This window comes from Oryzias latipes, chromosome 1 (assembly GCF_053564925.1).
Source record: "Oryzias latipes strain Hd-rR chromosome 1, Olatipes_Hd-rR_3.1".
NCBI classification, from domain to species: Eukaryota; Metazoa; Chordata; class Actinopteri; order Beloniformes; family Adrianichthyidae; genus Oryzias; species Oryzias latipes.
This window is the reverse complement of record NC_136237.1, coordinates 42,655,780-42,793,452: the sequence shown is the minus strand read 5'-3', so window position 1 is coordinate 42,793,452 and position 137,673 is coordinate 42,655,780. Positions and strand designations below refer to the sequence as shown.

Here is a 137,673-nt window from a genome sequence, read left to right as displayed (position 1 = left end):
TCTCACCACCGTCATACTTCTCTCATACATGTCCTGAACTACTCTGACATACTTCTCTGCCACTCCAGACGACCTCATACAGTACCACAGCTCCTCCCTCGGCACCCTGTCATACGCCTTCTCTAAATCTACGAACACACAATGCAGCTCCTTCTGACCTTCTCTGTACTTTTCCATCAACATTCTCAAAGCAAAAATGGCATCAGTGGTGCTCTTACGGGGCATGAAACCATACTGCTGCTCACAAATCTCCACCTTCTTCCTAAGCCTGGCTTCCACTACTCTTTCCCACAGCTTCATTGTGTGGCTCATCAACTTTATTCCTCTATAGTTGCTGCAGTTCTGCGTGTCACCCCTGTTCTTAAAGATCGGGACCAGAACGCTTCTCCTCCATTCCTCAGGCATCTTCTCACTCTCTAAAATCCTATTGAACAAACTCGTTAGAAATTCCACTGCTGTCTCTCCTAAGCACTTCCATACCTCCACAGGTAGGTCGTCAGGACCATCGGCCTTTCCGCTCTTCATCCTTTTCAGAGCCTTCCTAACCTCATCCTTTCCAATCTCTGCTACTTCCTGCTCCACAACAACCACATCTTCCTCCCTTCTTTCCCTGTCATTTTCCTCGTTCATCAGCTCCTCAAAATACTCCTTCCATCTTTTCTGTACACTCTCCTGGGTTGTTAGCACCTTTCCATCTCTGTCCTTAATCACCCTTATCTGTTGCACGTCCTTCCCATCTCTGTCTCTCTGTCTGGCTAGTCTGTACAAGTCCTTCTCTCCTTCCTCTGTGTCTAGCCTGTCATATAGCTCATCGTAAGCTTTCTGTTTGGCCTTTGCCACCTCTCTCTTCACTCTACGCTGCGCTTCCTTGTACTCCTGTCTACATTCCTCAGTCCTTTCTACATCCCACTTCCTTTTAGCCAACCTCTTCATCTGGACGCATTCCTGTACTTCCTCATTCCACCACCAAGTCTCTTTACCGTCTTTCCTCTTTCCAGATGACACACCTAGCACATTTCTACCTGTTTCCCTGATAATCTCTGCTGTAGTTTCCCAGTCATCTGGAAGTTCATCCTGACCACCCAGGACCTGCCTCAACTTCTGCCTAAATTCCTCACAAGTTTCTTCATTCTGTAGCTTCCACCACCTGGTCTTCTTTTCTGTTTTCCCTCTTTTCTTCTTCCTGACCTCCAGAGTCATCTTACACACCACCATGCGGTGCTGTCTGGCTACACTCTCTCCTACCACCACTTTGCAGTCATTAACCTCTCTCAAATGACCTCGTCTGCATAGGATGTAGTCCACCTGAGTACTACTACCTCCACTTCTGTATGTCACTCTATGTTCCTCTCTCTTCTGGAAGTAAGTGTTGACTGCAGCCATTTCCATCCTCTTCGCAAAGTCCACCACCATCTGTCCCTCCAGATTCCTTTCCTTCACACCAAACCTGCCCATCACCTCCTCATCACCTCTGTTGCCCTCACCAACATGCCCATTAAAGTCTGCTCCAATAACAACTCTCTCTCCTCTGGGGATACCCTCTATGACCTCATCCAACTCACTCCAGAATCTCTCCTTCACTTCTAACTCACAGCCAACCTGTGGCGCATACCCACTGACTACATTCACCATCACCCCTTCGATTTCTAACTTTAGGCTCATCATCCTGTCTGAGACTCTTTTCACCTCTAGAACACTGTTTACAAACTCCCCCTTCAGAATCACTCCTACCCCGTTTCTCTTCCTATCAACACCATGATAGAACACTTTGTATCCTCCTCCAATACTACGTGCCTTGCTGCCCTTCCACCTTGTCTCCTGCACACACAGTACATCTACCTTCCTTCTCTCCATCATGTCTGCCAGCTCTCTGCCTTTCCCTGTCATTGTGCCAACGTTAAGAGTCCCTATTCTCAAACCTATGTTCCTGCCTTTTCCCTTCTCTCTCTGGCCACGGACCCTTCTGCCTCCCCTCTTTCTTCGACCAACAGTAGTCAAATTTCCACCGACACCCTGTAGGTTAACAGCATCGGTGGCGGTCGTTGTTAACCCGGGCCTCGACCGACCCGGTATGTCCAAAGTGTTGTGGATGATTCGCATGGTTATTTTGGCAATTTTTACGCCGGATGCCCTTCCTGACGCAACCCTCTCTATTTATCCGGGCTTGGGACTGGCAACATAGAGCTGATGTGCCTTACCAAAAAGCTCCAGTTTGGTATCATCATTTTCCCAGAAGCTTTGTGGCTTGTCAACATGTATTTTTGCAAATTCCAGTCTGGCTTTTTTATGATTTCCTTTCAACAGTGGTTCCTCCTTGGTCGTCTCCCATGAAGTCCACTCTGGCTCAAACAACCACGAATGGTGCGATTTTCCCTTTCTGCCATGAGAGAAAACAATAATTTTCATAGAAAGGTATTGTTCCTCTTCACTGACTCACAAATCTTCATCCAATCACACAAGTAGCACATGTGTGGCAATGATGAGGAGACACGTCTTGACTTCAATACGTGAAGCTTTATTCACTCATATGCCAACAACTCAAATGAGGCGGGCAAATCATCCTATACATAAACACAGAATCAGACCAGGACCATAGCAACTGCGAAGGCTGTTGGGTGTGAAGTCCAGAGGCAAGGATAGCACCACACATGTCCCATTGATTACTGTAAGCCTTCCATCTGGTGTTCCAGACTTCTCATTGGCTGTTGCAGCTGTCTCCCTCTCCTGCTCACAGAGGCCTTCTTCATGGATTCTGAAGGTCTCTGGCAGGTTTCATAGAACCCAAAAACACAAGCATGCTGAAAGATGATTGGATAAAAACTTTACCACATTGTCAGCTTCTGCACCAAGCGCATGCACATGTATGTAGCCGTTTCTACGATCTGTGTCGCGTCAGCCGGACAATCAGCGTTGTGTCTTGTTAAATTGAAGAAACTTGATCAGAGAAATTTCAGCCAATAGGAGAAAGTTTATTGAGTAAAACCCCAAATAAAGCAATGCAGACACTTTCAGGTCTTTCATACACACCAAAGTAAAATCAGAAGAATGCAGCACAAACATGAGACGGTTCATGTCAACCTGCATGTCACTACCAGGCCTGCATTTCTGCTTCAACATGAATTATAAACAGTGACAGAAGTGATGGGAGAGGCGTTTATGAAACGACATAAAATCACATATGCTACATATGATATAAACGTAAGTGAACAGGCTTTTAAAAAAGTAGTTGTTTTTAGAACAGTTTTATTTATATACACTTATAAACAACGGAAAAATCAAATGTACTATTCTATGTGGGTTTTAGCTGGTGGTCCGGCACTGTGGTCTCATGTGCCACCAACCACCTCCGTAATCAAAGAGGCACTTGTGTTTATTGTTGATTCCCCACAGTATTAAATATTTTAATATTTAGCTAATATGAGATTGTAAAGGAAAAAGGTTTATTGGCAGACACATCCAGTCAAAGTTCATGTAATACAGGCAGTAATATTAACCTTTCAAATCTGACACAAACTGTAAAATCTTTCTTTTGCTCTTCAGTAGATAGAGCAGTAAAATATGATCTAAAGTGGTTGGATTAATCAGAATAACACACACTTATCTGAATTGAAGTACTTAAAGCCACGCCCCTTTTATGTAAGTGGAACACTAAAACAGACTATGACCTTGTGACCATTTCCTTCACTGCTCATTGTTTTCTGGCCATTTGTAACCAGGCTGTGTTCACTTGTCATTTTCATACTGTACATCGTATGCCACCGGACCTTCCATAGTAAATCCCAGGTAGAAAAGTACATCCTCCCGGCTGTATCCAGTCCGGATGTCACCCAGATAAGCTGGGCGAACCAACATTTTCAGGTTTCCTCCATAGTTGATGTAGATTTCCCCGTTTTCTGATCTCCCTTTAACCCTCAACAGTTCTTTCTGCACGTCGGGCTCCTTCCACGCAGTTCCACTCTGCCACAGACGGTGCACGTTACGTGGCTGACTACTCTGACAGCTGCAACTGTCCTGTTTATACACCTGGGCAAGAATTCTGTCAAGCTTCACTTTGGGTACTATTCGCTTTAATCCACTGGAGTTCCCCAGAAAAAAATGAGCTATTGCACTTCGAGCTGGAATCAAGTGAGAAAAGCGTCGATGGAAAGATTTCTTGGCTGACATGACATAAGTGCTGATATCCTTATAGGTTGGAGTGCTCTCCAGTTTTCTGTCTTTTGCAGGCCACATGAGCAGCATTGATAGGTAGTACATCTCAGTCAAATTTGAACGGGTTCCTTCCTTTTGCAGTTCCTTGTCCAAAAGGTCAACCAACTCCTCGTACCTTTTCACCAGCTTTGAAGAGGGCTTGATGCAGTGCATCACTATGTTTGCCAAGATGAAGTTCAGTGTGGTTCCAGATCTAGAAGGCGTGTTCTCAAAGATAAACTTCCATTTATTGAGAACAAACTCCATTTCTTTTGCAGTTTTCTCAGTTAGACACTGAAGAAGTCCAGCGAAGGAATCTACTCGCTTCATTTCCAGATAGTTCATTTGGTCCATTACTTCCTGATGGAGACTAAGCTTTGGGTTCTTGGCCTTTTCAGATGCCTTCTCTTCTTCTGAACTGCTGAAGATCTCAATGTACTTTCGGAATAGTTCTGATAACTTTTTTTTGTTTCTTTCATCGGCCGCTTCCCTTTCCTGGGACCTCTGTCGTAGATAAGTAAAGTAGTTTTCAAAAAAGGTAAATATTTCTTTGAGTTTCGGCTTGAAGGAAGCCAAAAATCTCTCATGTTCTGTCAGGACAGCCACAAACTGGCCGGCGGTTGTGTTGCTGTGATCAAGATGTAACTGGTTTGCTGAAATGTGACCTTTGAGAAACTGACGCATTTTGTCTTCTTCAAGTTTGTTGGCCTGAAAAGAAGGGAGACCTTTAATATTGTCAAGAAGGACCATCATGACTTCCATTTCTCCAACATAACCAGATGTGTTGTAGGACTTTGATCTCTTTATGTTGTGCATCTCAAATGGATCCATCTGTTCATCTTTATTGGCCAGTTCCTGAGAATACTGAAATGCCTTAACAGCCTTGGATCCCACAATCAGGCATTCTTTTAGCACTTCGGGGGTGGGATTACCTGAGTCATCAATGTACTTTTTGAGTTGACTTTTGTACACTTGTCCAACCGTGTCAGCAATGTAAGAATTTGGGTTTTTTCCCTGCGCGTCCTTGGCCCAATGAAGAGCAGAATTAAAGTCTTTCTCGTTCAAGTAGAAATGTCTTGCAAGTGCCTGAGGAAGTGTTGCACTTCTGTCAAACCTCTCTGTGGCTTTTTCCAGGACAATTTTGATTTTCTCAGAACCTTCTTCTTCATTTATTTTCTCAATTAATGGAGAAAACTGTGTGTTTTTGTCCCCACCTTGTTCTTTTCTGTGGCGCGTGACAAGCATGCTCTGAATGTTTTGATAAAGGAAATCTTTGCCCATGCATGATTTATAGACTGTGTCACACTCCAAGATGTCCATTACCATGTCAGACAGAGAGAGACCGTGGTCTTGTTTTAGAATGTCAAGACACTTTTGAGCAATCATTTGATGCAAGAATCTCACTGCCTGATAGGTGCCATGCTCCTCAACAGTAAACGTAATCAGAAGGCTGGAATAAGGATCCATTTTTTCATCGAGAGTTTCTTGCTTCCATAGGGGATTCTTGATGCCAACCAACTCTTCGCAGAGAGACAGTGATATGTAGGATCCATTGACAAAGGTGTTCAGCAGGGCCAGGAAAGAAAAGAGCTTGCCTTGTGGGCTAGTGGCATCAAGGTCTTTAACGGTGTTGCTCACCACATTAGCGATATAGGTTTCACTGAAGTTATTAGTCATTATCATGAAGGCGTAGAAGGTGTCAGGCTTCTCATGGTCATTCTCGAGCTGCTGGAGTTTTGCAGAAAACAGTTTCTGCTCTTTAGGGGACAGCTTGTTGGTTATAAACACGTTTGGAATGCGGCTATTTCGAGATCTTTCTTCAGGAAACTGTGTTCTCTCACAGTTCAGTATGACTACCATCAGATTGCTCTGTTGGTTTTTCTCACGAGAAACACTCAGAAGGCACAGCTTTAGATCTTCCACATCATCCCAGTTGTCCACCAATAGGAGGACAGGTGTGTTGCCTGGCTGACTCTGTCTTCCATAAGTGAGTAAGTTTATGACCTGCACGGCAATGTCATTGTTGGTTGCCTTGTTGTTCTTGACAACAGCACATCTGAACTTACTCCTCAGGTTCCAAAGAACATGCATTGCTAGAGTAGTCCCCCCACATCCAGGGTGATGGAAGAGATTGATCATGGCACATTGAGATGTGGGGACTCCAACAGGTACGATCAGCTCATACAACTCATTGTATTTGTCTCGTTGGATGAAAGGCAGGCTGTTCTCAATCTCTGAGAGGTAGAAGTTCCACCATGTAACTTGTCCTCCTCTGTAAAAGTCCTCTTCGGTTTTTTTCTTGAACTCCTGGAAAGACTCATTTGTTTCGATTTCTGTGTTCTCACACTCATTTTCACACAAAATGTCTAAGACAGTCATGAGTTCTTCCTCTTTTTTTGCCAGCAGGACCGAGCTGGAGCCTGTCGATGGCAGGTATCTCTGTGAAGATCGTGTTTTTGGTTCTTTAAGTTTCTTGATGGTGCTTGATATCTCATTAAGACTCAGTTCGTAGATGCATTTATTGGTAATTTCTTCCTGGCACCGAATCTCTACCAGACGCTTCCAGTCATTGAATACATCTGAATCTCTGCATAAGCACAACATGTTCTCAGCGCCTTCCAGAGAGCGATACATTGCACAGAATGTCTCTAGAATTGGGCTTGAGATTTCAGTTACTGCAGAGTGAAGAACAAATATGACCAAGAGTTTATCTTTGGAAATCAATTCTGGGTTACAAAGCCAGGTTACCATGCTGCTGATCTCCCCGGAGCGTCTCTTAATCCATTCGCTGGGTGTTAGTGCCTTGTCTGCCTCGTTCTCCTCATTCAGACGCCCATTGCAGAAAATCCAGCTGGTGTGCTTATACAGGTTTAGTTTTCCAATGATTGTAGACATGCTGTCTTGTGCAGTGTACATGTTTGGAAAGTGAAGATTGGCAACGCAATCTTTTCTGTAAAAACTGCATGTTCCGTTCACGTCAGACTCCGGGTCAAACTCAAGTACAGCAAAGACCCTCATCTCTTTCAGAAAATCCATGAACTCCAGCTGGCTTGGTGGACATTTGTCGGTGACAACAATAACCTGAAGATAGCTGTCAAATGCATCTTTCCCCCGTGTTATGAGTTGCTTCAGCCTTTGACCCTGATTGCTTTGAAAAATCCGGTTTTCACATCTTTCATCAGCAGATTTTCGGGCTGTTGCCCAGCTCTTCACTTTATCAGTCAAGCCTTTCAGTTTGTTTTGAGTAACTCGAGGATTCGGATCCTCTAAAATGTTAGTAGATTGTGGACCATCCCGGATAAAAAGACATTCTGTTTTGCAGTGCTGACTTTCGTCTGCAGCCATAATACCCAGTTGAGCATAAAAGATTGTATCTAGTGTCTGTGAATAAACTGGGACTACATCTACTTCAATCACCCATCTGTCTGAGGTGGTTCCATCTCGATGGCAAACTTGAATAAAATGTGGTACTCTAATGCACATTCTTGCAGTATCAACATGCTGTTCCTCAAAGAACTCTCCAAAAGACGATTCAAAAGCCTGATTGTAGTCTCTGAAAGATCTGATCTTTTGCCCAACCACTTGGCCAATCTCTTCACGGTCTGACAGTCTGTCTACTCCAAAATGTATAGTTCCGTTGGTTCGGGAATTCATGCAGCTAGCAGAAAAACAAAACACTTCCTTTTTGAATTCATAAAGAATCTCCTTTTCACTGGCTTCATCATCATTTGGAAAGAGGACATACTCGTGGACGGGATCAATAAGATTACTTGGCCCAGCCATGGGGGGAAGAATAGCATTTTCCATATAAAACATGGAGGAATTACTTTTATCAAAGGGTCGGAGCTGGCTAAAGGACTTTTGAGGTTGTACAGCTGTTTCACTGTCAGGAATCTCAATCATACTATGTGCATAGTTTGAGCTTTCATCTTGGCCTAACTTCATTTTGTATTGTGGCATTTCGAGCATCTGCATTGCAGAACTTAGACTCTGAATTCCTGAATCTGATGACACTGTTTCCGTTTCCATGAATTCATTCAATCTTCCTGACATGTCTTGAGCTTTTTTGACCTCATAATCACTGTGTGGTGTTCCAACACTGGACACCAACGTGTCTGAATGTCTCCTGAACTTTTCAGTCTCTCTTAAAATCTGTAAAGCTGGGGCTCGTGGAACACCTAGATCTAACAAATCGTCTTTCTCAAAGGAGGTGAGGCAAGCTCCAGACAACTCCTGGTCATAGAGATTCTGTGCAACTTTCTCTGATACTCTGAGTTTACAGACTAGCCAGGCTTTCACGTGGTCTTTGGTCCAATCTTCAATCCTCAGTGGCAGCTCAAGGTCAGATTTCTCCTGCAAAAGAAAGCATTAACAAATGTAAATTAGCAGAATATGTTTAGGAAAGCAAAAATCCAACAAGAAAACATTATGAAAGAGAAAAACCATACATATTTTGTTTGCAGTCCGTCATCTTTCATTATTGATGCAGTTGCTGTTGGATTCATATTCCTATAAATAAAACACAAACACTTCAACATGGTATCATGCACTTTCTTTAAGTACTGCCCTGCAGAAACATTTGTCTCAGAAAGGGGATCTTTAGTGAATGCTAGAGACTTTAGTAAACACTCCACTCTCTCTACTCCTGCACACCAAGTACAGCCTACAAGAGGACAATGGAAGACCACCTACGCAGCAATAACCCCAACAGGTATGTCAGGAAATCCACACCTTCAACAACCACAGAGGCTGTGCTGCAACACCAGGAAACCAGATGCAGGGTTTACAGAGGACCTGAACAGATTTCTTGCCTGTTGAGACTAGTTCTTGCCTGGAGAGACTAGTTCTCCAACCCATCAAGGAAGGAACATAGAGACCTGCCACCCGCTCCCCGGGAGGGAGGAGACGGATCAGGTTTGTGAATCAAAAACACAAACAAGATTCGATGAAGCAAAAGAAAGGATCTGCTGTTCATCTGAGTGACCATCTGACCAGAAGGGAATGGTGAAATGGCCAAGAAAGCTTGGATTTTGAAAAACATCAAAAAAGAATTTAGACCACCCGCGTGAGAGACTGTACAACAATCTTTACACCAAATGGACCACTAGACCGGTCCAGAGTTCTGGTTGTCATCAACTGAAAAATGTTTGATCATGGACTTAGTAATGAGTTGATGGGGTCATGAGTTGATGGGCTGCACGATATGAGGAAAACTTGCGATATGTGATATTAGCGATCAATATTGTGATGACGATATAACTTGCGATACTTGAACAAATATCAAAACAACAAAAACATCGCCATTTCACTGGAACAGTTTAATTTAAATAAGAGTCAAAATAACTTAAATTATTCTCAAAATGACCCTCGTCTACATAGGAAGCCAACATCTAACATAAAAGCTCCATCCGATTGGTCAACAACATCAAGGGCTGCATCTGATTGGTCGAATGCATAAATGGATTTATTCAATTTGTTAAATAGTTCAAGCTGCCATGAGATTATTTTAGCACATTTAAAGTTTACCATTTATCGATATAGAAGAAGGATTAGTATCTATCATTTTCGTAACTCTTTGTATTGCTAAAAAAAATATTTTAATATATTGGAAAAACAAGAAAAATATAAATGACGATTTATCGTATTTCGGGCAGATACTCGCTGCAGTGTTTTTCAGGTAAATACCCTAGGGCGGTTCAGTTAATTAACTCACCTGCTCAGCGTCCTATTTAAGCCAGGTGCGCAGTTGTTCATTCTTTCTTACCTTCAGCGCTCATTCTTCGCCGGTCTCCGAGGCCGCGGGTCTCCGTCTCTTTCGGCATCTTGCTGTGTTCCCCCGTCCTTCGGATGGATGATCCCCATCTTTCTGATGTGGGGTTTTCATTTCGCCGCGTCTGCTCTCCTTAATTTCTCCTCCGATCCGCGGGCGGCTGACGGCGCACAGCGCGTTCGTTTCGCCGCGGTCGCGTGCATCTGCAAGGGGTGTGCTTTCCGCGATGTTCGGGATGTCCGTGCCCCCCGATCAGGAGTAGTCCGGGTCTTCTCGTCTGCCGTGGTCACCCCAATTATCCACGGTGAGCGTCGTGCGGTACTTTTCCCGTGTAGTTTTCTATGGCTGCGTCTCACTTCCTGTTTACTTCGGTGACGTCACGCCCCTAAGGACCCTGGGAATTGTAGTTTTGACTCCGGGTCCTTCATGATGCACTTCTGATTCCTTTTCTGCTGCGTAGTTCTGCGTCGTCCGGTTGTTTTTTCAGGGGTTGTGGGGTCCTTTCTGTGGTTGTGAAGGCTGGCAGTCCTCGCTTGGACAGGTTTCTCATGCTGGCTGAATTTATCGTGGCTTTTAGCATTTGTTTTCTGTTGCTGTTTTGTTCTTTGGGAGCTGTGTGTAAATCTTATCTTTAATTTGATGCTGGCTTTATTATTATGGCGGTTCTTCTGTTTGTTTTCCTCGTTGTTGTAGCTGCTGGTTAGTTAGAATGTGAATCAGTGTCTCTTGGACCCGTCTCTGCTCTGTGGACATTTTTCCCTATGATTGGTCTCTCTTATGCAGCGTCTATGGCTCATTTTATTCACTCAGCGATCGTCGTTCATTGCCCCCGCACATTCTGCATCTGGTTCTGCTTCGCCTGTTTTTCCCCGGTCTGTGTACCCCAGTGGGTCCTGCCCTGTCCTCAGGGACTTGCGTCGGCCGCATTAGTGAGTGTGTCGGTCTCGTCGCGGCCTTGTTTTCCCGGCTGGACAGTTAATTTGTTGTTCTCTCTCTAGTTTGGTTGGAGGTTTGTGGGGGCTATGTGATGGATTCTTCCGGGGCATCGTTTTCAAAGCCGCCACTGAGGGTGGCCCCTAGGAAGTGTTCAGGTTGACGTGACTTGATCTGGACCTGTTAGCGCCTCGCAGTTAATCTTCTGGGCATCAGTGGCCTGGTTCCCCATGCGCCTTCAGGATTAGTATACATTTTCTTCAGCTCCCCATGCTGTCTCCACGATTTTCCTCCGAGCGCGATATAAGGCTGAGGATGACTGTCACTGATGGTCTCCCTGTTCTGCCTCTATGCCTCTCAGTGGCGTCTATTGGCCTTCAGTTGGCGCTCAAGGTGTTTGCCGGTTTGCCTTTCCGTTGTCGTGGCAGTCCTCATAAAATCGACTTTATTATCGCCCTGTACTGGATATTTGTAGGCGCTTGGTGCCCTTCATTTTGCATGTTATTGATGATTTCTTGGTGGCCAACTTTCCTTTGTATCCTTGGTCTTTTGAATCTGTGGAAAAACTTTATTTTCAAAATTGGGTTTCCACGTTATCTATAATGTACGGTCCTCCACCCGTCCGGATTTATTTTTCTTCTATAGATTTGGGTGGTTCATTGATGCTTGTCTCTCCCCATTATGTCATCTCTAGTTTTTTTGTGCAGCATGTCGTTTATTCAAACTTTGGTTGGATATGATTCGTCAATGATTGGCCCACCTGACGTTTGCTGTAGCTTTGGTCCTATGGTCATCCGTTCATCTTGTGTTCTTGTCCTGGGTAGTTCGATCCTGGGCCACGTGTTCCTGTTCTGGATTTTCGTGTTTTGCGTTTGATCTTTCCCTCTCTATGCCTGGAGTGGTTTTGTGATACCTGTTGTGTCTTCAGGCTCCCTCCACTTGTTCTCCTGAGTCTGCGCCTTCTGGTTTGGGGGAAAAGGATTTAAGAAGAGTGGTTTGTGTTTGTCCGGCCGCCAGAATCTACAGCTCTGATGGTTCTTAAGGGGTCGTCAGGTTATTTCATCCTTGGAGATTATATTAAGGCTGTTTCAATATTGAATGATAGTATTGTGTCATAGGTTGACTTGGTTAATGTTTAAATAACACCTTGAGCAACTTCTACCCTGACCGTAGGAAATGTATCACTTGCGCTCTCAAGCTTAGTTCAAGAGTTAAATCTTGTGTCCACAAGTCAGTCTTCTATCTGCCTTTTCTAAGCAGATGACACTCTGCTAGATGCATCCCCATTTAGAGGCTTGTTATACTCCGCCTCTAAATGCTTAAGGTTCAGTCTAGCAAAAATACTATCAAAACCTATGATCCCTCATGGCTCTCAAGTTCTCTTTTGCAGTATCCAGTCGCCCTTGGCTAAATAAAAAATTTGAGAACCACTAATATCAAATACAAGGCATCAAATCCAGCCGAGCTGTAATCCTCTGCTACGTGGGATGTTGACCTTCCTCATCTACAAATCTCCTTGGCTACTCTTCCATCTACTACTCCTCGATGGCCTCCTGAAGGTGCGTCCCTCTGAAACTGTCAAAGGTTACTTTTCTCATCATTGGAATATATAAAAAAATTGGTGTTAAGATTTCGTGCAGGTCATATATTTCACTATCATTTCACTGTTGGAATTTGTAATTATGGTGGTTTCTAGGGTGCGATAAATCCACAATGGGTCTTTACCTTAACTATCTACTAAATTTCACTTTCTCAGATTTGTTTTTTAAAAGCACTGTTATTTAATTTATCTCAATCATTTTGAAACTGATCAGTTTCTGGGTTATTTATATATTCTTTTCAAGACTAACACTGCTTTGTTTTTATCTATGCATCGCATCCTGAGCCTGCGAACCCCTACGCCCCGATCAGCTTCTCCGTTTCCAGGAAATGACGTCACCCATGCATTCCTTGATCTGGTGCTGCAACGATGACTGCTCGACGTACCTATTGCTGCACTGAAAGTGACGGGGCGTTGGACCTCCACTGCATTCCAATGACACTTCTGACTGAATTAATTAATCAATGTCAACCGCAGAATGAATGTAAATTCTTCGATTATAGATGTTAAAAGAAAATTATAGCCAGGTGGAAGCCTCAAAATTTAGGTTGCTCTAAGTTGTATCATAGTATGCGCGGAGCTCGAATCTGGTTCTTAAGCTCATTTGTTTGTAGTATGCCAATGAAGCATAGTATATATGGGCATTGAACTCGTTCTTAATATTGGGATGGAACCTCATTTATATGGATGTTCCTTGAGCGCTTATAATTGGTATGCCAAATGGAGAAAATTATGGCTATTAAGCTCGTTCGTGGTACTGTCGTTGGGAGCTTCGAAATAATGGATGTTACTTAAGCGCGTGTATATATATAGTTGCCAAAATGGAAGTTTATGGCCATCAAACTTGTTCTTAGTTTAATAGAAGTTTGAATAATGGCTGTTAAGCATGTCATACGCCATCGGAAGCTTTGGATTGGATGTTAAGTTAGTGTATCATACGGGTTGTTTGGCGGTTTAAATTATAGTTCTGCACAGCGTTTTGCGGAAGTGAGCTTACGTTCTAAGATCAGGTATAAGTAATTTTATGTTGGCTCCCCTTTTATTTCTTTCCCTCTCTCTTTCAGATAGTATGTTCCTCTAGTGGTTTCCACGAACGGGAGCGACCCTACGGTCAATGGTGCCGGGTCACACATAGCAGATCCACTAGATAGCATGTCCCCTTCGTGGCGCTGTACTCGAACGGGGCGGCCCAACGGTCAATGGTGCCGGGTCACACATAGCAGATCCACTAGATAGCATGTCCCCTTCGTGGCGCTGTACTCGAACGGGGGCGGCCCAACGGTCAATGGTGCCGGGTCACACATAGCAAATCCACTAGATAGCATGTTCCCTTCGTGGCGCTGTACTCGAACGGGGGCGGCCCAAACGGTCAATGGTGCCGGGTCACACATAGCAGATCCACTAGATAGCATGTTCCCTTCGTGGCGCTGTACTCGAACGGGGGCGGCCCAAACGGTCAATGGTGCCGGGTCACACATAGCAGATCCACTAGATAGCATGTTCCCTTCGTGGCGCTGTACTCGAACGGGGGCGGCCCAAACGGTCAATGGTGCCGGGTCACACATAGCAGATCCACTACATAGCATGTTCCCTTCGTGGCGCTGTACTCGAACGGGGGCGGCCCAAACGGTCAATGGTGCCGGGTCACACATAGCAGTCATACTGGGAAATGAAATGAAAATGGAATGCTGCCGAAAACACACCCCATTTTATTACACACTGATTATACATTCACATTTTCTCTTCTGGATGATTTTAGTGTTGGGGGTTTTGTTACCCGAAAGTTTTATGGAAATTTTATGGAAGTTTTATGGAATTGAACGGAGCCCTATACCAAACGAAAATATGTGAATGCCAACTTAAAGAATGTGGAAAAATGTCAAATAAATATTTCTTACTGCAAGAGTTGTCTGACTGAAATGACGATTTATCGTATTTCGGGCAGATACTCGCTGCAGTGTTTTTCAGGTAAATACCCTAGGGCGGTTCAGTTAATTAACTCACCTGCTCAGCGTCCTATTTAAGCCAGGTGCGCAGTTGTTCATTCTTTCTTACCTTCAGCGCTCATTCTTCGCCCCACCCTCCTCCCCGGCTTCCACCTGTGGGCTCCGTAAAGGGGGGTTTTGTTACCCGAAAGTTTTATGGAAATTTTATGGAAGTTTTATGGAATTGAACGGAGCCTTATGCCAAACGAAAATATGTGAATGCCAACTTAAAGAATGTGGAAAAATGTCAAATAAATATTTCTTACTGCAAGAGTTGTCTGACTGAAATATAAGTCAACACAGAAATCTGCTGCTTGCTCATATCAGCTTGGAAAAAATGTCAGCCCAAAGTTCAAGTAACTTTGGAAGAATTCAGTCTCTCTGGTATCCCATGGCTAACTCCATGACTTAGGGGGTGGGGGGGCCTGGTCGTCGCCACTCCTTGTCCTTCTGCCGTGGTTCGGGGTGGGGGTCGGGGCCTCCGGCGGCCGGTGGTGGGGGCTCCGTTGGTCGGGGGGTTGGGTCGGGTGCCTGAGTGGGGCGGGCGGGGGCGCTGCGTGGTCCTCTGGGCTTGCATGTGGGCGTGCGTGGTGGGGGGGTGGGGTGGCGGCCTAAATTGGCTTGGGGGGTTTGTCCCTTTGCCTGTGCTGGGGGGGGTTGGCGGGGGCCCTGCTTGGGGGGGGGGGGGGGGTCCAGCGGCGCTGGGTGGGCTGCCCATCTACACCTTGGGCTGGGATCAGCCCTTCCCTGGCTCTGGGACGGGACAACCCCCTTGGGACCCCCGGTCGCTCTGGGGGTCATCCGCTTCGGCTGCGGGGTCTAGGGGGGGGGGGGGCTTGTCGGCCCTGTCCTGTGGGGGGGCGTTCTGGGGGGGAGGGGGAGCCCACTATTGGTACCGGATCTTGGGGGGTTGACGGGTCGGGGTCTCCGCTGAGGCAATCGGCGGTTGCCCCGGCCGGTTGGCTGCCTCGGCCCCGTCGAGGCCTGACCAGAGCTCTTCTAGGGTCGGCACTTGGGGGTGGGGGCCTGGTCTTGCTCCGGGGGGCCGGCGCTTTCTGGCTCCTCTCTCTCTCTGTGTGGGGTGGGTGGTGCTAGGCCGGGGTTGTCGGAGCCTCCTGGGATGGGGCCCCTGGTCTGGGGGGGCCAGGGGACGGCTGTTTGACCACCGGGGGACAGTCTTCCAGCTGTCCCCAACTTACCCCATTCCTCATATTACCTCATTTTAGGGTGAGGGGGTGGGGGGACATCACTGTGAGTAATCAGGAGATGTCCCCTCAGTGCCCTACCCGCCAATTTTAACTGCACCCCCATTAGTACACACACCCCTCCCCCCTCAAAATATACATTCCAACATAAACACACACACATGCACACACAGACCCTCTCAAACACACATACACGCACACACATTTGCAAGGAGGGTGGGACATAGGACCATCTGTCCCCTACCCCTTCCCTGGTGGGGGGTACGGGGTCCTTGGCAACGGTGGCCGTTTCCCCTGGTGAGCCGGTTTCCTGGGCCTGGCGGTGCTCTCTCTGCACGGGGGGGGGGGGGGGGGGGTTCACATTACACCTGAGCCGGGGGTGTCCGTGTCCCTGGGGGGTGGGTTCGGGTCCTTGCCCCTGGGTGCTGGGCCCCGCCAAGTCTCCAACTGTGGCCGAGCCTGGTCGAGCTAAGTTAACAACACTCCTGGTGGGCCCCCGTTCTCCCCGGGGCGCTCCCCTCCTGGGCAGGGGCGGGTGGCCCCTGGCTTGCTCCTCCCTGGACCAACCGTGGGCCGGGTGGGTGGCTGCCTTGAGTGTGGGGCGGGTCTCCCTTGGGGGGTCCTGGCTCGTACCTGGGATTGGGGCGGGGGGATGCCCAGAACTCCTGGGGGGTGGTGTGCTGCTCGTCTGGGGCTGTGGGCGCCCTTCTCGGGTGGGGCCCTGCGTTGGGCTCTCCCGGCGCGGCGGGGGGCTGCCCTCCTGGTTGGGCTGGGGCGGCGCTCCCTTTCCCTCCGTGCCTCCCTGCTCTCTGGCTCTAGGGGCCTCGCGGCGGTCCTGCTGATCCTGGCCTGGGTGGCGGGCTGGGTCGGGCTGGGTCGGTTGTTCCCTGCCTGCTGCCGTGTGGCGTTGGGGTTTCCAGCTGCCGCTGCTGCTGCGGCGGGGGTCTGGGTGTGGGGGTGGCTGGGCGCTCCTCTTCCTTCTTTTCACATTCCACCATCCATTTTAGAAGAACATAAACACTCACCTGAGCACAGGTGTTGACTCACCTATGCACCAACAGTTTGCATGATTGAATGACTGAAATATTTCACACTAGTTGGTTTTAAGGCATAAGTATGCATGTGAACACTATCTGTTTTGTGTACATGTTGACATGTGGACATTTTTGCAGCTAGCAGGTGTGTTTATAACATTTGAGTGTGTGTGTGGACAGGCCCCGCCCTTTTTGTACTACATTTGAACCTTACCGTAATGATAAACAACCAGCAAACTTGTTGCTTTATGCTGCTTCATGGTCTTATCCCCCTTCCCCTCCTACTATCACCCCCTACCCCCCCTCTCTCTAACATCCCTCTCTCTTCTTCCCTTCTTTCCTTTTCCGTCCGGTCCAACACTAAAGATTTTCAAACATGATTGAAATTAATAAAATTTGGCCTCAATTACAAAAGGGGTTTATTCAGACATACCTTTGGTTTGTCTGAAGATTAATAACCCCTCTTGTTAAAGTAAAATATGTCCAACACAAGAGGCCCTCAGCTCTCATCTGCCTGCCCAGCTGTTGGACAGGACAAGTTAAAAAAAGGAAAAAGAAAGAAAAAGTTTACCATTTATTGCGATTTTCGCCAAATTTTGCGATATGGATATTGCACAGCTTGAAATCGCGATAAGGATAAATTTGCGGTTTATTGTTCAGGCCTAATCATGGTGCCTGAGATCTTCACAATCCCTAAAAGCTGGTTGTGAGCCCAGAACATCAACAGACTTCTGACCTGCAGATGAGTTGACCTCAACTCATTGGGTTACACTGAAAACAGCTGCAGAAGGACAAAGACCAAGACAAGGACCCGGACAAAGACCCGGACAAAGACCTGGACAAAGACCCGGACAAAGACCCGGACAAGGACCCGGACAAAGACCCGGACAAGGACCCGGACAAAGACCCGGACAAAGACCTGGACAAGGACCCGGACAAAGACCTGGACAAAGACCTGGACAAGGACCCGGACAAAGACCCGGACAAAGACCCGGACAAGGACCCGGACAAAGACCCGGACAAGGACCCGGACAAGGAACCGAACAAGGAACCGGACAAAGACCCGGACAAAGACCCGGACAAAGACCTGGACAAGGACCCGGACAAGGACCCGGACAAAGACCCAGACAAAGACCCGGACAAAGACCCGGACAAAGACCTGGACAAAGACCTGGACAAGGATCCGGACAAAGACCCGGACAAAGACCCGGACAAAGACCCGGACAAAGACCCGGACAAGGAACCGGACAAAGACCTGGACCAGGACCCGGACCAGGACCCGGACAAACACCGTCTGACCGCCGGCTGCAACAGATATACATTTCTGTTGTCTTCTGTAGTTTTATCTTTGATTTGATTTCCAAATTCAAATAAAACTTGATGCCTCCTGTTATTTGTAATCTTGCCCCCTCCTATGGGGGTTTTAAATCACCCCCTCACTTCTTTACCTCTTGTTCCTTTCTTTTACTTCCACTTTATCTACACCAGTCTCCCACTGATTTCCTTCCAGGTCCAAAAAGAAAAGCAATGGTTCAGTTCTGATCTGTCTGTTCAGGACAAACAAAATAAAGTCCTCAGAAACCAGAGCAATTCTAAGATAGAGACCCGGACAAAAAAGACGTATGTGCCCCCAGTAGATGGCCTAAGGCAGAGATCCAGACCAACCTCAGCTTTAAGTGGGACAATCTGTTGAATCTGTGACAAATACAGATATGCTTGAATTAGAGTGGAAATGATTCTGTGAGTACTACATAACCCGTTAAGCCTAATTTTAAAGGTCACACATGAGATCCTGATGCTCACACACCTGCTGTGCTTGCTGAACGTCAAAGGTTCATCTTTTGATTTGTCACTCGCCACTGAAGGGCAGGAAGAGGAGTCCTCCCCCAAATCAACGTCCATCTTTGTTCTGTTGTAAAAAAAAAAGAAAGAAGCAGACGTGTCACTGATGAAAATAAAAAGAGATTCTCTGGAGGAGTAGAACCGGTTGGACCAGAAAAACTCCCTCTGTTGTTTTGGAATTTGTTATGGAAAATCATTTAGGGGTTGCTAGGCTCTAAAAGTGAGTTTCTGTAACATGAAACCTTTGTGTTTTCCATACAAGCGTAATAAAAGATGTTTCTTCATCTCCTGATGGTTTTTCTTTTTTCAGTGAGAAGAAAGAACACGTATGTTGAAAACATGAAGCCTTTTTTAAAATGGGAGCTGAGGCCTCGTCAACCTTTGATCCCTGCGTTCACCTGACAGGAGTGATGGAATCTCTCTTGTTGGTCAATAAAGATAGCAGAGCAATGAAATCGTTTCTGTTCCTTGTCTGATTTCTGGAGTTATCAGATACATAAACAGACAATGTTTTTTCACTGGTCAGATATTTGTTAATGAGTAATCAGATTAACACAGGAAGATGCACGTCTTGGATTTTATAGCAGCAGCTGTAGAAAGTTTAGTATTGCAGGAATTCAGAGTGAAAACTAATTTTTCCATTTGTCCAAACAATAAAAATGTCGGATCACACCAGAGGTTTGAAAAACAACAACAACACTTTTCCCCCTGAGATTCAACAACAGACACATTTATGCTCAGAAAAGTCTAAACTATACTATGCTGTTGTCAAAAGTAAAAGAAATGTAAATTGTTATATAGAAAAATATAACACTATTCTGCTTAAATAACTGTAAAAATTTGAAAGCTAGATTTTTTTAAATAACTAAATGGACAAAAAAAAAAAACATAAATGGACGACCTTGGGAGAATTTCAGGCGATTCAGCAGTGTGTTTACCTGTTAACACCCGATTTTCCCCGTGGATGGTCACCTGTTCAGTGACCTACCTAAGAACCAGGTGTGTGCTCTTTGCGCTGTGCTGTATTTGTCACCCCTCCCTCCTCTGTTAGGGGTAGTTTTATACCAGAGTTTTTATGGAAGATCTTGTTTTATTTTTCTAAACGGAGCCTTACGCCAAACTAAAAAAAATCTGGAAAATAAAGCTTTCTCTACTGCATAAAGTGCATTATTCCAAACAATAAAGGTGAGACTTTAAAGTTCTCACAGTAAGAACCATTAACTGTTTCTAAAAACTGGACTGAGAGCCCTGCCCCCCTGGCGTTCCCCACAGGAAGTGCCGGACTTCTATAGAAAAACAAACAGCTGTTACTCAGTCGTCCTATTGGTCAGAACAACCGTTCTGGATCTGATACCTTTAACATCTTCTTGATAATCCTCATTTTTTAAGATATTTTTTCTGTAGCTCCAGTTATTCCAGTTATAAACTGGCCTATCAGATGCCTCAGTAAAAGTAGGTGGAGCCTGCTGGCCCACATATTTTGTGTAGGCCGCTTTTGTAGGGGTGTGGTCTTCTAACAACCTCACTCCTGATCCTGCGAGTGGTTGCCATAGAAACGCTAACTCAGACATACCCGGACCAATCACTGTTTCCTGACGACGTCTAGTTCCAACATGGGGGTGTCTGTATCGTTGACTTCATTTGGTTGGAGCAGGAAGTAAACAGTTTTCTACTGATCACTTCGCTTTGGCTCGTTCCAGTTCTCTAATAGTCAATTGTGAGAAACTGGACCAAACTTCTCTTTTAGTATTAAAAGGTTGCAGAACAGACAGGTTGTGGAAGTTTAGAATGTGGAAGCCTGAAATGCTCATTTGCACGCATTTAAGCTGTTCATGGGAAATGGCCGGTTGGACACGCGTTGCTAAGGACGTGGGGAATGTTTTAGAGATTGGAGAGAGCTCAGAGTAGAGCTGCCGCTCCTCCTCTTTGAGAGGAACCAGTGAGGTGACACGGCATCAGGTAAGAATGTTCCCTGGATGCCTCTCTGGGGAGGTGTTCCAGGCATGTAGGGACACGCTGGAGAGACTGCACCCCCCCAAAAAACCAACAGAATTGTTCATTCTTAAATCAAACATGTTAGAAAGGCCAGAGGAAAAAATGATGCCAACTGACCGGATGTCCCTGCAGAAGTTCAGATGTTCATCTTTTGACTTGTTACTCGCCACCGATGGACAGGAAGTGATGTGTTCCCTCCTGTCAGCCTCCATCCTCTGCAGCTGTAGAGCATCAAGAGTCACAGATGAGAAGGAAGCAGAGTCCCTGCGACAGGATCAGGGTTTTAAAACGACCACAAGATTTTTCTAAAGATGATCCAAACATGTGCAACCACATTTCTGTTCATTTTAATAAAAGCCTTTCTCAGAGATTATTTAACTTAATGTTAATTTGTTTAAATTAAACTTAATAATAACTATTTCTTTTAAAAGGCTGCTAGAAGTTGAAGCTGGGGTAACTATGGTGCACTGGGGTTCTGTCCTCTTTCCTTTTTTTACTTCTACCCTTCCTCTCCTCTATTCTTGATCATTATTTATCATTTAGTTCTCCATGCCTCTGTTTGGTGCAGTGCGATTCATGTATTGTCCCTCTTTCCCTCTCCCCTCCTGGGGAGTGGGAGTGCTTCCAGACTCCAGTTGGCTCATCCGTGCTCCAGTTCCTGACCGAGTACCTCGTCTCTGCTCCTGCTCCTACACCTGGCTGTGTTTCCTGTCTCCGGCTCGACTCGCGCCTTTGACTGTCCCCACAACCACGGCTGGATGAAGCTCGTCTGCTGGACTTTTATATATGTAGTTGTAGATTTAGATAAGTTAATTCTTCTCTAAGATTTCTGGTAAATCGCTTGTCCGTCCTGGGGGAGGATCCCTCCTTCATGTGGACACCCCTGAGGTTTCTTCGTTTTTTCCGGAATCCGGTTTTTTGGGGAGTTTTTCCTTACAGAGAAGGGGGGTCTAAGGGCAGGGATGCCAGTATAGCTTAGTCAGTTTGTTAGTTCATTTTAGTATTTTCCTATTGAACTCTTTGTATTCGTGATCCTTTTGAGTTCATGTTTGACTAAGAAGCCCATCGAGACGACTGTTGATGTGATTTTGGGCTATACAAATAAAATTGAATTGAATTGAATTGAATTGAATTTCTCTAATAGTAATTATAATAATATTTTTGTTAACAGTTTTGGAATGTAACCTGTGGAAACAACAAGAGGAAAAGGGACTTGAACGTGTTGGTGGAACCTTTGACACTCGACTGCTGTTCCAGGAGGATCAGGATGGACCGACCTGCTCCACCGGTGTTGGTACCAAAACTGTTTGAACTGCAATAAGTGTTCGGGGGCCTGACACTGATGATGACGTCACACTACGGTAACCCCACTTGGACAAACTACGTAGCGTCCAGATCTGCTCAGCTCTCAATCTTTTCATTTCACGTTTCCTTTTTTAACCTTAAATTCTTTTCCCTCATAACCAATAATGTCATTTTGGATTTTCAGGAGTCTCCAGCTGGTCCAAACTTCAGCGTCCCGTCTGTTAACAGAGACCTCTGCAGGTGAGCAGCTGAAGCACAAAGGTGGATCCAAGTCACTGAGTGGCTCTCCACCGGCTAACACATTAGAGCTGACAGACACTCCTTTATGTCGTCTTTTTTAGTTACTGCTCCCAGGACCCGTCAGAGGAACAGTCCTGCTAAGAGAGAGGAACAGCAGCGGCTCCAGAAAGATTCATATCATTCATGTGATGGACAGCTGTCCAGATGAGGACATTTCTCTGCACACCAACACACGACATCATTTAAGTGTCTTTGAGCAGAAAGTCTTTAATAAAACACAAGAAAAGTTGGAACCTAAAAGACAAAACAGCTTCATATGCTTTAAATATGCAGGTACAAACCGGTCATCATGCATCCATAGCCCATCCGAATATTTTGTCTTTTACTTTATTTAATGTTATTATTACGTATAACATTGTGGTGAGGGCAACAGAGGTGATGAGGAGGTGATGGGCAGGTTTGGTGTGAAGGAAAGGAATCTGGAGGGACAGATGGTGGTGGACTTTGCGAAGAGGATGGAAATGGCTGCAGTCAACACTTACTTCCAGAAGAGAGAGGAACATAGAGTGACATACAGAAGTGGAGGTAGGAGTACCCAGGTGGACTACATCCTATGTAGACGAGGTCATTTGAGAGAGGTTAACGACTGCAAAGTGGTGGTAGGAGAGAGTGTAGCCAGACAGCACCGCATGGTGGTGTGTAAGATGACTCTGGAGGTCAGGAAGAAGAAGAGAGGGAAAACCGCAAGAAGACCAAGTGGTGGAAGCTACAGAATGAAGAAACTTGTGAGGAATTTAGGCAGAAGTTGAGGCAGGTCCTGGGTGGTCAGGATGAGCTTCCAGAGGACTGGGAAACTACAGCAGAGATTATCAGGGAAACAGGTAGGAAGGTGCTAGGTGTGTCATCTGGAAAGAGGAAAGACGGTAAAGAGACTTGGTGGTGGAATGAGGAAGTACAGGAATGCGTCCAGAGGAAGAGGTTGGCTAAAAGGAAGTGGGATGTAGAAAGGACTGAGGAAGGTAGACAGGAGTACAAGGAAGCGCAGCGTAGAGTGAAGAGAGAGGTGGAAAAGGCCAAACAGAAAGCTTACGATGAGCTTTATGACAGGTTAGACACAAAGGAAGGAGAGAAGGACTTGTACAGGCTAGCCAGACAGAGAGACAGAGATGGGAAGGACGTGCAACAGATAAGGGTGATTAAGGACAGAGATGGAAAGGTGCTAACAACCCAAGAGAGTGTACAGAAAAGATGGAAGGAGTATTTTGAGGAGCTGATGAACGAGGAAAATGACAGGGAAAGAAGGGAGGAAGATGTGGTTGTTGTGGAGCAGGAAGTAGCAGAGATTGGAAAGGATGAGGTTAGGAAGGCTCTGAAAAGGATGAAGAGCGGAAAGGCCGATGGTCCTGATGACGTACCTGTGGAGGTATGGAAATGCTTAGGAGAGACAGCAGTGGAATTTCTAACAAGGTTGTTCAATAGGATTCTAGAGAGTGAGAAGATGCCTGAGGAATGGAGGAGAAGCGTTCTGGTCCCGATCTTTAAGAACAAGGGTGACACGCAGAACTGCAGCAACTATAGAGGAATAAAGTTGATGAGCCACACAATGAAGCTGTGGGAAAGAGTAGTGGAAGCCAGGCTTAGGAAGAAGGTGGAGATCTGTGAGCAGCAGTATGGTTTCATGCCCCGTAAGAGCACCACTGATGCCATTTTTGCTTTGAGAATGTTGATGGAAAAGTACAGAGAAGGTCAGAAGGAGCTGCATTGTGTGTTCGTAGATTTAGAGAAGGCGTATGACAGGGTGCCGAGGGAGGAGCTGTGGTACTGTATGAGGTCGTCTGGAGTGGCAGAGAAGTATGTCAGAGTAGTTCAGGACATGTATGAGAGAAGTATGACGGTGGTGAGATGTGCTGCAGGTCAGACAGAGGAGTTCAAGGTGGAGGTGGGACTACACCAAGGATCAGCTTTGAGTCCTTTTTTGTTTGCTATGCTGATGGACAGGCTGACAGACGAGGTAAGACAGGAATCTCCCTGGACAATGATGTTTGCGGATGACATCGTAATTTGCAGTGAGAGTAGAGAGCAGGTGGAGGAACAGCTAGAGAGGTGGAGGTTTGCTCTGGAAAGAAGAGGTATGAAGGTCAGTCGTAGTAAGACAGAATACATGTGTCTGAAGGAGAGGGATCAAGGTAGAAGCGTTAGGTTACAGGGGACTGAGGTGAAGAAGGTGCAGGAGTTTAAGTACTTGGGGTCAACAGTTCAGTGTGATGGGGAGTGTGGAAAAGAGGTGAAGAGGCGAGTGCAGGCAGGTTGGAGCGGGTGGAGGAAAGTGTCAGGAGTGTTGTGTGACAGAAGAGTGTCAGCAAGACTCAAAGGAAAGGTGTACAAGACAGTGGTGAGACCAGCTCTGCTCTATGGGTTAGAGACGGTAGCAGTGAGACAGAGACAAGAGGCTGAGATGGAGGTAGCGGAGATGAAGATGTTGAGGTTCTCCTTAGGAGTGACCAGGTTAGACAGGATAAGGAACGAGTACATCAGAGGGACGGCTCATGTTGCCTGTGTTAGCGACAAAGTCAGAGAAGCCAGACTGAGATGGTTTGGACATGTTCAGAGGAGGGATAGTGGATATATTGGTAGAAGGATGTTGGAGATGGAGCTGCCTGGCCGGAGGGCAAGAGGACGGCCAAAGAGGAGATACATGGATGTCTTAACAGAGGACATGAAGTTGGCTAATGTTAGGGTAGAAGATGTCCATGATAGAGTGAGGTGGAAAAGGATGATTCGCTGTGGCGACCCCTGATGGGAAAAGCCGAAAGAGAAAGAAGATTACGTATAACATTGTGGTGGAGGTCACGTGCACGTCGGGTCTGCTGGCAGCGCGTGGGATTGTGGGATGCGGCCCTCTGGTCAAAATAGGGTCTAGCGTGGGTGTTTCTTTTTGCCTACGTTTCTTTTCATGTGGCGCTTTTGTTGTTCCACCCTTCGTTAATCCTTCCTGTTATATTTGTTTCTTTATGTTGCACCATGAGTGAGGGAGGGGGAGAGGGTGATGACCCATGTGTGATGTTCACTGTTGTGTGTGTTCAAAATACCTGGGCTTGCTCTGCTGGAATGGAGATTTCGCTCTCAGCTTCTCTGTCTGCCTCCTCTTCTCTGATATCGGTCCGAGTCGTGCGCCGTAAGGGAGTGGAACAGCTCTCCAGCGCAGCCAGTTGATTGACAGCTCAACTGGTTGACAGCTTGGCTCCCCTTTTTGCCGCTACAAGTGACATACCAGCGGGGCGTGACAACATGTTATGTCGTAATAGTGTATATAGGTGTAGATTCTTCTTGTTAAATGTTATTACTTTTGTATTTTTGCATATTTTAAACACCCTTTCATTCTTTATGCACATTGATGTTGTTCTTTTTTTCTCTTTTTTTGCACTGAACTGTTGTAGCAATTGAATTTCTACAATGTGGGATCAATAAAGAATATATCAACCTCAAACATTAGATCCTGTTTGGGTCTTTAGACTTTAATCGTATCACCAACCAGTCCACAAGCCAACAGGAAACTCACCTTCAGCAGGTCTGAGCCTTAGTTTCTGTGCTGCAGCTGCAGGTTCTGGTTCTGGTCTCCCTCTGCTGCTAAAGAAGGAAACTGAGAGTTACCACAAACCCAAACGCATCACAAGTCTGATTAAAAACCAACTAATAAGTAAGGTGTCAGGTGATGACGGGTCCAGACTCTGACCCCTCCCAGCTTGCTTCCTGTCAGAAACGAGCTCAGACCAGAACTGTTCCTTCTTGGGTCAGCGGTTCCGCTCAGTCAGAGGAGGCTGAAGGGCCTCCTGAAGGGCCTCCTTTTGGCCCCTCGGCCTCCTCTGTGAAGCCAAAGCGTAAACGCTCCTCTGCACTGTGAGCTGCGACAGCAAAAGACTGAAAACGGCAACGAAACGGGAGCCTGAACGCACCACGGCGCTTGAGATGAATCAAAACGGAGTCACGCGTTAGAACCCCGCAGAAACTCAATCCACGCATTCTTGTGTCCGCGTCCCGCACTCTGTCTGCTTTTATATCGACAAACGTCCCGCAGATTGTGGAGCAACAGATCAGAAGCAAACTCACCTTTTTCTGGACGGACTTCCTGTGATGATGGTTCACTCTAAACAGTTCAGATTTCAGTGCGACTACTGCGCATGCGTACTGTCTCAGGTGTGTCAGGTGGGATGTTTTAAAAAATGTGCATTTACATGTTTACCATGGCAAAACAGAACAATATTAGAATGAATTGAAGACATTCAGATAAACTTTCTCACATATTTACAGCTTAAAGCTTTCTATTGCAGGAAAAAAGAAAACGTTGATTTGTGAAAAGGAGACCAACGTAATAAATGAATAGATGAATAAACACGTTTATGCTAAAGTCTGTGTTTTTTCTCCATAGAAGCCAAATGTTTGTTCACATTTTGAGTCAACATGGTGATTTATGAACCGCTGACGTTCCTGCTACATCGTTTCAGTGACATCACAAACCCAGCAGGTGACTAATAGTCTCTGGTTGTTCCTCACATGTGATAACAGGGAACCCAAAGGTCACTGTCACGGCCCCCACCCACACCCACAGGGGGACTGGGAGCAGGACCCGCTGGTCACTAACAGAATATTTCATGAGATCAGTTCACAACTTTGAATAACAGTTTTTTCATTTGAAAGAAACAGAAAACATTTTCTACATCAGAGTACTTTAAGGTACACCTGGTCTGTACGAAAAGTGAGGCACTGGAAGTTTATTTTTATATAATGTCTAAATTTTAAAGACTCAAAATGTTCCAATTTAGTCTGAAGTATTGACTTAGTATACTTCCTACTGCGTACGTCTGTAGTATACCTGCAATACTTACATTCAAGTATGTTTAAGAGAATACCTCAGGTGTGCTACTTTTTGCCAAAGTCTGTTTTTATTGTCCAGAAATGAAGCCGTTTGAAGCAGGGGGGGCGTTTGTTCATGAGGGACCGTGATCGTGCCGTAGGGTAGATCTTTTCCACCCCTGTTGTCCTCCCCAGCTGTGGATATTTTCAGCGTGTTGTCTATCACTCGTGAGTCGATAAATGTTTGTATTTTTATGGAGAGCTTCTTGTTTTTTTGTGAGGAAAACTTCAAGCCGCATGTCGTCTCTTCAGTGAACCAACAGGAAGTTCCTGAGATGACAGCAGTTATGAAAGAGGAGCGCTTGCTTTGGTTCAGCGGTCAGGTGGGGAGGCGCAGATCTCCTGTCTGATGGAAAAAAAGACAGCAGAGCCAAAGATCACGAGGGAAACTTTTATTTCCTGTCAGGTCAACAGACAAAGGTTAACAATGATGGAAAAACCCCTAAAGAGCTGAGGAGTGACAGAAACATCTGAACAGGTGGAGCTGCAGGTCATGAAGGTTCTGCAGGCTCTTGAACCTGATTGTCTGCATGTGTCCATGACTCGTTTCCACCTGCTGAGGGTCTGATAACTGATAGTCGTCACTTTTACAGCAAACATGCAGCTACAGGTGATGAACAGGAAGATCCACACAGACTCTACAGGAAGAACTGAAGGTGTTTCAGAAAAACTCCTCATGTGAGCGTCAGCATGAACTAACGGAATGTTTCACATCTATAGAATGTCCTGCTGCGCCACACTCTGATTGGTGGTTAAAGAGTGAAAACACTCATGGCAGCAGATGCTGATCTCTCATTGGCTCAGGTGTCACTACATCACCAAAGTGTTTGGTCCAAAGAAGCTCCTCAGATATCTGTATTAGCGTAAGCTGCAGACGGCCTCAGTGTCTGCGCCACAGATGCAGACGGCCTCAGTGTCTGCTCTGATTTCCTTGACAAGCAAACCTCAAGTTTGATGGTTACCCGTTTCCATGGTTACTAAGTTGGAATGCTCAGCAGTTCTTTATGAAACCATCCTTCTGACATGGATCATCAGGTAAAAACTTTCTGAAACATTTGGACTCAAACGTATCCGGTCCTCTTTTGATCTGATCCGGATCACAACTGCAGCGTCGTGTTTCTGACTCGTCAAAATCTGGTAAAAATGTCTTCAAAAGATGATTTTTTGGGCATAAATGTTTCGCGTTACAGCGTTAAACTTTCACCTGATCCTATGAAAACGTCTTCAAAGTGCAGCGTGTCGTGTGACCGGCGTGTCGTGTGACCGACGTGTCGTGTGACCGGCGTGTCGTGTGACCGGCGTGTCGTGTGACCGACGTGTCGTGTGACCGGCGTGTCGTGTGACCGACGTGTCGTGTGACCGGCGTGTCGTGTGACCGACGTGTCGTGTGACCGGCGTGTCGTGTGACCGACGTGTCGTGTGACCGGCGTGTCGTGTGACCGACGTGTCGTGTGACCGGCGTGTCGTGTGACCGGCGTGTCGTGTGACCGGCGTGTCGTGTGACCGACGTGTCGTGTGACCGGCGTGTCGTGTAACCGGCGTGTCATGTGACCGGCGTGTCGTGTAACCGGCGTGTCATGTGACCGACGTGTCGTGTGACCGGCGTGTCGTGTGACCGGCGTGTCGTGTGACCGGCGTGTCGTGTGACCGACGTGTCGTGTGACCGGCGTGTCGTGTGACCGGCGTGTCGTGTGACCGGCGTGTCGTGTGACCGACGTGTCGTGTGACCGACGTGTCGTGTGACCGGCGTGTCGTGTGACCGGCGTGTCGTGTGACCGGCGTGTCGTGTAACCGGCGTGTCATGTGACCGGCGTGTCGTGTAACCGGCGTGTCATGTGACCGACGTGTCGTGTGACCGGCGTGTCGTGTAACCGGCGTGTCATGTGACCGACGTGTCGTGTGACCGGCGTGTCGTGTGACCGACGTGTCGTGTGACCGGCGTGTCGTGTGACCGGCGTGTCGTGTAACCGGCGTGTCATGTGACCGACGTGTCGTGTGACCGGCGTGTCGTGTGACCGGCGTGTCGTGTAACCGGCGTGTCGTGTGACCGGCGTGTCGTGTGACCGGCGTGTCATGTGACCGGCGTGTCGTGTGACCGACGTGTCATGTGACCGACGTGTCGTGTGACCGACGTGTCATGTGACCGGCGTGTCGTGTGACCGGCGTGTCGTGTGACCGGCGTGTCGTGTGACCGGCGTGTCGTGTGACCGGCGTGTCGTGTGACCGGCGTGTCGTGTGACCGGCCTGAGCGTTGTTTACCTGCTTCTGCATCGTGACCTGTTGTTGTTTGTTGGTCCAAAAGCTTTGAACTTTTTTAAAAACACTTTCATGTCAGAAGCAGGAAATCAGAAATCAGTTAAATTGTTTGGGAGAAGCAGCTGCTGAACCAACAGACACAATCTGAAACTACAAACACAACTGACACACAATGACAGACAACACTTGGACGCGTTTCCTTCTTGGCTTTGACCTAAAATGTGAAGAAAATTCTACGTTTGCTTTTCCTAAACAGACAGAGAGGACGCTCCACCATAGATCTGCAGTCTGAGCTCAACCATAGTAACAGGTTTAGGGGTCGTCATGACGACCCCTAAACCTGTTACTATGGTGGAACCAACCTGGATGAATGAGTATTCATAGACCCATGTCTGAGCTCCACGTTTGCAGATTATCCCCACAAAAGGAGGGTGAAAAGACCATCGGCAGTATTTCAGCTCCTGCTGCTCTTTTTTGCTGACTCATCTTTAGTTTTGCATTATTTGATGGTCGTTGGGATTTTTTAGGCCGCCTAACTTCTCTGACAGCTGAGTCGTCATGGTTACGCCGCTGTCAGAGGAAGGCTGGTGGGGTTTGGACTCAACTAACTAACAAGCATGACTCAGCATTTCAGCAGCAGAGACGCTATTCTACAGGAAATCCTGAGATCAGCGTCTGACGGTTTTCAAGTCCTTATTTCCAGAAGACCCCCCCCCTAACAGGATAGAGAGCATCCGTCCCCCGTCACGTCCTCTTACGCTCGCTGCCCCGCCTCAGGAGGGGGCCCAGGCACCTCACGCCCTCCTGCAGCATGGGGGTCCCGTGATGAGGGTCTGAGGGGTCACAGGGGGAGGAAGGAGATCCGGTTAGTCAGACTACAACATCGTGTCACGCTAAACACACTCCTGCCGTGAACAAGTCCCGACCCGAGTCTTCGACGAGAGGCTCGGGTCCGAATTCAAGTCTCAGCAAGGTCACGAGGGTCACATGACCAGCAGAGGGCGGCGTCTTTCACAGACTCCACCAGGGGGTAGGATCACCTGCTGGATGTGGTCATGTGACCCAGACAAATGTTGACACAACATTTAAAATGTCACCATGGTGAGAACTTGGTAATAACCTGCCAGTCAAAAGGCCCCGCCCCCTTTTGTGCTGAAATGTTGACATCAAATATGAAACAAAAGGAGGAAAACTCCCATTTTCACGAGTCTCAGACCTGAAGTCTGAGTCTGCTCTGAGGTCTCCTGAAGATCCAGGATGAAGCTGCTTTCATGCTGGTATAGAATCCAGAAGCTGGACGGATCCAGAACCAGAACAGAACCGGGACACAACCGAGCGTTAGTCCTGGTCAGAGCCGCTGGGAAACTCACCGATGACTTTGGCCTGGACTCTGATCTTCAGACTGTGGTCCTTCCTGCCTTTGGTCACCAGCGTGAGGTCCTCCTGGGTCACCCCCTCCTGGTGGGTCCGGTACTCGCAGGTCACCTTCACCCCCCCTGAGCAGACAGACAAGGCTCTCATGCTCACTTCCTGTGGTTTGCAAAAGCCAGCGACTGATGAAAAATAAACAAAGTTTGACTTTGAACGGAGAGGAAACATTTTCATCAAACACAAACTTTTTGAATTCTGTTTGTAAAAATGATTTTAATTTAAGCATTTCACTAGTTGACCACTAGGTGTCGCCAGAGGAACTGCAGCTTTGATTCCATTAGAGGAGCTTAAATTATATTAGTTTATAATTAAATTGATTTTCTGACTTTAATTTAAACCCTCTTCATTAAAGAACTTTAAAGTCTGATTTTGCATCAAACTGCTGCTCATGTCATTGTTGAACCTTTAGGCTCCGCCTCCTGGGGGTCACATATTTGCAGTTCTGGTTCTGCGTTTTGACCACATCCACGTCACCAAATTCTCCTTTGAGGAGGAGCAGTTCTGGTCGGGTCGCGGTGGAGACGGACTCCTCCTTGTTTCTGTGGACGCGCTGAAGGACGGCGGGGTTCTGGACTTACCCTCCAGTGTGGCGCCGATCCTCTGGACTCGGAGGTTCGGGGTTCTCCTGGACGGGGAGGACGAAGGAGCGGTGGAGAGCTCTCTGCCCAGAGCAGGGACTTCTGGGAGTGTGAAGACGACCTCGTAGGTGTGGTGGCTCTTCAGGAAGCCAGCCTGGGGGGGCGTACACGTGTGGAGAGGGTCATGTGATCATGTGTGCCTGAAGGCTGTGCAGGTCTTCCTCGCCATCCGTCACTCACCTTCACCAGGAAGCTGCCGTCCTTCTCCCGAACGGCGAGCAGGCTGGACACCTCGGACCGGTCGTCCCTCCGCGTCGGGGAGCCGGGAGGCTCGTCGTCGTCAGGGAAACGCACCCCCCCGGCTTTGGAGGTGGAGCCTGGAGAAAGATGACGTAATCTGAGCGTAGGGGGCGGAGCTTCATCCTTCAGGTTCAGAGGAATTCCGATGAAGAACGATGAAGAACGATGAAGAACGCTCCAGACCTGCTTTTAGTATTTATTTCACTCCACATATTTCTAAGGGGGGGGCGTCCTTTAATGTGTGTGTGTGTGTGTTTGTGTGTGTGTGTGTGTGTGTGTGTTTGTGTGTGTGTGTGTGTGTGTGCATGGAGAGAGCATCTTCATCAGAGGAAGACCCCCCCCCCCAGCTATTTGGGCGACAGACCATAATTTCTATCCCCGTATCACGTCCTGGTTGGAGCACAGAGCGCCGCCTCGGATCCGCTCCTGCAGACTCTAGCGGGTCGGCCTTACCTTTTCTTCCTGTCGCCATGGTAACGGAGTTAGGTCTGGGGCCGTGCTGAGCAACACCTGGATTATGTCATAATCCACCTGAGAAAAGACAGTTCCATTGAAGAGGAGAGCAGGAGGAGGCGCAGATCCTCTTTCAAACAGGAAATTAGAAACATCCCAACAGAAAAACTGGATTTTCAAAATAAAAGACGGAAATGTGTAGCTTTTCCTAAACAGTTTTTTTGTTTTATGCCAATTTTTCAGAATTTGGACTAAAAATTTTCTGGAAGAAAGTTTGATTTTATCCTATTTTCACAGTAAAAAACAGAACAAACTAACACGTTTAGTTATTCTGTCGTTTTTTTCGCATCTGCATCAGTTTTGGTTCCAGCGCATGCGCGCTCAGCAAATGGAGATGCTGCGTTCGTCCTGATTTATTGAACGCGTCACGAGCTCAGAGACGTTTTCAGAGATTTTCCGTGATGAGTCACGTGACTCGTGATTTGTGCTGCATGAGCCCGTGGGAGAGGACAGCAGAATCTTCCGGTCCGCCCCTGAACGCATCACAGCAACACAAAAAACCCCACACAGGATCGCGCGCATTTTACTCACATCCAAACCCCCTCAGCATCCCGCGCGTGAAAAGAAACAGGTACCGTCTGCTCTGCAGTCCGTGACCCGGTTCGGTTCGGCGGCCCTGCTTCGTCTGTCCGGAGGAGAGGGAGGAGGACAAGATGCGCGCCACGCACAGCTGATGCGCGTCCCTGAAGCGGGCCCGCGCGCGCCCCCGGAGCCTTCATGCGTCACAGTTGGTGACGGGCAGTGCGGTCATCCGGACCGGGAGGGGTGGGCGTCTCCAAAACACTACAGACCACTGACGGAACCGTTTTTGGTATCATTTGGGGCTATGATATCAGGGGGCGGGGCTCTGGGAGTTGTAGTTTTTTGGATTTTCTAATAAATGTTCTCTGGTAGTCAGGAGGTTCAGAGGAAATGTAAAGGTTTTAGAGTCTAGACTGAAAACAGAATTTAAAAAAAAATTGAACTTCTTTAAGTGTTTTTGTTTATTTATTTATTTGTTTGTTTGCTCAGAATCTGCAGCCAAAGCCACAGAAATGCAGATCTACATCAACGATGTTCTGTCAGGAACTGGTTCTGGAGGACCCAAAATTCAGGAGACCAGGCTTGGTGACAGGAAATAAAACATTTAATAAACAAACTAAAACATGACAGAACTATGTGGAGAAACAAACCGGTGACCAAACAGAGCAGATGACCTGATGAGGATGAACAGAAACCAAGACACTTAAATAGGCTGAAGGCCATGAACTGAACTGAAGACAGACGGCTGTGGATCAGGAACCTGAAGGTGGAGCGACTGACAAGAAGAAAACCAAGAAGAAAACCACAGAATCCTCACATCTTCAGGTTCATTCATTTGGTTTTAAAGCAGCTTTCATGTGCATCAAGCCCCTCATACTCCTGCATGAGAAATATCACCCTAAAACAATGTTTATGATTATCATAAACAGCGTTTTGTTTTTATTTGTTTATTGTTCTTAACAGTTTTATCTTTGACAACAATGAACTCCTGACTCTAAAAATGACCTTTAACCCCGCCCATCGCTGGCGTTGGACCTCTGTTGGCGCCTGCTCCTCATCAGAGAATGGAGCAGCCGCCCTGAGGTGCTTGCTGCCGCCGCCAGGCCTGACGGTCCAGCCGCTCCTGGTGCTCCTGGTGCTCCTGGTGCTCCCTTAGCTCCTGCTCTCGTTTGGCTTCTAACGCCCTGTTTTCATCGATGCGATTGAATTCCTCTCTGGCACGCCTGTTCTCCGCCTCCTCCCTCTCTCTTCTCCTCTGCTCCTCCTCCATTGCTCTCCTCTGCTCCTCCACTCTCCTCTGCTCCTCCTCCATTGCTCTCCTCTGCTCCTCCATTGCTCTCACACCATCATCATCCTCAGTTCACTGTTGTTAGGGATGAAGGAGCCTGAGGACCAGAACCACATCGGGTCAGAAACAGAGTTTCTGCAGAAACGTTCCACTGTTCTCATCCTCCAAACCAAACCATCTGATCACATTTCAAAATAAATTTCATGAAATTATTCTAAACCTGGAATCACAGACAGAAAAACTTCAAGCATTTCTGGGCTTTCGTGTCATCAGGCTGATTCTAAAGTCTTCATTCCTTTGAGTTTTAGCACCTGATAGTTTCTGAAAACAGCATCTGAGCAGAAAACCGTGACCGTGATCGTCTCTCGTACAAACGTTACGTTTGGAAAGCTCCTGTCAATCAGCTGTGCTGCCTCCTCTTCCCTGTGATGAAGAAGCTGGCCTCACCTGAGCTGCAGGCGGTCTCCGGATCGGTCATGACGTTCCTCTGAAGCAGCTGAAGTGACTGAAGGGAAGCTGCAGGCTGCTGAACTCTCCACGGTCAGAGTCAAACTGAAACCATTCACAGCTTTTCAGGTCAGACCGGTCCTTCTCCTCCATCAGGTGGAGCTCAAAGCTGCTCAGGGAGGGGGTGGGGGTGGGGGGGGGGGTACCACTACTGACATGTATTCAGTTCTGAACTTCTATCAGACCCAGACTCATCTGGGGGGTCTTCTGTGACGTCTTGTCATTTATGCAGAGATCGAACCAACGGCTGCAGAGAACTTCACTAAGATTTCTAGGATCCACTGTCGACGTTGAACCTTCACCTCCCTGAGGCCGTTTTCCTTTTAGTGTTGGTGCGGCGTGCGGCGTCCGCTGTCATGCGGTCGCTGTACCGGTCTGTTGTGGTGAATGAAGAACTGAGCCAGAGAGCAAAGCTCTCAATTTACCATCCGGTTGTCGTTCCAATCCTCACCTGTGGCCATGATCTCTGGGTCATGACCCAAAGAACCAGGTCCCAGATACAACAGTTCAAAGGAGCATCCTCCATGGGGGGGCTGGGCTCTCCCTTAGAGATAGGGGGAGGAGCTCTGTCACCCATGGAGCCGCTCCCCCTCCACATCCAGAGGGGCCAGTTAGGGGGGCTTGAACATCTGGTCCAGATGCCTTCTGGACGCCTCCCTGGAGAGGTGTTCCGGGCATGTCCCACCGGGCGGAGGCCCCTGGGAAGACCCAGGACACGCTGGTCAGCTGGTCTGGGAATGCCTCTGGGTCCCCCCCATAGGAGCTGGAGGAAGTGGGCGGGGCCGGGGAAGTCTGGGCATCTTTGCTTAGACTGCTGGCCCCAAGACCCGGTCCTGGATAAGTGGAGGAAGATGGAAGGATGGATGGATGGATGGGAAAATGAATTTATTGTTGCATCATAAACAGATTATTTGCTGCTAACTATTAGTTAAACTTTTCTTTGTCATCAGAAACTTCTTCACTCACAGACGGTGAATTTTCGCCGCGTACCAGCTATCGGATGTCGGCTATCGGGTACCAGCTATCGGATACTGGCCATCGGGAATTGGTTGTCGGGTACCGGCTATCGGGTACCGGCTATCGGGTACCGGCTATCGGATACTGGCCATCGGGTATTGGTTATCGGGTGCCGGCTATTGGGTACCGGCTATCGGGTACCGGCTATCGGATACTGGCCATCGGGTACCGGCTATCGGGTACCGGCTATCGGATACTGGCCATCGGGAATTGGTTGTCGGGTACCGGCTATCGGGTACTGGCTATCGGGTGCCGGCTATCGGGTACCGGCTATCGGATACTGGCCATCGGGTATTGGCTATCGGGTACTGGCTATCGGGTGCCGGCTATCGGGTACCGGCTATCGGATACTGGCTATCGGGTACCGACAATCGGGTACCGGCTATCGGGTACCGGCTATCGGATGCCGGCTATCCGGTACCGGCTATCGGGGGCCGACTATCGGTTATCGACTGCCCCCTATCGGGTGCTGGCTATCGGGCACCGGCTACCTTTGAGGCCTCAGCATCACCCGGTTTGAGAAAATGAGGTGTTTTCTGTGACAAAGTCTGTGTTGCTCTGAATTTCTGCTTCATAACTGACAGAAACGAAAGCAAAACTAAAATGCATTTCTTCTAAACCTCAGGACTTCAGGGGAAAAAGGTGAGGTGAGTCACACCATGACTCATGAATTCCTGCAGAATTCCTTCCTCGTGTTTTCAGTGACATGCTGCTCTGATGGAAATGTAGCTAAAGACTGAAAAGAACAAGAAAACAAACTGTCCTGAGAGACAAAGGTGGAAAGTTGGTGGGGGTGGGGGTGGTGTTTGTGTGTGTGTGTGTGTGTGGGGGGGGGGTCCTGGTGTTTGTCATGTTTCAAATCAAACAAATCTCCCGTGAGAAATATATTCTGACAGTATTTCACAAAGACAGCTCTACTTAAACACGGGGGTGGGAGTGTGGTGGTAGTGGTGGGCGGAGCATGTTGAATGTAGTCGCCAGACAGGTTTTCACCACCAACCTCACTGTCCAATGGCTGCATGTTAGGGATTTGTCCTCATACAGATAGGTACCACCTCTGCCAGATGATATCCTGGAATCCGAAGAGTCCAAACGTTTGGTTTGACACTAAACTCTATTGTTTGTCCCACAGTCCCGGTACCGTCTATGTCCTGCAACGCTGACAGCTATGAATTCCTCAAGTTCTTTACAAACAAGACAAAGAAGATCAGAGAGCAGCTCCCACCTCAGTGTGTTGATGATTGTGTTGTGGTGGAGCTAGTTTCACACTAATGCTCTACTTTTAGACCTGTCAGTCTGGAGGACATAGTAGCTCCGTTGACCAGAATGAAACCTTCTACTTGTCCATCTGATGTCGTTACTTCAATTAAATTCAATTCAATTCAATTTTATTTGTATAGCCATAAAACCACAACAGTCTTGATGGGCTTCGAAGTAAAACATGAACTCAAAAGGATCACGAATACAAAGAGTTCAATAGGAAAATACTAAAATGAACTAACAAACTGACTAAGCTATACTGGCATCCCTGCCCTTAGACCCCCCTTTCTGTGAGGAAAAACTCCTGAAAAAAATGGATTCCGGATTCGGAAAACGAAGAAACCTCAGGGGGGCCCACATGAAGGAGGGATCCTCCCCCAGGACGGACAGGCGATTTACCAGAACTCTTAAGAATTAACTTATCTAAATCTACAACTACATATTTAAAGTCCAGCAGACGAGCTTCATCCAGATGGATTTGGGGGTGACAGTCGAGCCAGAGGCAGGATCCACAGCCAGGTGAGGTAAACGGTCAGGAACAGGAGCACGAATGAGCCAACTGCAGTCTGGAAGCACTCCCACTCCCCAGGAGGGGAAAGAGGGACAATACATGAATCACTTCACCAAACATAGGAATGGAAAACTAAATGATGAATAATGACCAAGAATAAAGAAGAGAGGAAGGGTAGAAGTAGAAGAGAAAAGAAGACAGAACCCCAGAGCACCATAGTTACCCCAGCTTCAACTTCTAGCAGCCTTTAAAACAAATAGTTACTATTAAGTTTAATTTAAACACATTAACATTAAGTTAAATAATCTCTGAATACTACACACATTCACACACTGGTGGCGGCTCTGCTGCCGAACACTGGCACCAACCTCCCACCAGAGGGAAGGCGGGGTTCAGTGTCTTGCCCAAGGACACTTTGACACTTGGGCGTGCAAGGCGGGAATCGAACCTGCAATCTTATGATCATGAGTCAACCACCCTACCGCTGCACCACGGCCGCTCCCAACAATCTGTGACACCGTCACATTGAAAAAAGTAATGAAAAGTATGATGAATGAAAATGTAAAATATAAGGAGAAACGAAAGGGAAAATGCATATGAAAAGAAAATGTGGGAATTATAACAAAAAAAATCCTGTGTACACTGCCTATGAATATGAAAATCGGCGTCATTGACTATGGGGCTTTTGACTGGGTGAACCTTCATAAGAGGCTGAAACCAGAGGTGATTTAAAAAAGAGGAGCGGGAGACGCTGAAGGAGGGGGGTGTGGCGGTGCCAGACGCGGAAAGTCTGCAGCCGCAGCTTGTCATCCCTTCATTTTCATTCAACAGTAGTGGAAGAATAGCAGGAGATTAATTAAATATAACCTTCATCTTGGCGGAGCGCTTGCGGGAGGACCGGGTCCCGGAAGCGGCGTTCTGGACGGGAGGAGCGCACCCGAAGGAGCAGTTCTGGATTCCCTCTGGGAAGCGGTGAGATCGACCCTATATTCATTTTTTTGGATGTACTTTTTTTTTAGTCATGGTACCATGTGAAGATTGAGACTTCATTTTTTCGTTTTGGAGGAACTTTTTTTTTCACCGGATTATTCAATATTTTTTTGTTGTGCATCATACCAGGAGCGGACGGAGAACTATAGTATTGACTGTGGATCTCTCTTTCTGTTTTTTTTTCTTTCTTCTTGTTTCAACGGGTTCGTTTGTTGCGGGAAAAAGGATGTTTATTTATTAGGGTTTTTCCTGTGGGAGTATTTTGTGTTTCTTCTGGGTTTTTTTTGGTCAAAGGATTGTCAAAGACAATTTCAGTTTTCTGTCATTATAAAAACGTCGTTTTGTGACTAGCAGATGTAGTGGCTGGTTTATTTTGTTTGTGTGTATCTGGGTGTGTTGGCTTGCATTACATGGTGAGGAACCCCTTGGTAATGTAACCATCAGAAGACCTTGTAAATGGTTTTTTGAGCGTTACAAATCTAGCTAACAATCTAGCTGCTGCGTTCTGAACAAGCTGGAGACTTCTTAAGGAACTCTTAGGACACGCTGCTAACAAGGAGTTACAGTAATCCAGCCTCCACGTAACAAATGCATGGATGGGTTTTTCAGCATCACTCTTAGAAAGTATATTTCTGATCTTAGCAATATTCCGCAGGTGAAAAAAGGCAGTTCTACACGCCTGAGATATGTGAGCCTTAAATGATAAATCCTGGTCAAATAAAACCCCAAGGTTTCTAACTGTGGAATTGGGGGCTATACTTATGCCATCCAGGGAGACTATCTGAGCAGACAGAGCATCTCTGAGGTTTTTAGGATCTAGTATAATGACCTCAGTTTTTTCTGGGTTCAAGAGGAGGTAATTAATTGTCATCCAGGTCTTGATGTCACTGATGCAGGCGTTCAGTTTCTCTATCTGGTCATTCTGGTCAGGCTTCATGGATAAATACAACTGCGTATCGTCGGCATAACAATGAAAATTAATGCTGTGTTTCCTGATTATGTTTCCTAGGGGTAACATATAAAGCGTAAACAGGATCGGTCCCAAGACTGAGCCCTGTGGGACTCCATAGTTGACTCGAGTGCACTGAGAGGAATGGCCATTTACATTAACGAACTGATACCTATCAGACAGATAGGATTTAAACCACTGGAGAGCAGATCCTCTGATCCCTATGTCCTGCTCTAATCTATGGAGTAAAATACCGTGGTCGATAGTGTCAAAGGCAGCACTGAGGTCCAACAGGACCAGAATAGAAAGTAGTCCCTTTTCTGAGGCCAATAACAAGTCATTAGAGACTCTAACTAGTGCAGTTTCCGTACTGTGGTGAGGTCTAAACCCCGACTGAAAGTCTTCAAAGTGGCTATTGTCCTGTAGGTGGCAGTAAAGCTGCTTAACTACAACTCTTTCTAGGATTTTTGAAATAAAGGGCAGGTTTGATATCGGTCTATAGTTGGCCAAGATGCTAGGATCCAAACTGGGCTTTTTCAGAAGAGCCAAACTCTTCCTAAAGGTGTTTGATGCCATCGGCCAAAGTGTCACTGAAATGATCAACTTTCCACTTTCCACTGGTGTGTTTCATTTAAAGATGCCACAGTGGAGCCTCTGATGGAAATGTCTGATCAGGCGCCTCATTTCTAAAACTTTGCGTAGGATTTGCGTCAGAAGTGGCGTACGGATGAAACAGAGGACGTGCGTACGCACAGAAATATTCGGATTTATAAAACCGTGCGCACGCACATCCTACGCATCTTTCCCTTTATAAATCACAACCAATTCTAAATGCAGCGCAGCTTTTGCGGCTACATGACACGCCCATAGTTGCCCATAAATAGTCCGTGAAACGCCCACAAATGAATATTCATTGATTGGGAAACCATGGCAACACAGAGAGGAAATGAAAAAAACGTAACTTCACTCAATGTGAAGTAGAAGTTATCGTTGGCGAGGTGGAAAAGAGGAGAATAATGTTGTTTGGAGGGCACAGTGTGGGCATTACTACTGCCAAAAAGGCCCGTGATGGCAGACGGCGGCAGACGCTGTTAATGCTGTAGCCTCACAACCTCGGACCGTGGCTGAAATAAAAAAGAAATGGTCGGACATCAAAGTCGAGGCAAAAAAACGTCTGGCGCTCCATTGCCAGAGTGTGTCTGCCACGGGTGGGGGACAGGGGACACCGGAGCTGACCCCTCTTGATGAGAGACTGGCGGCAATAATTGGGGAATCCCTCTTAAGTGGAGTGGTGACTGAGGCGCAGGGGGACACCAACGCGCCAGATGCACCGGGTGACACCCCCCCAAAAGCCCGCAGAGGTCCAACAGGACGGCTGGAGGAAGTCAGAACCGGCTCATAAGCCACTCGTCCTCGTTTTCCAGCAAGTCTTCTTGCTGTCTAAAGATGCGTTCACTCCGAATTCTTCCATTTGCCACATCTTCTAAGAGCGCCGGATCAGCCATTGTGCGTCATTACGCATTGTGATGGGGCATTTTATTTCCCTCCATTTAATTACATCTGACAAGCTACAGATGTCGGTAATAATCCACGTGGAAATGGGAAATTGATCAGCAAATGTAATTTCTTGTTGCTTTCTGAATGGTTGAGACATACGCCATACATTGTTTCATCAAAAATAAAACAAACTAAAGGCATATGCATGCAAATTTCGTTTGATCTTTTTTGTTTGTTTCGCTGCTGATCGATCAAACGGGTGTTTGTGTAGCTGTTAATTGTCAGACTTGCTTTGTGAAGTCTTCATGTTATTTCTGAGAGGCAGGATTGTCATTTTCACTTTCACGTGTTTCTTCCATCTGCCGACGGTGTCGCCGTTTCTCATTTCACCCGTTTTTGTGCGTACGCCTGGGTCAGAGCGTGAAGGACCGCACATTTTCCCCTCAGGTTTGCTTTTTATAAATCTCAATTATTGCGTAGAGAGTGGCGTACGCCTTCTTTTGTGCGTACGCAACCTTTATAAATGAGGCCCCTGGACCCATCAGCCTCCAGAATCATAGACCCATCTGAAAGCTTCCATTTATCTCAAAGATTCTGGAGAAGGTGGTTTCTGAACAATTGTCAGAGTTCTTTGATAACAGGAGTATGTATGCCTATTATACATGATCCCCCTTGGAAAGATCATCCAGGAGTTCAGCGATGTCTCCTTCTTTGCTGATGATATCCAGCTATAATGTTCTTTTAAGCCCTCTGAGACACAAACTGGATTCTCTGATGAGCTGCTAAAACAACGGCACTGTAAAAACTCAGAGGAAACAGAAACGTTTGGGTTCTCTTGATCAGGCTGTCAAGCCCAGCTGTAGAACCGTGGGGGTCCTTTTTGACAAAGATCTGTGGCTGGAACAGAACTCCAAACAGCTGATCCAGAACTGTTTCTACCAGATGAGGAACATTTCTACTTCTATGGTGTCACATGAAGATCTAGAACTTCTTATTCACACCTTTGTTTCTACACGGCTGGACTTCTGCAACCGTCTGTTTCCTGTCTGAATCAGGAGCCGTCTCTCCTGCAGCTGATCCAGAACTCCGCTGTGAGGATCTGGACCAGCACCAAGAAAGAGATCCCACCCCCCGATCCTCAAAGATCTTACTGCTGACTCTTAGGGTCCTCCTTGTTCAGGCTCCTCCATGTCTGTGATCTGATCGCCCCCTACAGGCCATCTGGTGCACTGACGTCTGTGGATCAGAACCTGCTGATGGTTCCTCACACACGGTTCTGGACCAGAGGACACAGAACCTTCCTAAACTCTGGAATGAGCTCCGTTGTCCCGGCGTTCCCTGGACTCTGAGAAATCTTTTAAAGCTTTTTAGCTGAAACTGTTTTTCTTTGGGATGATTGTTTTACGCTTTCGTCTTTTCTGTTTCTATGTATTTATTAAAGGAGACACAGACATAACATTGACTTTCTGAACTATCAGTGGTGAGACCCTTTCAAAGTAAAAGCATGTCACACTTTATTCACAAGTTTGTTTATTTATAAACATCAGTGTGGAACAGAAAACTCTCATCCAGCCTGACATGACTCAGCAAAAAATAAATTAAGATTTCCAACAGAACTAAACTCAGGTGACACACAAACACACACACACACTCAAATATAAACACACACACACTGAGACAGCAGTGTGAATGAGTGGCCGATGCATTCACACACACACACACACTCACGCACGCACACACACATGAACACACACACACACAAAAAGCTGAACGTCTTCAGGAAGTGAAAGTGCTGAAAACTTGAGTGCAAATATTAGAAAGAGATCCTGCAGGCCCCGCCCTCACCGGTCACGGCCCCGCCCCCACATCTGTCAGCCCCGCCCTCGCCGGTGACGCCCCCCCCACGCCTGTGACGGCCCCGCCCCCACATCTGACAGCCCCGCCCTCACCGGTGACGGCCCCGCCCTCACCGGTGACGGGCCTGTCCTCAGATTCTGTTGAAGCCGCCCAGCAGATTCCTTCCTCCAAGCATCCAAACAAAGTTCCCTCCCCCCACACGGAGGGGCGGGGTCTGCGGTGTTGGGGGAGGGTTCGAATCCCCTCCTCCCTCCTACATGCTGCCGGAGCAGCCGTGTTTGGGCCTTCAGCTGGTTCATCTGGATTTACTCCTAAGTCTGGGCTTCCGGCAGCGAGCGCCCCGCCCCCCCCAGCCCGTTTGCGGCGCCACACAGGAGTCCTTTGGCGACCTTTGATGTGGGGGAGGAGCTATTGCCACTTATCGTCCCGTTCAGGTTGCGGTGCGGCCGCTGCAACGAGGCGCGCCGTCTGGGGCCGGGCACGGCGGCAGAACCGCGGAGGCACGCCGACGGGAGGCTGAGCCCCACCCAGCAGCAGCTGGGACAGGAGACGGCGTCCTCCTGCTCCGGGGAGTCGCAGGGTCGAACACGGGCTCCGCCGCCACCGTTGGAGACGGCAGCCCCGCCCCACTGCACCTGCTGACCAATCGCTACGGCAGAGCCGTTGTTGTTGTCCAATCGCAGCAGCGGGGACAAAGTGGGCGGTCCGTTGGAAATGGGGCGTCTCCATCCGTTGGTCAGAAAGGAGGCGGGGCTTGGTTTGAGAGGGGTGGAGTTCAGGATTCTGTGGGCTGGGTCAGGTGAGCGGCTGACGTCCATGGGTTCGGTCAGGCAGACGCTCTCCTCTTCCTCCTCCTCCTCTTCCTCCAGGCGCTCCAGAGACACCATCTCCAGCTCCACAGGAAGGCCAGAGTCGTCGTCCCCGCCCTCCTCCTTCAACAAGCCCCTCCTCTCTGCGTCTCCATCCACCCCCCCACCAACCCCCACCTTCCTACTGTCCACTGTGCAGTCTGCGGGGAAGGGGGGGGTCCGGCCCATCTCCGGGGTGCAGGGCAGAGACTGGCACCTCCTCTGTGGCCCCCGTCTCTCTCTGAGGAGGTGGGGGGAGGTGCAGGGATGCGCCGGCAGGGCAAAGGTCAGGGAGATGACCGACTTACTGGGCGTGTCCAAGAGTTTGCAGCGGCCCCCGTTTAGGTCCCGCCTCAGAGAGAAGGGGTTGACCCGTGCAGGCGTCCCCAGCAGGGGGGACGTCAGGGAGCTGGGGGGCAGCATGTCCGATTGGCTCCTGGAGAGTCCCGGACGCAGCTGGGCGCGGTCCGTGGGGGGGCACGGAGAGCTGCGGCGCCGATACGGGCTGACCTCCACCGCCACGGGCTCTGAGGCGGAGAAAACACGAGCATCAGACAAACGCCAACCGCTGAGACCTGGACCAGAGGCCCCGCCCCCCCAGAGACATCTACAGAAGAATAAACAGCTGATTATCTGTTGGTCAGAAGAACCGTTCTGGTTCTGATCCGGTTCTTTAACATCTTCTTGACAATTCAAGTTATAAACGGACCAATCAGATGCCTCAATAAAAGTGGGCGGAGCCTGCTGATTTTGGTTTAGGTTGTTTTCAAGTGGTAGGGGCGTGGCCTTTCATCAAGCTCCATCCTGATTTGAGAGAGTGGTTGCCATAGCAACACTGACACAGACCGACTCCGACCAATCACAGACGGCGTCTGGCTTCAACACGGCGCCGTCCGTAAAAATGGTGACAGAGTTGACTTGTAAACGGTTTTCTACACTCAGTCTAGTTCTCAGACACCGACATCAGCTGTGGTCTAGCGTCTGCTCGCGGTTCAATTCCCCTCAGGCGCCTACAGAACAGGATCTTCATCACGGTTTCCTCAAGACCTTTCAGAGTCACTGCAAAGGTTCTGACTCGGTTCTGAGTCCACCCACGGAGCAAACATCCAAACCAGAAGGAGGAGGGGTTTACCGGCTGGAAGGCGGCGCTCCTCCGGCCTTTCCATGTCCTCCAGAGACCAGACGATGTCAGAGAAGGAGGGGCGGCTCTCTGCGCTCATCTGGAGGAAAGAACGTCCTTCAGCTTTTATTCTGAAATCCCAGACGCTCGTCTTCCTGCGGTTTTACTCACGTTACAGCAGGACACGGCCAGGCCGAAGAACGCGGCGGGACAGTCTCCAATCATGTTCCTGAAGGTCTCCACGTCCAGACCGAAGTCCTGCAGAGACCAGGACGCCGGCGTTCAGCGCCATGTTTGACAACACAGACGACTAACGGTCAGAGATCAATGATCCTGAAGGCTGACCATAACATTTGATGTTTTCATTCATAAGGGAGGGGTCAGTCCCCACGCCGACCAGCGGGGGCGCCACGGGTCCTACCTCAGTCCTGGGTAAGACATCCGGGTCGGCTTCGATTCGGGCAATAATCTCACACAGGATGATGCCGAACGCGAAGACGTCCACCTGAGCAGAGACGTGGGGGGGTCACGATCCAACACAGAACCAGACCCCCAAACTAAAACTACATCCTCAGAACCCTGAAACTGAACCCAGAACCTGAACCCAGAACCCTGAAACCCAGCTGGTTTCTTCAGTTTTCCACAAACCTTTTCATTGTAAAGTTCTCCTCTCAGAACTTCAGGGGCCATCCAGTACGGAGAGCCCACAACGGCCAGAGGCTGCTTCTCCTCGGGGCCGCTGAAACACAGACAGACAGTCAGACAGACAGGCAGGCAGGCAGGCAGACAGACAGGCAGGCAGGCAGGCAGGCAGGCAGGCAGACAGGCAGGCAGGCAGACAGACAGACAGGCAGACAGACAGGCAGGCAGACAGACAGACAGTCAGACAGACAGACAGGCAGGCAGGCAGGCAGACAGACAGGCAGACAGGCAGGCAGGCAGACAGACAGACAGGCAGACAGACAGGCAGGCAGACAGACAGACAGTCAGACAGACAGACAGGCAGGCAGGCAGGCAGACAGACAGGCAGACAGACAGACAGACAGACAGTCAGACAGACAGGCAGGCAGGCAGGCAGGCAGACAGGCAGGCAGGCAGACAGACTCTGCACAGGTGTTGTAGTCCAGGTGAGGCCTGAGAATCATGAGGGTTCACTCACAGGTGCATGATGGGAATGTTGACATCAAAAGCCCCCCCACCCCCACCCACCTGTAGTCAGGGATCTTCTCTGCCAGACCAAAGTCTCCGACCACGGCGGTGAACCTGCCGTTCTCACAGCGGACCAGACAGTTCTGCGGGTCAGAGGGACGCAGGTTAAAGACGATCGGGACGTTTTCATGACGGGGTCAGAGGTTCAGATTAAAGGTGGAGGTTAGAAGATCCTGAAGAGATAGCTGCTGGTAAAACCATCTGACATGACCTTCATCAGGACGATGGAGGACGGCAGGAGACAAGATCGGCGTTTGGGGGGAGGTTACAGCAGAACCCCCCTCAAACACTTTGCAGAGATTTAAAGAATTTATGAGAATTTGTTTAGAAATTCAACATTTTTGTTTTGGAGTTGAACTCAATGACCTCCTAAAACCTGAACCTCAGGCGTCGGGGTCGTCCTCTTCCTCACCTTGGAGGTGAGGTCTCGGTGGAAGATGCCTTTGCTGTGCAGGTACTGCAGCCCGCGGGCGATGTCCTGAGACAGGCCCAGCCTGACCCCCCAGGACAGGAACAGGTCGCTGTCCAGCAGCTGCTCCAGGTTCCCCCCGTTGATGTACTGCAGAGGCATCAAACTGGTTAAAGGAGCCTCACAGAGGAAAGGAACACGGATGGAACACGGATGTTCCTGCTCAGGACAACAGGTCACCAGGATGACCAGCGGCGAGCGGCTTTCATTGTAACCAGCAGAACGCCGTACCTCAGTCAGAGCGTGGAGCTGACCTTCATGGACACAGACGCCCAGGAACCTGAGGAGACAAAGAGCAGCCTGAGCACCTGCTGCTGGCGCCCCCTGCTGCCCAGACGCCCTCAGCGCCAGAGGCTGTGGTGAGTGATGGACGAGGGCGGAGCCTACCGGAGGATGTTGGGATGGCAGAGGCGGTTCATGAGCTGCACCTCCCGCAGCATGTTGGCCTTGTTGCTCGCCAGCGTGTTCATCTTCAGCGCCATCACCTGGCCTGTGATGCGATGCTGCACCTGTGGAGGACAGAACCGGGATGAGGTTCTGCACAGATCCTCCACAGAACTTTGAGGGCAGAATCCTGACCCGGCAGGTCCATCCTGACAGAAATCCGACCCGTTCTGATCAGTGGCAGACGGGACGGTTCAGAACCGACAGCAGAGGAGAAGAAGGTGGAACCGCGTTTTCACCATCCTTTTATTTTGAAAAGCAGAGCAGGTTTTGTGGATCATGCTGTGTGCAGCTGTAAGCAGGACACGCACACACACACAGGTGGTTTGGCTAAATGTGTGTGTGAGTCCACACAGCATGTGTGTGTGTGTGTGTGAGTCCACACAGCATGTGTGTGTGTGCGTGTATTATTAGCGTAGCTCTAATAGGCTTTCTAGATTTCCCATCACTCTTCTTGATCTGCACAAATCCAGTTTGCCATAACCATCACCCCACAGTGCACACTTGTCAGTACGCATGGGCGCACGCACTCACACACACACACACATACACACACACACGCACTGCAAAAACACTTGTTCCTGCATCACAACCTAAACGTGATCCTAAAAGCAGTCTTTTATTTTGTTAGACGACCGGACAGCAAGCCCCTGACTTCCTGTGGTGAGGTGACGAGCACGCCCCGAAGACGGCGCATGTGTCCGAGCGTGCACGTACACAGTGGCGTGCACACATGCGGGGGGGCTAATCAGCTTAGTCTGGACAGAGAGTCCTTCAGTCAGGCTGTCAGCTAACACCAGCAGACAGTCTGTGCACACACACACACACGTGCACACACACACGTGCACACACACACGTGCACACACACCCACACACACATACCCACGTGCACATTTTAAATTGATCTGTGTTCTCCCCATCAGTTATAAAGACATGAAAGAACAGGTCAAAGTGTCTGAGAGCTTCAAGGCCTGTTCACACCGGGACGAATTTCGCCGGCGATTTTCGCCGACGTTTAACGCCTCGTGACTAAACAAAGGGCACCAACGAGAGTGTGCACACCGACGCGAAAAAACGCGACGCGTTAAAGCGTCAAAAAAAAAAAAACGCCTCGGGTTCGTTTTTTTTTTTCGACGCGTCGCGTCGAAATCTACTCGACCAATGAGAATGGCGCTTTTGCTCACGTGTCTGGAGCTTCTGAAGTTACAGTAAAACACAACTTGGGGGCGCTCAAACACAAAACTGCCTTGCTGAGCACACATACCAGCGAAGAAGATAGACGCCAAGTAGCGTCTACACTGCCGCGAAGCAATAATGACGGACATTCTAAAATATCCCCGAACCAAGCACCAGTTGGAGCTACTGGTGCTTGAAATATTCATGTTTTCGTTGTTTGATTCTGACAAGCGTGTAAATACTTGCTCTCTTCTTCTGAGTGAAAAGCGACTTTAAGAAGCGTAAAGTTGCGCAGCGCCACCTTGTGTACAGGAGTATTTCTGTTTTACATTAAGCGCCATCTAATGTCAGGGAATGAAATTGCATGTTCAATCCACTCATCGTCAGCGAAAATCGCCTGGGTGTGAACACAAAAAACGTGGCGAAAAACGCTGGCGAATAACGCCTGGCGAATATTCGTCCCGGTGTGTACGGGCCTTCATCCTGATGAAGATGAGGCTCAGTTTAGTTTAATGCATAAACGGCTCAACTTTAATTTTAAAGTTTGTTTCAACATTCATGTCATGAAGTTAAAGTCAAACTTTACGTTTGATGATATTGTTGATCTTAATGAAATAGATTTTAAACGTATTTTCTGATCTTCAGTCAAATGTTCATGTTTGGTCCTTTTTGAGGAACATTATCTGGACTCTGAAGAGGCGGAACGTTCTGCTGATCCAGAGGAACGTCTGGATCTGCACGTTTCCATGACGACTGCTGTTGACGAATTTCCTCTGCTACTGTTTTCACCTCATTTCAATGATGTACATTCAGCTGACAGACTAGAAGACACTAGAAGAGGTCTCCCCTCTGGGAATCCTGACTTCACAGAAGGAGGTCCGTCTGGTTCACTTCCTTCTGACGCTTTGGAGGTGAGGACGGTTTCCTGAGACCCCAGCGTGTCCGTCAGCACATGAGAGCGTTCCTCCCGTGTTTCAGCAGCATTTCTGCAGGACGCTAAACACGAGAAACGCTGCAGCAGCTCCACACGCAGACATTTTTATACTAGATCACGTTCCGAGAAACGCTGCAGCAGCTCCACACGCAGACATTTTTATACTAGATCACGTTTATGGTGACGTCAAAGTCAGCCAGGAAGAAAACCTCCAATGACAGCAGAACCTGAAGCTCTGAGGAGACGCCATGGTTCCCTCTGACCTCTGACCCCACTGACCTTGAAGACCTCTGAGAAGAAGCCCGAGCCGATCTTCTCGCAGAAGAAGTCGTCGATCCGGGCCAGGCTGGACACGGCGCTCCTCAGGGCCCGGTAGGAGGAAGGCCGGATCCGGTTGGGAGCGTGGATGCTGTGAAGGGGGGGTTCATCCGGCCCCTCCTCCGGGTCACAGAAGCAGCCCTCGGCGTGGTAGTCCATCGTTCTGGCGGGTCGCCGCCCCGCAGAAACGGTTTTCTCTCCCGTAGGGGAACCAGAACTCCTGTTAGACCAGAGTAGTCCTGTGGGTGGTGGGCCTGCCCCCCATCATCGGGTCTGAAGGGTTTCGGTTTGATGCAGCACCGACCCGATCATTCAGTCCCTGTTCTTCTGGTCGTCCTTAAATGATCACCTTCAGCATCCTGACCAGAACCTCTCACGGTCTGACGTTTCCAGCTTCTCCAGAACAACAGAAGTGGCTTCCTGTGCGGGTTTAAAGATTCCCACGGTCCCTGAAGGCATCCTCAACGGGTCCAGGTTCGGTCCCGTTCATCATCCCGGTATTTCACCACATGCACCGACAGTAAGATGAAGGATGCCACGAGCGGGCCACGTTGGGGTTCCTGCAGGGGAGATGCAGAAAGGCTGTCAACACTGGACCGTACCACTGCACGGGAGGGGGGTGGGCTCTACCAACAAACGCGGATTTAAGGAGGAAGCCGCCATTTCAGCCAGTAAAACCCTTTCTTAGGCAGACCAGACCCCCATCTGCTCGGTCTGGAGTGACGCTGGGGAGTCATCCCGCGCGGGATCCACCGAACCCGGAAGAACCGCGCGGATCAGCGATGATAACGGGCCTCAGTCGCGCTCACCACTGATTTACTATTTACTACACACAGGGCGAGTGAACCGTTTTAAACACGGGAACGGATTCAATCAAAAAGTTTCATTTCGAATTACATTTTTCGTAAATCGAGTTTTTGTTTATAACGGGGGTTGTCGTCGGGACGCGTCTTAAAGCGCAGTGCTGCTTACCGGTGTCCTCGCGCCCACTTCCGGTCGAAAATGGCAGCGAAAAGATGTTTTTTGAAATGGAATTAAAAACAGAAAACGTTTCTAAACTCCTCAACTGCGGAGGAAGCTCCTAATCCCGTCAGGTTTGTGCTGCCCACCGCTGATGGGACGGCGACCATAATGACACAGCCCGGAAACAAGCTTCCGCCCGTAGGAACTATAATTTCCGGTTTGGAACTTCACAATAAAAACCCGACGCATGATTTGTCCTCTAATTTAATTGAATTTAACTTTAAATTATTGTATAATGTTTTGGTAGTAAACATCTTTCTATTAAAACTTAAATGCGAAAATTAAAATATGTGTCTTGTGTCTTTATGACTGCTTAAAGTCCCACACCGACCATCTCCTGATCTGTTTCCAAAGCGTTCCCAGCGGCCTTTTCATGATGTTGATGCTGTTTTTACCCAAAATAATTTTTTATAGTTGTATTCCTTCATCATAAAATTGAACAAAAACGTTCAAAAACACAATTTTCCTTTTGGAGGGTTTTTAAGTGCATTGGCCTTCGCCCACAAGTGGTCGGGATAGGCTCCAGCACCCCCGTGACCCCGAAAGGGATAAAACGGCAGAAAATGACTGACTGACACTGCTGTGCTAGTTGTATGTTAGTAATGACACTTCAGGTTTTAGGGAGTTTGATATAAAGTCTTAATAATGCAGTTTTATAAATATTACCAAAATTATTTAAGCAGATTTTGAACAATTTTATTACTAAACTGAATTCGAATGTTTTTTTTTTTTTGGTTTTTTATTTGTTTTCTGAGCTTGTTTTCCAGATTAATATGGACTGCAATGTTTTTGCAACAAATCAAATGTTTCTCTTTTTTTCCCCAAACATTGGAAGATGTCAAAGTGTGATTTGTTTTTGGTGGAATAACTGTTTCTGCATTTAAAACCCAAGAACTCCAGAAGAATACAAATATTTTAATGCATTTTTTTCTTATAATGCAAGCATTTTAAAAGTTATTAAAACTTTTTAGTATTTTGAAAAGGACGTTGGGGAACTTCCTCTGTGTTTCTGCCTCACTTTTCTTCGTTGACAGTTTGCGCATGCGCGCCGGAGTTGAGTGTGCGGCTGTGATTGAAGCAGGTGAAGAAGGCGGAGCCTAAACCTGACTCGCTGAGCTGGAATCAGCAACAAAAACAAATGAATGCAGATTTACAGCATTAAACCGACCTCAGACCAGCAGCTGGAGCCGGAAGTGATGCACTATGACGTTTATTTTGAAGCGTCGGTTAATTAATACATTTTCAGTCCACCCCCCACCCACTGACACCGTTTTGTTTTGACGTTGGAGGACGTGATGAGGGAAGGTTTTTTCCCCAAAACTTTATTTAAAAATACAAACAAATTACTGTCGTCAAACTGTACAACAGTAACTGTACAGTTCAGAGCTTTAAGTTATCTTTATAATTATAGAATATACAATTTGTTTTTTAATAAGAAGTTCCTTTAAAAGATAAAATGTTCTTCATGTTTTTTAGATGTTCTATTATTCTTTAATGCGGTTTAAAGTCCTAAAGGAAAACAGTAAAACAAGACTGGGAATTGAACCATTTTACATTTGTGGATGTGGAATTTTCCAAAGACAATAATCAGTTTAACAATAAAAATGACATCTTTTGATAAACCATGAAAATCAAAATATGACATGACATCACCTACTATATTGAAGCTTAGGGGAATAATTACAATTTTCATTACATCCATTGTACATAATTCTCCACAGAGAGAAGATGGTTGCCGGGCCAGGGGGGCTCATTCCCCCAGCTTACATTAATACTATATTGTGTTCATATTAATATGCTTTTCTATTATTATTAGTAGTACCATCCACTAAAAGTACCATAGGTGGGGTGGTGTGCAGACAACAATTTGGTCCTAAAAACCTCAAAAACAACAGAAGTGATCGTGGACGTCAGGAAGAAATCCGATCTGCAGTCCATTGTCATTAATGGAGTGGGGGGGGGGGGGGGGGGGAGCCAAGCTTCAAGTACCTTGGTGTGCACATTGATGAAGACCTCTGATGGAGCTCAAACACCACAGAGGTCATGAAAAAGGCCCAACAGCATCTTCACTTCCTGAGGATCCTCAGGAGGGTCAACCTGCAGAGAGAGCTGCTGGTTTCCTTCTACCGTCGCTCCATTGAGAGTCTACTAACATACTGCATCTCTGTGTGGTTTTCAAGCTGCACCATGGCACACAAGAAGGTCCTACAGAGGGTCATAAACCCTGCCCAAAAGATCATCGGCTACCCTCCTCCCTCACTGAAGGACCACTACAGCACCCGCTGTCCGGGGAGGACACACAACATCATGAAAGACTGCACACACCCAGGACACCGGGTGTTTCAATGGCTGCCCTCTAAGGGGGCTGAGGTCACTGACAAACAGACTCAGAGACAGTTTTTACAACTGAGCAATAACCCTCATATGTATATTTGTATATATATATATATATATATATATATATATATATATATATATATATATATATATATATATATATATATATATATATATATATATATATATATATTTGTACATATGTATATATTTTTATATACTTTTTGTATGAAAGATAGTTGTGAGCTGTTTTATTATTATGTTGTGGTTTTCTTCTTTCTTCATGCACCAATGTGGGACATTACGCAATTTCGTTGTACTGTTGTACCAAGTGTGACTGTAGTACAATGACAATAAAGCTTTATCTTATCTTAAACACACCTTCCTGTCAACATGCTTGAATTAAACTAAATAACAATTAGTTGTTGGTAGGCTGCTGGAGCTGGAGAAACGATGGAGCACTGGGTTCTGTCCTCTACTCTCGTCTACTTCTACTCTATTCTTGATCTTTAATTTATCATTCAGTTCTCCGTGCCTCTGTTTGGTGACATTCATGTGTCGTCCCTCTTTATACAAGGCAGACAAGGTGCAGCAATATTACTTACATGTAATCAAAAATAAAAACACGTTTTAGATTTGACACATATGAGTATTTCTACCTCTGCACGTCTATGTGGTAATAACACACTTCATCACCACTTTACTTAACCTGATTTTAAAAGTATTTCATACACGCTTGTTTATATTTTAATGTTTTGTTATCATTTAATTGTACTTTGACTACCGATGTACAAGTGAGCTACAAAACTGTACTACTTGTTCTAAGTGAAACAATTATTAATATTTATTGTAGTATTTCTTTACTACGAATATGTTGAAGAATTTGATATATTTTTAAATGTTATTGCAAACTTCCAGTGGGAGTGGGACGTTTCCTGCTATCCAATCAGAAGGACGCAGCCGTCGTAACCTGAGCCAATCAGAGCCTGCTGGGGCAAATTCGTCCTGTTTGACCTCTGCCAGGGCTGTTTATGTGAAAATGTAAATGTGACCTCCCAATATTGTGCAGGTTATAATTATAATTTAACCAACAGAGCAAGAATGCGCCAATCCTTTAGGCGGGGAGATACGAAAAAGAAATTAAAACGGTAACACCGGAAGTGCTTTTCCTTGGCTTCACATTAAAATCCAAAAATGCGAAGTCAGGTCATTGATGACAGAACTTATGCTTTCAGCTGATTAAAAATCAATGAAACCATTTCTAAAAATATATGCAGTTTAATATAAGTAAACACAATGCCATTAAAGAGAGCTTTTGTGGTCACTATTAATTCAAGTTTGTTTTATTTCGAAAGTTCCGAACCGGAAACCGTGTACCCTGTCACTAACTCGTTCGGTTCTCGCTCCCATAGCGATGCTAACGGAGTCATTCATGTAAAACTAACGGATTTTCTCCAGCACTCAGCCCAATCATAGCGGGAATCCAACGGTTATTCGGTTAAAGATGGCTCTGCTGACGCCATTGCTGGCCTTCCTCTACCACCTGCCGCAGGTGTACAAGTGGCTGCTGAAGCCCTACTACGTAGCCTCGTTCTTCATGGCTGTAGCCTTCGTGGCTATCCGAAAGACCCCCGGCGTCTGCGACCACCTGGAGACGCAGCGAGAGGACGGGAACTCCTGCGACTTCGACTGGGTCAGTAGAACTCTAAGAACCCGCTAGCATGTTCTTGTGGACCTGCTGGAGGCGCGTGCAGCTTTAGTTTAGCTAGTATTTATTGTTCCTGCGTCATTTTTGTTCAAATTGTTGCAGTGATAAAGTTAGAGAAGCTGTTCTTCCAACACCCACGTGATGGTCACGTGACTCTAAATGTACAGTTTTTCATTTACTGGCATGTTTGTCTCATTGAAATGTTTCATGCAGTGTGTAAATCATTCTCATTAAACTTACATGAGCGAGTGAGAGACACTCCTCAGAGGTCAGAGGTCAGAGGCCTCCTCTGGGGCAGAACACGGCCGGATGCTCTTCATCACCTGCTGTGGGAGGATCCTGAGGGGACCCAACCCTCTGGAAGACCTGGAGGTCAAGAAACAGCTCAGAACGTCAAACACGGGGGCGGCAGTGTGATGAGCGGGGCTGCTTTGCTGCTTCTGGACCCTAAAAAGACTCAGTGAAGTTCTGAAGTTGTGACCCGCAGAGGAGGTTCTGCTGGAAAAGCTGAAAAGCTCCTCCACACCTTACAGCAGCAGACGGTTCAGGGCAAAACCTCCTTTAGGGTTTATTTCATTTGGTTTGATGATGTGAAACTTTACAAACTCAGACGCCCTAACTACTAAAAAACTATGCAGTGCTCTGGATTGTAAAAGCAATTCGGACTCCATGATCACTACTTTTCTTTTTTTTATGACAGATATGACGTCATCGATTTCACAAAGTTAAATTCTAATCAATATGAGCGTTTTGGGATGATTATTTATGATCTACTGTCTTCTGGAAATAAAATCTTTGATGGTTTATTTAAAAAATACATTTAAATAAACATATTATTATTATATTATAATAAACATAATATTTAAATACAAAAATTGTTCAGACGCAATGCATTGTGGTCTATACTCACCGGTCTAGTGAGCATGGATGCACACGGGTTTTTCACAGAAACTTCTGGGCTCTGGATTTTTGGATTGTAGATTCAGACAAACTAGAACCTGCTATAAGGAGCACTATGTAGTGATTGAAGCATAAACTCACTGTTTGTTTTCACAGAGGGAGGTGGAGATCCTCATGTTCCTCAGCGCCATCGTCATGATGAAGAACCGAAGGGCCAGTGAGTCCAGCTGCGTTCAGAAGAACCGGGTTCAGAAACCCGCTAATCCTAAATCTGATTCTAACGGACTTTATTTAAAAAATCCAGACGGATTCATCCGATCTGATTCTCCTTCTGGTCACTTTTATTTCTGTGTTGACTCCGGTTCCTCACAGACATAGGTCCCCGTCATCTGGACTTGGTTCTGGTTCTGACGCCGTTGCTCGGGTCGGGAAACGGCGGTGAGAGAGCGGCTCCATGTTCTAGGGAGGAGGGGTCACGATGGCTCCTCTGAAGGTCAGGTCAGACCTATTAAAGGCTCAGGTGGTTTTGGGTCGTTGGAAGCCCAGGTACTTGTCCCAGCAGCTGGTTCTGGTATGTGGACGACACCCGGGTCCAGATGAAAATCCCGGAGCTGGAAGCGGTTACAGAGAACCCGCACGCAGATCAGAACCTCCAGAACAGAACCCAAGGCGGGTCCATTAGGCCTGAAGGTGAAAAGAAAGAGGAACCCGTCCGCCTGGCCTCAGAATGTTCTGATATCCAAACCGGACCTTCTCCAGATCCCAAGTAAAAAACCAAGGAGGAATAACGATGTGATCCCGTTCATCTCTGGACTGTCCCAGAACCGCATCCCGGCCCATTCCCGATCTCTCAAAGTGTTGGAACCAGTTTGGACCGACACGTTACAACAGAAATGTGAAGATTTCCATCCAGTGGAGTCCAGTGGTGCTGGAGAGTCCAAAGAACCAGGAGGCTTTATCAGCACAGCAGGTCCGGATCTGCTGGAGCGGATTCTGCAGAACACGTCCACCCGAACGACCCAAAGCAGACGTCTGAGGACGGAACCGGAGAAGTTCTGAGGGAAAGATGAAGATGAAGAGTCCCCCACCACTGTGGTCCAGAACCCAGGAGCCCTCTTCAGAACCAGAACCAAGTCCAGTTTAATGCTTTTTATATTGTACTATTTAACTTCTTTAATGTAAAAAAATGAAAACTTTACAAATGAGAGTTTGAAACTGTTCAGTTTAACTCATTAGTGTCTGTGTGTATTGTGTGTCTCTCTGTGTGTGTGTTGTGTGTGTGTTGTGTGTGTCTGTGTTGTGTGTCTCTGTGTGTGTATTGTGTGTCTCTCTGTGTTTGTATTGTGTGTGTGTTGTGTGTCTCTCTGTGTGTGTGTTGTGTGTCTCTGTGTGTGTGTGTTGTGTGTCTCTCTGTGTGTGTGTTGTGTGTCTCTCTGTGTGTGTGTTGTGTGTGTGTTGTGTGTGTCTGTGTCTGTGTTGTGTGTCTCTGTGTGTGTATTGTGTGTCTCTCTGTGTTTGTATTGTGTGTGTGTGTGTGTCTCTCTGTGTGTGTGTTGTGTGTCTCTGTGTGTGTTGTGTGTCTCTGTGTGTGTTGTGTGTCTCTCTGTGTGTGTGTTGTGTGTCTCTCTGTGTGTGTATTGTGTGTTGCCGTCAGTCACGGTGGAGCAGCACGTTGGGAACATCATCCTGTTCAGTAAAGTGGCCAACGTCATCCTGTTCTTCCGGCTGGACGTCCGTCTGGGTCTCCTGTACCTGACGCTCTGCATCGGTGAGTCCGGCCTGCAGAACTCTGAGCGGTTCTGTTCAGAAGACCCGGGCGAGGACGGGGGGGTCAAACAATCACGGCGTCTCTGCTGCGTTTCAGTCTTCCTGATGACCTGCAAGCCCCCCCTCTACATGGGACCCGAGTACATCAAATACTTCAGCGACAAAACCATCGATGTGAGTAACCCCGCCCCCCAGCACAGCTGGGCTTAGCCTGGGTGCCCCCCCAGCCCCCCCTGAGTCTTGTGTCTGCGCCTGCAGGACGAGCTCCAAAGAGACGGACGCGTGACGTGGATCGTAGAATTCTTCGCCAACTGGTCTCCGGAGTGCCAGTCCTTCGCCTCAGTCTACGCTGACCTCTCGCTCAAGTAAGCCCGCCCCCCCTCACTGGGCCAGGACCCCCCACCCCCACAAACACAGTCATGGCATGCATGCTGCTCTGCAGGTACAACTGCGCCGGCCTCAAATTTGGGAAAGTGGACATCGGACGCTACGGAGAAGTTTCCAAGAAGTAGGAGATGTTTCTGTAAAGGTGGGAGGGGCTTCCATCCAGACTCTGACGCTGTGCCCCCCCCCCGCAGGTACAGGGTGTCCGCATCGCCACTGTCCAAGCAGCTGCCGTCCTTGGTGCTGTTCCAGGGAGGAAAGGAGCTGATGCGGCGCCCCCAGGTGGACAAGAAGGGCAGAGCGGTGTCCTGGAGCTTCACTGAGGTAAGGGGGGCGAACACTGGCCGATGGTCCCAGAGTTTAACGTACGGCGGACGACGGTAACGCGGAGGCGGGACGAGCGAAAACACGTCAACACTGAAGGCAGCTTAGTTCAGGGAACCTTAGTGATGTCATCACCGAGGCTCAGTTTCCCCTGGACTCCTGATGCTGAAGCGGCCAATCAGAGGCTGACTTCAGTGTCCTCTTTCAAGCTCGGTGGAGGTGTCATCATGGTTTGCAGGTGAAGCTGGATCAAACGTCTGCTTTGCTCCTCAGGAAAACATCATCCGGGAGTTCAACCTGAACGAGCTCTACCAGAAATCCAAGAAGCTCAGCAGGAGCAGAGAGAAGCCCAGCCAATCCCAGTTCCCCACGGTCACCGAGGAGGAGGAGCCAGAGCAGCAGGGAGCCCCCGCCCAGGGGGAGGAGCCTGAATCCAAGAAAGACAAATGAGACTGTTGGCTTAGCAAACTCCGCCTCCTGTCATCAGCTGTGGAACTGACGGTTGATCAAGCAGGAGGGGCTCGTGAGGCCTCACCCCCCCCCCTCTGTTAACAATAACTTCACAATTCCCATGCATCCCATAATATGAGGACAGAGGACCCCCCCAGCAGCGTTGTGTTTGATCATTTCCATAAAAACGTTTGGTTTTCTGCAGGTGGAGGCGGAGCTTATGTTTGCACGCAGTTGGATTGTTTTTTTTATTTCTAGAGTAAAATTCTTTTCTTACGTTTGTTTTTAACATTCCTGTAGTAAATTATTAAAACACTGGAAATGTTATTTTTAATCTTCATTCCTAGATTTTAATGATTTGATTTACATTTGATCAGTTTTTTCATGCAATAAAACAGAAACGTGGAAAAGGTGTTTTTCTGTCAGATCTGCAGGTTCTTATGTTTGACAGTCGCCCCCTGGTGGCAGAACGGAAACTGCACCAGGATGCAGGAGAACTGCTGTTTTTAATGACCCCCCCCAGAAAGGCCACGTTGCAGCGATGTTCCACAGGAGGAGTTTATTGAGCAGCTTGCAGCACAGAGGGACTCACATGGATCTGTACAGCAAACATCAGCCGTCCACGCGGCGCCCACAGAAACCAACGCCACGGTTTGCATGAAAACGCCCTGGAGGCCCGATTGGTTCTGGAAAACCCACACGTCAGTTGGTTCTGCTGGAGTTCTGATTGTTCAGGAATAGAAATACAAACCCAGCTCATTTCAGGCCCAACAAAGAGGCAAGCACCCCCCCCCCAATCATCAACGGCCAACAACAATGGAGGAACTTCTGTGGTTCTGGTTCTTAAGACATGAAGGCGTCGTTTTTTCCTCTTGTCTGCTGTTCTTGAATGCCTCATCGTCCTCGCCACGCTTTGATTTGACTAATTCTATTCACATTTTTATCAAACATCTGATGCTGTGCTGTTATTTTGAAAGTATTCATTTGGGGGGGCGTTTCCGTGCTTGGGGGGGGGGGGGGGGGGCTACAAGTAGTTCACATTTTGGAGCTGCACTGCTACCCTCGGACGCTTAGAGGCGGAGTCTCAGGAGACGAGCAACAATCTTTCTAATCGGACGCCCGCACTGAGACGGATTAGAGTTGCTACGGCAACGCGATAGAAGGGGAGGGGTCAGCGATGGAGGGAGAAATGTTCAAAACAGTTTTATGAGCACAAACGGAAACCGTCTCACTTTCACAATAAAACACAGATTTTCATAATAAAAGCAGGGGTTTGCAGTCAAACCACGTGTCTGATTTTAGAATCAAGTTCAAAAAGTTGTAAACATGAGAGGAACGCAGGAGGAAGGGTTTGTCCCGTTCAAATGTTTCTGAGTGTCTTCATCTGGTTCCTCCGTTTGGATCAGAACCAGCAGCTCTGGAACAGACTTCCTTCTTCAGGAGGTTTTGGCTGAAGCAAGTCTTCCAGCTCCTACAGCAGCTAAACAGACACCGACCACCACACTACCACCACCGTGTTTGAGGAGCCAGGTGTCTGTCAGCTGATCGGTTCTTCTAAAACTCTGTGGTGAAACTTGGTTCTGAAGTTCCAAACGCGGTTCCTTCAATCAAACCCGACCCGGGTCTGACATCAGAAACATTTCAAGGAGACAAACCTGCAAAGCCTCCTTCCTCTCCAGCAGCTGGTCAGGAAGTGGATTTTCATTCACCGGAGGAAAACCTGAACAGGCGAAAATTATCTCCGTTTTGAATGTTTGGATTGAAAAATCTTTAAAAAGCAAGATTCAATCCCAGAAGTTAAAAAAAAAACAGACTTCCACTTATCCAGGACCCAGTTTGGTAGAAAAGTCTGGCATTGGATGGTTTCCATGGTGACGGGGGATGTGGATCTGGGCATGCTCTGTGAGAACATCACTTAAAAAACAAACATTTAGAAATCCCGCCGTCGTCCTGTACAAACACGGAGTCACGGAGGCCCAGGAACAAGGAGGGAGGTTCCAGGGGTCCGGGTCCCCCATCAGGGGAGGAGTCAGGCTGCTGTCAGGGGGGAAGCGCCCCCGTGACCCGATGCCGGGAACCGGCAGCTGCAGCCGTGGACTCAAGGTGGAGGATCTGGACAAGAAGGTGAGAGCTTTGAAAAGAAATCCTGTTTTCTGTGGCGGAGCTGCTCCGGCCCCGGCAGGAGGGGGCTGCTGCTCCATGCGGGAGTCCGAAAGTCCAGGAAGTCTGAAAGCCCAGGACGTCCGAAAGCCCAGGACGTCCCAGCTGTACAGGAAGTCTGTTCCTCTCCGCAGAGATCTGGGATGGGAGGAGGCGGAGCCTCAGCGCTCTTTTACCTGTCATACAGAAATCTCGTAGGTAGTTCCCCCAACGCCCGTCACTTTCTTCACACTGCCCCCTTGAGGTTTGTGGGCGGGGCTTGGATGAGAAGGGGAGGAGGGGGTGGAGCAGGAGAAGGGCTGGCCCCCATTGGTCCGTTTCAGCTCATCCCTGTGGGGAGGAGGGAGAGAGGAGCGTTGAGTTTCTGGTAGAACCCGTCCGGTTCTGCGATATAAGTTCCTGTTAGAGAAAAACAGACTGAACTGGATGAAGCAGAATCACCGTTAAAGTTTTCTTTACATGGAATTCTGGTCACTAAAATAAGCGATGACCTCGTCAGGCTTTTATGGTCCAGATCTGATACTTATGAGATGCATAAAAAACTAAAAAAGATGAAAGTCTTTTTAGGCTCTGTTTGCGTTTGGACAAACCAGCAGAGACACTGATGAACCTTTATGGAAACAGTTATTGGTCCCAAAAGTCAGAATCTGGGAAGATCTTTACCAAACTGGTTCTGTTACTCTAGAACTAGAGCCAAATTCTGCTGCGTTGTACGGCGGTAAAACATGGCGGTCTGTTGGTGATGTCACTAGTGCACTAATGATCTGGAACAATAAGCTTCAAATATTCAGCACTGATCATAAAAATGAGACCAAAATCTGATTCCCGATCAGATCACAACTTCCCTAAATAAAATGAAACATTTAAATGATAAAGTTTTTCAAAATAAGAGTCGTCTTTAGTGGAAATAAAAGTGAATCATTTCCTACTAAACTGAAATCTGCATGTTTGATTCTAAATCATCTCAAAAACAAAAAAAGCTTTAGGAAAACTCCTTTATGGACGTCTTCCGCTATAGGCTGTCAATCATTTAGTGTAGATATTATTTTGTCTTTAGGCAAATGCTTCCACATTAATTTAAGTTTCATAAATATTCTCATCAAAGAATAAATTTCATTAAAAAAATCAAAAGTTTCCTAAATAGCCTAATAATCAATTAATTCAAACTGTTTAAATATTTCACATAAAAGTTTAAAGTGTGATTAACACGTGAACGCATTAACGTCCACATCCCCGTCAATAATTTAAATCATTATTATCAGACTGATTTAAACTTTATGTAAAATATCAAATAAGATAATCATAAATAAATTCTGCTGTATCCTCCAAGTTTCAGTATATAGAATCTCACAGATCAGAAACAAGAAAAACTGTCTGCTAGAAGAAAGATTTCTGCTAAAAACATTTTCTAAAACATCTCATCCATAAATCTGCCAAAAGACAGAAACTATAAAAAGTGTCTGCCAGATAAAAAAACTTCTGCCAGAAGAAATAATGTCTGCTAAAGGAAAAAAACATCTCATAGGAGAAAAACATGACATGACTAGCAGAAAGATAAATCCTGTAAAAGATTTTCTTTGTTCTGTTTGCTATGAAATAAGAAAAACACACAAATTTAAACTAAACAGAGAATCCAGAAGGAGGCGGAGCCTCACTGCTGATGATTCATGACTCGTCATTTTCTACACCTCTGAGCCTCCCGCAGCACTCTGAAATGCCAACTGCTTTTCTGCCTGGGGGGCTGTGTCTGGTCTAAGGAACCCTGGGGGGGTGAGGCTGGTCTGAGTCAGTCTCAGCCTCATCCTCAGTCAGGACGTTTGACAGAAACACAGAAGCAAAAACAGAAGAGGAGCAGAGAAGGAGAAACTCACAGAATCTGGCAGTGAGAGGAGGAGAGAAGGGGGGCAGAAGAGGAGCAGGAGGAGGCAGTCAGGCAGTTGGATGTTCGGGCAGGTGGGCGGGTTCAAACCCATTGTCCTGGCCGAAGGGGGAGGTCATACTCACTTTGGCGCTTGGACCGCTCCTCCTCCCATCCCTCCTCCTCCTCCTGCCCCCGCTGCGTTGGCCCCCGCCGACGCCGACGCCTTGCGAACCAGCCGGTACTGCATTTCGGCGGCGGCGGCGCTCGAGTAAGACAGCGACTTGCCGAGGGGCGGGGGGTGTGGGGTGTGCAAGGACTGGATTGTGTTGGTGGACCCCAGCGGGGTGTCTGTGGAGCGGGTGCGGTACGGGTAGTGGTGGTGGGGCGGGGCATGAGGAGCGGCGAAGCGTGGGGGGCGGGAGGTGGAGTGGTGGTGGTGGGAGTGGTGGTGGTGGTGGTGATGATGGTGGTGGTGATGGTGGGGGCCAGGCTGAGATAGTGGGGCGGAGCTCTGAAGGCCAGGTGGGAGGTCAGCCAGCAGCCGCTCCCTCTCTGGTGGGGGAGGGGGGGAGGAGGACGTGGAGGAGGAGGAGCGGTGGAGGAAGGGGTGGTGGTGGTGTGAGGAGCGGTGGTGGTGGTGATGGGGAGACTGGGAGGCCTGCAGGTCCGCCTCCCTCTGCTGCAACAGGAGGGGGGGGTTGAAGCCGCCTCCCACTGCTGTACAGGGTTTCCCAGAGGAGAGCTCAGGGGCAGCGGTGACCCCCACTTTGTTGAGATCCTCGCCCCCCACCAGTAAGTTGTCGTAGGACAGACTCCCGTTGCGGTGGGGCGACGGCGTCTGATTGGCTAGACTTTTGAAGCTGGCTGTGGTTGCCTCGGAGATGTGGGCGGTGCCTGTTGAAGTGTGGGCGGAGCTGGAGGACCGTCCAGAGAGCACGCTGGCGTCAGAGAAGGACGGGTACGAGCGCCCGCCCAGGGAGTAGCCAGGTATGCCCCCGCCTCCCGATTCCCGCCCCCCCTCTCTCCTGTCGGCGCCGGCCCCCCCTCCCACTCTGTCGGTGGGGGCCTCCCTCCGGTCCAGGCTGGGCTGCGAGCGGAAACCGGGCTGCTGGCTGGCCTGGAGAAGGGAGGAGGTGGAGGAGGAGGAGTCCCTGGCACTGCCGGTGCTCTCCCCCCGACTCAGCTGGAGGGGGCGACAGAGGGGGGAGAAGAGGGGAGGATAGGAGAGGCTGAGCCAACAGGAGCAAAGAGAAAGACCCCACAGCCCCCCCTTTGTGTTCTCAACGACATAACATCCTAAACACTAAATGACAAAACTAGGAATTCTGGGAAAATCGGTCCAAAACAGAAAGGTCAAATGAGGTCAGAGGTTCTGGAAGAACTTTTGCATAAAAAGTCGTCAAATCCCGAAACATCGGCAGAACATCAAAGAGATGGCTTCTGCCCCCCCGACCTGTTAGGCCAGGTGAGATGTTCACCTGATGCTGTCGACTGTATCTGAGAACTGGACTGAGCGACTCCGCCCCCCTGGCGTTCCAAACAGGAAGTGCCCGCCAAAACAGAGAAATAAACGACCGTTATTCGGCCCTTCTTTTGGTCAGAAGAACCGTTCTGCTGGCCGCCTAAACGTTTGACCGCGGAAGGGGTGTGGCCTTCCAGCACGCTTACTCCTGATTGGAGAGAGAGGTTGCCATAGAAACAGTGACTTGGGTTGGAGCTGGAACAGAACCGTTCTGGTGGGTCCAGTTCTCCGATACAGTCGGTTCTGGGACACCGTCCAGCTCCCAGAACCGACATGCAGAACCTTCAGCTATCGTCTCCGCTGACGTTACCTCCTCACATCTGCCACAGATGAGGCCCTTGGGCCGCAGAACCCACATGCTGCTTTGGAAAATGCCCCCCGTGTGGACAGCAGGACAGGGAGGGGGGCAAGAAGGGCAAATAACGGGGGTGGGGGGTTCTAATAGGTGTAGGGAGACCTACAGACTCACTGGACAACGGGGGCAGAGAGGCTGAGGGATCTAGACCAGACACAGCTCTGGATTTGAGCAGATGCCTCTGAACTCAGTCGAGGTTCTGGGTCGGGTCCAGATCATGGGGGGAGGGGTGTTAGGAAACATAGCTGAGCCTAGGCAGGGGGGGGAATGCTTCCAGAACACTTACTGAAACTGATCAACAGTAAGCCACTGAGAACCCAAAAGGAAAGCAAAAGAAAACGGGTCATTAGAACGCAGTGGCTGAAGAAACTGATCAGAACCGGGAGCGCCGCGGACGCTGCGCTGAGGGCCGCTTTACCTGGTTGGCGTACGCGTGCGTGAGCGCGGTGTGGTTCTTCCCCGGGCTGTAGCTGGGCCTGTACTTGTACATGGTCGGGGTGGGCGGGGCTTTGTTCAGCAGGCTGCACTCTGCAGGAAGGGGGCGATAAACCGCAGCACGATCACACACGGACACCAACGAGACCAAACATTTTCATGACAAGGAAACACCAAGAATAGAAACTGGTTTCAGGGTTTTGTTGGTGGATCTGCTTCCAGCTGAAGTCAGGGCTCCAGACTAACTTTTTTCACTAGGAGCACTGTGGCCCCTAACTGAAAATTTTAGTGGCACAACCAGAAAATTTAGGGGCGCATACCGTAAATCAACATGCTAACCAAATCTACTCATTTCCACTGTATTACTAATAAATACTTTAATAATAGATGCAGAAATTACAATGTGCTGTTTCAAATTCAGTGTCACATTTTATTCTTCACTTTTGAAGATGCAACAAGAAGGTAAACTGACATCAGCATCGCTGTCATGACTGACTGTCATGAATAGTAAAGAAAACAGAACTGATCTTGGTGAGACCAAATAGGTGCAGCCAAGATGCACAATAAGCGTGTTTGAGATCACCCAGGTGAACTCAACGCTGCGCAGATCACCTGGTGTGAGATATATATTTTTGTTTTTGCTCCAACATTAACTGTCAATCATCACAAAAATATCGCGAGAAAGGGGTGGGAGCAAGGGGCAAACCTACCCGGACACAGCTGGAAACTGAACTGACTGAAAGCTGCCCTACAGACTACAAAACAATGCATTATGGGACATGTGTCCTGATGGTTTTCGTAGTGGAGTGATTAATTAAAATAATTTAAAATACCAATTCATTAAAAAAGGCTACATACATCACAAAATATTAAAATAATCATAAAATATATAATAACACAGATCATACTAAGGGGGAGAAGAATATTAAAACTAAATTGAATGTTAAGGACAACTCCAACTTCCTGTTCCCCTTCAGTCTTGCTGCAGATTCGCGTTCATCTCACAGCCCCCCCGCCTGGTCTCCCCAACGATCCAGGCGAGGTGCCGGTTCATCTCAAACACGTCTATCGTTGCATTTTCCCCACGTATTTTCAGTGTGTCTAAAACTAATGTTGTTTTTGCTCGAGCGTGTTTAAAGTTCAAGCCCCGTTAGCTGTCACGCATGTAGGTGTGGGACATTTATTCTCCTCAGCTGACCCGACTCCCGCGGGAGCGGTGTGCTGCCGTAACCCGTTTGATGCGCCGCCGTAACCGAAACCCTAAACCTTCCTCCGGTTCTGTGCGGCCCAGAGAAAAGTTCAGCACGGACTGCATGTATGTAGAAAATTACGAGCGACTAAATACGTTCTAAAGGAAAGTAAGGAACTCCTTAATGTGGTCCGGGGAGGGAGGGGGCTGTCAGGTTTCCTGCTTTCAAGCCCGGTCATTGTCCCGCCCCCAAGAGTCATATACCCCACTGTGATTGGTTACTTTGTCAGCTCCGCGCACGACAATGTAAAAGTGTCATTCATACAAACTGGCGGGCTGCAGTAACATTAAACCTTCATATTAAGGCGGGGACCGCAAAATATCTTGGGGGCCGCAAATAGCTTGCGGGCCGCGAGTTTGAGACCCCTGCTGTACACTCTGGCACTGGTACACTAGCCGCAGGTCGGAAGAACGAATCAATAGTTCGCTTACCCATAGTTCAGACGCACATATCAGGTTGTGATATTTGTCTCCGTTTCCTTCCCACAGATGTTTACGCGCACTCGATTATCTCTAGGCCCCTCCCCCTCCACGCATTTTAGCCACTCACAGTGGCTTTCCCTATTCTTCTCACACGCAGTGGCCGCCTCACACACAGGCATCACGCGAGTGTGTACGTGCTCGCGTTTCATGAGTATGTGCGCGAGTATGTGTCTGCCTGCGTCCGTGTGCGCTTGCGTCGCATTGATTATTTCATTGATCATTGACTTGCCCCTTCCACGTTTAATGTTTAAAAAATACGAAGGGTGGGGGAGGCAAATTTACTGGTCGCGCATGTGCGACTGGATGTAAAATTCAGTCGCACACTCTCAAATTTTGGTCGCAAAATGCGAGCAATTGCTCGCAGTCTGGAGCCCTGGAAGTAATTAGATAACCGTCAAAATAAAACGTACAAAGACTTTCAAGCATGAATACAAGGTTTGGTTTGACATTTCTGTTTTCAAAACCATTTATTTGTCATGAACACGAAATTTCCCGTTAGATCACGGTCAAAAGTCCGTCACAGGTCACGGAGCATGGATGCAACCCTGCACACATACCGACTAACACTAGATACAGTGGCGGTTTTTCTATGGGCAATGTGGGCGGTAGCCCAGGGCGCAATCTGGACGTTTTTTTCCTGTAGTTTTTCTAGACTAAACCAGGTAGCTCCTCCAATTGCGTCAACTTGCTGCTATTGTGACAATATGGGGGTGAGGGTGGGGGGGGGGGGTGGGGTGGGGGGCGTCCAGTGTTTCACCCAGGGCGCCAAACAAGCCAGGACCGCCTCTGACTAGATCAGAGGTGGGCACTGAGGGCCGCATTCCTGCATGTTTTCCAGCAAACCCTGCTCTGGCATGTTCTAATTGGCTGGACACACCTGAACCAGGTAATCAGCCATGAGTAGGGCAAGGATGTCTGGAAATCATGCAGACACACCGGCCCTCGAGGCCTGGAATTGCCCACCCCTGGACTAGATAGAACATGAGGGAACAGAGACACCTGGGGGGCAATATGTCAATCATAAAGACCTATGGGTAAATCACATTCATCAAATGTAATCATCATGCTCGCCATAAATGATGATGTCACTTGATTGACATGCAGAACGGCCAGTGGGACATCCGTCTCTGGGGCTGCACGATATGAGGAAAACTCGCGATATGTGTGATTAATATTGCGATAACGATATAATTTGCGGTGTATAAACAAATATCAAACCAACCAAAAACATAATTTCCATTTCAATGCAACAGTATAAAACAGTATAAAAGTTATACTCCAAATGACCCTCGTCAACATAGGAGGCAAACATCAAACATAAAAGGGCTCATTTGATTGATCAACAACGTAAACGGGTCCTTCCGATTGGTTAAATGCATAAAGGGATTTATTTCATTTATTCAATATTTCAAGCTGCCATGAGATGTTTTAGCACATTTAACCCTTGTGCTATCTTAGATGACCCCCCCTTCCATTGAGGTGTTCTCCCTACCATGACAAAGGTGGATAAAGGTGGAAAATTTCATGTAATCCATGGACACCAGTGAAGATCACAGATCAATGAAGAAAAAAGGTTCAGAGCACTGTCTAGTGGGTCTAGATGACCCCACTATCAATGTTAAAGTGCCTAGGATAGCACAAGGGTTAAGGTAACCATTTATTGCGATTTTCGCCGTCTTTTGCGTTATGCATATTGCACAGCTTGATGTCGCGATAACGATAAATTTGCGGTATATTGTGCAGGCCTATATGTCACGCATGATCGCACACGCAGCAGTTTCTGTTGTCGGGGCGCCGTGCGCCTCAGTGCCGTTGACAACTACAACCGCACAAGTCACGTTCACCGAACCGTTGAAGGAAAAATGACGGGAAGGTTTTATCGTGTTGTAATGTCACGTATTCATCTACATTTATCAAGTCAATTCCAAATCAGTTTTTCGTGATAAATCTGTGTGTTTGGTAACATAAATGAGCTTCAAAGGCGCTCGCTTGATGTGGATCATTCATGTCGCAGGAGTGATGTCATAAAGTAGAGACGGTGTAGTTTATTAAAGACACATTTAGGGGCGTGTAGATGAACTTCAGAGATGACAGGAAGTTGGGTTTTTGGATCATAGGGACGTTTTTGTTGGTTTCAAACCGGCGCTGTGGTCGGCTGCCGGTACGTTTGCTTTCCTGACAACTTTGTTTCTGACAGACTTGGACTTTTTTATTTTATTTACACCTAATAAATGTACTGAGGGGCCTGCTGCTCCTTTTTTGGACTGTTTTCCACCTCCTCCTTCCACCTGAAACGGTCTGTGGGTATATTGTTTACAAGACCAGCTGTTGTCGCTTAGCAACAACAAAGCCGTAGAAGCGACCGGACATCCCTGTTATGAGTTTGATTCCTGTATTAACACGTTCATTCCTGAGCCCGTCACTCCCTCCTTCCCACAGCGCCTCCCCTCAGAGTCCAACACCCCTCAGAGGAGGAGGTACCTTCTGTGTTCTCCCTGGTGATTCCGGGGTAGCGCAGCTCCGGTTTGGGAGGAGGAGGAGGCTCAGCGTCACACGATTGGCTCTCCATCATCTCCAGACTGGACTTGGACTGGGAGGGACGAAGAGGACAGGGGGATGAGGAGCAGAACCGACAACGGCCTTCTGGACCTGCTGACAGACCCGTCAGGCTCTGGAGGAGCACCGGGCCTCCCCTCACCCTGTGGAGGTCTCCCTGGATGCCGTTGTCCAGGATCTTCGCCGCCAGCTGGGCCTCTGTCAGCTGCGGCCGCAAAAACGGCGGCTGCACGCTGACGTTCTGCGTGCATCGCTTCCTGCCCAGATACCTGCAGAGGAAGCGGGATAAAAAAACTCCCATGATGCAACACAGCTGAGCTTTTCTGCAGTCCACGGCAAAGTGAAGCTAGCAGGAGAGCAGGCGACACTTCAGAGGGGCGGGGCTGCAGCCAGGAGTCAGACGTGGAAACGCCAAGTTTACCTGGGCGCCAGTGAGCTGCAGAGCACATGAGACACGTTCTTCCAGCAGCCGTTGGTGAAAGGGTTGACTCCGCCCCTGAACTTCCCCGTCACCTGGACAGAAACAACCGGTTAGCGTTCCCGCCGCGCTGCAGCTGCCCCCGGCACGCCCTCCCACGCACCTGCTCGTTGGTCGTCCTGCCCCGGGCCACCAGAACCACGTGGAAGCCGGTGAGGCCGGCCACCGGGATGAAGAACAGACCTGCAACGCACATCACAGCCAGCCTGGGGGGGGGGGGTCAGGGGTCAAGGACCATGACAAAAACATGCAGCAGGTCGTCCGTCTGTCAAACATCTCAGCACCTCCCCTTAGGAGGAGCCACAGCAGATCATCCTCCTCATCCTCATCCTTCATCCATGAACCTCCTCTTTCCTGGCAGCTCCAACATGATCACTGCTCCTCCTCTCAACGTGTCCAAACGTCTGCTTTTCTGCACGGATCTCCAGAACATCTGTGTTCTGATGAAGATCCGATCCAACGAAAAGTACTAACACGCCACGCCGCATCCTGAGACGCCGTGACTGCGACCACGAGAAAAACCAACAAACGTTCAGCGGGAAGAGAAGATCGATTCAGGAACTGTGACGAAACCAGAAGCATGACCAGAATCTGCTCGCCCTCCCCGGAGAACCAGGGACGAAGACGGACCCGACAGCGGCACAGCAGAACCGTCTGAACAGAACCATCTCAGCAGAACCATTTAAACAGAACCATCTGAACAGAACCATCACAGCAGAACCATCTGAACAGAACCATCACAGCAGAACCATCTGAACAGAACCATTTAAGGTCATAGCAGTTTAACCTCATCTGTGTCCAGAACCTTCACCTCAGTGGAGTCCCACCGTTGTAGTTCTGGTCATACGGGCGCAGCGACCGCGGGTCGGCGCCTAAAGGATACGTGACGATGGCGTGCAGGCGGTCCACGCTCTGCCGATGGTAGAGGATGAAGAGCAGGCCGAAGCCGAACACGGCCATGATGTGAGCCGTCAGAGACAGGAGGAAGAGGAAGAAGTAGCGGTAGTTCCTCCTGCCGATGCAGTTGTTCACCCACGGACAGTGGTGGTCGAACTCCTGCAGGAGGAGGGAGGAGGAGGGAGGAGGGAGGAGGGAGGAGGGAGGAGGGAGAAGGAGGGAGGAGGAGGGAGGAGGGAGGAGGAGGGAGGAGGGAGAAGGAGGAGGAGGAGGAGCACAGGTGAAGCAGCCGTCTGAACATGAACGCTCCTTCCTGCCTCGTTCTTTCAGAGGATGGAGATCCCAGACATGTGGACATCCAGACTCTTTGGATCGGTCAGAAAAACCCACATTTATTAAGTTCTGACCCGTTACAGAACTGGGCTGAGAATCTTTGCTGATGCAGCAGGAAGTGGCGGTCTGTGGTTCATCATAAAGTGATGTCAGAAGCATCAGCTGCTGCAGGAAACGAACAGATCTCCGCCTGCTTTGCTCTGACCCGGAACGTTCGCCAGGAAGTCGGACGAGCAGCACGTGACGGGGGGGTTCCGTCCTGCTCTGTTTCTGATGTCATGCCCCGCCCACTGCTGCTACTGACGACATGAATCAGGCGTTTTCCGACAGACAGAACCGGACAGCCTCATGAAAACCAGACGCTCATTATCTTGGGGGCGGAGCCTCTCCGGGGCGTGCATATGTAAACGCTCCAGGATTCTGCCGGCAGAGGTTTCTTCTGACAGATTCACACTTTAATATTATTAATAAACCTGTGCCGCATCGTGTCTGAATGCTGAGAATAGAGCGCCCCCTGGAGGCCAGGACACTTTTAGAGGACCTTTTGTTTCTTTTGACGTAAATTATTCAAGTTAATCAAGACCTGATGTCCGTCTGTTTTTACAAAGTTCAGCAAAAGCAGAGGTTTGGGTTAAAGGACGGGACCGGCTGGTTTAGGGTCGGTTCCACGGCCTCCTGAGCTTTTGATGAGCTGTGGTTTATCTGGACCTGAACGATGCCTTCAGGGTCTGTGCGACAGACGTGCGCTTAAGGCAGAGCATGCATCAAATTCCTGGAAATGTTTTCTTTGTCGTTTTTAAATCTTTTGAGTCCTGAGCTCCACCAGCTGCTGAACCTCTGAGGAGCAAACAAAGACCAAACACAGACTTTTTTGTGTTGGAACTTTTAAAAGAAAAAAGCTCATCCTTTGAGCAAAAGACGATAAATCTGAATCAAAATCTTCAATTAGAACCAGGATTTCAGTGATTTGACTCGACTCATTCATAGACACTGAGAACGCTGCAGAACCTCAGCTGGAACCAGTTCAAAAGCTGCTGAGGGGCGTGGCTTCCTGTGAAACGAGGGCGGGCTGAGTGAGGACACACCTCCACGCAGTTGTCGCACACGGAGCAGTGGGAGCAGCGCGGCGGGCGGTAGAAGCGGCAGGTGGAGCACCACTTCATCCGGACCTGAATCCCCCGGATCTCCACGGTTTTGTACAGCGGCGCGCGGAAGTCGTCCTCCTTGTCTTCGTCCTCCTCAGCTGCACACAAACACACACCCACGTTTGGCGGGCCCTCTCTGAATGTCGCGGCGCTCTTGGGCTGCACTCACCTCTTGGGAAGATCCCAGGGTCCATGAATGTGGCCATGCAGAAGTTAGCCAGCACGAACAGGAAGATGACTCCATTGTAGACGGGCACGGCGACGGAGAAACGCTCGGTAAGCCAGGGACACCTGCAACAGCAACCAGAGCGCCATGACACGCTGAGGTCACGCAGAGTCACCAACATCAGAGCACCGCACATCTGGACAAGCTTTAACCCTCAGGACGCATGAATGGAGGATATTTCTAAAAAAATGGCCCCATTTCTCTGATCCCAGTTAAAACTACAGATGTGAAGAAATTCTGCCAGGAAAAACCCAGATGAGGATCCTGTCAGCACCAAGCAGAACCAAACAGAACCAGCATCCATGAGCTTCACAGAACTTCAAGCTGCTTCGCTGGATCTTTGTCTTTTAGTCACCAAATGATCAGAGATTAAACATCTTCATCCAGAGTCTTCCTCAGAGGTTGAAGGTGGAGCCACGCGTTTCTGCTGGCAGAATCCTCTGACTCTGCAGACAAACCTGATCACTGATCGATCCATCATCAATGCCTCTGATCAGGAAAGAGTCCCTAAACTGCTGCAGACCGTCTGTCCCATCGACTGTATCACAGACCTGGACTGAGTGATGTCAGCCTGCTTCTGGCTCCAACCAGATGAAGTCAGTTAAGTCACCATTTTCCCCCGATAGAACGCCGCCATGTTGGAGCCAGGCGACGTCAGTTAGCAGTGATTGGTCTGAGTCGCTCTGAGTCGTGGTTTCAAAGAAAAATAATCATGAGAGAGCTTGTTGGAAGGCCACACCCCTACGACTTGAATGCGGCCTACGCATATGTGGGCGGCCGTGGTTAAGCGGTAGGGCGGTCGACCCACGATCATAAGATTGCAGGTTCGATTCCCGCCTTGCACGCCCATGTGTCAAAGTGTCCTTGGGCAAGACACTGAACCCCACCTTGCCTCTGGTGGGAGGTTGGCGCCAGTGTTCGGCAGGGGAGCCGCCATAAGGGTGTGAATCTGTGTGTGAATGTGTGCATGGGTGAATGGGTCTGTGACTGTAAAGCGCTTTGAGCCTTCAAAAGAGGGTAGAAAGCGCTATATAAGCCATTTACCATGTACGCAAAATCTGTCAGTCAAATGTTTGGATAATAGGGCCCAAAGGCTCCTCCTACTTTTATTGAAGTATCTGATTGGTCAGTTTACAACTAAAAAATGGGGATTATAGAGATGATATTTAGAAAGGTATCAGATCCAGTTAGTCTAACCAATAATGTCCAAGATAGCTCCGGGATTTGGCCTTCTTGGAGCCAGCAGGTCCTTCCTGTTTGGGACGCCATGGGGGCGGAGTCAGTCGGTCCAGTGCTCAGATGCAGTCACCTCACCTGCTTTCTGGTTTGGTTTCACCTGAGCCCCGATTGTTTCCACGATTTCCCTCCATATGACCACAGAAACATAAACAGACGGGGGGAGGGGGGGGACTGGATGATGGGCTTTTGTCAGGGTGACAGATGTTGGCCTATTTCCCCCCCACCCTCACTAATCTGGCAGCCCACCACACTGACCACACACAGATTAGACTTTCTCACACATGCGTGCTCTGAAACGCACACGCCAATCGGACTTTCTCACATCTCGCCGCCGCTGCCTCTTCCTGTCCTCACACTCTGACTAGACACGTAATCTCCCTGCAGAGTCACAACCAGCGGGATTAGAGACAACAGCCTGCGACCGCCGCACAAACACGCAGACCCCCCCCGACGGAGGATCTTCCTGAAGTCCAGCATCAAACATGAAAACCAATTCGTGAAAATATGAGGATTTTCCAGTCTGGATTAAATCACAGGCTTATCAATTTCTAATTAATCTTTACTTAAATTCTACATCTCAAATCAGTAAATCTCAGAACCCCGTTTAGTTTTGAGCAAAAGGTTTAAAAGTGAATATTTTCTGAAGGAAAACTCCATCTTTCATGGTGTTTCGGTAAAGTCTGTTTCATAAACAATTAAATGGAAATTTCCAGAATAAATCAAATGACATCATGAATCCAGATGATTCCGTGTCTGAGCAGTGATGTTCACCAAAACCCTCAGATATTTAGGGTTGATCTCTGTGAACTTCACCGCAATTTCATAGAATCACCTGAACCGTCAGGAGGACCAGCACAGATTTCTGCATCTGAGCCGTTTGCTGGGTTTAAATAAAGTTACGGCTTTCTTTTAACATCGGCAACACCGAAATAACACACGCTCTGGGAACTACCAGAAGTCTTTCACCGTTCCGCCAAGGAGGAAGCGGCTTTTCTTCTGGGCTTTGCACAGATCCACGCCACACCACTGACATGACATGACGTGACGTGGATCAGCATGAAGCTGCTTCAGAATCTGCAGGAATCGTGGAAACGGTTGAAGACCTAAACGATGGCTCAGACCCAGATCCATGTGGACAACATGAGAACCTGCAGAACCATCGGGTTCTAACAGATTGACGTGAGCAGAACCCTGAAGGTTCCTTTGTCCTCCAGCCACTTACGTGAAGCAGAAGAAGAGCGTGGTGGAGCCCACCAGGAAGAAGGTCGCTGCCGACACCGGGACGTAGCGGGAGGGCCGCAGCGGTCTGCTGGGGGGGGCCACGGCGTGGGGGAGCGGTGAGGAGGACGGACCCCTCCCTCCGCTTTTACTGCTGCTACCTGGCATCACTTCCTGTTTCCTGGCGGTGTGTTTGCTGACTAACAGCTGGGATGAAGAGGCTGTGACTGTGACTGGTGGGGGCAATAACCAGGCCGAGAGGGGGGTCAACTGAGGATGAAGGCTTCCTCTGTCAGGACATGGGGGGCCTGAGCTTCACCCCATTCAAGAGCATGGATGTTTGTGTAAATCCCAATCCTGATGGGGCAGATTAGAAGCAGTTTATGGGTCTCTGTGCCGGAAAAGCTGGGTGTTCTGATTAGACACAGAATAACAGGGGGGGGGGGCTTAAACCAGAGATGATCCAGATGAAGGTGTTAGAACAAAACCCTGTTAGAACCAATCATTCAGATCGTGTGCTCTCCATCAATTGTAAGAAAAAAAACACAAAGAACCATGTGACGGTTCTGGTTCTGGTTCCACAGCCGAGGAAAACAAACCGTTTCTGAGACGGTGAAGTTCTGAAAACCCAAGAGGCAGATCCTGAGCCGAAACCTCCAAAAGTCCTCAGGGTTCAGAGCAACTGAAGCGGATCGTCCCTGAGGGATCCAGGCTGACGGGTCCTCAGACGGGGGCAGAGGTAGTTCCACACAGAAACATGGACAGAATGAGGGGGGGCCAAACAACAGCGAGGGGGGGCAGAACGTGAAAAGGCCGGAGGATAATCTGCCCCGACGCTGCTGTCCTCTCTGTGCTTTTCTTCTCTCTCAGCTCTGGCAGAATCTGGTTCTCACAGCAGACCCGGAGAACCGGCAGCTCCTCACATCCTGAGAGGACGCTCCACTTCAAAGGGAAGAACGGCCTTCAGGTCAGGACTCGGTCTAGCAACAGCAGTCTGACCACGGACCAACACAGGAGACTGGTCTTCCTGTGTCGGGACATCCCCAAACCCCATCGGCGGTGGATTCAAACCACCTCCCCTGCCAGGGGCGCCTCAGGTGTGACAGAGGGGGGGGGGAGTGGGGAGCGAGCTGATCGTTGGGTCCAAAACTCTGACGTGAGCTGGTGATCCATCGGCGTGTGCGTCCGTAAACACAGAAAGGAAAACGGAGAACAGCCGACCTGCAGCAGTAACACCTGCAGAGGCTCCGCCTCCTTTCTGCTGGACAGGTGTGTAACCTCCAACCTTCCCCAGATTTCCCCTCCACTGCCTTCCCCTGAACACAGAAACGGTGCCTGGATGATGGTTGGACGACGACCTCCGTCAGTGGGTGGAGCTGACGCTCAGACAGAAGCTGAAGATGTCCTTGGAGAACCCCTCATCCAACAGGAACCCCAGGATGACGGCCTCACAGCAGCCGCCGTTTCCCAGGTGTGTGATGGGGAGGGGGCCGTCCTAGCGGCATGATCCAGTCCGACGGCCGATCAAACTTCTGCTCCTGCAGCAGGAAGGAGAGCAAACAGTCTGTTAGCGTGAGAAGGTCCCACATCAGCAACGGATTCAGGCTTTTCAAACCAAAACTGTAGAACGTTTGCTCAGCAGGAAGTGATGTAAGACGACAAAGGATCACATCTCACCGTGAAGAGTCGAACTCTTCTTTCTGAAATGCTTTAGCCTGAATGCACATAAAGCCTGACAGAGCAGCAGCTTCCTGCTGCCGTCTGATTGGCTGATCAACACCACAGGCAGGTGAGGTGATGCTGCGGAGCAAACACCTGATTTCACATCATCTGTTTGCTGAAGCAGAAGTGTGGAACGCGTTCTGTTGCATTCTGTTGTCTTGGTTTGGGATAAAAATCCAAAAGTCTATTTTTTCTTTGTAATCTTCCAACAGCAGCGGTTCCTGACTCGAGAACCGTTCCGGTATCCCAGAACCTTTGGTGATTGGAGGAAACCACTTGGACAACTCGTTTTTGTTTTGACTTTTTCATTCACACCTTCCCACTGTGGATCGTATCGGGTTGGCGAGGATTTCTGTGACTCAAAGGTCTGATGTTCTGCATGACGACAGCAGAGAACGGCAGAAAAAACAGAGTCCTCCAATGTTCCAGATGCTGTTCTGCCAGCACGTTCCAACTTTAGACCTAAAGAAACCGTTAAAGCCCATCAACAGCTCTTTAACAAATAAAATGACTGCAGCAAAAGCGCTAAAGCACCGCGGAGCTGAACCGAACACGGAAAGAGATCCGTTTGGATGAGAGACGTCGATGTCATGAGCAGATGAACGAACGCATACATGAAGGAACAAAGGAATGAGGGCAGCGCTTAAACGAGAGAAAACAGACAATGAACCCATAACAGGAGCCATGTTTCACAATAAAATGGCCTTTCTGGATTTTTCCCTAAAGTCCCGCCGCCATCATCCTTTAATCTGTTTTTGCAAGTGTTCCCAGTCGTCTTCTCATTTCTGATGACAGCGTTTTTAGCCAAAATCCAAAAACCAGTGTCGTCTTCTCAGTTTATGCAGAAATTCACCTGTGGGCGGGACTGCCGGTGCAGAATAACCCCGCCCCTCTTCCCTCTGAGAGCTCTCTGTTCACAGGCTCTCCCGCTAGCTTACAGCTCCCTGAGGTTTCTTCTTTTTTTCAAGAATTTGTTTTTCCTTACTGGGAAGGAGGGTTTAAGGGGGAGATGTTTAGTTTAGTAATAAACTGCCGTGTTTTATGAATGGTTTCCTGTTCTTATATTACCGCTTTGAAGCCTATTGTTGTAATAATGTATTGGGCTAAATAAATACAAGTGAATTGACGTGGAGGAGGCTCTGAAGGAGAAGATCCATCATGAAGGACCTGAAGGAACTGGCACGTTTCCAGGACCCGGTCTGCACGGACACACCCCCGTTACCGGATCTGGATCAGCGACGGCGACACCGGCGGGATTACTTCAGCGTTTCGGTCTAAGCTTCTACGCGAATCGGTCCTTAGCTAGCAGTAAGCTAACACACCATCTCACCTGAGAGGAGGTCCCGCTGCTCCTCCAGGCGCAGCTGGGGGCTCCCACCGGGTCCCGGGCTTTGTGAGGGTTATACCGAACAGACACACGCCGCGGCCGTCCGCCCCTCAGCCCGGTTCCAGAAAGCGGACGTTGTAGCTGCTGACAGGCGAAGCTAGCTTTCCCAGCAGCCCGCGGAGGCTCCTGCTTTTAGACCCGCGAGGCCGCTGATCCAAAGAAGCGCGAGCCGAAGGCGGGAAAAGTGATGAAAAATAGCCCCAAATGCTCACGCGCTTCTCTCTGTCAGGGCGCTTTCGAAGAGGCTCCCGGAGGCCGACATATTCCCCGTAACCCTGATGCCACGGAGCAGCAGGAGAGCCGACGCCGCGAGGACAGCTGTGATTGGACGACAGGAACAGTCAATCAAGCTAGCAGCGAATTGCTGCCTCGCGTTTGGCTAAGTCCCGCCCCCAGCATCCGGGATGTCAAGCCCTCTGAATATCGTGATTCGGTAGAATCCGGAGCAATTTAGCGGATATTAGAGAGATGTTGAACGTTTTCTGCTGCTTTTGTTTTCGTTGTCACCGCGCCTTGTTGACGTGTAATCGGTTTATGACACAAAATCCTAATCTTCTCACGTGACACCCTTTAAACGTGTTTTCGGGTGTTTCCCCGAATTTAAGCTTGAAGCATCCTGACCCACCCATCATGGAGACCCCCCACCCCCACCCCGGGGGGGGTAAAATGACAGCAGGAGCCGTGGAGATCACCCCAAACAGCGAAGATCCTCCTCACGCGCGTGATCCGAAAAAGCAAACAAAAAGAATCAGAGCAACAGAAAAACAAACACGCGGCTCTGCTGTGGTCGCGTGCGCGCATGCGCGTGAGAGATGAATCCACCAAACACAGAAACAGATGTTTGGCTGTTGACCCATTTCCCACAGTAAACACCTCCTCCACCTGCTGCGACAACAAACAGTTAAATCACTTTGGAGTGCACCTGTCCAGGTAGGGGGCGGGGTCTGCCCATCCAGCGTGCCCCTCTCTCTCTCATTTATTTATTTTCTGCCACATTATGTCCATACAAAACACGTGTTTTCCACACGTGTGTTTTCCTGTCAGGTTTTGTGACTGTTGTTCCTTGTAGAGCTTTAAGCGAGAATTCCGAGCATACCTGAACTTCTCACCGGTTCCCAGATCTACCTGAGCAGCAGGTGCGGCGGGACGAGAGCGCGAGGCGCTGATGTCGGAGCTGGAAACGGATCACGCTCGGCTGATCCGGATCAGACCGGCTTCGGGTTCAGAAAACCTGATCACGGTTTTAATTCACTTGGATCAGTCTGAGTTTAACCAAAACCCTGTCTAAAGGAATCACCATGGCAACCAAAAACCAACGACTCAGCTTCACTGGGTGAACGTGATGACGGACTTTTTGTTAACCTGCATTTATCCAGGGAAGACCGATTAAAACAAAATATTATTTTCAACTGTGGCCTGGTTAAAGGAGAGACTTTTAGAGAAAGAAAAAATATTTTTCTTTGTAAACACTTTATTTAAAATTCACAGAGCTCAGCCTAGTCGTCATTTTTAAACCTGAAATCTCTGTTCTGTTTTTTTTCTTTCATAAATGACATGAATGTAAAGTGAGAAGACCCAGGAGGTAGAGCTTAGGGTTAAAAAATGTGAAGAACTGATCCACCCAAAACCTTACGAGGCCTTCAGGAGACCTCCTCTCCTAATCCTTTGTTTCATGAGATCTCAGTAAAAACTCATCCTCTGGATCGGTCCCCCTTCTCCATCTCAGATGAAACGATGCTGCAGACTATAAAGTGGGAGGGGCTAGAGTTATCAATCAGCCTGAATTTACATCATTTCTGAAGTGAGTGTGGATTTATTCATGAGGATAAAACAGATGAACAGGTTTCTGACTCTGACAGAACCCGTCCTCTTCTCCTCTTTGGACCTGAATCCTCATTCATGTCCGGGTCAAAGGAACCCGTCTGAACAGAGGCGGTCCCGGCTGGTTTGGCGCCCTGGGCGAAACTACGGAATATTGAACTTTTATTTATGCAAATAAATATGAAACATTTATTTTCCATTAGTTTTTTTTATCTATTTCATGCCTGATATTTTAGATCAGGGGGGTCAAACTCATTTTCACAGAGGGCCACATCAGCACAGTGTCTGTCCTCAAAAGGCCAGATGTAACTTATAAATGTAACTAAATGTAATGAAAAATAAATGTAACTACTACTACCCTAACTAAAGTATTTATTCTAACTTTTTAAAGTGACAATTACAGTTGCATAGAAAACATGTTTGCTTGTTACTTTAGCATAAATCCCTTACATTTTGTCCACTTATTAAATAACTCCATTAATGAAGGACAAACTGTCCAAGTGAATAAAGGAAAATAACATAAAAATGAGCTAGAAACAACATGTATGACACGTGTTACAGTTTGTCTGCTTACACCTGCAAAAACTAAAGAAAATTCTTATTTTAAGAAATTAAAATCTTTTATGCTCTCGCGGGCCACATTTGGCCCCCGGGCCTTAAGTTTGACACGTAGGATCATGAAGTTTATGATTAAAACACTTTTTATGTTTAATTTTGAATAATGCTCACAAATCCTGTCAGTCCACATTTACCACATCGATGGAGCAAAAAAACAGAAGTCACTGAAAGCAACACACACTTTTTTAAACAATTCTAAGCAAATTCAGCTCAACCACAAAGAAAAATATCAAGAAAAAACAGTTGAAACAATTATCAGGAAAAAGCGCAGACAAATTTAGCAAAGTCTTCTTCTACATTACAGATGAACAAAAACTGACGCAGCGCCGGTTTGAGGGTTGATCCAAACACATTCGATAAAAACCCGTCTGGTGTCAGGAAGCTCCAGTCTGCATCTGACCCCTTCAGAACCGCTGCTCCATCGCCCGCCACATCTTTACCATCAGAGTTCTGGTTCTGGTTCTGCCCCTGCACAGAGTCTCCCAGCTCCAGGGAAAAGGAGGACCTGCTGAAGTGGCCCAGATCCTCTGAGCTGATGGGACCCCCCCCCCCCCCCCCCCCCTTCTGCCTGCTGCTGCAACAAGCTTCAGCTCTGGGGCTGAGTGGAAATCGAGTTGGGAACTGTCCGTTCATGACCTGGAGAAAACCCTCAGACTCCTGGTTTCACAATCTGAATCACCGGAGCGGATTTCATGCTTTTATTTTGGCAGGGACAGCTTCCTGGAACTTTCTATTTGCCGTCTGGCTGAGAGAAGTTCCATTGAAAACTCTAATTCTGTGCTGATTGTCATTTTCATGAGGAAGGAGGCGGGGCAAACGTCCCCGGCGCTGAGGCCACCGCTCCGTTGGAAACAGAGACTCGCTCCTCATGAAAAGTCCTTTGGAGTCGGCGGCGTTACGCCGTTAACCCGCTGGACGCCTCTTCAACCTCCAAGAGGCCGTTGACCTGGCCCGCCGCCGTCCTGGCGTCCGTCTGGATCAGAAGAGCCATTTCGCTCTCGGACTGGCTGGAGGGCATCAGAGTCCGGGCCGCCTGCACCTTCAGCAGGCTCCGGCGGTGCTGGAACAGGTAACACGGCAGCAGGAACCCGGCTAGGGACAGGACCAGGAGCCCCACGTTGATCTGCCGGGAGAATCCCACGTCAGCTCGCCGTCCACAGCTGCTGACGGCGGACGGCGTCTCTTACCCAGTGGGGGTCTCCGTTCAGGTGTCCCACCATCAGCATGAAGAGCGGCTGCTGGAGTAAGGCGAAGGCGGCGCTGATCATTGACTGCATTCCTGTCAGAGACCCAAAGTGGTTGGACGGGTACCTGGAACGAGGACAGAGGATGATGATGATGATGGTGATGATGATGAGCTCCTACGTCAGTGTCAGTCGTCAGGTCACTGCAGCTCCTCTGAGGCGACAGCAGAACCGAAACCCATGTGGTGGTGAGGGGGGGTCCTACTCCAAAGAGAGATCTTCCATCCATCCAGTTCCTGAAACCCACTCAACCACTTTCTGGGTCACGGGGTGGCTGGAGCCTATCCTAGCTCCTGTTTGGTGAAGGCGGGGTTCCCCCAGGACAGGTTGTCAGTCCGTCAGAGCCACACAATCCCACACACACTCACACCTACACTGGAAAAATGTCCACAAAACAAGACGAAACTTTGAAAATACAGATGTAGAAGTGGGAAAAACCTGCAAATAGAACAGTTTTTCTTGATTTTTTTAAAAATAAGTTGAGATGTCCTCTTCTTTTAGGACTAAATTTCATAGAAATATAAACACATATTTAGGTATGCTGCTCTGAAAATTGAGATCATTGTGTAAGAGTGAATGGCCTTCAAAGTGTGCATGATCACTTTTTAACGCACGCCGTGGAAGCCTGAACCGTCCTCCGCTTCAGGCTTCCACGGCATGCGTTAAAAAGTGATCATGCACACTTCGAAGCCCATTAACCCGCTTATACCATGGTCACTTACAAAAGAAAGAAATAGTAACCTGTTTTTAGTCCTTAATTCTTGTTTTTTTTTCCAATTTGGATCGCTTTTCCGTACCACGTGGCAAATAGCCCACGTTGCGCCGCACCACCGCTGCAGTCAAGACTCTGCGATAGATATATGCTGATCTTTCCGATGGGTTGAATAAAGCATCAGTTCAGAGAGAAAGTTCTCCTCTTACTGCTTGTTTTTGTCTAGATGATGAAGCTAAAGGTTGTTTTAAAGAAGTCGGCGCAGTGATACTAAACATTTAAGCTAGGTGACCGGAACTTCTTTTTTCACCCTGCGGTTATCCTGTGGTATTTCACTTTTTAATGCACACCCAGGAGCCAATCAGAATCGAGTATTCACCCGGACCGTGGTAAATGTTTTAATATATGCATGAGCTTTCATCTGTGAGGTAGGAACATAGTCATGCAGAGATGATGATACTTTCCCCCCAAAACTGTTAGTGCTCCAACAGTCCTGCTGTTCTCATTTCTAGAACAATTAAGTCAAATAGGACCAGAATGAAACATTCAAGACCAAGTTGGCAAAATTATAGGACAATTTTGGGTAAAAACTAGTTTCATTACAGATGTCACTTAAAATAAAATGTTCTCCACAAGATATTCAAGATTGTAACAAACTGTTACATAATACTGAAAAGTTACTAGTGAGGAAGTATTCTCAAGTGTAGAAAGATGACAGAAATACTTGGCTATATTTAGTATTTTGTTAGTATTGGGGCATTTTGGAGTCACTTCTGTAGTTGGACTGTAGGAGGAAACTGACGGAGGCCGACTCATGAACCGGCAGAACTCCACACAGAGAGCTCCCCTCTGGGATTTGAACCCTCTTGACTTGAGGTGAGGGTGCTAACCACTACACCACCATGCAGTCTGTTGGACCTGTGGGACAGTCTGAACCTGAGCAGGTTTATGTGGAGAGAGGGTAAATGTTGAAAACTTTAATGTTAAAAGGGTTTGGCCTGAAGCAAACACGGTGGTGGTGCCATCATGATATGACCTGCAGCTGCACGGCCACAGTGGGATGAGGGTCTGAATCTGAGGCTGAGACTCCAGATCTCCATCAGTGGAGTCCGTTCAGGTCTGAGGAGGACCTGCGTTATGCCCCTCCCCCTCTCACCGGGCGTTAACCTTTGGGCTTCACACGGTGCAGACGTGTCACTCACACGGCGTGGTACAGGCCCCCACAGCAGGAGTGGATGAAGCCCCTCACCATGGTGTGCAGCACGAAGGCCCCCAGCTGTGAAGGAGCACACATGCATGGATCCAGCTGCGTTTGGTGGAGACCTGCAGAACTCACCTCTCTTTTCTGCTCACCTGGACGGGCAGGTTGTCGATCAGAGAAATGACCCCGAAGACGACCAGGAGGAGGTTGGTGAAGATGAACGCCGTGATGGCGTTGGTCAGCTTTTGGATCTTTTTGTCTCTGGTTGGAGGATCTGATTTGCTGCCGGAGGGGGGAGACCGACAGTGGATCTTTATGTCAGTGATCTCTGAGCAGCAAAAGAGGAGGAATCCAGACGGAACCGGCTGCAGATCCTCCTCTCACCTCCTGCTGGGACTCTCCTCCTCACACTCCTTCATCCTCCAGTCCATGATGTAACCGATGAGAGGACACGTCACCAGACACAGCAGCTGCATCGTGCCGAAGACGGACGAGTAGAACCCGACTGTGGGAGACAGCAGACCTGAGCGTCTAAACGTGAAAAATGTCTAAACGTGAAAAACGTCTAAACGTGATAAACGTCTGAACGTGAAAAACGTCTGAACGTGAAAAACGTGTAAACGTGAAAAACGTCTGAACGTGAAAAACGTCTGAACGTGAAAAACGTCTGAACGTGAAAAACGTCTGAACGTGAAAAACGTCTAAACGTGAAAAACGTCTGAACGTGAAAAACGTCTAAACCTGAAAAACGTCTAAACGTGAAAAACGTCTAAACCTGAAAAACGTCTAAACCTGAAAAACGTCTAAACGTGAAAAATGTCTAAACCTGAAAAATGTCTAAACGTGAAAAATGTCTAAACCTGAAAAATGTCTAAACGTGAAAAACGTCTAAACCTGAAAAACGTCTAAACGTGAAAAACGTCTAAACACTGTGGGTTCTGCATCCTATGAGAGAATGTACAGCACCCAAGTCAGCGTTAGTGCAACAACACAACCCTTCACAACCACAACAACACAACCCTTCACAGCCACAACAACACAACCCTTCACAACCACAACAACACAACCCTTCACAACCACAACAACACAACCCTTCACAACCACAACAACACAACCCTTCACAACCACAACAACACAACCCTTCACAACCACAACTACACAACCCTTCACAACCACAACAACACAACCCTTCACAACCACAACAACACAACCCTTCACAACTACACAACCCTTCACAACTACAACGACACACCTTTTCACAACTTCAACAACACAACCCTCTACAACTACAACAACACAACCCTCTACAGCTGCAACAACACAACCCTTCACAACAACACAACCCTTCACAACCACAACAACACAACCCTTCACAACAACACAACACTTCACAACTGCAACGTAACAACCCTCTACAACTACAACAACACAACCCTCTACAGCTGCAACAACACAACCCTTCACAACTACACAACCCTTCACAACTACAACGACATAACCTTTCACAACTGCAACAACACAACCCTCTACAACTACAACGACACAACCCTTCACAACAACACAACCCTTCACAACTGCAACGACACAACCCAAGAAGCTAAAATCCTGTAGACTTTTATCGAGAAATAAACAGCTTTTAGACATCTTGATAATTCTCGTTTTGTCATGTTTTTTTGTAGTTCAAGTTATTCAAGTTATAAACGGACCAATCAGATGCTTCAATGAAAGTAGGTGGAGCCTGCTGGCCACCACGTCCAACATTCAAAGTGTTTGACAGATTTTGTGTAGCCTGCTTTTACGAGGTGGAGGTGTGGCCTTCCAACAAGCTGACTCCTGATAGGTGAGAGTTGTTGCCATAGAAACTTTGACTCAGACCGACCCGGACCAATCACAGCTCACTGATGACCTCTTGTCTGGATGGAGGTTGATATGGAACCATCACTGAGTTCTAACCCAGAATAATCCAGAACATCTTCCATTTTCTGTAACACACCAATGGCTTTGCGTGTTTCTCCTTCTCTGTTTCCACATCTTGATGAGTTCTACAATCACGACTCCTGAGGATTTATTTACCCCACAGCATTCAGCTCCGTCTATTTTAAGTGAAACCTGCGACGCCACGCCGCCTCCGGACGATTACCTTGCTCCTCTGCCTCCCTCTGCAGCTCCTCTGAGGCTGAAAAAGACAACAGAAAGAGATCAGCAAACCTACTTCAGCGTTCCCGTGGTAACAGCTGATGCTTGGCCTCATCGTTGTTCTGCAAAAAGGCAGCTTTAAAGGTGCAGGTTCGATTCCCCTCAGCTCTGCTGCCTATGTGCAGTCTCTGTGTCAGGGTCCCTTCAGTAACTTTTCTGGGTTTCTGGTCTGTCTAATAGAGATTCTATTATTATTCGATTGTACCACTTTCACCTGAGAGTGCAACCGTGTGCATTAGGCACAGACACCCCCCTGAGGTGGTTGGTACGACCCACTTCCTACAGAGACAGAACCTGAGGACCTCTGCTCCACAGTAACGCTTGGATTCACAAAGGTGACTGTTCTTACGGTGGGGGTCACCATGAATGACCAGGAACTCCAGCATCTTGTTCATCGCTCCCATGAAGAAGATGACCCTGAGCTGGGTGATCGCCATGGTGACCACGCTCCACAGGAAGATGGGGGAACACACAGAACGGCAGAGCGGCACCGAGGCTGGGGAGGGACAGATGAGACGGGGGTGAGAGCAGGATCCCGTCAGGGAAGAAGCTGGCTTGAGAAGATGCAGCAGAGGGTTGCAGGTCGTTCCGGCTCAGGGGTCAGAATGTTTCCCCGTGTCTGAAGGAAACTCGTTTAGGAGGATTTTAAGGTTCAGGGTTGTTGCTCCTGCAGCTCCTGCTGAAACAAAACTAAAAGAAGAGCAGCTGAGTCACAGTTTTCTGCCTCAGGTTGGTGCACCTTCACCTGAAGGTCTCAAACATGCCGTCAAACGTTTGCATGGAGTTTCTATCCAGAAACTGTATGAGGAGACGGTGAGAGACGTTTGGAGACCTTCAGGAGGACTCAGGTGGAAGCAGCGTTACCCAAACACTCCTTCAGCTTCTTCCTTTGAAAACCTTCTGGAGGATTCTACACTTCCTCTGGAACAGTGAAGGTCAACCTAAAGTCAGCATCTGACCTGAAACGCAGGAAAAACGCACCGTTGCCTTTGCTTTGGGGGTCTCGCTGCTCACAGTCCTGCTTCCTGGCCCCCACGGTGTCCGTCATGACGGTCAGGTGGGTGACGTACCTGTCCCCGGTCAACCGGTCCTCGGACACCACCCTGTCCAGCCGGAGCTTCTTCCTGCAGAGACACGAGGGAAAAGGCGTTTTGGCGGAAACGTTCAGGCTGAGATCAGCTGATGAAACTAAACTCTCTTTGTTAGGTCGGTCGAAGCTCCATCATGTTCCTGAGGAACTGCGCATAAATTCAGGTGGAACTTTCCTCTGGTTTGCTGCGTCTGACGTTCTGGTTCTGACCCGGAGCCTGCAGACTCATGACGGATCAGAGGCGAGAACCCGCCTCCTCCAGAGCGAGGGGCCCCACCTCCTTCAGAAAACATCATTCATGCTTCCATCTGTGACGCCGAGTCGTCCAGCCCCTGACCATGACACCACCGTCACCGTGTTTGACTGTTGCTTCTCAGTTTGAGGTCCACCTCAACGTTCTCCTTCCAGAAAGTTCCTCTTCCGCTCCAGAATGTCCGTCACAGACTTTGGTAGATGTTTGTGAGACTTTGTGGAGGTTTCCACCATGGAGTCTCCTCCATGTTTGTCTCTTTTAATCCTCCATAGTCGTATTTCTGGCTGCAGATGAACGTTTTTTCCCTAATCAATAAATCATTCTTTGACTTTACATTGTCTTTTCTTTATGTGGGTTATTTTCCTGATTTGACCTGCAGTCTGACAAATTAACCAGAATGAGGAGAAAACGTCTTTTTTTTACGTCACTGACTTCAGGTCGTGTTTGGAACTGAATGGGATGATTAAAGGTCTGCAGTAGAGAGGGAGCAGAACATCTGCACTGACGTGTATCTGATGTCTTCAGGAGCAGGAAAGGATTCGCCGGGCCAGTTCAGCAGACAGTTGAGGATGACCATGCAGGCCAGGCCGGTCCAAACCCACATGATGACCCGGAACGACGCTCCAAGGTCATAGATCAGCTGGTGAGCATGAGGAGGGGGACCATGTAAGGACATAAAAATGAGGAAGCTGCTTTATAGATATAGTAGTTACTGCATATATTTGTTCCTTTATGTGGATCTGACAGAGTGTGTGTGTGTGTGTGTGTGTGCGCGCGCGTGCACGTGTGCGCGCACCTTGACACCAGGAAAGGTGACGGCTGAAGAGGCGTAGGATCCGATCATCAGGGAGAGGATGGTGGATCGGATGTTCCCAAACATGTTCGGCAGCTGCAGGAAAATCCGCAGAAACAACAAAGAATTGATGAAAATGTCACTTTCACTTAACTCTACTGTGAGGTTCTAATGTTTTCTATTTATTTCCTGCATTAATGACAGTTTCTCCCACTTTGTCCGCAGTGAAGCTCTTCATGCTGCTGATTTTGGGAGGAAATAAAGTGATAACAACCTTTTATTCTGCAGGTCGTTATCATGCGGACGACCGGCGTAAGAACAGGAGCCCCCACCACCAGAGAGAGAGAAAGCCCGGGGGTTCTGAGAGACCCGTCCCAACCTGGAAGGGTTCTGGTTCAGGTCAACACAGGACAGAGGCACAAACCAGCAGACCAGGGTCTGTGACAGATGGGCCCTTGAACACATGCAGCCCATGGGGGCCCAGCCCGACCCAACCTGCCCCAACCTGCCCCAACCCGCCCCAACCCGCCTCAACCTGCCCCAACCCGCCCCAGGCCTGGAGGCAGGAGAATCCTACAACCTTAAAGATACTGCTTCCTGTTTGGACTGAAAGGCTATTTCTGGAGAACGTTTCCACACAGCAGCTCACAAACTGCAGAGATGACTCCAGACGCCCACTGGGCGTGCCCAGTCCAGGCCTGGCTCACAGTCAGGCGGTGGGAGGGGGGTCAGAGCGGTGGGTGTGTGGACGGGCAGGTCCAGGATTGGCTGGAAGGCCTCGTGAGAATGTGTGACATGTGGAACAGCATGTGCTGTGGCCCGCATCGCTGGGATGTTCCCCAGCTCCCTTCAGTCAGACTGAAACCAAACTGGAGTTTGGCCTGTCAGAGTCCGGAGGGAGGATCTGGTCTGTAGGATCTGGTCTGTAGGATCTGGTCTGTAGGATCAGGTCTGTAGGATCTGGTCTGTAGGATCTGGTCTGTAGGATCAGGTCTGTAGGATCAGGTCTGTAGGATCTGGTCTCTAGGATCTGGTCTGTAGGATCTGGTCTGTAGGATCAGGTCTGTAGGATCTGGTCTGTAGGATCTGGTCTGTAGGATCAGGTCTGTAGGATCTGGTCTGTAGGATCTGGTCTGTAGGATCAGGTCTGTAGGATCAGGTCTGTAGGATCTGGTCTGTAGGATCTGGTCTGTAGGATCTGGTCTGTAGGATCTGGTCTACAGAGACCATCAAGAAAACCTCTCTGATCCAAAGATCTGATTGTTAGCTTCCTGTGAAAAGGATCTTCTCTGGATCCACCTTACTTTCCGTTAAGCCAGAACTGCGCGGTAAAAGTAGTCATCCAGTACAATTCAAAAATGAAATGACCTACAACAACGGCACAGGGGTAGAGTGGTCAGCCTCTGGCAGGTTTAGTTCTTGTCCTTGGGGTAGACATAGAACCCTGCAGTGCCCAGGGGGCTGGTTAGCGTCTATGGTGAAGATGCTCCACAAAGCAGGACTTTGGTCCAGACCTGAACCTTCATGGTCCGATGGGTTCATCAGAACCGGCGCGTGGCAGCACGCCACGTTTTTTCTTCACGTGTAAACAAGCCAAAGATGGAGGGAAAGTCTGCTCCTCGCCCGTGTTTACCGCTGTTTGGAACAGAGCGGGACCGTTTACAGTACGGCTGTCAGCTCAGATTTACTTTGTGAACCTTCAGCAGGAACCAGAACACCAGCAGACCGACGGGCCGGGCTTCTGGGTTCTGGTTCCCTGAAAGAGCCGCAGATCCAACAATGTCCAACAGGGGGCAGGCTAAGAAGAGAGACTGAGAGGCGGACTGATGCAGAACAAATCCTGTGGCTGTTTCAAGCAGGGGACCGAAAAAAACATTTAAAACACACACGACTTATGCACGCGTGTGTGTGTGCGTGTGTGTGCAGGTGTGTGTGTGTGTGTGTCAGCCTCACTGTCAGAGAGGTGAAGGTCAAGCAGATTCCTCCAAAGCCGTTGAGGCAGACAGCGAGGAAGATGAGGATGGAAAAGACTGATGAAGAAAAACAGCTGACATGAAAAAAATTGTGTTGATCTTTTTTTCCCTCTAACATTCGTAGGAAAATCAAGTTTTTTAACACAACAAGCTTTTTTAACTGTACCTGTTTTACATAAGCTCTCATTTTTATTTATTTTACGTTTAAAATGTTTACATTTTGATTGTAAAGGCCTGTTCACACCGGGACGAATTTCGCCGGCGATTTTCGCCGACGTTTAACGCCTCGTGACTAAACAAAGGGCCCCAATGAGAGTGTGCACACCGACGCGAAAAAACGCCAGGCGTTAAAGCGTCAAAAAAAAAAAACGCCTCGGGTTCGTTTTTTTTTTTCGACGCGTCGCGTCGAAATCTACTCGACCAATGAGAATGGCGCTTTTGCTCACGTGTCTGGAGCTTCTGAAGTTACAGTAAAACACAACTTGGGGGCGCTCAAACACAAAACTGCCTTGCTGAGCACACATACCAGCGAAGAAGATAGACGCCAAGTAGCGTCTACACACAGCCGCGAAACAATAATGACGGACATTCTAAAATATCCCCGAACCAAGCACCAGTTGGAGCTACTGGTGCTTGAAATATTCATGTTTTCTTTGTTTGATTCTGACAAGCGTGTAAATACTTGCTCTCTTCTTCTGAGTGAAAAGCGACTTTCAGAAGCGTAAACTTGCGCAGCGCCACCTTGTGTACAGGAGTATTTCTGTTTTACATTAAGCGCCATCTAATGTCAGGGAATGAAATTGCATGTTCACTCCACTCATCGTCAGCGAAAATCGCCTGGGTGTGAACACAAAAAACGTGGCGAAAAACGCTGGCGAATAACGCCTGGCGAATATTCGTCCCGGTGTGTACGGGCCTTAAATGTGATTTATTGTTTCCTCCTAACCAGGACTCCCTTGAAAAAGAGATTCTTCATCTTTTTGGGACGTTTCCTGGGTAAATAAAGCTTCTCCTGTAAAGAAAATTCACTGGAAAAGCTGAGTCTGTTTATTTGTCGACATGCAGGATCAACACAAAGGCAACAACGGCGTGGAAGAAGACCCGTGTGACCAGCTGAAGTACTCCCATCATAGTAATGTAGTACTTTGCAAAAACACAGACAGAAAAGTACAGAAAAAATAAAGACTAATAAGTACAATAAAGACGGTGGGGGGGTTCAGATGTGTTACAGACGTCTTCCACTTTTGGTCGTTGGAAACAGCACGAGTGTGAACATATAGGTGTGCATGAGCACGTGCACGTGTGATGGGTCAGTTCACTCACCTCTGGGGTTGTAGGCGGCGGCCGCCATCACCGCACAGGAAGCTGCAAAGCAGGAACTGACAGAGAAAATAAGCTGAGTTCAAACATCAAAGAGCTTTTTTGGGATTTGTGCGTTTTTTAACAGACAACGTGGAGTGATGCGCTTCATTCCAACGTTAATGTTAAAGTACGATTAGCTGTCACATAAAGGTGTGGGACACTTGTTCTCTGCATTGACCCCTCCCCTGGGGGAGCAGTGAGCCGCAGACACAGTCGGGAACCATTTGGTGGTTCAACCCCCCCAATTCAACCCCCTCACGCTGAGAGTCCAGCAGGGAGGCATCGGGTTTTTAGAGTCTTTGGTAGGACTCGGCCTGGATTTAAAGCTTCTCCTAAACTTTAGCTTTAGCTTAGCTTATCTTAGCTTTAGCTTAGCTTTAGCTTAGCTTAGCTTTAGCTTAGCTTAGCTAAGACACACAAAGTTAGTCTGTAAATTCGGAACAACCTAAATCAATCAGAAACCTTTCGGAGTGGACTCCTCTTGTTTGACCTGGCAGGATGTCGTGATGAGGACATGAAAAGACTCGGACCATCTGCAGGTCAGACTTGTAGAAGAGCAGTTTTGTCAAATACGGTAAAGAACTGCAGGTCATTTCTGGACTTCAGCAGCAAAAACGGATCAAACTGAACTAGAGACCTGGTTCTGCAGGTCAACGTGTCACAGGAACAACAGGGTTTTGTTTCTTTGCCCTTTAAAGTAAACTTTTTATTTTATTTATTTTTTGGTTTATAAAGGGGTTGTGTTACCTTCCCACGAGCCTGACAGGGCGGGGCCCAAATCTGTCCATCAGCAGACCCAGCGGCATGGTGGCGGCGCTCAGCAGGAAGGAGCCGATGGTGAAGCCCAGATTCAGGACCTCCTCCTGTTCGATGCAGCTCGGCCAGCCGTTGTAGTAAATGAAGGTTTCATTGGGGGCTCCTGTCAGGTTCTCTGGATGGGGTCAGAGGTGAAACCAGACAAAACCACACCAGTCCTCCTTTTTGAGAGTGCAGACCGGTTTGAGCGGAGGTCACATGGTTTTCACCTGTAGGGTCAGTCTGCAGCACGGTGACCATCCAGAAAAGATCAAACATTTAGAGGCATTTCTGAACTTTAATGATCATTCTGAAAGCCTCACAATGACGAAAACTGTTTCTTTGTGTTTTACTTTGGGCGGGGCCACAGCCTCTCTGCTCCGCCCCTTTCTGATGCAGACCAATAGATCCATGAATGTCTTTGTTGTCCTGGTCTGAGCTGGATCTGGATCAGAACTGGATCTGATGTTGCTGCTGTTTTTTATTCACCGCATGTTAGGTCGGGGGGGGGGGGGGGGGGGGGGGGGGGGCTGTAAGCTAGCAGGAGAGAGTGTAAACAGAGGGATGATGGGAAATGAAGGCTGAAAACTGGCTGAAAACAGCATCATGGTCGTTAGAAGAGCTTTGGAAACAGATCAGAGGATGATCTGGGTGGGACTGGAGGCAGCGCTCAGGGAAGCCCGCTCCACCACAGCCGTACAGATACTTCAGCAGAACGTTTCTCACTTTGAGGAGCAGATGATCAAAAACAGTTTGACTGAAGTTTTTTCTCATCGATTTCTTTGTTTCAAACGTGTTTTTGATTGACATGTTTGTTTGCTCAGAGAAATGAAGAACGTTTCCTGAGGAACCTGGAGAACACCTGAAGCAGGTGAGCTGCTGCTGTTCTCCTCCAGCCAAACTGAACTGAACATTAGTTCATCATGTAACCTGCAGGTGATGGTTCCATTCTTTCTGAAACACGTTTCTCTATTTCAGTTTATTCATTAATAGTTTCTAGATTTCTGGAGAAAATTATGTTTTTGAGTTTGCTGCTTTTGTTCTGCGGTTCTGACGGAGAACGTTCTGCATGAGTCTGTGGTTCTGCTCGTTTCCTGCTGCTTTGCAGCTTCAGCCCAGGTCAGACGATGTTTGACGGTTCTGCAGACGTGACCTGCGGCAGGTGAGGCTCACCTGTGCAGAGGTGGGAGTAGAAGCCTTCGCTCTTCAGCATGATGAGCAGAGAACCCCATCCCAGCAGAACCGCAGAGAAGAACAGGTTCTCAAAGATGGCGGTGACGGCCATCCACCACCTCCGCCTGTACGCCAGGGCCAAGCTGGGGGCCATCGCTGCTGGGGAGACATGAGCCCAGCATCAGCCCTGGACAGGTCAGACCTGTTCCTCTGGTCAGTCCGGACCGGTTCTCCATCTCTGGAGTTCAGACCGTTTGTTTCAGCAGATCTCCGTTTATTTAACCTGGTTCTTCTCTTATCTGACTGGTAGATCAAGTTTAAGTCCTCCTCTGCATTCCTCACTTCTGGTGTCCCACAAGGCTCAGTTTTGGGACCTTTATTGTTGATTTTATATCTGTTGCCTTTGCAGCACATTTTAAGTTCTTTTAACGATATTTCTCATCATTTTTATGCTGATGATATTAAGCTTTATGTGTCTTTCAAACCGCAAGATGTTTGTAAAATACAGATTTTACACGTGTCTGGATTCAGTCAACAGTTAGATAAACAATAATTTTCTCCAACTAATTGAAACCAAACTGAGGTTCTAGTCTGTCCTCCTGACAGTTGCCCCCCCAGATCCTCCAGTGGTTCGGTCCACTTGCTTCCTCCATCAAGCTCTCTGTGAGGAACCTCAGGGTGACTCTAGACCCGGTTTTATCCCTTGACTCTCATGTCGGGTCAGTTGTTCGTTCTTGTTTTTATCATTTAACCCTTGTGCTATCTTAGATGACCCCCCCCCTTACATTGACATGTTCTCCCTACCATGACAAAGGTGGATAAAGGTGGAAAGATTTCATGTAATCCATGGACACCAGTGAAGATCACAAATCATTGAAGAAAAAAGGTTCAGCGCACTGTCTAGTGGGTCTAGATGACCCACTACCAATGTTAAAGTGCCTAGGATAGAACAAGGGTTACAAACAACTGAGTCCAGTTGTGTTGCGTTCTGAGATGGAGATGCTCATCCACGCTTTCCTGTCATCTCGTCTTGATTATTGTAACTCCATCTTCAAATGTTTAAGCAGAAAATCTCCAGAACGCTGCTGCAAGGCTTTTCACTAAATCTTCTAAGTTTTCTGTTGTTAATCCAGCTGCACTGGCTCCACATCCGCTACCGAGTTCATTTTAAAATCCTGGTTTTAACACACAGCTCTCAATAGCCAAGCCCCGGTCTACAGAAAAGACCTTGGGCGGTCGTACACCCCCAGCAGGTCCCTGAGGTCATGTGACCAGGGTCTGCTGGACAAGAAAACCCGGGTACAAACTAAAGGTGACACAATTAACAAATAAAGTTTATCATTTTAATTAATTATTTCTTTTTAAAGCTCATTATTATTACTAAACTTTGAGCCCCCCCCCCTGCAGAGCAGCTCTCCTGCAGCCTGTTAAACACTGGAGCAGCTGCAGCATGGGGGGGCATGCACATGACCTGCAGATATCGGGTGTCATGGTCTCGGACACGTGCTCCGCCGCCTTCTGGAGGTCAACCTTTGTGGCGTTCCTCCGTGGCGGCGAGAGCGCTGGAAGCCACCGGAGAACCGTGCGTGACCCCTCCCTGACCCCTCAGTGAACCTTCAGCCTCAGCTAGTGTCAATATTTGAAGTCAAACACGGCAGATTTGGAAAGGTCTCCACAGATCCAAAGCTCCAGCCTGGACAGGAAGGAGGAGCTCACCTGCTCAGGTGTTTCCTGTCACCTGTGGCTCCAACATGCGACGGAAAGAGCTGCAGAGAGAACCGGGCTGCAGCTCCCTCCGTCTGGTTCTGATCCAACTCACTCGACAGCTGCTGGCAGAGGAGCCCTGGTGTTCGTCAGGTTTGTTATCTTAAAAAATAACAAACCATGTGTTTCTGTTAACGCACGTGAAACGTACGGAGCGGCAGTGAACGCATCGTTCAGGGAGTCTGCACAGCTTCACCTTCATTCAGCCCCTGCAGGAGAACCAGGCAGGAGGCTCACATCCACCCCCCCTCCCCTCCCCTCCCCAGGCAGAAAATACCAAACACTTACCTTACAGGGCCGTCCCCCCCACCAGGGAGCAAATCTGACGGGCAGTGAGGGGCAGCTTCAGCCTGAAGGTCCAACTGAGTTCCTGCAGCAGGAACCGTCGCCGTGAGCGCCAGCCGCCTCTGCAGGCGCAGCTGCGTCGCGTCATCCACCCCTCCTGTGTCTAAAAATGGACCTCCAGCCCCCCCCCCAGCTGGCCTTATCTTAGGTCCAAACACACGTGCAGACAGAAACTCTCACTTTGGACCCCTCCTCCTGCAGGGAAGACCAACTTCTCCAGAACCTGCTGGTCCCCCCTGAACAGTTCTGCGTGAAGACGGCAGCACCGGCTGGTTCTGATGGGACGTCCCGTTTCAGTTCTGCAGATAAGGAACCGGCCTTCCAAAGAAGGCCATGATCCAACCTTTGAGCAGCAGCGGTGACCTCACACTAACACGGAAACACAGATCAGATCACCAACGACGTTCTTTCAGGGAACCTTTATTTAAACAGGCAGGTCAGTCCAGAGCCAACCCCCCCCCCCCCCCCCCCTCCTGTCCCACATCAACCAAGGACGCACACAAACGCGAGCGCTAACGTGTCACAGATATCACAAATAAAAAATGAATTTTGAATGCTCTAAAGACCCTTTTGCCTTCATATAAAACAAATAAACTGCAACAGAAATCCTTTGGGGTCATTTCTTTCCCTTTGACGCCAGAAACAAGAAAACAGGCAGAAACTTTATTACAGCAACAAAAATCCTCCTGTCAGCAAACAAAAGACTTCATTTTATGTTTTGGAAATGAAAATATTCTCTGTTCAATTAAAAATGCAGTTTACAGAAAAGTTCAGTCACCTGAGCTCTAAAGCTGAAAAACGTCAAACAAAACCCTCCATAGATCAGCACTGGACCCGCCAACAGGGGGCGCTGGTGTTCTGGTGCTGGTCGGACATCAGACCCGTTCTCCTGCATTCAGCTGAAGCCCATAAGCAGAAATCCATCAAACCTTCAGCAGAACAAAAACGGGGCTTAAGGAAACAGCAGAATCCCATCAGATTTTCAGAATAAAAGTTCTGAGGGGTTCTGCTTCCACCAACCGGTTCAGAACCACAGGAGCAGCGAAGCATCAGAACCAGGTCCATGACGGAGGCTGCAGGAGCGGCGTGGTGTCCCGTTTCTGCAGCAGAACCTCCTCTGGAAGGCGCTGGCCGACCCGCTTCTCTAAGTTCTGACCGAAAACGAACAAACCGAGTCGGTTGTTGGGAGTAAACAGAACTTTGAGGAAGACGCTGTCAGAACAGAACGCTTCTTTTGGTTTTTACTGAAATAAATGAAAGACGAACGTTTGACGGAAACCGCAGAAGATTATTCTCTGCATTTTGGGGTGTGGCTGTGGGCGTGATGCCACGGCCGTGGCCGTTGGCGTACGGATGTGGCCGTGCGGCCGTGGGCGTGCAGGCGTTGGCGTGCAGGCGTTGGCGTGCAGGCGTTGGCGTGCAGGCGTTGGCGTGCGGGGGGCAGTGTGGATGTCTGCTGAAGAATGTCATCGCTCAGAGGAAGCGGGGAACACGCTGCGGTTTGAGGTTTGGATCTCTCCATGAACTTCAGCCAAACACAGGAGGATGTTTGGTCTGACGGGAACATCTGGACGACCTTCGTCTCCATGGAGACCTTCTGCTAAAACTGACCTTCTCTTCTGTCTGATTGTCCGTTGGCGAGGCGTTCACCTCCTCCTCACAACAAACATTTTTTCTGGGTTTTTACTCCCAGAAGATGTTGGTGATGTCAGAGTCCAGGCTGAAGATCCAAAACACCAGCGGCGCCGAGATCAGCACAAATGACCAGGACACGCCCCTCAGCGACTGGCGCAGCTTCAGCATCACGGCCCCGACTACGCCGCCGCCTGACCTCTGCAGCTCCTCCTCCTCCTCGTGTTCCTTTGAGGGACAGAAGGAACCGGGAGGTTAGACCAGAGGAGCGCGGAACAACCTGAAGACGCTGGAAGCTCCTCCCACCTGCATCTGGCTTCCTGGTTCGATGTAGTTCCTCGCCAAGAACTTTAGCGCCTCGTCCATCAAGATGACAGGAAGCGACAGCTTCAGGACCACCACCCACTGAGTCCAGGAGAGGGGCCGGATCTGGAAGACCACCTGCAGACACGCCCCCGCGTCAGGACCGCATACGCCACAGAGCGCGGCGTCTGTGGTTCTGCGGGGTTCTTACCGGGAGGGGGTCCACATACAGAATGAGGAAGTGCAGCGCCATGGACAGGCAGATGGCCCCCACCAGCCAGGGGTTGGCCCAGGGGGGCATTTTCAGCAGGGACTGGTTCTCTGACAGACTGAAACAGAAACAGAAGAGAAGACGTTTCTGAGCGGCGCCGTCACAAAGCGCTGAGTCATGTGACCACAGCAGGATGAGCTCGTTTCCAAAGCAGCTTTGGTGAACAGACGAGCTCCTCCAGGTTCTGGTCCTGGGGGAACCACTACACCGGACCAGGGGGGGTTCAAAGACCTCCTGCAGAAACTCCAGCACCACCTTCAGGAGACCTGGAGACTTTCCGTTCATCACATGTGGAGCGGACGACCTCTGATCGGGGATCACAGGTTCGATTCTTGCCCATGTGTCAGTGTCCATGGATAAGACCCCCCCCCCCCCCCCCCCCCCCCCCGTGTCTCTGGTGGAAGGTTGGCGCCAGTGTGTTAACAGATGGAAGGGACTGTGACTATACAAGTTTGAGCCATTACCCAGAATGCATCACTTCCAACAGGTTCTGTGCAACTAAACTCCCAGAGGTTCCTTAAACTGGAGAACCTGAACCGTGGGCGGGTCTGTTTGGGAACCTGACCCGGCGGTACCTCACCTGTTCAGGGCGTTGCACATCTCTATGGTGACCAGCACAGACAGCGCCATGGTCATGGGGTACGGAGACTCAAAGACCGAACACTGGACGCCGGCAAACTCAGCGTGGCCTTCACTGCACTGCAGGTAATGAGACTGCGGGCACAGAGGAGGTACAATCCTAATTAGGGGAAGTCAAAACCTGCCTAAATCCTGTAGAAGAAACAGAGATGATCACCAGCTGGTAGAAGGACACTTTAGGTCCATCATGCGCCGCCATGAACCACCAGGCAGCGGCTCCTACGGTGGCTCCTCCCACATAACCTGCAGACAAACACGTTTTTTTCTGTGTTTCAAGGTCTTTCTTTCATAGTAAAAAAATAAATAAAATCAGAAAAATGTATAAAAAAAGTGCAACAGGGTTCTGGTTTTGTGTTTTTGGTTCACATACATTTTTCTGCTTCCTAGGGTTTCTTTTATGCAGATGATGCTCAACTATACGTCAACCCCAGGCTAAACAACTAACTTTTTGTTTTAGCTTTAATTTTATGAGCACTGACATTTTTAAACTTCAATCAGTTTCTGTAAAAATGTATTTGTATCAACTTCCTGTGAAGAGGATCAGAACTTCCTGTCCCAAAGTCTAAACCAGCGCAGGTCCTTAACATCAGACCGTCACCAAACTCTGATCATGTCCCCTTCCTCTTTGACTTTCATGAATTATTGTTTACATATTTACATTTTTCCTTATTCAAGGGAAACATCTGTTGTTTGGTTATGAAAAGTAATTTCAACAAACTTTGGGATTTAATTTAAACAAAGGAGAAACTTTTAAGAATTTCACATTAAAACGATAAAGTTTTCCCTGAAAAAAATGAAATAAATTGATGTTAGGTCCTGCCTAGAGTAAAATATTCATGATCTATAAATCTCTTATTAGAGGTCAGTCCTACAGTCTATGGTCAGTCCCCCCCCCCATCCACCAGAGGAACCCCCCAGGAGGATGACGAAGGCGGGACTCACATCCGATGATGAGGTAACGGAAGAACAGCCAGTTGGAGATGAGCGGCTCCTTGGGGGAGCGTGGAGGACGCAGCATGATGTCCAGGTCTGGGGGGTTGAAGCCCAGAGCGGTGGCGGGGAAGCCGTCGGTGACCAGGTTGACCCACAGCAGCTGGACCGGGATGAGGGCCTCCGGCATCCCCAGAGCGGCCGTGAGGAAGATGCTGAGGAGGAACAGGCAGGGGCAATGAAACTCCGCCTCTCGCCCGTCAGCTGATGGGTGCTTCCTGCTCAGAGCCACACCCACCACACCACCTCCCCGATGTTGGAGGAGATCAGGTAGCGGATGAACTGCTTCATGTTGTTGTAGATGGCCCGGCCCTCCTCCACGGCCGCCACGATGGTGGAGAAGTTGTCGTCGGCCAGGATCATCTCAGAGGCGGACTTGGCCACGGCCGTTCCACTGCCCATGGCGATGCCGATCTCGGCCTTTTTCAGCGCCGGCGCGTCGTTCACGCCGTCGCCTGTCTGGAAGGTAAGAACAGACGGTTGGATGAAGCCCGAGCTGAGGGGAGGAGCTGGGGGGGAGGAGCAGCCTCACCATGGCGGTGATGTCGCTCAGACTCTGCAGATACTCCACGATGCGGCTCTTGTGGGCGGGCTCCACGCGGGCGAAGCAGCGCACCGTCTGGCAGGCCTGCCGCTGCAGGGCAGGGGGCAGCTCGTCAAACTCTCGGCCCGTCAGGCCCCCCATTATACCTGCCCCCCCCTGCTCCTCCTCCTGCTCTGTGATGATGCCCACCCTCCTGCAGATAGACAGCGCCGTCCCTTTGTTGTCACCTGGAAGGAGGAGGAGCATGGAGGAGGTGAAAGGAGATTAATGGGAATTTTAGAGCAGAGAATTTCTGCAGGGACGCCGTCTGCAGGGACGCCGTCTGCAGGGACGCCGTCTGCAGGGACGCCGTCTGCAGGGACGCCGTCTGCAGGGACGCCGTCTGCAGGACGCCGTCTGCAGGGTGCTGTCTGCAGGGACGCCGTCCGCAGGGACGCCGTCTGCAGGGACGCCGTCTGCAGGGTGCTGTCTGCAGGGACGCCGTCTGCAGGACGCCGTCTGCAGGGACGCCGTCTGCAGGACGCCGTCTGCAGGGACGCCGTCTGCAGGGTGCTGTCTGCAGGGACGCCGTCTGCAGGACGCCGTCTGCAGGGACGCCGTCTGCAGGACGCCGTCCGCAGGGACGCCGTCTGCAGGGTGCTGTCTGCAGGGACGCCGTCTGCAGGACGCCGTCTGCAGGGACGCCGTCTGCAGGGTGCTGTCTGCAGGGACGCCGTCTGCAGGACGCCGTCTGCAGGGACGCCGTCTGCAGGACGCCGTCCGCAGGGACGCCGTCTGCAGGGTGCTGTCTGCAGGGACGCCGTCTGCAGGACGCCGTCTGCAGGGACGCCGTCTGCAGGGTGCTGTCTGCAGGACGCCGTCCGCAGGGACGCCGTCTGCAGGGTGCTGTCTGCAGGGACGACGTCTGCAGGGACGACGTCTGCAGGGACGACGTCCGCAGGGACGCCGTCTGCAGGGACGACGTCTGCAGGGACGACGTCTGCAGGGACGCCGTCCGCAGGGACGCCGTCTGCAGGGACGCCGTCCGCAGGGACGCCGTCTGCAGGGTGCTGTCTGCAGGGACGCCGTCTGCAGGGACGCCGTCCGCAGGGACGCCGTCTGCAGGGTGCCGTCTGCAGGGACGCCGTCTGCAGGGACGCCGTCTGCAGGGACGCCGTCTGCAGGGACGACGTCTGCAGGGACGACGTCCGCAGGGACGCCGTCCGCAGGGACGCCGTCTGCAGGGACGCCGTCTGCAGGGACGACGTCTGCAGGGACGACGTCTGCAGGGACGCCGTCTGCAGGGACGACGTCTGAAGGGACGGCGTCTGCAGGGACGCCGTCTGCAGGGACGCCGTCTGCAGGGACGCCGTCTGCAGGACGCCGTCTGCAGGGTGCTGTCTGCAGGGACGCCGTCTGCATGTTTTTTTAATTTCACTCACATTTCTCTTTCAACTATTTCTGAATCTCAGCACATTTATAGATTTGATTTTGATTTTATGGGGCGACAGTGGCTCAGGTGGTTGAGCGGGATTGGCGGTTCGATCCCCGCTCCCACCAGCCAAAATGTCGTTGTGTCCTTGGGCAAGACACTTCACCCTCCTTGCCTCCAGTGTGGCTCCACTGGTGTGTGAATGTGTATGAATGATCCCGGTGATGGTCAGAGGGGCCGTAGGCGAGAACTGGCAGCCACGCCTCTGTCAGTCTGCCCCAGGGCAGCTGTGGCTACAACTGTAGCTACCATCACCAAGTATGAATGAGGAGTGAATGAATAATGGACACAATGTAAGAACTTTGGGTGTCTTGAAAAGCGCAGAGAAATCCAATCCATTATTATTATTATTATTATTTTCTTCTGATGAAACTAATAAACTGAGATCTGCAAGAATTTTCTGGACTAACTTTAGTGACCTTTCCAATCAAACGAAAAACTTGACCTTCATCCTCTTCATCATCGTTTATATACTAAAGTCACTCAGGAACCGAGCGTGGAACAGAAAATCCTGACGTTCCACCTGTGGAAATATGAGGAACCGCCCTCCAGAGGAACCATGTTTATGCTTCTAGAAACCAACAGAGTGGTTTTATTTTGAAAGAGACAGATTATATTAGGATTAAACCAGACTATGATGATGTAGGGGGGGTCCAGGGGGGCAGAACATGCAGCAGCTCGTCTGGTGAAGGTCACGGAGGACGTTCACCTGTGATCATGATGACCCGGATTCCAGCCTGCCGACACATTCGAACGGCTCCAAGCACCTCCTTCCTGGGGGGGTCCAGCATGCCCACACAGCCCACAAAGGTCAGGTCCGTCTGGGGGAGGACAGGAGGAGCAGGAGTTAGAGAGAGGAGGAGGTTCAGATTCTTGGTTCCATCAGGATCTTCTGAACCTCATAATCCACAAACGTCGCCGAGTTCTCCAAGTTCAGGCTGTTGATGTCGGGGGGCGTGTCCCTGGTCGCCATGGCGAGGCAGCGCAGGGTGTCTCTTCCTGAGGTCCAGTCCCGTACGGTGGACAGCAGCTGCTCGCGCACAGCCATGCTCATGGGCACGCGGGCAGAGCCTTTGACGCGGATGTAGCTGCAGCGCTCCAGGACGCTCTCCGGGGCCCCCTGAGGAGACAACACCACGTCATGAGGTCCGCTCAGGGCCCCCGCGCACGCCATCGCTCGCCGGGGGAGGGGGGCACCTTGACGAACATCTTGGCTCCGGACGGAGAGCGGCTGAGCTTGTTGGTGGAACAGAAGACGGACATGGACTTCCTGTCTCTGGAGAACTCCAGTGTCAGCTCCTTCCTCATCAGCTGCTTGATCACCTGACAGGAAGACAAAGATGGAAGTCCTTTCAAAATAAAAGGATGACTCTGGACACAGAAGATACCATCCCTGTTTACCACACCTTCACAGATGCTACAGGGATCCATGGATCTATAGGTTGGAGTTTCTATACAGTTAAAAGAAAGAAAACTATTTCCTGTTTGATAAAAGAAGGAATTATTTTATTAATCAAAGTCACCATTTGTTCGGCTAATAAAGCTGTGAGCTTCGTGGTACGGCCCGCAGAAGCTACCTACCCTCGCTGCCCCCTTTTAACCCGCCCTCCCTGTCTGAGCAGCTACACGCCCCTCACTCACTCACGAACAGGTCTGCAATATTTTGGGAAAAATCTGCCAAAGGAAAGGTTTTTCTTGACCACGCCCACATTCCTAACATCTCCATATTGTCTGTCAAATAATTTCTTTCAGCTTAAACAATTTCATTATTTACAGTATTCCGCAAAAAAAAAATGCGAGCAACAGGGGGCGCCACTCTTGCTGGCTCGCCACGCGAATGCCGTTCAAGATCGGAATTTTTAACACCAACATTCTTTGCCTCCAACGATGTCTGACAGGAGTTTGAATCTGTAGCTGGTACTGAAGATGGTGACCTGGTTCCAAGGTCAAAGGTCAACTAAACCGTGGACGTGGTTGTAGACTTTAGCGGGCGACGGGTTTGTGACATTTCATAAAGTTCGCTCAGATCAAAGTTTTCTTTTCTCGTCTGTAAAATGTAAAAAATCAAAATGGCCGCCGAGCCATCCCATAATACTTTTACAGCTTCTTCGTGTATTTTGGTTTTGTTGGGGGATTCAGGAATATTTTTTTGAGCCCCGTTCTTTTTGTGTGTGACCCCCCTCCCTGTGATGTCATCAGTGTTTTGGGGGCGGGGGGGGGGGGGGGGGGCGAACGTTGGGGTGAGTTTCTGAGTTTGTGGCGGCGGTGAAATAAAAGCTGCAGTGAAAAGAATCTGGACGGAACGAGGACTCTGCAAAGATCCCGCCCCCTCACTTCCAGAACAGCCGTTTGGGTTCCGGATGAGGTTTGGACGGGTTCTGTTCTCGGGGGAACGTGGCGGCGGCGTGCTCACTCACAGAGCAGCAGGCGGTGGCTCTTTCGGCGCGGCTCAGTCCTCTCAGGTCCGTGTCGAACACGTTCATCTTCTCCACCAGACAGCAGAGGGCGGTCTCCGTCGCCTCGCCCACCTTCTCGAACACGCCCTTGGACTGAACGCACACACACACACACACACACGGGTTAGGGTCAGGCTGACGCGTCTGGGCGTGGCGTCCGCGCTCTCACCTCGTTGTAGTCCAGAGACGAGTCGTTGCAGAGGGCGCAGATGGACGCCATCTCCACCAGACCTTCATACTGGCTGCACTTCACCGCCACGCCGTCCCTGAAGCTGCACAGACGGAGACGCGTCCCGTGAGAGACTGACAGCGGAAGCGGCGGCCGGGGGGCGGGGTTACTGGTTAGAGACACTCACACGTCCCCTTCAGGGGCGTAAGTCGATCCGGTCACGGAGAAGTCGTTCAGGCTGCAGGTTTCTCCGGACACACTGTCTACTATGAACATCTGAACACACACATGCAGACGGTTAGTGCGTTAGAAACAGAGAACTCTCATCCTCTGACGCCAGGAGGAGGAGGAGGAGGAGGAGGAGGAGGAGGAGGAGGAGGAGCACAGAACGGAGCGCCTGGAGTTAGTCTGAAGGCTTCTGAGTGAAGCCGACAGAGACGACCCGACAGCAAACTGGATCTGAAGGTTTCATGTTTCTGTGAACCCTGATGATCCATGATCTTATTGAAGGTTACTAAACAGATCTGGATTGGAGATCAGAAACGTGGTGCTGGTCTGGATCCGCTTGTCACAGCGGAAAGTTGCCGGTTCGAATCCCAGCTCTCTGTCTGCATGTGAGTCTCCTGTGATAGCTGCCAAACACAAAAGTGTTTCTACGTTAGAACTGATGGCGATATGAAAGGAGAAGGTCATTAGTTTGACCTCATTTAGAGACACACACGTTCTCCACGTCCCGCCTTCGTCCCACGCCACTGTTGGAATCAAACGCCGTCGGGTTTTGGACAAACCAAACTTTTAAAACTTTCAGTTTACCTTCAGATTAGGAATTTTAATCTGTTCCTCATTAGTGACAGTCCTTCAGTTCCAACTCATCTCTTTGTGACTCGGCTCTGACTCATCCAGGACTCGTCTGTAAATCAGCAACGTGGCCCTAGATTCATCTGGGACTCGGCTCTAGACGTGGCTCTGGACTTAGGACAGATCTGCCCCCCCCTTGCTGAATGTAATTCTTGAGGGGGGGGTAGTCCTGGGGGCGGGGCTCTATGGGTTACGGTGAGCAGTCGCAGTGCGGCGGTCGTCACACGTCCCACCGTGGAGCTGAGCCGCGTCTCGCCGCCGTCCTCTCGTTTCTTCTGTTGGCGTTTCATTGTTTTGGTCTGTTTCTGTTTCCTGAACTTAAAGATTCTTTGAAACCTTTTTGAGAACTGATAGAATGTGGTCGGAAGACGACCACGGCTACACCGAGGCTCCGCCCACATCTTACCCGGCACACGGACATCTGGTTGGTGGTTAGCGTTCCCGTTTTGTCCGAGCAAATGACAGACGTGCAGCCCAGCGTCTCCACGGACGGCAGGCTGCGGACGATGGCGTTCTTCCGGGCCATCCTCCTGGTGCCCAGAGCCAGGCAGGTGGTGATGACCGCCGGCAGACCTGACGGGGAACAGAGACCGCCTTCATCAGAACCACCTCCGGTTCGGATCCGGCTTCCTCACCATGAACCAGCTCGTCTCGTTGTTACGGCGAATGGGAGACAAACCTTCAGGAATGGCGGCGACAGCCAACGCCACGGCGATCTTGAAGTAGTAGACCGCTCCTCTCAGCCAGCTGCCGCCGTGGACCGGGTCGTTGAAGTGGCCCACATTGATGGCCCACACAGCCACACAGATGACACTGATGACCTGCAGACACACGGCGAGGGCGCCTGGTCATTCCACGTGGACTCGCCTCTGCGTCAGGGTCCACCCGGGCGCCGCCCCTCACCTTGGACAGCTGCTCTCCAAACTGGTCCAGTTTCTGCTGAAGGGGGGTCCGCTCAGGTTCAGTGGCGGCCATCTCATCCCGGATCTTCCCGATCTCGGTCTGTACCCCGGTCGCTATGACGACCCCGATGGCCCGGCCCGCGGCGATGTTGGTACCCTGCAGAGAAAACGGCGGCTCAGAACCGAGAGGACCTTCAAACACAGCCCAGCGTGAGGCCCGGTCCGGTTCAGACAGAGACGTCAGAGGTGGTTCTGAATAAAACATCAGAGGCTGCAGCTCAGACGCCACCTGCTGACTCCACCCCTTCATCTGCTGCTCACACAGCTCCGCCCTCTGACCTTCTGAAGATCTGAGTCCAGAAGCAGCAAACGCACAGAACCGGGTCAGACGTTACGGACCTCCAAGGACCGGACGTCTCTGCAAACATGCCAGTTCACGCGGGCGACACACCTGTGTGCTAAACGAACGGCGCCGTTCACGAACGCCCGAGGCCCGTGAAGAACACGCAGAACACTCACAGAGAACAGCATGTTCTTCTTATCCTGATTGACAGCTCTGGGGTCGGGGACGGGGTCGGTGTGTTTGAGGATGGACACGGACTCCCCCGTCAGAATGGACTGGTCCACCCGGAGCGTGGTGGAGCAGATGGACGTCAGCCTGATGTCCGCCGGGACTTTATCGCCAACTGAGGAGAGAGAACGTCATCAAACGCTCGCCGTCCACCCTGGAAGTGTGGACCTGAATCCTGGTCTTCATCGTTTCAGAGGAAAAACAGACAAAAGGAGGAATGAGGAGAACAGAGAGGAGCTCCTCTCCTCATCCAGGAGGAGCCAGAACCTGAAGAACTTTCCTGGTCCTTTGACTTTCTAATGAAACTTCATTAGATTGCAGATGGATTTGGATTTTAAACAAAACATCTGATAAAAATTAGATTTACATTCTTAAATGTATTCTGTAATTTAATTAAAGATGTTTGTCTTTTTGAGGAGCTTTTAATGATAAAAATAGTATTTCTGTCAATAAAAGTTAAAGTTTTGGTCTTTTAATCACCGCTGATGTAAAACTCTGGAAACCAAATCAAATTTTGAAACAGAAAAATTAAAAATAGATTATTATAGAATCGTGTTAGTAAAGGAATAATAATCATATGGATCCAAATAGATTTAGAAACTTGTGTAGAAACTCCCAAAAGCTGAACCTAAAATCTTCTCATCTTCACATCCATCCTGACGTTCCAGCTGAGCTGCAGAAGCTTCACGCGTCTCAGAACCTAACAGGAAGCTCAGGAAATGAAAATGTCTGCTGGAAAATGTTCATGGAGTTCGCATGAAGGAGCAGAAAGAACCGACTAGAACGTCCAGAACTTTGTCGTCTTCTGCTTCAGAAACGGAAAGGAAAGCTGAACTTCCACTGCAGGTGGAGGTGCGGGTGGAGGTGTAGGTGGAGGTGTAGGAGGAGGTGAAGGTGTAGGAGGTGGTGTAGGTGTAGGTGCAGATGGAGCTGCAGGTGGAGGTGGAGCTGTAGGAGGAGGTGGAGGTGTAGGTGGAGGTGTAGGAGGAGGTGGAGGTGTAGGAGGAGGTGCAGATGGAGCTGCAGGTGGAGGTGGAGCTGTAGGAGGAGGTGGAGGTGTAGGTGGAGGTGTAGGAGGAGGTGGAGGTGTAGTTGGAGGTGTAGGAGGAGGTGGAGGTGTAGGAGGTGGTGTAGGTGTAGGTGCAGATGGTGCTGCAGGTGGAGGTGTAGGTGTAGGAGGAGGTGGAGGTGTAGGTGGAGGTGTAGGAGGAGGTGGAGGTGTAGGTGTAGGTGTAGGAGGAGGTGGAGGTGTAGGTGTAGGTGGAGGTGAAGGTGGAGGTGTAGGAGGAGGTGCAGATGGAGCTGCAGGTGGAGGTGGAGCTGCAGGTGGAGGTGGAGCTGTAGGAGGAGGTGGAGGTGTAGGTGTAAGTGGAGGTGAAGGTGGAGGTGTAGGTGTAGGAGGTGGTGTAGGTGTAGGTGCAGATGGTGCTGCAGGTGTAGGCGGAGGTGTAGGTGGAGGTGTAGGAGGAGGTGGAGGTGTAGGAGGAGGTGTAGGTGTAGGAGGTGGTGTAGGTGCAGATGGTGCTGCAGGTGGAGGTGTAGGTGTAGGAGGAGGTGGAGGTGTAGGTGTTGGTGTAGGAGGAGGTGTAGGTGTAGGAGGAGGTGGAGGTGTAGGTGGAGGTGTAGGAGGAGGTGGAGGTGTAGGAGGAGGTGGAGGTGTAGGTGTAGGTGGAGGTGGAGCTGTAGGAGGAGGTGGAGGTGTAGGTGTACGAGGAGGTGTAGGTGTAGGTGGAGGTGAAGGTGGAGGTGTAGGAGGAGGTGTAGGTGTAGGAGGTGGTGTAGGTGTAGGTGCAGATGGTGCTGCAGGTGTAGGCGGAGGTGTAGGTGTAGGTGGAGGTGTAGGAGGAGGTGGAGGTGTAGGAGGAGGTGTAGGTGTAGGTGCAGATGGTGCTGCAGGTGGAGGTGTAGGTGTAGGAGGAGGTGTAGGTGTAGGTGGAGGTGTAGGAGGAGGTGTAGGTGTAGGAGGTGGTGTAGGTGTAGGTGCAGATGGTGCTGCAGGTGGAGGTGTAGGTGTAGGAGGAGGTGTAGGTGGAGGTGTAGGAGGAGGTGGAGGTGTAGGTGGAGGTGTAGGAGGAGGTGTAGGTGTAGGAGGTGGTGTAGGTGTAGGTGCAGATGGTGCTGCAGGTGGAGGTGTAGGTGTAGGAGGAGGTGTAGGTGGAGGTGTAGGAGGAGGTGGAGGTGTAGGAGGAGGTGTAGGAGGAGGTGAAAGTGTAGGAGGTGGTGTAGGTGCAGGTGGAGAGTCTCTTTGTTGCTGCTGGTCTGACGTAGATCAACAATCAGATTCTTCTCACAGAAACAGTTCAGTTACTGATTTCCCACGACCTTCATACCAACGGAGAGAGAGAAAATACACACGCATACATGCATACACACAAAAAAACACATGAAAACACACGCATATGCATCCACACATGGATGCACACACAACACATGTACAAACAAACATACACACACAAGCCCTCAAAGACACACTAACACACTTTTAGCCCCATTTCCTGCAACTGCAGAGCCTAAAATATCTGAGCGCCCAGAGGGTTTGGAGGTTTCTGCTGGATGTGTTCATGTGTGCAGAAACACACAACCCGCCTTCTGGACGTTCATGTGTGCAGAAACACACAACCCGCCCTCTGGACGTTCATGTGTGCAGAACTGTGCGCGTGTGCGTTCAAACGGGGGGTGGAGGTAAAGCTGCACGTCTTGGCAGAGCTGCACAGAGGAATTCCACCCCAAAGCTGCAGAAGACCTCTGCTTTCCACACACTTGGCTCCGTTTCCTTGGCGACCAGCTGAAGGAGGACAGAACGGCTGCATCCTGGGACGTCATTGGACTCTTTGTTCCCTCCCTACAGGCACCTCTGAGGGATGTTTGAGGGAACGCATGAACTAAAGCTGAAGACCCTCAAGCTTCTCTAAACACTAAAAAATATGACTGACAAAAGTTATTTGATCAAAGCTAAACAAAAAAAAACAGCTGCTGCAACAACAGTGAGAACGGAGTTTGGAACAACGAACCCCTGAAACTGATATTTAGAAGAATTTGGTTTATTCAGGATTAATAAAGCCTGAAATTTGTAAAAAAGTTCAAATAAAATTACATTTTTCCGGTGACATCTGTTAATAATTCCCCAAATTATGAAGCCAAGCAGAAGACTGACCTCTGACCTCATGGAAGTGTGAGTGTGATGTCATCACCTCTCAGCGGCTAAATGATGGAAACGTAAAGATTTAACTCCCAACAAAACCAAAAATGTTTCGGTTTATGGAAAAACTAACTTTTCTGTTTTTAAACAAAAACCCAAACTTGTTTTTAAAAAGATTACTTTTTGAGGAAATCGATGTTTGAACCCCAAACCGGTGGAGATCATAGATGACTCACCCAAAGGCCCAATGGCTGTTGTTGGCCCCCCTCCCCTCCCCCCAAAGCCAAAAACATCTCTGAGGATTCGACAGCATTCAGGAAAACGGGAATCTCACCAGCAACCTCCACGATGTCTCCGGGAACGATGTCCCGGGCTCGGATCCTCTGGACGCTCTTCTTGTCCTGCCGGTACACCTTCCCCATCTCAGGCTCGTACTCCTTCAAAGCCTCAATGGCGTTTTCTGCGTTCCGCTCCTGAGGAGAGTCACAGCACGGAGAACCTCAGGAGAACCTTCCAAACCCTCCCAGAGAACATGGACGTGTTCTGGTGTCAGATAGGAACCCTTCATTATAGGGGGGTTCTTTATTTGTAGGAATGTTAGAGGTGGGGGGGAACCCTCGTAGACACAACAGAGAACCTTTGGGAAAATGTTCCCGCAGGAACATCTTCCCAAAGCTTGCTGAGGGGGCTCCTTACCTGCCACACCCCCACGATGGCGTTAGCGATGAGGATGAGGAGGATGACGAAGGGTTCAACGAAGGCTGTGATGGTGCCTTCGCCTTCTTCAAACCACGCCAGCGTCTACGGAGCAGAGAACATCGGGTCAGGGTCAGAGGTCGTGTTAGGGGGGGGGGTACGCTGGTTCTGATCCGCTGGATTCCTCACAAAGGAGATGCAGGCGGCCAGCAGCAGAATCCGGACCAGCAGGTCCTCGAACTGCTCCAGGATCAGCTCCCACAGAGACTTTCCTGCATGGGGAGGGAAACCAGCCGCAGCTCAGAACCCCCCACAACCGTTTTACTGCTTTTTATGAAAAAAAAAAATACATCCTTCATGTCATCAAAGAACAAACTTTCTGACAGGAAACGGGGATCAGATGTTCTAACAAAATAAAAGCCTGAACCAAAACATGCATTTAGTGACGTCAGAAACGTTTTGCTCTTTTCAACAATCAGACGAGGACTGACCTTCTTCTGCTGGAAGCTCTGGAGAGAAAATGACAAGCAAAGGAGAAAAAAGAGAGATTATTGCACGATTGTGAGCAAATTCAACACAGAAACCTGTCAAAATAACCGCTTGGTTTACCCAAACCCCACATCCCTACAGACAAACGGCCGTTGGATTGAAATAGAAACGCTACCGTTGGGCCCCCATTGGTCCCGGTTCTTCTTCAGCTGCTCACAGCTCAGACCTGTGGATTCGTTCACGCCGAAGAAGCACAACACCTCCTCCACGGTTTTGGTGTGAGCGTTGTCCATCCCTGTGGAGAAGAGCATGCTTTTAAACTGAAAGTCCCACACTTCCTGTCCCGTGGTGAAACGTGTGAGCAGATGTTCTCCAACAGGTCCAGCATCAGCTGATGCTCCTGGAGGTCAACTGCTGTCATGGAAAGTTCAGTGGATGTTCGGGGAGGGGGGAGGGGGGCTCTTTTCTTTTTTTTTGGGGGGGGGGGGGTTGTTTAGTATAAACATTAAACATTGTGAAATCTTTTTTTGCTCCGAGTGTCTCGATTAAAAAAAATCAATTGATTTATTTTATCAAGAAGAAAGAGGGGTGAGGCGTTCAAAGACGCTGGGAAATGAGCCTTTTGATGAGTCTTAAACAGGTAAAGGCGCAGATCGCACCTGTGCGTGATCACACCTGTAACTGCGCATGTCAGTCTCTGCCCTTACTGCATCCAATTCCCACAGACTCCCGTCATCATCCACGCCCGTTCGATCCCCGTTAACGACTAGAACGGTTCTGTTCTCGGCTGGACGTGGGTCCGGGCTCCACGGAACCCGAACCGCACACAGTAACCGGGTTACACAATCAGAGCTAGCGGTTAGCCCACGACGAGGGGGGCGGGCGGGGAGCTAACGCTAATCCTCCGGGATGAACGGGCCACCTACCGGAGATCGGTGTCCGTCCGTCGGGTCCGCTCGCTGTCAGGAAGGCGGGTTGAATCACAGCAGCATCGGTTTCAGACCCGATTCCTCCCGAAGATGCGACGGACGTTTTCCGCAGAGCCTCTTCGTTAATCCCGTTAGTTAGTAATAAACACGATAAACTAACAAACGTGACTCCTCTGCGTCCAAAAAACCTGAAGCGCGTTCTTCCGGAAAAAAAGAGAGTTTTAAGGCAAAGGTTCTTCTCTCAGCGCTTATTCATGCTGTTTTATTACAGTTCATCCTGTCAGCTGCGCGCGCAGTCAGCGTGAAATCCACCGACGCCAAACATAACTTCCGGTCATGTCAAAATAAAAGCATCCGCAAATGAGACGATAAAGGAAAATAATACCTTCGTTCTCCCTCTCTTTGAGGGTTTAATGATCCATGTTGGTAGTCCTGTAAACGACGTTTTCCTAATTATTGAGCATTAATTTGCATGAAAGGGCGGGGAATGAGTGGCGTGGGGACCTAAAAACGGTCAAGAAGCTTCGTCCTGTTACGTAGTTTGAATATATTTTACGTTTTTAAACTCATTCAAATGACCGGACTAAGATGCCAGAGAACTTCTTAGGGATTTTTATTGAAAAATGGTCTGAAGCTGCTCAGTAGCAGACGCGATTAGCGCAGACTGAATTGACCAATGAGAGGACACGGAATGTAAACTCCGCGTGCGAAGCCCCGCCCATAAAGCATCAGTAGGCTCCTTTTGGGGGTCGGAGCCCGCCTCTGGCTGTCAGCGCGTTCAGTTGTTCGAGTGACAGCCATGACAACCAATCAGTGTCCGAGGTGAGAGCGTGACGCATTCAGCAACCAATCAGAGAGCTCTGGAGGCGGGACTTAAAGAAAACATGGAAATGTTGCAGAATAAATAAATGACACAGCGTTCCTAACGATAAATATACCATATAAACAATGTTATTCACTTTTTTGGGTTAGGATTTTAGTAATTGATATTTTTTTCTGATCATCATAAAATATAACAGTTAAGAATGCAGGAAGTGGCTTTGGGTCCATTTCCTCAGACTTGATCCTAAAATAGACGAACCGATTAAAAAAAAAAAAGAAATTTGGGTCGGCTATAAAAAGTCTAAAAGTGTGTCAGTGAGTGGAGCCCGTGGCTTCCATCACACGGTGCTTGGATCTGTGTGTTATTGCCCACCTCCAGATTCTAATACCAAACATTCAGCAGGTGACATTACCTGAAGAGCCCCCCCCCCCCCCCCCCCCCCCCCCCCCCCCCCCAACAACATAGGCAGCCAGAGAATCAGCAGAACCTGTTTAATAAAACAGAACCGGTCCATAAAAACAGAACGTGTTGTGATGCAGAAACATGATCATTATGATGATAAACGGCGTAAAAAGGTGGAACTTTGCAGGCTTTGGCTCCTCCTCCTCCAGACTCACAAAGGATATTCGCTCCACAGGCTGAAAATAAAGGAGATGAAGAGTCAGAGTTTTTAAAGAAGATAAAAATCTGTGTCTGAGATTAAAGAGTTTTAAAAATCATCCCTGATGTCAGAGTTTTTAGTGCATCATCTCCGTTTTTTAGAGAAAGTCTGCATTATTTGAACGTGGAAAAGCCGGATTTCAACATTTAGAAGCATTTTCTTCCTGATCATCTTCAGGAGCCGCTGCGGTTCTGCCAGGACTCCTGAGACCCGGACTCCTGTGACCCGGACTCCTGTGACCCGCCTGCAGACGAGCTGGCCGTAACAGTAGGACAGTGTGTGTTTTTTCAGGACGTGTCACCTCAGGCTGTACTCGGGGTCGGCGGGGGCTTTCAGCAGCAGCTCCCTGATCTCCTCGGGGGGGTCCAGGCCGTGCAGCTCTGCTCTCTCCCACCTCTGCAGACGACTGATCCCTGAAAACAGAGAAGGAAAGCTGCACTCCTCCCTCCAAGAGGAGATGCTCCCCCAAAACCGTCTCTTTTCTTCCCATTTCAGGTCAAATGTGAGGAAAGTAGGTTTAATTATTTAACATGAAAGCATTCCTGTGATCTCTAGAGGCTGGAGCAAAGTCCGGCAGACACGTTTAGATCTGCTTCCTATAGATCAACCAGACCCCCCCACCCCCCCACCCCCCCAGTGCTGCTCCAGCTGCAAACTGAAGGCGTGCCCCCCCATCTGCTTCCATACCTGTGCACGGCCCAAATCTCAATTCCAAGTCGAAGTCTCTGAGCTTCTGCAGCGCCTCCTGCTGGACGGTGTCTGCAACATTTTCTGCAAAAGCAGAAAACGGATTTCAAACAAAAAAGTCCTGAAAGGTAGAATTTATTTTTTAATGTCTCTTTATAATTATGTCTGTAAAGATTCTATTTCTATGTCATTTACAGTTTGTCTCTTCAATACTCGTCTGTTTTTGTACTCAGAGAAACAGAACACGTTTTTACAGCCCTCTGACAGAGGAGGAGACACTTTTCATGGGACTCTTGACCTTCTGTAACCTTTCAGTGACCCGGGGTGACCTTTCTGTGACCTCCTGTAACCTTTCTGTGACCTCAGGTGACCTTTCTGTGACCTCAGGTGACCTTTCTGTGACCGCGTGGCTCGTGCACGCCGCGTGGCTCGTGCACGCCGCGTGGCTCGTGCACGCCGCGTGGCTCGTGCACGGCGCGCACATCAGCGGACACCCGGAGGATCCCCACCTGTCCGAGGGGGGGGCGGCGTGGGGCTCTTCTCCTGCTTCCTTTCTCTCTTCTTTTTCTTCACCACCTTGAAGGAGTCAGTGATGAGTCCCCGCTTGGTTGTCATGGTGACCGGCTGTACCGATGATGCAGCTGCAGACAGAGACGATGACAGCGTCCTGCAAGTTACTCTACCTGTAACAGATTACTCGTCCATTTGAGTAATACCTCATCTCACAGAATTATTGCACAATCAGTTTCTTTATGATTCCTCCAGAAGCAGGACAGAACGGTCTACAGCAGGCATGTCCAAAGTCCGGACCAAGCGCCATATGCAGCCCGTTCTGCAGGCTCCTGTCATTAAATCAATAAAAATCTTCAGAACTTTCTAAGGTTGAGGATTTCTGGATTTTGATTGGTTAAAACCAACAACCTGCAGCTGCTTGAGCTTCAGAGCCAAACGAGGAGATTTATTGTTTCTGAGATCTAAACCAAAATGATTTGAACTTCTGAATAACTTAGATTCATGTGACTTATGTTGGAAATAGTGAATCGTTTGTAACATTTCATAGAAATTCAGATTTAATGTTGACCAAAATTTTCCAGACAGACTTTTTCATCTCTGGTCTTCAAATATAAACATTCATAAACATTCACAGTCATTTAGGTAAAAACATATTTAGATCTGTTCTCTGTGAAGACATGAAAATACTCATTTGCATTTATTATAGTATGGCTGCTGAGAAAGCAGCATAAATCTGGCTCCTCTTCACAAAGGTTGCACCTAAAGTGATTTAAATTGTTCTCCTTTTAGAATTAACAGGTTAAAGTTGGTCAGAAAAGCACAAAAATGAAGACAAATTAACCAAAAACATGCAGTCATCTGTATTTTCTTCTAGGATCCAGTTCATCTTTGTGATCCTGCTGCTCTGAACGACATTTTAAAATGCTGCTATGGAGGAAAACTCAGTAGGTGATGTTCGTTGAACTCAAACACATTTAGGAATTTCTTATTTTTTAATCAAAGATAAAAATCAAACAAACAGAAATTCCTGATGATTTAAAGTTTGATGGAGTCTGTCTGCTTATGCATGAGGACTTATTACATCTCCCTACGTTTATTATAAGGTTTTCGTAAAAGTTTTTCTAATAAAACAAGTTTGACTTTTTTCAAAAGTGGAATGTAGTCTGAAGCCACGCCCCTTTACCTGCTCGAGCCTTTATTACAGCTTTACGGACAGTCTAAACACGTAATTACACCTTAACCGCAGTTATCTATGAAACATTATCAGACCTTAATGTCCCAAATATATTTCATTTTAAAAACTAAATGTTTTTATGATGAAATCTGCAGGAAAATAATATGCTTTCACTTTTGACTAAACACGGTACTGTAGTGCGCCTGCGCCAACAGAGTGCTCAGAAAACCGAACAAATACGAAATGAACTCACCTGATTTTGGAGAACAAAAAGATTTCCGTGAATATTTATTCCTCTTTAACAGATTTGCAGAAAGCAGCAGGGCGGAGGACCAAAACAATGACGGCCACGGCGCGCGCTCTTCTTCGTGTTTCTGACCAGTTGGAGCGCCGCGCGCCTCTGCTGCCCCCTGCCGGCGACTGTTGAACAGCAGTTTACCACACTGACGCAAACGGTCTGATGCAAGAATGAAACGAAATGACATGAAACGAACCAATAAAAACACATCAGGAGTTATTATCTATATAAAATTTTATCTTGAATTTTTAAAGATAATTTTTTCTTCTTCGTAGACATGTTACAGTCCTCAGAAACTGTTTGAAAGCTGCAAAGTCTGCCTTTAGCCGGTTGCTGTCCCTGCAGTTTAGTAAAAATGACTTTTATAGAATTTTTGGGTGTGGTGCAAAGCTTATGGGGTTTTGTGAAGCACTTTGAAATGCCTCAGCGGGTCAAAGATGACAGAGATGCACTTAAACAATAATATGCCATTAGAAGATGCACTCACACTTAAAAAACAAACGAAGTCTGGCAAAAAGCAGCAAACTTCTCTCAAACCTCAATCCATCCATCAGTGAACAGAAGACACGCCGTCTTCCTGTAGAGGCCCATTAACTTACAGACCCAGGAGGACGATGCAGCGGCGTGATCTCTGCGGTCTGCCCTTAGTAAAAGACTCTACAGCGAAGACGGTGGGAATGTGGCTGGAGGTCAACCCCTAATGATGGCTGCCTGGAAGGACGCCGCCGGGGGGACCGCCGCCGGTTTCCTCTTTCTCTACTTCTCTGGTCCTGAATGTCAAAATCAATAAAAAGCAGTTTGATTGGTTCTCCTCTGATGTGTCTGTCCATTAATCTCCCATTTTCCATGTCAGAACACTTCCATGTGATCCGTCTGGATGTGCGTTTGTGTTTCGGGGATTGTGTGCGTGTAGTGATGCAATAAAGCCTCGACACGGTGAGGACAGTTTGGTTCTGGTGGAAAAACAACAACATGCCATTAAAAAAACTTGTATGTGGAGGTAAAGGCTCAGAGAGGAACTTGACGGTTCCCTTTGGAATCCCTGATGCGGCTGTGAAATGTCAGACTTGGAGAACATCAGCTGCTGCTGCTGCTGCTGCTTCCTCACACCCTCGCTGGGGGGTCCGCGAGCGCCACTCGCATAGTTCACATCAGCTTTTGTCTGGCATGGTACTGGTATGTATGCGTGAGCTGGGTTCACAGAAATTTGACATGTACAGTTCATGGATTTCAGTTTCTCCTCATAAAAGATCAAACGTTAAAGGTCTCAGGTGAGCCGTAGCACAAAAAAGTCCTAACAGCTGCTAACTTGATGATCCCTGCACTACATCACGTCTAACCTTCCCATACAAATAGTAAGAGCAATATTTTTATGAACATGGTTTCACTTTATTGGACAGTAAAATATTCTACAGTAAATGACTTAGGTGGTCTCCAGGGCACAGCCCCCCAATCACGTCTCTAGATCCTCCTGAAGCACGGACAGAGGTCTCATTCCTTTCAGAAACACGTTAAGGACATGTTGCAGCCGTGTCCGGCGTGCACCGGCTCCTCCCCCAGTCTAGACCAGAATTCCAGGTTCCTGCGTCCGGAACGCTGGTGATCGCGCGTTGCTGTGTACGTTTTAAAGTCCAGTGGCGAGCTCTGCGCACAAACCGGCGTTCATTGGTGGCGCTGACGGTTCAACTGGTTGAACTTTTTCATGCTGAACGCAGCGATGCAGCTCTGTAGCTCTGTGACCAATCGGGGACTCTGATTTAGTGACGTGTGGGTGGCGTCCACTTCCAAACACGAGAGCATGAAGCGTTGCCAACGTGATCATGAAGGAGACGTTAACAACTGCGACCGTATTAATTTGACACCAAGACCGGACATTCATGGGAACAGAGCCGTGAAAACCAAACATCTGATTCACGGGGTTTGCACCGTTGACTTGGTGCACAGAGCCTCTTCCTGTTGTAGGTGGCAGACGAGCGCCAATAAACAGTAAATACTAAACAGAGGAATCGAGAGGGGCCAAGATGGCGACCGCGACCGCATGTAAGAAACTTCTGTGAGTTCTTAAAACTGGGAATTCGCTGCACAAACTGTTTTTTTCGCCGACCCTTTGCCTTGAAACAACAGCAAAAGTTTTTCCGTGAAGATTTTTCAAATTAATACTTCAAAATCTAAACTAACAATGATGAAGAAATCAAAAGATAACCGCGGCTCTCTCAACCGCAGCAGCTCTTTGGAAAATATGGAAGTGGATGCTTCTAAGGAAAAACGAAACATCAGAGAAACCCATTCCTATGCATGTCACATGAAGGATGATGGAGAATGCTCTTCAATGCCAAATACACCTATGAAACATCCCCCCAAGAAGGTGAGAGGAGAAGAAAAGCAAAATAATCCTGAGAAAAGCGCTGCAACTGAGCCGACTTTACCGTTTACCAAAAAAATTAACGAACGAGCAGACAGAACCGACGAAGCTGTGCATTACAATACTGTCCAAATTGACAATTTAAAGAAGTCGCTTGAGTTTTGCCATCAGGAGGTCATGGACTTGAAAAAACTAAATGAGAGCCTGAAAAAGCAACGTGAAGAGCTGGAGAAGAAGGTTGGAGAGATGGAAACTAAAATGAACGATGCCGACCGCCACAGCAGAAGAGTGAATTACGCCTGTCTGGTGTCCCTGAAAGAAATCCAGAAGATGTCAAATCAAGAGTCCAAGACATTTTTAAAGAGATGTTACCAACCAAAGATTCTGCAGTGGTGGTTTCAGCAATCAACATCGCACACAGAGTTGGAAAGCCCAGTGGGAATGGAACCAATCAACGTCCCCGACCCATAATCATCAGGTTCCTGTCCAGATCGGCCAGAGATCTCCTGTGGAAAAGTTCTCCAAAGAACGTCTACCTACTGGATCATCATCTTCGTCTCCAGGAAGATCTCACATCTGCTGATAAGGAAGCTCGCAGCCGCCTATGGCCAGCAGTGGAGGCAGCCAGGAAGACAGGAGAGAAAGCCTACTTCATTGGAAACAGGGCTTTCGTGAACGGCAGGGAAATACTGAGTTAAGCTGAAATATGTTTGTAAAGGTCAGTATGACGGTATAAAACAGACTCAAAGTTTAAGGCAGATTGAATATGTGCAGCGGTTCCTGAACAAAACCAGGAAGTTCCTAAGTTAATTTTCTCTTTTTTCTTGTTCTTATAGTTCATGTCATTATCTGTTCTAACTGTGAATGCCAGGGGTATCAGAGACCAACTGAAAAGAAAATGTGTTTTTTGTATTGCCAAAATAAAAATGCAGACTTTTTACTTGGAGCAATAAGGACAGATCTCAGCGTTCCCGCTTTGATTTTTGGCTCATTTCTAATGACATAGAAAATACAGTTGATTCTGTTGAGATTATATCCAATGTTTTTTCAGACCACAATACAGTGTCCATTAAAATTAATATGGAAACTGATGCACCCAAATGCAACGTAGACTATTGGAAATGGAATAATTTACTATTAAACAATAAAGAATTTACTGGTGGAGTAGAAAAACTAACTGATAAATACTGGAAACAAGCATTTACATTAAAAAGATATTCAAATAGTTGGGAGTTAATGAAGTATGAAATAAGATCTTTGGCAAAATCATTTGGGAAGAAAATTGCTAAAACAAAACAAAAAAGAGTCAGAACTAATAAGAAAAATAATGATTATTAATGAAAAAACGAATTTATCTGATCTAGAACAAAAATTACTCATTTCTTTGCAATCAGAATTGAATGAAGTATATGAAGAAAAAGCACGAGGAGCGTTTGTTAGATCAAGAAGAAAATGGTTAGAAAGGGGGGAGAAATATAAAAAATATTTTTTCAACTTAGAAAAAAGAAATTTCGAAATTTCCTGTCTACGTTAAATTAAAATTGATAATTCAATAAGTGAAGATACAAAAAAGGTTTCTCAATATGTTGCAAAATTCTATCAGAGACTTTACACCAAAGATTGCTTTAGAGAAGAAGATATTGAATTATTTTTTTAACAATATTAAAGATAAGATTGGAAAAGTCAGTGAAACTTTTGAAAAGACTTGTGACCAGAAAATTAGAACAGAGGAAGTTGAAGACTGTATTAAATCTCTTAAAGATAATAAAAGTCCAGGTAATGATGGACTAACAAGTGAGTTTTATAAATTCTTTATTGCTAAATTGACCCCTTTTCTATCAAATTTATTTGAAGAGGCTTTAGACATTGGTATATTGCCCCCAACTCTCAGACAAGCCTCATCAAACTCATCCCCAAACCACAAAAAGATAAATTATGCATAGAAAACTGGAGACCAATTAGTCTGTTAAACAATGATGCTAAAATATTCGCTCTTATTTTTGCCAAAAGATTGAAACCAGGACTGGATAACATTATTGATGAAGAACAATCTGGTTTCATGCCTGGTAGAAATATTGCCAATAATATCAGATTAATACTTGACATGATTGATTATAATAAATATATTAAAGATGATAGTTTTATCTTATTTGTTGACTTCTACAAGGCATTTGAAACAATTAGTCACAGTTTTATGATTCGAGTTATTAAAGAATTTGGATTTGGTAAAAGATTTTTAAAAGCAATTGAGGTTCTATACAATGGATGCAGCAGCTCCATTAAACTGGCACAACTCCCAGATGTGACATTAACAGAGGAATCCTGCAGGGATGTCCTCTCAGCCCTTTTCTCTTTTTACTAGTTGCTCAGGTTATGGCCCTTCATTTAAAAAATGTCCATTTCGTGGTTTTACAGCTTTGGGGAGAGAATTTAAACTCTCTCAACTAGCAGATGACAACAATTTTTTTGGCCAATAAACATGAAATAACAAATGCAATTAAAGGAATCAAGGACTTTTCTGGATTAGAAATGAACCTTAACAAATCTGTCCTGTTTCCACTAAAAGATTGTGATTCACCAGAAATCAACGGTATTCCAGTTAAATCTTCACTTACATATCTTGGTGTAATTATTGATAAAAATGAAAAAAATCGCAGTGAAGTTAATTTCAAGCCAATAACTGAACAAATTATCAAAAGATATAACATGTGGTTAATGAGAGATCTTTCTCTGAACGGTAGAATTCTGTTCTCTAAAGCTGAGCGAATCTCTAGATCTGTCTATGTGTCTCTGTCTTTAGAAATGCCAAAACACATCTGGAACCTATTAAACAAAACATTATTTGATTTGATTTGGAGGAAAAAATGTCATTACTTAAGGAAAAATGTTTTATGTAACACCAGAAAATATGGTGGCATGGATGTATTAACCTTTGAAACTTTAAACAACTCTTAAAATAAAGTGGCTAAGTCAGTTATTGAAAGAGGAAGACAATATCTGGAATGCATTTCCCAAATACATATTTGACACAATGGGAGGCATTAAATTCTTGCTAAAATGGAATTATGAAATGGAAAAATTACCAACAAAACTTTCAAACTTTTACAAACAAGCCCTGCTGGCCTGGAAACTCGTTTATAAGCATAATTTTTCTCCAACAACTTGTTTTATTTGGAATAACAGTAATGTACAATACAAGAATAAATCACTTTTTTCCCTAGATGGTATGATAATGATATTGTTTTAATCAGACATCTTTTCAATTCTCATGGACATCTTCTGATGTATGAAGAAATTCGGTGTTCCTGTTCCACCCAGAGAATATGCCATAGTGTTAGATGCCGTTCCAACCAGTCTACTTCAACTGTTTAAAGGGATTTATAACATAAGTCAATTAAGAACCCAGACAATTTTTTTGGACAATGTGGATATTTGTGTTCATTCAGTTTCCAATAAGCAAATAAGAAATCTTTTACAGACTACAACCTTACCTGCTGGGAAATTCTATTGGGAGTCCAAATTTGTGGACATAAACTGGACATATGCCTGGACTATTAGTAATAAATACTGTCTAAATAACAAAATAAAAGAGGTGTCTTTCAAAATATTGCATTGTATATATCCTACCAAAAAAACTTTGAGTAGATTTGTTGTGGATATGGACCTGTCTTGTTCATTCTGTGGAACTCAGGAGGAAACTATTTCTCATCTGTTTGTGGACTGCAGACATACTAATATGTTTTGGATTGAAGTGGGAAACTATATTGGAAATATAACTAAACAAACTGTAGCGGCTGCGGGTTTATGAGCCGCTAGAGAGGCTGCGGCAGGTCCTGTTTGCGACGCGCTCCACAAAAAAAAACTATGACCATGAAATCCACTTTTCTTGTGTTTCGTGATTTATTCCACTTCATTATTGCCTCAGATGACACATGTGGTACGATCCATCAGAAAAGTATTGTGCATAATCAAGTGTAAAAGTGGTCAAAAAATACTGGGTCCTGTGCACCCTCTCTGTGTCAAACCAACAAAACCAAACTAACACAGGTGACAGGTGCGCCTAAATGACGTCTTAACTAATCACGTGACTACACAAACTGTTACATTTTTAGATAAAGACATTATTCTGGGTTACCTTAATGTCAAAGTAGACAAAGATTGTATCTTCATTACACAATTGTTTTTATTATTGGCAAAATTTCATATCCTTAAAGCAAAATGGTCAAACTCCAAACCTAAATTCCAGCAGTTTTTGAGTGAAATCAATCAGTATTGTACCATTGTCCAACATCTGCAAAACCAAAAAGCAATTCCAACTAATTTAATTCTTTTTTTTTTTAATTTATTAAACCCCAAAGATTTTTGAAGTATTGATTCTTTTTGTCTGTATATGTATGTGTATATATTTATATACTTTTTGTTTTATTTCTTATATTTTCTGTAAAATGTACACATTGCAATTTCCCCTGAGACATTCACATTGTTATTGTATTGTGTTGTTTGTCAATAAAGTATGAAAAAAACCAAAAAAAAAAAAACCCAGAGGAATCTTCTCCCTGCTGCTTCCTGCATGTCTGCCGCTGGTCCGGTCTGAACAACACCGGCTGGATGAGCGTTCAGAAAATGTTCCTGTTGTGTGACTTTGTGGCTGGTGGTTATTGCAATCATTTGAAATGACCAAAAAACAAAAAAGACGCGTTGACAACTTCAAATTAGCATAGACGACTTTCTATGAAGTCGTGGACTAATCGCCGTGAGCATCATTTCTTCCTGCAGTTCCTTCACCTGGCCTCTAGAGGGCGGGATGTTTGCAGAAGTGCATTCAAAGACAAACTGAGGAATTTGGTCTTTTTGGTGTTTCTGACATGGTCTGGTGGCATTTTTCTGACGGTGGAGGACGATTTACAGAAAACTGAATCTATGTTTCTGTGTGTTTCTGTATTCAAATGTGTGGCAGTTTCCCCTGACTGAATCTCGTCCCGTTCAGACCAGATCCTCAGAGCTTCGGCCCGGAAGACTCTCCGTCTTTTACATCTGATCTGATTCCCGTCCTGCTGAGGGTCTCCATGGCAACAGGATGTTGAAGCTGAGAAGATGATCTTTGTGAAGATGAGAAGATAAGAAAATGAGTTTTAATGCATCTAAACTTAGTCATTAAGTAAAGTAACCGAGCGAGGAACAGCAGGAAGGTTTCAGTTGAGCGCTGTGACGTCAGGACGAAGATGGGATTGTTTTCCAGAACCAGTGCTCTACTCTGACCTGACAGCTGGAGGAAACCTTTGGGAATCATTTACACACCAGTGCGTGGTCAAATCTGCAGCGGAGCAGATTGACAGGCGGAAAGCGCTGGCGTGTCCTGCAGGCTCCTCCTGAGACCGTGGTCAGCGCTCGCCACAGCTGCTTCCTCTTCCCCTCAGCTGCTAATGGAAGAGCAGACAAAAGACTTCAATTCATCCTCATTCCCTTCATCTCCATGACACATCTTTTCCTCTCTGACTTTGTTCCTCGTCGGGTTACGTTCTCTCCTCGTCTGCAGGAAGAAAACAAAGACGTTTGACGTCTTCCTGGGTTCTCCTCCACCAGCGGTCCGTTATCGACCCGTCTTAAGTGACTGCGGCTTAATGGAGGCAGTCAGTCAGTCTCAATAGCACCATAAGTGAGTTAGCGGGTAACACTACCTGCTGGAGATGCTTTGATGGTGGAATTAGGACGAACACAGAGAGCTTTGGGCTTCCAGCAGCTTTTTACACAAATGATCTTCCACTCTGTGGTCCGGCTCCTCTGTGGTGGATGCGGTTGATGTCATGAGACGATCTTCATCCGGCTGCATTCTGCCAGCTGTTCACCAGCGGCTGTCCTCACATATTCAGAGAACAAGTTGGAATGTTTAACCCTTAAATATTCATGGATACTCTCCATGAGGCGCGATGGAACCGGAGCATTCACAGCGGAGCCGTGCCGCGCCAGAGTCCTCAGAACTGTGATGGGAACGGTACGGCATGATTCCCATCTGTGTCAGAGCGTGGTTAAAACACGGTTAACTGGGCTCTGTCACAGTTTAGTACGATGTCAGAGCACAGAATGAAGCAATCATAGCAGATCTGTACCGCTTCATGGTTCTCTGAATCACAGTTAAGACACGGATAAGAACCGTGCTCTGACATGGTTGAGAACCGTGTCATGGATCCGTGCCGCTCCACGGTTCTCTGAACTGTCATCTGGAACGCCTCTGTAAGCCAACCTCAACCTCAACAGCGGGTTTTTTAGCACAGCAAAAAGTCCACAAAGCTAAATCTGGGTCAAGCAGGGGTCAATAAGGAGCGTGGGAGCGTCAGAGAGGAACCTGGAGGGGTCAGGATCCAGACGAGAGTCGGGGCAGGCGGCGGGCAAACAGAGTCAGAACAGGATCAGGAACCAGAAGATCAGATCCGGATATGACGCTCGGTACTGACGGCAGAGTGGCACAAATACTACTTCACTTAATACTATTTCACGCTGTGAATGACCCCTGGAGGGGAAAAGGCACCACTTTGTAATGACTGATGGGTTAGAAACAACTAAATAAACCTTTTTCTGTTCTTTGCTTTATGTTCTATCAGAAATAAACACAAAGTGGAGGTGGGGGGGGGGGGGGGGGTAAGGAGCCGTTTAATTGAACTCATTTTTCATAATTGGGGGATTTCTTTTACTTCACCATTTTTTGAAACAACAGAGTGCCCCCCCCCCCCGGTTGACGTCAGAGATGGACGGTCCAGGTAAACTACGTCTGTGGGGCGAACGACAGGTTTTCTACTCTGAAACACTCAGAGGAGGAGGTTTTTCATCGGTTCTTTGGTGCTCATCCTTCTGGAAACCTTCACCATCAGGAACCTGCCGACATCTTCCTCAGGTTAATCTGAGTTTGCAGAATCCAGAAGATGATGAAGACCCTGAAAGGTTGAAGAGGGGGGTGTAGGTCTGGTACTTCCCATCGCAGCAGACCTTGGTGGTTTGACCCAAATCTGCTTTTACTCTGAAAGCTGCTGGCAGCAGGAGGGAGGGGCGCTGCGGGGGCTTTTAGATGCTGGACGGAGACCCGAGTCAGAGGAGAGCTGTCCGTCTGCCGGCCGGTCTGCATCCATGATGTCAGAAGAGTGACGGACGGAGGGAATCTGCTGAAGACTCGCCCAGCAGTTTGGACCTCAAACATCAGAGGAGGCAGCCTGTCCCCGTTTGGTTCCCCCCTCCAGGATTTTTAAAACCCTTTCAGACGCCACAGGACAACGTTTTTGGATTCTGCAGAAATGTGGTCGTGCATCAAAAACTTCTTCACCTACGAAACCACAAAGTCTGTGGTGGTGAAGAGCTGGACCATCGGCATCATCAACCGGGTCGTCCAGCTGCTCATCATCACCTACTTCATCGGGTGAGTGTGGCCCCACCTGTGGGGGGTGGGGGGTCATTACCAGGACGGTCAGGTGGGGGTCTTTACTGCAGACCCTGGTGATGCAGAACTTCTGCTGCTTCGAGGACGTGAATGTCTTTGTGTTCCTCTGAGGTTCAGGATGAACTCAGAGAGGAAACAGTCAGGAGTCGCCTTCAAATCCAATCAACCTTTATTTATAAAGCGCTTCTCATCAAGAGGAGTCAAACGTTTAAATGCTGAAGAGACAAAAAACATCAAAAATGGAACAAACCTATTTTTATTCAAGTCAGTTTGCAGATGTCGGTTAGAAAATCTCCAAACCTTCTTCTGTTTGTTTCCTCTGCAGAACATCAGAGCCGTTCAGCAGAATCCAAACATTCTGGATTTGAGTGAATTTCTTATTTTATGACATTACTCGGATAAAAACGCCTCTTTTCAGGCGCGTCTGTGGTAGATTTGAATCTAAGTAAATGTCTCTACAGAAAGAAATTTGAGTTTTACACAAAACTGCTGCTGTGTTTGCTTTATTAGGCAGAAATGATGTACTTTTAGACTAAAACGAAGGATCAAACACACCAAAATGTTACTGAATTAAAAATATATAAAGGCAACACAGATTCAGATATAAAATTTGACAAGTTTTGCTCTTCAAATATTGTCCAGGAGGGAACAAAACACTGTTTCTTACACAAAAAACACTTGACACCAGATCTGATTTCAGAGAAATATGTTGGTAATTGTATGTATTTCTTTACACCCTTTTACCTTTAATATTTTTTTTTCAATTCTTTACTAATCATCCTAAGTTTAAGGATATATCTTCCTTTTCTTGTCTTTGGTGGCAAAAACCAAACGGCAAACGCTAAACGGTGACAGCAGACACTGATGGTATCTGAGAGCTTTGGGAGGAGCGGCAACGCTGATTTATGCAACACAAACAGGAAACTGACATCTGCACAAATCACACAACAGGCAACAGCATATTGTTTGGTTAACGTCTTTTTCTGCTTTGAAGATGATTTGAGCTGTTTAGTATTCTACCAAATCACACAGTTTGAGTTCTTTTGAGGATAAACAAGTGGTTGTGTGATCACGTTACACTTGGTGTGGCTCCTTTTGAAGTAATGAAAGTAAACGTAGGATTGATTCATAATTATTCCTCCAAACTTCTGTGCAATAGAAAAAATATGATGAAATGAACGCACAGTAAAGAGCTGCAGAGAAGCTCCTGGACAGTTTAGCTTCTAGATGTCTGTCATGTCCTTTCACTTTAGTTTCTCATCAATAAGAACCCCAAGAAATTTATTTTCATGAATTATTTCAAGTCTCACCCCATTTATGTTTAATATTTACATCTTTTTCATTATAGTTACAGAACAGCTTAAAACGACAATAAGATGTTTGTTAAAATTAAGAAGAAATTAGATTTATTGTCGTCAACAAAGTCTTTACATCTTTCATAAAGTTACTAAGAAGTTAGTTTTGTCTCATAAGATATTTCTACGGTGGCCCAGAAGGGTCACAACACAACACATTAACTTTATACACAACACACTAACTTTACACACAACACATTAACTTTACACACAACACATTAACTTTATACACAACACACTAACTTTACACACAACACACTAACTTTACACACAACACATTAACTTAACACACAACACATTAACTTAACACACAACACATTAACTCACAACACAACACAATAACTCACAACACAACACATTAACTCACAACACAACACATTAACTCATGGCCCAGAAGGGTCACAACACAACACATTAACTTACCTCACAACACATTAACTCACAACACAACACATTAACTCACAACACAATAACTCACAACACAACACATTAACTCACAACACAACACATTAACTCATGGCCCAGAAGGGTCACAACACAACACATTAACTTACCTCACAACACATTAACTTACCTCACAACACATTAACTCACAACGGAAGTAAAGCAGCAATTGAAGTGCTTTTATTCTGAAATTTCTACTGGGCTGAGCAGCTAACTACCTAACAGAAAGTAATGTCACAGTGAGCTGTGGAGGGAGCATGTTATTGCTACAAGAGAAGCTAGCAGCAGTGTTGCCAGAAACTTTGTCTTTACTACGGTTCTCCTTCCTCTAAACACACACAATATGAACACACACTCCTCCCTCCGCTCTGACACCCCCCTCTGTCGCTGCACGCGCGCTCCTCTCCTCTCCTTTTTTCCGCTCCGTCCTGTGTGTGCGTGTGTGTTGGGGACTGCACGTGCTTGTGTGAGAGGACAGAGCGGAAAAAAGGAGAGGAGAGGAGCGCGCGTGCAGCTCCCTCCACAGCTCACTGTGACATTACTTTCTGTTAGGTAGTTAGCTGCTCAGCCCAGTAGAAATTTCAGAATAAAAGCACTTCCATTGCTGCTTTACTTCCGTTGTTAGTTAATGTGTTGTGAGGTAAGTTATTGTGTTGTGTTGTGAGTTAATGTGTTGTGTTGTGAGTTATTGTGTTGTGTTGTGAGTTATTGTGTTGTGTTGTGAGTTAATGTGTTGTGTGTTAAGTTAATGTGTTGTGTGTAAAGTTAGTGTGTTGTGTGTAAAGTTAGTGTGTTGTGTGTAAAGTTAGTGTGTTGTGTGTAAAGTTAATGTGTTGTGTGTAAAGTTAGTGTGTTGTGTGTAAAGTTAGTGTGTTGTGTGTAAAGTTAGTGTGTTGTGTGTAAAGTTAATGTGTTGTGTGTAAAGTTAGTGTGTTGTGTGTAAAGTTAGTGTGTTGTGTGTAAAGTTAATGTGTTGTGTGTAAAGTTAGTGTGTTGTGTGTAAAGTTAGTGTGTTGTGTGTAAAGTTAGTGTGTTGTGTATAAAGTTAGTGTGTTGTGTATAAAGTTAATGTGTTGTGTGTAAAGTTAGTGTGTTGTGTGTAAAGTTAGTGTGTTGTGTGTAAAGTTAGTGTGTTGTGTGTAAAGTTAGTGTGTTGTGTGTAAAGTTAATGTGTTGTGTGTAAAGTTAGTGTGTTGTGTGTAAAGTTAGTGTGTTGTGTGTAAAGTTAGTGTGTTGTGTGTAAAGTTAGTGTGTTGTGTGTAAAGTTAATGTGTTGTGTGTAAAGTTAGTGTGTTGTGTGTAAAGTTAGTGTGTTGTGTGTAAAGTTAGTGTGTTGTGTGTAAAGTTAGTGTGTTGTGTGTAAAGTTAGTGTGTTGTGTGTAAAGTTAATGTGTTGTGTGTAAAGTTAGTGTGTTGTGTGTAAAGTTAGTGTGTTGTGTGTAAAGTTAGTGTGTTGTGTATAAAGTTAGTGTGTTGTGTATAAAGTTAATGTGTTGTGTGTAAAGTTAGTGTGTTGTGTGTAAAGTTAGTGTGTTGTGTGTAAAGTTAATGTGTTGTGTGTAAAGTTAGTGTGTTGTGTGTAAAGTTAGTGTGTTGTGTGTAAAGTTAGTGTGTTGTGTGTAAAGTTAATGTGTTGTGTATAAAGTTAGTGTGTTGTGTATAAAGTTAATGTGTTGTGTGTAAAGTTAGTGTGTTGTGTGTAAAGTTAGTGTGTTGTGTGTAAAGTTAATGTGTTGTGTGTAAAGTTAGTGTGTTGTGTGTAAAGTTAGTGTGTTGTGTGTAAAGTTAGTGTGTTGTGTGTAAAGTTAATGTGTTGTGTGTAAAGTTAGTGTGTTGTGTGTAAAGTTAGTGTGTTGTGTGTAAAGTTAGTGTGTTGTGTGTAAAGTTAGTGTGTTGTGTGTAAAGTTAGTGTGTTGTGTGTAAAGTTAGTGTGTTGTGTGTAAAGTTAGTGTGTTGTGTGTAAAGTTAATGTGTTGTGTGTAAAGTTAGTGTGTTGTGTGTAAAGTTAGTGTGTTGTGTGTAAAGTTAGTGTGTTGTGTATAAAGTTAGTGTGTTGTGTATAAAGTTAATGTGTTGTGTGTAAAGTTAGTGTGTTGTGTGTAAAGTTAGTGTGTTGTGTGTAAAGTTAATGTGTTGTGTGTAAAGTTAGTGTGTTGTGTGTAAAGTTAGTGTGTTGTGTGTAAAGTTAGTGTGTTGTGTGTAAAGTTAATGTGTTGTGTATAAAGTTAGTGTGTTGTGTATAAAGTTAATGTGTTGTGTGTAAAGTTAGTGTGTTGTGTGTAAAGTTAGTGTGTTGTGTGTAAAGTTAATGTGTTGTGTGTAAAGTTAGTGTGTTGTGTGTAAAGTTAGTGTGTTGTGTGTAAAGTTAGTGTGTTGTGTGTAAAGTTAATGTGTTGTGTGTAAAGTTAGTGTGTTGTGTGTAAAGTTAGTGTGTTGTGTGTAAAGTTAGTGTGTTGTGTGTAAAGTTAATGTGTTGTGTTGTGACCCTTCTGGGCCACCGTATATTTCTGCTCCAAACTAGACAAAATACAGAAAACATTTTTACTGCCGGTCCACTGAAACAAGCTGACAACTCTCCCTAAAAGCTCCAACAGAAAGGAGTTTCTCTCAGGGATGTCAATTCATCGCGTGAATTAATTACAGCAATTTTTTTTTATGGCATTCTTCTCATTTTGGGTTGGACGGTTGCTTCCATGAAGTCCATCCATGCCGGATGATGAAGAGTCTCTTCCCGCTCAAACAACGGCCATTTATGAAAAATATAGATATGAAATCAATTATTGGAACTCCTGCTTTATTTCTAAGTTTAAATGGTTTTTGACACAAAGCGTCGTCATGGTAACGGCTAAAAAACCCTTGCAGTGACCTTGCTTCTCTCTCGCTCATTTCTCTTTGAGGAAAGTGATCGTCATAAGAAAATTGACAGAGCGTCATTTCAGCTGGTCTCTTCCAGCATGTTTTGTCCAGATGATGAAGCAAAAGTTTGTTTAAAATAAAACAAAGTCCACTGTCTGAGGAGTTCAATTCTCCTCCAGCCTCATTTCCACCTTCTAACGTCCTCTTCTTTCTTTTCTGCTTCATCCAAGTCTCCAAAAAGATCAAATTCACCAAACAGGAAGCTATAAAATCACTAATATCTTCTCCTGCTGTTGTGGTAAACTGTGAAATAAACTATGTCAGCATAAGAATTAAGAAAATTGTTCCTACTGTTTTTATAAATGTTCTTAATTAGAGCACTCTGGACTTTTAACCTAAGGTTGAAAAAAGCTTCATATAGCAGCTTTTCTGCCACAATGTCACTGATTTAATTAAAAAAGAGGATTTTCACAGCAATTACTAGTTTAATGATAATTACGATTAAAAATAGATCAATTAGATTAATTAATTTTGAGTTACAGCCAAACTTCCTGTTGTGTTTTTATGGAGTAAAAATTTTAAGTAGGAGGGTTCTGCGGTCCATGATCTACATTCAGAACCATCTACTTCTCTGAGGTTTCCTTCAACGGTGGAGAAAATCATTTTGAAGGAGATTGAGGATAAAATCCCAGTGTGACCTTTTCTCCACGTCTGTGTGCGTCTCAGGTGGGTGTTTCTCTGTGAGAAAGCCTACCAGATAATAGACACGGCCATCGAGTCCTCAGTGATGACCAAGGTCAAAGGTTTCGGAGTCCACAACGGCCAGGTCATGGACGTGGCCGACTACGTCACCCCCACGCAGGTACTGGAGGTTCTGATCAGCCTTCACAGGATGTTGTTCAGGACTGAGGCATGGTTGTGTTTGCAGGGAGCGTCTGTGTTCTGCATCATCACCAAGACCATCACCACGGAGAACCAAGTCCAAGGACTCTGTCCAGAGGTCAGCCACCGCCACACGCCACCTTCAGGAACAGCCTCACTCTCAGTCCACTTCCAGCCTCAAGCTGAGCTGTCATCAAACCTTCAGTTTAACCATTGACTGTATGTGAGATCTATGAGTGACCCCGCCCCCCTGGCGTTCCAAACAGGAAGTGTCTCCAAGAGGCGAAAATCCAAAGACCTCTATGGAGAATGAAACAGCTGTTACTCAGTCATTTTATTGGTCAGAATAAACATTCTGGATCTGATTCCTTTTTTTTTAAATGATAATATTTTTTATATTATAAAACTGACCAATCAGAGGCTTCAATAGAAGTAGGCGGAGCCTATTGCCCCCCACTTCCAATGTTCAAAAAATGTGATTGACAGATTTCATTTAGCCTGCTTTCACGTGGATTGGGGAGTGGTCATCCAACAAGCTCGCTCCTGATTGGTGTGAATGGTTGCCATAGAAACAAAGACTCAGACCAATCACTGCTTACTGACTGTGTGTCGTTGGTTAGAGCTGGAATGATGTCACACTCGCTCAGTCCCGTTCTTACATACAGTAAATGGTTTTAACGTACAAGGGGGGCGGGAACACGGTCACCGAAATTCACCTAAAGATAACTGACGTTTTCAACAAAATCAAATCTGTCAGCTTCTCAGTTCTTAACATGTAAATATGATTGACAGCTGTAGAGAAGGTTTCAGGGGTTCAGATGCTCACAGCTCCAGACGTGATGAAAAGGAAAGGCAGATTTCACTCATGATCTCATTCTTGGCTTGTGTTTGTCCCAGAGTGAGAAAAGGTGGATCTGTTACAACGACAGCGACTGTAACCCACAAAGGAACAAGCCCGGAGATTACGGTAAAACTGCCCCCCGCCTGTCCTCTGGCCTCATCTTCACACGGTCAGACGGTCAGGTGTGTTTGTCTGTCACCACGCAGGAATCCTCACGGGCAGATGCGTCTCCTTCAACGACACCAAGAAGACCTGCGAGATCAAAGGCTGGTGTCCTGCAGAGATCGACACAGTAAAAATGTGAGGAACCGGTGCTGCTCATCCGGCTCGTTTGGGGCGAACTCCTCGGGATGAGCGGACACCAGCAGTTTAGATGAAGCTGCCACAGAACAGAAGCAGGACGGACATGATGTGCTCCACTTTGTGTTCTTGTCTCCTCAGAACACCAATGATGGAGGTGGAGAACTTCACCATCTTCATCAAGAACAGCATCCGTTTTCCAAAGTTTAACTACACCAAGTACGACCGTCTTCACGAGCCAGAACCGGACGCCTGTGCTGCTGTCAGTCACAACTCCTGACCTGTGTTTGGTCCTTCGCAGGGGAAACTTTCTACCCTCCATCAACCGGACCTACATCAAAAAATGTAACTTTGATAAGGTGAACAACACCTACTGCCCCATCTTCAGAGTGGGAGATGTGGTCCACTACGCCGACCAGGACTTCAGCAAACTGGCAGACAAGGTACCAAACAGTTCATCTGAGAAGACGTTAGGTCCTCACTTTCTTGTGCCATCATGTTTGTGTTCCAACACAATCCCAGCTGAAGATCAGGCTTGGTTTACAAATGTTCTTTAAATAGGGGGAGCCGAACAGTTCAACACACTCTCACCCCAACTCATCCTATATGGACCCAGGTTTAACCTCCTGAGGCAGTTCTCTGGAGAATCTGGAGTGGGCTGCGTCAGGGGGGGGGGTTTGATGGCTCCAGAGTAGATGTTGAGTTAACTGGCCCTTTGTCTTCCAGGGAGGGGTGATTGGGATAAAAATCAGCTGGATGTGTGACCTGGACAAGTCAGACGAGCATTGCAAACCTTCCTACTCTTTCAATCGGCTGGACACCATGTCGCAGAAGAACGAAGTCTCACCTGGATACAACTTCAGGTATCCACTGTGCTTCCACAGGAGAACTCAATCACATCAAGCAGCACCACCAGACCTCTGAGATACATACTTTAACCAGGGTTATGAGGCTCTGCCGCTCCTTTAAACAATCATAGTTTACATGTTCTCCTCATGCATGTGTGGATTTGCTCCAGTTTCCTCAAAGACATGTTTCGTAGGTTCATTGAAGTTTCTATGGAGTGAACATGAATGTGTGAGTGGTTGTGTGACCCTGTGTCAGACGGGTGACTTGTCCAGGGTGTACCCCGTCCTCCCCCAGTAGTATCTGGGATAGGCTCCAGTAACCCTGTGACCCCAGAAAGATTCATGGATGGATGGATGGATGGATGGATGCCCCTACATCTTTGTCTTTACACATATCTAATGCAATTATGAATGATGGATAGATCATGTATACATACATTTATATACAAATGTTTATATTAAGAAATTTCAAACATTGTTTATTTTTTTTGGACATAGTGTCTCTTGATGTTGCAGGTTTGCCAAATATTATAAGATGGAGAATGGAACTGACTATCGCACTCTGATCAAAGCCTACGCCATCAGGTTTGATGTGATCGTCAATGGAAACGTGAGTCCATACTTTCACAGATATTTGGGTCATGAGAGGAAGGGTTTTGTTGTACATCTGAACTGTTCAGAGGCTGTAGATGTTGGTCACTGGTCTTCCTTTGCAGGCAGGGAAGTTCAACATGATCCCCACCCTCATCAACATGGTGGCAGCCTTCACATCAGTGGGAGTGGTGAGACTTACTGCTGTTCTTTGTCATGTGATTTTATAATAATCAGACTCTTAAACGTGTGCCACTGGTTCTGACTGAATGTCCCATATAGGTCATGATACTATTATCAATGATACTATAGCATGAGGATATAACTGTATCCTATAACTGTAACATGCAACCACAAGGGGGCACAATCGGGGTCAGCGGAGACTCGGGTAACAACGACCATCACCGGTGCTGTTGGTTAGGATGACCACGGACAGGGATGGAAATGTAAAGAAGGGTTCCACAAGTGTGATAGAAAGATGGAAGGAGAACTTTGAAGAACTGATCGATGAGGAAGTCTGGACTGACAGAGAAGAATATTTGAGTTGTTCAGGATGTGGATGAGAGCTGGAGGACAGCGCTGAGATGTTCTGTAAGGATTTCCAGGTGTAGGTGGGACTACACCAAGGATCAGCTTTGAGTTCCGTCTTGTTTCCATAGTGATGGATGGACAGACTGACAGATGAGGTCGGACAGGAACCTCTGTGGACCATGATGTTTGCAGATGACACCATGATCTGTAGTGAGAGCAGGAAGCAGATGGAGTAACATCTACGGAGCGGCAGTGGCTCAGGTGGTTGAGTAGGTCGTCCAAAGATCAAAGGGTCAGTCAACTGTCGTGTCTTTGGGCAAGACACGTGCACGAATGTCCCGGTGACAGTCGGAGGGGCCGTAGGCATGAACTGGCAGCCACTCCTCTGTCATCACCAAGTATGGATGAGGAGTGAGTGAATAATGGACACATTGTAAGCGCTTTGAGCGTCTGGAAAAGCAGAGATAAATCGAATCCATTATTATTATCTAGAGAAGTGGAGGTTTGTTCTGGAAAGGAGAGGAATGAAGGTCAGCTGCAGCAGACAGAATCTACCGGTATGTGTAAATGAGAGGAACAGTGAGGCTACAGGGAGCAGAGATGAAGGTGCTGAGGTTCTCTTTGGGATCAGGATGGATCCATCAGAGGAACAGATCATGATAGATGTTCTGGAGATCCATGCAGGGAAGCAGATGGAGATGTTTGGAGTTGTTGGAACCAGGATGATGTCAGTGAAAGAATGATGAGGTTGGAGATGGAAAGAGAGGAAGAACAAAGAGGAGGGTCATGGATGAAGGAGGACATGAGGCTGGTTGGTGTGAACAAGGACAATGGTGAGGGTAAGATGGAGGAAGATGATTTGCTGTGACACCTAAAGGAAGGAGCCAAACGACAAAAGAGAAGAAGACCTACTAGTTGTAAACACGGTAACTAATCTATGAGGTAAAGATTATCTCAAACTTGTTTAAACATCCTGAACACAGGGCTTTTGGGATTTCTGGGTCACAGAAGGTTGAATATCATCTTTTCTTGTCTTGATTCTGCAGGGAACGGTTCTTTGCGACATCATTCTTCTGAACTTCCTGAAGGGGGCAGAGCAGTATAAGGCCAAGAAATTTGAAGAGGTAAAATGTCAAGTTTCCATAAAACAAGAAAAAACAACAACAATCATAACAATTATTTTTGACATATATACATCCCAGCAATCCATTGAAGCTGTGTGGTTTTGATTCTGTCATCACTGTATTTCAATCTACAAATGAAATGAATCAAATACATGAGGAATAAGGAACGATTGAACGAACAGCTGAATGCAGTGATAACTTCATTCTTCATCCCGGCGGTCCTTACAGGTGGATAAGGCTGCCTGTCTGTCTGTGGGGGAGAAATGGTCAAACCTGAACGAGGCTCAGGTGACCCCAGTAAAGATGAAGATTGGTGACCCCTCAGTGAGCCCGTAGAGGGAACATGTTCATGCAGGCATACCGGCCTGCCGTGGGCGACGGGTCGTAGTGAACACTTATACACCACGTGAGGGGGAAGCAGGCGAGATGCAGGCGTGTCGCACAGCTCATGTCATATTTTCAACCCCCCCAAATCCTGTGCAAGGAGCCCGTTAGTGGTGTTCACGTGATACGTGCACGCTCCTCGCTGCAGCCTGACTGTAGAAATGAGGAAATCAGACAATCAGAGTGTAGTTTGTGTGGATGTGTGCATGATACACTTACAACATGCAGCACCTGTAAGGGTCACCCCCCGTACAGGTCACCGACCCCCCCCCCCCCCCCCCCCCCCCCCCTCAGGTACAGGTGCATGTGTCTGAGGTTTTAAATCTGGTAAAAACATGGGAACGGCCTTGACGTCTCCATGGTGATTCATGAACCTTCACAGGTGTCTGCATCTTCTGCGCTCGCCTTCGTTGTGAAGCGTCACCTTTCATTGAAGGGAGGAGGAAACTCCTCTCTAAGGTCTGGAAGGAGCAGATGGAAGTCTGAGTCTGCAGGGATTCTGGTATCATCCAGTGTTTGATTCAAGTTGCTTGGATGTTTTCATGCAGTTGGTCCACCTGGTTGTGTGTTTATTGGACAAAATAATAGAAATATAGTCCTGGATTGTGGGAACAGTGTTGATTCTGTACTCAGTGAGATGGGAAAAGGAGGCAGGATCTGCCGGATCTCCTGGATCTGCCGGATCTGCATCCTAGGTGTCAGAACCTCTGGCCCTGTTTGCATTCTCAGTTCTAAAGGTAGAAATATATCAGTGCCTCCCAGCTTTGCTTCCAGAGTCGGTCCAGCTGTGTGGTGGAGATCCTTCCATGGAGGGAAGGGCCCCCTAAAAACCCTCTTTCCATCTGACTCTCTGACCCTCAGGTGTCCGACAGCCCGGAGGAGTTTGAGAACGACAGCTTGTACCTCTCCCAGATGTCCCTCAGACAAAAGTCCAGTCCTCTGAAGTCCAGCGACTCCGGAGCTTTTTCTCTGGGACGCTACAGCTGAATCCACGGAAACGTAGCTGTGGTCTGAAGTTTGGTCCGGCAGAGACGTCCCGGACGTCCTGCAACCAAACCTCCAGCTTTTTGTCATTTGTGATTGAAGGCGTCGCTGCAGCTCAGACCATCGGGACGGAAGCATGACGGACGCTGCATGGTGACAGTTTGGGTGTCAGTGAAATCCCTTTTATAAAGTTTACAGAAACATGACAGAACCGGTTCTTTTTTGTGGTTTTCATTTCCAATTTATTTAAGTTCTTTATTTTTCTATTGGAACCGTCTGGAACTCTGAGCATAAATGTTTGATCCAGCGAAGCAGAAACGGCTGATTTGGTTTGAATAATGTAAATAATGTTATTTGTCCTCCAAGATGAAACGTTTGTAAAGTTTTTTTTTAATGTCGATGCCTTTACTTGATTGTTTTTAATATTGATCGGTTTCATTTATTTAACAGGAAAAGATTCTAATCTTAACGCTCCTGACCCCACAGAAAACAGTCCTTCAGCAGGTAGTGACAGACACTGAACAGGTTCAGGTCCAGCTGTCCTCGAACATCGTTCTCATCGGGATCCACACTCATAGTTATGAGACTTTTCCGTGCTTTGGATCCGTTCAGAACCATCTTTTGGATGTTTGGATGATCCGACCGGAACCTTAAACACAGATTAAATTAAAGATAATTGACATCATTGCTGGATGATGTTTTTCACGCCCCTTAAAAAGGATTCTCTGACTGAAACCATAACCGCCTCCACATCATCCAGCCCCCACCACACTGTTTTCAGGGAGGTAGGGGCTTGATCCGATGAGTTCAGGTCTCAATGTGCTTCCCCTGTCACGACCCCGAAGGTCCAGATTTCCTCTGATGGCTTGCTGAACTTACATTTTTGTTTTTATGACCCCATATGACCCCATTTAGCCGTTCAGACTGAAGCATTCATCCCCAGATATGTAGCATGAATTTAAGCCAGCAGTCTTATACTCCATGATTAGTAAATGTATTCAGAACAAATATATTAAACGGATTAAAGGGGTTAAAGATGGGAATTTAAAACGTGATAAATACCATTTCCTGATCTTTTTGAAATGTAAATGTGATGAGAAAATAAAAAGAAATAAAGGGAAAAGTACATTTGTTTCCTTTTGTTACGCCTGCAGAATTCTCTGTTTGACTTTATTCTTTGCAGCTTTCATGATGAAGGAATTCACTGGAACTCTTCATCCCATCAGATTAGAAAGAATTTCCAAGAAAAGTGACAGACAGAAAGTGATTTTTGCCTTTAGTTCTAAAGAAAAAAGACCAAAAATATTCAGTAAAATCATATTTATAATGAGAAAAAACCTTTATTCTGTTCATTTCAGCAGAACAGACTCAGTATTCAGACAGAAATCATGAAATATAGTATTTTTGAATATTCATGTTTTATCTTGTACAAGGAATTCTGTCTTTATAAATAACATTATGGATTAATATTGTTGATTTATAATCATTATTTTTTGTGTTGGTGCTTCTACTGCTTTGAGAATCAGTTTGTTTTGTGTTTGTAGCAGATAAATTAGTTTTTGGTGCTTTAATTCGTTAAATTAAGATCTTAATTAAATTAAGATAATTTAATGTCATATTTCACAGACTCCATCACCGTACTTTAAAGTCGCAAGAAATATATGAAAAATATTGAAGAAATAATGAAGTATTTTTTTTTCTTATTTTTTTTTTTTTTTTAACTTGTCCTGTCCAACAGCTGGGCAGACAGATGAGAGCTGAGGGCCTCTTGTGTTGGACATATTTTACTTTAACAAGAGGGGTTATTAATCTTCAGACAAACCAAAGGTATGTCTGAATAAACCCCTTTTGTAATTGAGGCCAAACTTTATTAATTTCAATCATGTTTGAAAATCTTTGGTGTTGGACCGGACGGAAAAGGAAAGAAGGGAAGAAGAGAGAGGGACGTTAGAGAGAGGGGGGGTAGGGGGGTGATAATAGGAGGGGAAGGGGGGTAAGACCATGAAGCAGCATAGAGCAACAAGTTTAC

The 137,673-nt window shown here is 47.7% G+C and overlaps 10 protein-coding genes and 1 long non-coding RNA gene across 21 annotated transcripts; 2 read left to right on the top strand and 9 right to left on the bottom strand.

Moving 5' to 3' along the window:
- Positions 1 to 2,948: 2,948 nt before the first annotated feature.
- On the bottom strand, positions 2,949 to 26,287 carry LOC110015914 (sterile alpha motif domain-containing protein 9). Of its 3 annotated transcripts, none has more exons than XM_023953853.2 (7): positions 26,205 to 26,287; positions 25,657 to 25,724; positions 25,187 to 25,353; positions 20,670 to 20,773; positions 18,523 to 18,624; positions 8,637 to 8,697; positions 2,949 to 8,541 (listed from the first exon to the last, which is right to left on the bottom strand). In XM_023953853.2, exons 4-7 carry the CDS (start codon positions 20,762 to 20,764, stop codon positions 3,724 to 3,726), a joined length of 5,076 nt encoding a protein of 1,691 aa, XP_023809621.1. In that variant the 5' UTR covers positions 20,765 to 20,773; positions 25,187 to 25,353; positions 25,657 to 25,724; positions 26,205 to 26,287; the 3' UTR covers positions 2,949 to 3,723. The 3 variants fall into 3 exon arrangements, with proteins under 3 accessions (XP_023809621.1, XP_023809622.1, XP_078804933.1); XM_023953854.2 differs by having other exon boundaries at positions 20,670 to 20,816; positions 26,205 to 26,280; XM_078948807.1 differs by having other exon boundaries at positions 25,657 to 25,721; positions 26,205 to 26,278.
- Positions 26,288 to 27,385: 1,098 nt separating this feature from the next.
- adisspa (adipose secreted signaling protein a) lies at positions 27,386 to 32,817 on the bottom strand. 2 transcript variants are annotated; one of them, XM_020702453.3, is made up of 6 exons: positions 32,662 to 32,817; positions 32,027 to 32,104; positions 31,514 to 31,650; positions 31,274 to 31,427; positions 30,635 to 30,760; positions 27,386 to 30,097 (listed from the first exon to the last, which is right to left on the bottom strand). In XM_020702453.3, exons 2-6 carry the CDS (start codon positions 32,043 to 32,045, stop codon positions 30,009 to 30,011), a joined length of 525 nt encoding a protein of 174 aa, XP_020558112.1. In that variant the 5' UTR covers positions 32,046 to 32,104; positions 32,662 to 32,817; the 3' UTR covers positions 27,386 to 30,008. The 2 variants fall into 2 exon arrangements, with proteins under 2 accessions (XP_020558112.1, XP_078804907.1); XM_078948781.1 differs by having other exon boundaries at positions 32,618 to 32,793.
- A 722-nt stretch (positions 32,818 to 33,539) lies between these two features.
- LOC105353613 (uncharacterized) lies at positions 33,540 to 34,468 on the bottom strand. Its single transcript, XR_908608.2, has 2 exons — positions 34,344 to 34,468; positions 33,540 to 33,993 (listed from the first exon to the last, which is right to left on the bottom strand). It is a non-coding gene; the product is annotated as an uncharacterized LOC105353613 (long non-coding RNA).
- Positions 34,469 to 42,140: 7,672 nt separating this feature from the next.
- On the bottom strand, positions 42,141 to 50,168 carry LOC101158994 (dual specificity testis-specific protein kinase 2). The gene is made up of 11 exons (XM_011488760.4): positions 49,975 to 50,168; positions 48,964 to 49,562; positions 46,518 to 46,639; positions 46,362 to 46,410; positions 46,074 to 46,220; positions 45,662 to 45,744; positions 45,101 to 45,191; positions 44,874 to 44,957; positions 44,624 to 44,710; positions 44,465 to 44,552; positions 42,141 to 43,859 (listed from the first exon to the last, which is right to left on the bottom strand). Exons 2-11 carry the CDS (start codon positions 49,159 to 49,161, stop codon positions 42,796 to 42,798), a joined length of 2,013 nt encoding a protein of 670 aa, XP_011487062.2. The 5' UTR covers positions 49,162 to 49,562; positions 49,975 to 50,168; the 3' UTR covers positions 42,141 to 42,795.
- A 3,547-nt stretch (positions 50,169 to 53,715) lies between these two features.
- Positions 53,716 to 58,309, top strand: tmx2b (thioredoxin-related transmembrane protein 2b). Its single transcript, XM_023953963.2, has 8 exons — positions 53,716 to 54,055; positions 55,127 to 55,187; positions 56,625 to 56,738; positions 56,835 to 56,911; positions 56,996 to 57,102; positions 57,180 to 57,245; positions 57,316 to 57,445; positions 57,719 to 58,309. The coding sequence occupies exons 1-8, from the start codon at positions 53,867 to 53,869 to the stop codon at positions 57,893 to 57,895; spliced, it is 921 nt and encodes a 306-aa protein (XP_023809731.1). The 5' UTR covers positions 53,716 to 53,866; the 3' UTR covers positions 57,896 to 58,309.
- A 130-nt stretch (positions 58,310 to 58,439) lies between these two features.
- zdhhc5a (zDHHC palmitoyltransferase 5a) lies at positions 58,440 to 78,398 on the bottom strand. Of its 3 annotated transcripts, none has more exons than XR_002873133.2 (12): positions 77,105 to 77,966; positions 74,057 to 75,590; positions 71,539 to 71,660; positions 71,310 to 71,467; positions 69,878 to 70,050; positions 69,098 to 69,200; positions 68,938 to 69,029; positions 68,659 to 68,785; positions 68,442 to 68,550; positions 64,212 to 64,321; positions 61,927 to 63,099; positions 58,440 to 60,385 (listed from the first exon to the last, which is right to left on the bottom strand). XR_002873133.2 is itself a non-coding variant. In XM_023953945.2 (12 exons), exons 2-12 carry the CDS (start codon positions 74,218 to 74,220, stop codon positions 60,235 to 60,237), a joined length of 2,349 nt encoding a protein of 782 aa, XP_023809713.1. In that variant the 5' UTR covers positions 74,221 to 75,590; positions 78,258 to 78,398; the 3' UTR covers positions 58,440 to 60,234. The 3 variants fall into 3 exon arrangements, 2 of the variants coding, with proteins under 2 accessions (XP_023809713.1, XP_023809700.1); XM_023953945.2 differs by lacking the exon at positions 77,105 to 77,966 and adding an exon at positions 78,258 to 78,398 and having other exon boundaries at positions 62,060 to 63,099; XM_023953932.2 differs by having other exon boundaries at positions 62,060 to 63,099.
- Positions 78,399 to 79,337: 939 nt separating this feature from the next.
- On the bottom strand, positions 79,338 to 94,642 carry slc43a1b (solute carrier family 43 member 1b). Of its 5 annotated transcripts, XM_011475567.4 has the most exons (16): positions 94,445 to 94,642; positions 94,109 to 94,258; positions 92,393 to 92,548; positions 91,172 to 91,355; positions 90,386 to 90,441; positions 89,043 to 89,119; positions 87,093 to 87,185; positions 86,803 to 86,936; positions 85,935 to 86,077; positions 85,303 to 85,449; positions 84,898 to 84,933; positions 83,142 to 83,262; positions 82,910 to 83,039; positions 82,759 to 82,832; positions 80,788 to 80,911; positions 79,338 to 80,723 (listed from the first exon to the last, which is right to left on the bottom strand). In XM_011475567.4, the coding sequence occupies exons 3-16, from the start codon at positions 92,544 to 92,546 to the stop codon at positions 80,496 to 80,498; spliced, it is 1,701 nt and encodes a 566-aa protein (XP_011473869.1). In that variant the 5' UTR covers positions 92,547 to 92,548; positions 94,109 to 94,258; positions 94,445 to 94,642; the 3' UTR covers positions 79,338 to 80,495. The 5 variants fall into 5 exon arrangements, with proteins under 5 accessions (XP_011473869.1, XP_011473316.1, XP_011474350.1 ...); XM_011475014.4 differs by lacking the exon at positions 94,109 to 94,258 and having other exon boundaries at positions 94,445 to 94,606; XM_011476048.4 differs by lacking the exon at positions 94,109 to 94,258 and having other exon boundaries at positions 92,393 to 92,551; positions 94,445 to 94,586.
- A 263-nt stretch (positions 94,643 to 94,905) lies between these two features.
- si:dkey-28b4.8 (sarcoplasmic/endoplasmic reticulum calcium ATPase 2) lies at positions 94,906 to 110,892 on the bottom strand. The gene is made up of 24 exons (XM_023953930.2): positions 110,558 to 110,892; positions 109,807 to 109,926; positions 109,634 to 109,651; positions 109,332 to 109,414; positions 109,143 to 109,247; positions 108,781 to 108,919; positions 105,256 to 105,422; positions 104,738 to 104,893; positions 104,514 to 104,655; positions 104,241 to 104,407; positions 103,164 to 103,252; positions 102,977 to 103,079; positions 102,769 to 102,900; positions 101,549 to 101,674; positions 101,250 to 101,471; positions 101,061 to 101,172; positions 98,869 to 99,107; positions 98,575 to 98,795; positions 98,289 to 98,491; positions 97,504 to 97,589; positions 97,288 to 97,421; positions 96,648 to 96,765; positions 96,440 to 96,574; positions 94,906 to 96,361 (listed from the first exon to the last, which is right to left on the bottom strand). Exons 2-24 carry the CDS (start codon positions 109,922 to 109,924, stop codon positions 96,185 to 96,187), a joined length of 3,192 nt encoding a protein of 1,063 aa, XP_023809698.1. The 5' UTR covers positions 109,925 to 109,926; positions 110,558 to 110,892; the 3' UTR covers positions 94,906 to 96,184.
- Positions 105,905 to 107,580, bottom strand: LOC144992450 (uncharacterized; the record flags this gene model as incomplete). The annotated part of the gene is made up of 1 exon (XM_078948750.1): positions 105,905 to 107,580. A coding segment is annotated over one exon (1,530 nt), but the record flags the coding sequence as incomplete, so codon positions are not given.
- Positions 110,893 to 111,860: 968 nt separating the features above from the next.
- Positions 111,861 to 114,830, bottom strand: pold4 (DNA polymerase delta 4, accessory subunit). 2 transcript variants are annotated; one of them, XM_023953972.2, is made up of 5 exons: positions 114,672 to 114,830; positions 113,241 to 113,372; positions 112,732 to 112,815; positions 112,346 to 112,457; positions 111,861 to 112,021 (listed from the first exon to the last, which is right to left on the bottom strand). In XM_023953972.2, exons 2-5 carry the CDS (start codon positions 113,344 to 113,346, stop codon positions 111,997 to 111,999), a joined length of 327 nt encoding a protein of 108 aa, XP_023809740.1. In that variant the 5' UTR covers positions 113,347 to 113,372; positions 114,672 to 114,830; the 3' UTR covers positions 111,861 to 111,996. The 2 variants fall into 2 exon arrangements, with proteins under 2 accessions (XP_023809740.1, XP_023809742.1); XM_023953974.2 differs by having other exon boundaries at positions 113,241 to 113,414; positions 114,672 to 114,815.
- A 9,325-nt stretch (positions 114,831 to 124,155) lies between these two features.
- Positions 124,156 to 136,767, top strand: p2rx3b (purinergic receptor P2X, ligand-gated ion channel, 3b). Its single transcript, XM_023953981.2, has 12 exons — positions 124,156 to 124,483; positions 129,886 to 130,021; positions 130,088 to 130,159; positions 130,939 to 131,008; positions 131,089 to 131,182; positions 131,324 to 131,401; positions 131,484 to 131,625; positions 131,909 to 132,045; positions 132,547 to 132,640; positions 132,747 to 132,812; positions 134,199 to 134,276; positions 135,522 to 136,767. Exons 1-12 carry the CDS (start codon positions 124,362 to 124,364, stop codon positions 135,645 to 135,647), a joined length of 1,215 nt encoding a protein of 404 aa, XP_023809749.1. The 5' UTR covers positions 124,156 to 124,361; the 3' UTR covers positions 135,648 to 136,767.
- The last annotated feature ends 906 nt before the right edge of the window (positions 136,768 to 137,673 follow it).

Coding starts and splice junctions, on each gene's coding strand:
- slc43a1b (XM_011475567.4), bottom strand. CDS start 92,546: ATGGCCCCCAGCTTGGCCCTGGCGTACAGGCGGAGGTGGTGGATGGCC. Junction 85,450..85,934: donor CCCCCAAAGCAAAGGCAACG/GTGCGTTTTTCC, acceptor GTCCCTCCCCAG/CCTCGGTGCCGCTCTGCCGT. Junction 82,833..82,909: donor TCGACAACCTGCCCGTCCAG/GTGAGCAGAAAA, acceptor GCTCCTTCACAG/CTGGGGGCCTTCGTGCTGCA.
- adisspa (XM_020702453.3), bottom strand. Junction 31,428..31,513: donor ACGGCAGCTTCCTGGTGAAG/GTGAGTGACGGA, acceptor ACGCCCCCCCAG/GCTGGCTTCCTGAAGAGCCA. Junction 30,098..30,634: donor AGTCCAGGCCAAAGTCATCG/GTGAGTTTCCCA, acceptor GTGACCCCTCAG/ACCCTCATCACGGGACCCCC.
- si:dkey-28b4.8 (XM_023953930.2), bottom strand. CDS start 109,924: ATGGACAACGCTCACACCAAAACCGTGGAGGAGGTGTTGTGCTTCTTC. Junction 101,173..101,249: donor CGACGTTTGTGGATTATGAG/GTTCAGAAGATC, acceptor GTCCTCCCCCAG/ACGGACCTGACCTTTGTGGG. Junction 96,362..96,439: donor AACCAGGAAGCCAGATGCAG/GTGGGAGGAGCT, acceptor TGTCCCTCAAAG/GAACACGAGGAGGAGGAGGA.
- pold4 (XM_023953972.2), bottom strand. CDS start 113,346: ATGACAACCAAGCGGGGACTCATCACTGACTCCTTCAAGGTGGTGAAG. Junction 112,458..112,731: donor GAGATTTGGGCCGTGCACAG/GTATGGAAGCAG, acceptor CTCTGTTTTCAG/GGATCAGTCGTCTGCAGAGG. Junction 112,022..112,345: donor GACCCCGAGTACAGCCTGAG/GTGACACGTCCT, acceptor CTTTATTTTCAG/CCTGTGGAGCGAATATCCTT.
- tmx2b (XM_023953963.2), top strand. CDS start 53,867: ATGGCTCTGCTGACGCCATTGCTGGCCTTCCTCTACCACCTGCCGCAG. Junction 56,739..56,834: donor GTACCTGACGCTCTGCATCG/GTGAGTCCGGCC, acceptor GCTGCGTTTCAG/TCTTCCTGATGACCTGCAAG. Junction 57,446..57,718: donor TGTCCTGGAGCTTCACTGAG/GTAAGGGGGGCG, acceptor TTTGCTCCTCAG/GAAAACATCATCCGGGAGTT.
- p2rx3b (XM_023953981.2), top strand. CDS start 124,362: ATGTGGTCGTGCATCAAAAACTTCTTCACCTACGAAACCACAAAGTCT. Junction 124,484..129,885: donor ATCATCACCTACTTCATCGG/GTGAGTGTGGCC, acceptor TGTGCGTCTCAG/GTGGGTGTTTCTCTGTGAGA. Junction 130,022..130,087: donor ACTACGTCACCCCCACGCAG/GTACTGGAGGTT, acceptor TTGTGTTTGCAG/GGAGCGTCTGTGTTCTGCAT.
- LOC101158994 (XM_011488760.4), bottom strand. CDS start 49,161: ATGGACTACCACGCCGAGGGCTGCTTCTGTGACCCGGAGGAGGGGCCG. Junction 46,411..46,517: donor TGCCATCCCAACATCCTCCG/GTAGGCTCCGCC, acceptor TTGTCTCCTCAG/GTTCCTGGGCGTCTGTGTCC. Junction 44,553..44,623: donor TGGCCGTGTCCTGCTGTAAC/GTGAGTAAAACC, acceptor TCTTTCCTCCAG/ATGAGCGCAGAGAGCCGCCC.
- LOC110015914 (XM_023953853.2), bottom strand. CDS start 20,764: ATGGAGGCTGACAGGAGGGAACACATCACTTCCTGTCCATCGGTGGCG. Junction 18,625..20,669: donor AACTTCTGCAGGGACATCCG/GTCAGTTGGCAT, acceptor TTTTTACAACAG/AACAAAGATGGACGTTGATT. Junction 8,698..18,522: donor ACGTTCAGCAAGCACAGCAG/GTGTGTGAGCAT, acceptor TTTTATTTATAG/GAATATGAATCCAACAGCAA.
- zdhhc5a (XM_023953945.2), bottom strand. CDS start 74,220: ATGCCAGGTAGCAGCAGTAAAAGCGGAGGGAGGGGTCCGTCCTCCTCA. Junction 70,051..71,309: donor TGTGCGACAACTGCGTGGAG/GTGTGTCCTCAC, acceptor CTCCTCCTGCAG/GAGTTCGACCACCACTGTCC. Junction 68,786..68,937: donor TGCAGCTCACTGGCGCCCAG/GTAAACTTGGCG, acceptor CTTCCTCTGCAG/GTATCTGGGCAGGAAGCGAT.